This window comes from Miscanthus floridulus, chromosome 7 (genome assembly GCF_019320115.1).
Source record: "Miscanthus floridulus cultivar M001 chromosome 7, ASM1932011v1, whole genome shotgun sequence".
Taxonomy (NCBI): Eukaryota; Viridiplantae; Streptophyta; class Magnoliopsida; order Poales; family Poaceae; genus Miscanthus; species Miscanthus floridulus.
This window is the reverse complement of record NC_089586.1, coordinates 48,606,466-48,750,644: the sequence shown is the minus strand read 5'-3', so window position 1 is coordinate 48,750,644 and position 144,179 is coordinate 48,606,466. Positions and strand designations below refer to the sequence as shown.

General features: G+C 46.7%; 5 protein-coding genes and 1 pseudogene across 7 annotated transcripts; all 6 read left to right on the top strand.

The window, feature by feature from the left end:
• The first annotated feature begins 26,560 nt into the window (after positions 1-26,560).
• LOC136465484 (uncharacterized) lies at positions 26,561-27,397 on the top strand. Its single transcript, XM_066464197.1, has one exon. It carries the CDS (start codon positions 26,561-26,563, stop codon positions 27,395-27,397), a length of 837 nt encoding a protein of 278 aa, XP_066320294.1.
• Positions 27,398-78,587: 51,190 nt separating this feature from the next.
• On the top strand, positions 78,588-105,374 carry LOC136466962 (cyclic nucleotide-gated ion channel 1-like; annotated as a pseudogene).
• A 5,150-nt stretch (positions 105,375-110,524) lies between these two features.
• LOC136463190 (cyclic nucleotide-gated ion channel 1-like) lies at positions 110,525-113,954 on the top strand. Its single transcript, XM_066462208.1, has 6 exons — positions 110,525-110,896; positions 111,022-111,234; positions 111,672-111,952; positions 112,036-112,147; positions 112,734-112,970; positions 113,256-113,954. The coding sequence occupies exons 1-6, from the start codon at positions 110,525-110,527 to the stop codon at positions 113,952-113,954; spliced, it is 1,914 nt and encodes a 637-aa protein (XP_066318305.1).
• A 783-nt stretch (positions 113,955-114,737) lies between these two features.
• Positions 114,738-115,568, top strand: LOC136465482 (uncharacterized). The gene has a single exon (XM_066464196.1). It carries the CDS (start codon positions 114,738-114,740, stop codon positions 115,566-115,568), a length of 831 nt encoding a protein of 276 aa, XP_066320293.1.
• A 14,757-nt stretch (positions 115,569-130,325) lies between these two features.
• LOC136465481 (uncharacterized) lies at positions 130,326-132,335 on the top strand. The gene is made up of 3 exons (XM_066464195.1): positions 130,326-130,351; positions 130,523-130,616; positions 130,749-132,335. The coding sequence occupies exons 1-3, from the start codon at positions 130,326-130,328 to the stop codon at positions 132,333-132,335; spliced, it is 1,707 nt and encodes a 568-aa protein (XP_066320292.1).
• Positions 132,336-133,002: 667 nt separating this feature from the next.
• LOC136466961 (spermine synthase-like) lies at positions 133,003-143,162 on the top strand. Of its 3 annotated transcripts, none has more exons than XM_066465503.1 (12): positions 133,003-133,160; positions 133,518-133,735; positions 133,846-133,890; positions 135,085-135,161; positions 135,243-135,365; positions 135,545-135,649; positions 135,732-135,804; positions 135,944-136,015; positions 136,277-136,472; positions 137,555-137,684; positions 142,474-142,548; positions 142,672-143,162. In XM_066465503.1, exons 2-12 carry the CDS (start codon positions 133,549-133,551, stop codon positions 142,744-142,746), a joined length of 1,158 nt encoding a protein of 385 aa, XP_066321600.1. In that variant the 5' UTR covers positions 133,003-133,160; positions 133,518-133,548; the 3' UTR covers positions 142,747-143,162. The 3 variants fall into 3 exon arrangements, with proteins under 3 accessions (XP_066321600.1, XP_066321599.1, XP_066321597.1); XM_066465502.1 differs by having other exon boundaries at positions 133,005-133,160; positions 133,320-133,735; XM_066465500.1 differs by lacking the exon at positions 133,003-133,160 and having other exon boundaries at positions 133,202-133,735.
• Positions 143,163-144,179: the final 1,017 nt, after the last annotated feature.

Sequence of the window (144,179 nt, the reverse complement as noted above, 5' to 3'; positions counted from 1 at the left end):
CACCAATTAGAGCCACAGGGTCCATCTCCTCCCTGCCCCTATCCCTTTTATGGCCTCGAGCCCTTCTAAGGATTGGCCCAAGAGTGGGTTTCCTAAGCTTGACACGGGGTCGTGTTCGCGGTGGGTCGCTCTACGCATGATCTCAGGGGGGGTGGTAGGCCTCCCCGGTCACATTGTGGCATAATGGTGCCCACTCATGAGTGGTCGTGCGCCATGGAATGTGGGCATGCAAATCAAAACAATATGAAAAGAGTGGGGACATGTGTGGCTTACTTGTCTCGTGCCGTTGGGTGGGCAACCATCATTCTACCTTCCCTCCGATCACTTCACCTGCTCTATGGGGTTCTCCAAGCAGTTAGCAAATGTGAATGAACACGCATTTGCCTTGAGTGCACCTAGCGGCTATAAATGCTCTTGGAGTGGTACGGCGGGGAGGTGTTCTCTTTGGGTCGCCTGCTCCACTACTTTCTTGTCTTTGCTTTTGAGTAGCTGGGGTTCCTTCCTTGCCGACCGGGATGGACCATGGTAAGCCGCTGTTGGAGGAGTCACCGGGTAGAGGCTGGGCACCGCCGCCTCTTTGTCCTTGCTAGCACGGTCTGGGATAAGTGCATTCTGATGATGTTCAAGTTTGGAGGTTTTGACCTGTATTGACCACGCGTGTCTGCAGGGCTGCCTCCCACACCACGTTCAAATGGGCTACCTGTGACACCCATGTCATGATCCTATCCACAAGGGGTCGAGTTTGGATGATCAGCGTGAGTTCCACAAGCTCATCCGTGGGGCAGACGAGGCCTGCCAGCGCTACTGCATTGCCACCTGTGAAGTGACCTAGCTAGAATGTTGTCTTGATGCCGTCAAGGTGGCCCTTGAGGCCTTGGAGAGGGAGGCTATAGCCACATAGGCGATGGCCACCGATGCCTAGGCCTTTATCATGGGTGAGGGTGCCTCTTTGTCCTGTCATCCCATTTGTTGCTTGTCATCTCTAATCCTCCTATCTTCCTATTGCTAGTGTTGGAGGAGCAGCTAGCAGCATCCCACCACGAGACAGAGGAGGCTCACCTCTGGGAGGTTCTCCTGATGGAGGACCACGAATGCATGGTGGTAGCAGGGATCCAATAGGGAGCCAGCCTTGCCCTTGCTGCCCTACAACTCTATATTGGCTAGGACTTCCATCAGGTGGTGCCTGGGTTCCCAGACGATGCCCGACAGGCGAAGCGAGCAGAGCTGGTCAGCGACTTTGCCGTGGTTGCAGCCACTGTCATGGCTGCCATAAACATGGAGGACATCCTCTGTGGCAGTGTCTAAGGACCTTAGTTTGTACCTAGGGTCTTTTAATAAAGGAGTTTTCTTAGTTTGTATCTTGCGCTTCTTTTGCTTTTGTGTGCTTACCAATGACCTGATCGTTCGAATGCCGTAGTCGTGCAACCTTGCCTAGGGATTGACCCACAAAGCTTAGCTCAGTGCGACTCCATTTTCGTGACTAGATTGCTGTAGGGAAGGTCTGGCGGCAGCATGCCTCTCATCATCCTCTCTCTTTTAGGTCATGACGATCTCTGTCCTGGTGAACATCGATGTGTGGTATGCCACAATGTAGCCCCCGTGAGCAAGCCATGTCAACTGGCACATGCTAATTGGCATGGGTCGCTTGGGGTTACTTGCATCATTAGAGTGTCGCTTCAGCATGCATCCACTGAGGAATGATGCAATCTCTAGGCATAGAGATGTTTCATTGATCACTATGTACAAATTCTTGGCTAGCTGAGAGTAGCTTTAATGCAAATGCCAAATGTCCATGCCACTGGTCATGGTTTTTTTGTCCATGGTGCTTGACGTGGCGAGGCCTGGAGTGCGTGGCTCGTCGAATCAAGGAGTGCGCTGCATCGTGAGCCCTAGCAGTCATCAATCTTGTCATCCTCATGCTATGTCGTCACCTGCCTTATCACATGCCTTGGTCGAGGTCATATAGCATGACCACCACATGCTCCCCTACCACATAGGGAAGTCAGGTTTGGGTTCAGCCCCTAGGGGCTGGCACGTGATTATCGTGATGTCGTAATGCTCCCATTCACATAGGTGGGCCTACTATAGGTCACCTCCTATAGTGATGATCCCATGAGGGCCGAGCATCTTGAGCTTCTAGTAGGTGTAGTTGGGGACAACCATGAACTTGCCGTAGCACGGTCAACCCAAGATGGCATGGTGGTCACCGGGAAAATCTGCTTTTCCAAAGGTGAGCAATTATGTGTAGAAATTGGCTCGACCTCCAAACATTATGAGCAAGTTGACCTGTCGAGGGGAATGGCCTGAAGCCTAGGTATATGGGGCTCTAGATGGTCGTATCACTACCCATGAAAGTCCCATGGCATCATAGGTCTCTACATAGAGAAGGTTGAGGCCGCTACCGCCATCCATGAGGACTCAAGACAGGTCGGACTGGCCACTGATCGGGTCAACGACAAGGGGAAGCGTCCTAGTTGTGGAATGTGGTTGGGGTGATCCTTCCTATCGAAAGTGATCATGACTTCCGACCATTTTAGAAAGGTTGGGATGGCTTCGCCCAGGGCGGTCATGTTGACCTCCCTAGTTGTGAGCTTTTGTCAGCGTTTGGACTCATATGCCATCGGTCCGTCGAAGATCATAAGGCATCCTCTCGGGTTAGGATACACATCCCCCTTCTCTTCATTACTAGTGGGTCTGGATGGTGCATCCGTGCTGGTCATCTTGTAGTCACCGCTGAAGTAGCGCTTGTTGAGGTCGCACTCCTCGAGGGTGTGCTTGATTGGATAGCCATGATTGTGGCACAGCATCTCGACTATCATGTTGAAACTGACATGGTTGAACTTGCTAGTCTTCTGTTTGTGGACCCTATCGACTGCCGCAACAAACTCGCTGTCATGGTGCCTCTAGCTATCCTTCTTGCCCTTCACTCATTGGTTGCGGTCCTTGGCCTCATTCATGGGTTTGGCTTGAGCCTTACCCTTGTGCTTCCAAAATATCACGTGGACGGCCTCCTCACCGAAGGCGTGGCTTGTTGTGAGGTCGAGCAACTCCCGCATGGTCCGTGGTTTGCAACGTTCGAGCTCATGGATGAGTGCCTCATTGGTTGTGCCAGAGATGAACGCTCCAATCATGTCTACATCCATGATATTAGGGAGCTCATTGCATTGCTTGGAGAAGCATTGGATGTACTCATGTAGAGGTTCCCCCGCCTTTTGCTTGTAGGCTTTGAGATCCTAGGAATTCTAAGGCCACACATAGGTGCCCTGAAAGTTCCCTACGAAGATGCGCTTGAGGTCTGCCCACGTGTGGATGCTATTTGCGGGGAGATGCTCGAGCCATGCTCGAGCACTTTCCTCTAGGTAAATTGGCAAGTATTGGATGATGAAAAGATCATCGTCTGCCCCAACTGCTCGACAGGCGGGGCAAAAGTCTTCTAGCCATATCGGCTTTCCAAAAGTCTACAGAAACCAAGACAAAAGTGTACTAGCATTTGCACCATCTTACAAAACCACCTATGGTGTATATAGAAATAAAGACAAACTGGCACACAACCACACAAGCATGACCAAAAACCTTGATGACTCATACCTGCACATACAACATTGTGTAGAACTATGTGTCCTTTTACATCTGCTTTCATTAGATCAACACCATGATCAAGTGGATACTTCACAATGGATATAACACCTGACTGTGCAGAGGCCACAAACTATGTTGCACTTGCAAAAGAAAAATATAAAAGTGCAATTTATATAACTCACATTGTCAGGTGCCAAAGAGTTACACATAAGAGGGCATACAATTTCCAAAAGCACAAAAAAGCTACAATAAGAGTTATATGTATGAACCTCCACTTGCAGCCATATTTCGATCACACCCTAGTTCCTCAACCAATTATTTGCAGACATACAAATGGCCTTGGCATGCTGTTGGATCACAATTTTCTATGCCAAGTGCTCAATCAACATTTCCTACATATAATTGATGCTCCAACTTTACACTAATGACATCATTTATTTCTAAATGCTTGTGCTTGCTCCAACCACAGGGCGTGGCCCTGGTTGCTCGCTGTGCACAAGGAGCAGATCCAACACTTGGGGGGATGTGATGTGGTCTAAAAGGCTAGAAACATAGAGAACTAATGGCTACTTCATTTTCTTGCAGGTTTCAATTGCTTCCCTTATGCAACTAATACAAGCACCAGTCGAGTTTGATCAACTTCTTGAGGTAAGAAACACAGTTCAATGATGCAATGAAAAAGAAGAATCTGATAAAAACTATATAAGTACTCAGTTGCTTGCTTTTTTTATGAAGCAGAATAATATATATGTCACAACAAGCAGATGTGATGATTATCCAACATCAATGAACTCATAAGAAGCAATTAAGGAAGTGCAGTTAGCTCCTTATCAAATATTTGTAGGCACAAATTGTTCCAGTGACCTTTCAAATACCTATAGATACAAAAAGGTGAGCAAAATAATTGCTTAGATTCAAAAATGCCAAGATAAGAAGGTTGTTTTTTGACTAAAATATATTTCAATACAGAGAGGCTACACTGAACTTATGATGGAACAGATCAGGAACTCTCAGGAAGATAATCAGACTGACTGGAATACGTAGGTAAAATTTATAATACTAGTATACAAAAATTATAATTCAAACATATGCAAATTACACACATATGTGCAATGTAATTTCAGCATAACAGTACTTTAATTTCAATGCTTCATTATAAACTATGCAGCAACATGAAGAGATGCAAGGATCATTAACAAAGATGATACTTAGAAATGATAGGAATGAGGTAAAACTATATTATATACGCTTGTCAAACTAGTTGTGTTATATTATAAATGGTTACCATTCTTATTATCAAACAAATAAAACATAATATGAGACTTGAAGATTTGGATGGAATCTTTGGACCACAAACTGACTGGTCAATATCAGAGTCAAGGTTGTCATATGAGGTAGATACAGATAGCTGAGCCAATTTGATTACATTTATAAGCAATACAAATGTGTACTGGCATCAAAGTAAAACTTATCTTTACAAAAATAGGATGGAGAAATGGCAATCGTCGCTGATGATGATGGAGCAACGACAAGCATAGCTGATGATGATAGATCTGAAATTCAACAATACCATTGGCAAACTGATGTATTCAATAACATGGACATTGATTAGGTACATAAAAAATGATCTCTTCAACTATTTCAGTTCACGCTGAAAAAAAATATTTGTATTATAAATGACAAGAGATTGAACAATTCATAAAAAATGAGCAGGTTGCAGCATCTGAAGGCAACAATGCACTAATCAACAGCAAGTACACCCAATCACTATCGATGGAATTTAAGACTAGGCATGATGCTCACCATTTCTTCAACTTCTATGAGTTCCTAGCTAGATTTCAAGTTGCCATAACACATACGACAAGAACTCAAAGTAAGAAGAGAAATAATGAGGTAGTCAAAGTGACAATGAGATGCAATTATCAAGGAAAAGAGAAGGAACCAAAGTCTTTAGAGCAAAAAGAAGCTGAAGTAGACAAGGATGTTGGAAAGAAACCGATAAAGAGAAGGAAAACAAATGTTTAGCAGAAGTCAAATTGTCCTTGTGTTATGATGGTGAAAGAAAAAGGTCTATGGAAGATTAAAACTCTTGATTTGGAGCATAATCATGAGCTATGCCCTAGAGATAGGGATCAGCTATTTTCTGGTCACAAGTATATGCTAGAAATGGAAAAGTACTTATCAAGACTCTGAACGATAACAATATCCCGACTAGAAAGATGGTTTATATTCTATCGTATCTGAGAGGGGGGCTTACAGCTCTACCGATGAAAAACAAAGATATCAGTAACTATAGGACAAAGCTGAACAGAGAAGTTAAAGGATCCGATATGACACTAGCACTAGATTATTTTAGAAAGAAAGAAACTGAGGATCCATCTTTCTTTTACAAGTTTGATTTAGATGAGGACAAGAGAGTGAGAAACTTGTTCTAGACAGACTGTTCTTCTATGAAATATTATGCAGATTATGGAGAATGTGTAAGTTTTGACACGACATATATGACCAACCGATACAACTTACATTTTGCACCATTTGTTGGAATCACAGGACATAGGCAAAGTTGCCTTTTCGGATGTGCTTTCCTGCATGATGAGACAGTGGACACTTTTAAGTGGGTATTTCAAACTTTCCTTGAAGCAATGGGAGGAAAACACCCTCAAACGATCATCACAGACCAAGACATGGCAATGAAAATAACAATAGAGCAAGTCTTAATAAACACAAAGCACAGAAATTGCTTGTTCAACATAAAGACCAAATGCTATAATAAGAATGTCAAGGTCTTTGTAGCAAACAAAGGACTATATGAAGACTTTGAAGATATAGTGAATAATAGTCTAACAGTAGTGCAAGAATTTGAGCGACTTTGGAAGAGAATGATTGAAGAAAGAAACCTTCAAGGGAATCACTACTTTTTTAAAATGTGGAAAATGAGGAAAAGGTTTATCCTAGTCTACTACAAAAATGACTTCTTCTCTTTCATACAGACCACATCCAGAAGTGAGGCAACAAATGCGAGGTTCAAAGACAATGTAGGGCCAACCTATAGTATCATTAGCTTTCTGAAAGAGTACAAAGATATACAGTAAACACTAACCTAACAGGAGGCGAAGAAGAATTTACCTGCATATGTGCAAAATTCAGTAAAGATGGGATACTCTGCACTGATATCCTAAAAATAGTGATTGAAAAGGAAATCAACACAATTCCAGACAAATACTTCTTAGATAGGTGGAGAAAAAGGGATATGAAGGTACATGTTGAAAGACAAGAAGAAGAAACAATTGCAACAAGCTCATTGTTGAGATTCAACATATTATCGAGGAAGTCAACAATACTGAATTCAAAAGCAGCAAAAAATGAGGAAGCCATGGAATACCTTATGGCAGAATTCAACAAGATGGAAATTAATTTAGATAAAATGTTATCTACTCAACAAATAGGTGAAGCACACAATGACCAGCAAGGAAAACTATAGTAGCACAAGCTAGAGATCCACAGACTGAAATAGATGATCCACAAAGAATTTAGAGAAAGGGAAGGCCACCTAAACCTGTCCTAATGAAGACACATATAGAAGAAATAAAGATGAAACTGGTGGCAGCAGAAAAGAAGAAAAAGAAGAAAACAAATGACACAGACAGCGTAGGTAAAAAATTTCAGGACATACAAATAGAATTTCAGTACATACAAATAGAATTTGAATCCAAATGCAAAAATTCTTATTTATATGAACTAATAATGTTTTGTAGGCTCCCCGGTGAAGCCAAAAAGAAAGAAGAGGAAGGAAACACCAAATGGTAGCATTGATCACCAAGCAACAGAACACTCAGGACATAGTAATCAAATATGATCAACAGAAGGAAAGCAAAATTTATCAATCAGAAGGAGTGATGCAGTCAAATTCAATGGCCAATTAATTTATGTATTTTGTTTAATGAATAGGATGTTACATTCTTAAATTAAATTATGCCCAGAACTATAATTGCATATGCTAAGAACTAAAATTGCAGTGCCCAATAGCTGCAAAATTATATTGTTGATGATTACAATTGTGTAACCGAATATTTTATTTGTCTCAGAGGGCAAAAAATTGGTGTGCTGGCACAAATCACAAAAAACAAACTTCAATATATATTAGCACAAATCACATTAAACAATTTTTTCTATGTAAGGACAGACAAAAAAATGAGATGTGCGTTGGCACAAATTAGAATTATCAAAGTTCATGAAGTGTTAGCACAAATCACAAGAGAATTTTTTTTTCTATGAAAGGAAAATGACAAAAACTTGGTGTATGTTGGCACAAATCACAAAAAAAATTCAACATGTTTTAGCAGAGATCATAAGAGACAATTTTTTTTATGAAAGAACAAGGACAAAAAAAGAGGTGTGTGTTGACATAAATCAAAATAAACAGATTCAAAAATGTGCTAGCACAAATCACAAATGATATTGACTTGTAATCACTTATCAGAAAGACTAATATTGACCTATATACATAGTTCACTGCAAGTAATATACAGTCACACAGAACAAGTAAATGGAAGAACACTTACCAAACTATATAACTTCAAGAAAAGGCAACTTCCTCAAACAGGTTGCAGCTCCTGATAAGAGTTCCACCTCTAAGGATGAACTTCCTCCATTGGTAACTGAAAGCAACCAAATATTTACAGCAAGTAATGGGAGAAAGCATGTATCAATACAACATACATCACATTCATTAAAGTATATCATGCTCAAACTAAAAAACGTAATGCATGTAAGATCACTAACCGAATCAGACCATCATCTTTACAAGAACAAGAGGGACCTCCACAACCCTCAAGCTTGTCCTTGTCTTTACTATCAAAGGTTACTACACTGACACATAGTGGACAAAAAAGACACACTAACACAGAAGGACGTAAACTTAGAATAATGGTAAAAAACAGTTAACATCAAGCATCCAAACAAACCATCCAACCAAATATTATCATCCACTTCAGTTTAGCCTCTTGACTATAGATTAATATTTACAATCATTTGAGCACCAACTATTCTCATCAACGTAGCTGCTTCTTTACAAAGTACCATGCACTCATAGCATGAACCTACACACTACATGATAGGAACCTAAACATAAGATCTAAACATAACACGCATGTCATGCTCTCTTATAGTACTATTCATAGACTTGAGAAAAAAATATTAGAAACAACTATCAATTGAGTACATGATGGAACAATACACAAAGTGATATTACAACTAGAATTACCTCAGCATCATATTTCATCACTTTAGATCGACCATCATCAGAACTATTGTATTCATTGAAAATCATGTCATTGACGTACTTGATACGAAGATGCCCAATATCAGCTTCAGAAAACTTATCCATCAAATAGACATTTTGCTCTCAAAGCTCTAGATTCTTCATCGCAAAGATACCACTATCATTGCTAAAGCTGAAACAAGATATGAGAAAGATAAGATAGAATATTATAACCACCACACAAAATGATATGATCTAAAAAAATAAAAAACACTATACATTACCTACTTCTTAGTCTGCTGAGGTACATCTACATAGATAACTTCATATCCATAAAACCCAAAGTCAATTTGAACAACTTCACTCCAGATTGTGGTCAAGTTTGGTATCTAAAAGCAGGTAGAGGAAATAATTAGAGTGCAGATATATACTTTTTTCTTATTTGAAAAAAATTACACATTGCATTCAAACAAAATGATGTGAATCCATGTGCTGCTGATACTTACAAATTCATCTCGGACAGCTTTATGGAAATATGAGTCTACTCCAAAATGTAGAGTACAGGAATCCAAGATTACAATCAATCTTTGAGTGATATACACAACAACCACATACCACTAATCATGGAAGAGAATTGGAAAATAAAGCTGATAAAATAACATAAAATAAAAAAGAAGGGATTATTAGCACAACTACAATACACACAACATATGTGCTAAAGCTTAAAAAATTAAAAAGGATGTGTTACTCACATATTGGCTATATGCTAATGACTTCTTGAGGTGTTACTCACATATTAGCACAACTACAATACACACAACTTGAGGAATCATCCTTCACTTTCTTCTTCTTTTCTTGACTTAAACCTTGACCTTCATGTTGTTGAGTTGCTTTAAGGGCTGCACTCTTGTTGAATCTCATTGCATTAGGATTTTGATTGTGAGCATTGATTGCATCTTTATCTAGACACTCATGATGCTTGAGTTTTGAAAGAACTTCTTGAGGTGTCATCTCATCATCACCGGGCCTTTCCATGATCACGGACGCTAGCATGTTGTTCTTGGCTCTATAGGTTCTCAACATCTTTCTAGCAACCTTGTTGTCATCCCATTCGGTGCTTCCAAGGGCTCTTATGCAGTTGACCAATGCCATGAGCCTATCAAACATGGATTGTGTTGTTTTATTTTGCAAGAATACAAATCTTTCCAATTCACCATGAAGTAACTCAATCTTGCCTTTTCTCACACTTTTATCTCCTTCAAATGACACTTTAAAAGTATCCCAAATTTGTTTTGCACTTTCCATTCCATTCACTTTTCTAAACTCATACAGAGCTAGGCTTGACACAAGCAATGCTATGGCTTGTGCATTTTGATGGAGGTTGTGCACTTCTTCCGGAGTTATCTCTCTATCTTCATCGGTAGGAATCATCACACCAACATCCACAACTTCCCAAAGTCTTGCGGCAATGAGATGCATCTTCATCTTGTAAGACCAATCGGTGTATCTTGTTCCATCAAAGTGAGGTGGCTTGCCAATGTTCACGGACGGAGTATGTAGTGTTGAACCTTTTATGAGTTGTCCATAGTCAAAGCTCATGTTTGAATATATTCCCTTTCCATGAGCATGTTCACCGGCTCCAATATCACTAGCGACATCTTTGTTTGCTTCATTCTTGTCACTTGTATCATTCTTGCCACTTATTGCATCATCAACCTTCTTGCTCAATTCTTCCTTCATCTTGCTCATCTCATCTTGCATCTTTTTCATTTCATCTTGAAAGAACTTGACTTGAGCACCCATCAACTCTTCAACTATTTTCTTGGCCATCTCGGTAGCAACAACTTGCATTTTATCAGACTCTGACATTATTTCTTCTCACACGGTGAAGCACAAAGAGAAGACCTTGCTCTGATACCAATTGAAAGGATCTAACAATGCCTAGAGGGGGGTGAATAGGTGTATCTAAAAAATTACTGCAAATGCTAAGTTCGAATTTATCAGTCAACGTCGGAAGTCCTGGCGTTTAGGTCAGAACTCCTGACATTGTCAGAAGTTCTGACGCAAACATCAGCAGTTCTGACGCCTACGTGAACTACAAAAGCAGTGCCAAATTTAACTTTGCAGATAAATAATCTTACAACCCCACTTCCTAGTGGTTTGGTGAAGATGTTGGGTCACTCCCTTGACGCCGTAATGCCTCCAAACCATTGATCAAGTCCAAGCCCTAAAATGATAGTTTGGGAGAGAAAGGGACAAACAAATACAAGTAATCTCTAGCAACCACAACAACAACAATAAGCACGCGGGACACATGGATTTATCCCGAGGTTTGGCAACCCCAAAAAGGAGCTCCTACGTCCTCATTGTTGAGGTGACCACCAAGGTCGGAGTCTCTTCCACCTCCTTGCCTCTCTCAAAGTGACCACTAAGGTCACTTGAGCTTTCCACTAAGAAATCAAGGGTAATACAAACTTCCCAAGGCTCTTCCATAAGATGGAAGCTCTTGGGCAATGCCTAGCCGGCTAGAGGCAAAGCCCCAAGAGTAATAGACGTAAAACCAACCGGCTTGATGAAGAAATCAAGTGCACAAGCTTTCCAAAGTGATGCTCTCACTTAATCCACTCTCCTTTCACTCAAAACCCTAAGGGAATCGAAGATTGGAGCAAAGGTGGGAGGAGAGGGGTGCTTTAGTTGCTTGGGAGCTGTTGAGCACAAAGTGGTCCAACTATGAATGAGTCCGTAACTATTAGAAGTGAAGAGAGGGGTATTTATACTCCAAGTGAAAATCTAACCGTTCAGATCTACGTCGGAAGTTCCGACATAGATCTTGGGACTTCCAACGCTAATAGAAAACACTGTTTACATAGGGTCAGAAGTATGCATGTGTAAGTCAATGTCGGAACTCCTGGCAAATGTTGGGACTTCCGACGGTCAGAACTTCCGACGTACGTCGAAACTTCCGACATGCGCAGTTAAACAACTAGCTAGCACTGCTGATGCCGAAACTCCCGGCTTGTGTCGTGACTTCCGACGAGCGCAGACAGCCGGCCAATAGAACCACCGATGCTAGGACTCCTGACTTGGGTCAGGACTTCCGACATCCACAGTCACTGCGCAGGCTAAGTGACTATGAGTCAGAACTTCCAGCAAGAGTCGTGACTTCCGACTATCGGGAGTTCTGGCTTACGTCGGGACTTCCGACACTGACAGTCACAAAAAAATAATCTGCGTGCCCGTGGAGTGCTAGAGTGTCTCTCTTTTGATTTTATTTTAATGCTTAAGCACTCCATCTTTCTCAGACAAACTAAATCTGCATCCCTCTTTATAGTGCGGCGGATCCTAAACTCAAAAACAAAATTAAAACCTTTGGAGAGTGTTTTGAGTTCGTCCGCCTTTTCAACTTCAAGAATTAAGGGATACCATTTCATCTTTATCAACTCTTTGAATCTTTTGTGGGACTAATATCTATGACATATCTCATTAAGTTTACATTAGTCCCTAATTTGGATGTCATCAATACACCAAAACCCACATAGGGGGCAAATGCACTTTCAATCTCCTCCATTTTGGTAATTGATGACAACCAACTTAGGCTTTTATAAGAATGAAAGAATAAGCTTTTGAACCCCAAAATTTATGAAGAGCTCCCCCTTGATGTATTCATGAATTTGAATATCAATTAGAATCATCTATACATGATTTGCATACCTCAAGACAAAAGCTCCCCATAAATTTTGCAATCTGTGGGATGCAACAAGTGTGTGTGAACAAATATACATCCATGAAAAGAAATGCAATATGACATGTTATTTCACACAACAGGTAAAAGAGAATATGATGGCCAAGATTTCAAAATAGAATTTGAAGCAACACATGGCCATCCAAAATACATTCATCATCATAAGTAGAGACAAGTATAAGCAAATAAGATGAATAGATAACCATAACTTGTCCTACAATCATTCATCACAAACACATATAGATAGTTGTCCATCACAAGCTTGCCACCACACGACATAGTTCATACACGCTAAAGGTTTTAAAGTTCCGAAACAAAAAGACCAACTAACTTATTACAAGAGAAATCAAAGCCTAACACTCCCCCTTTGTCAACAAGTGCCAAAAGGGGTAGGCCGCATGAAAAACCAACTACTCATCCTCATAGGCATCATCCTCATCTTGGTCACCGTCCTCACTACCATCGTCGTCTTCATCATCATCATCCTCTATGCATTCCTCATCTTCTTCCATTGCCTTGCCCTTGCCATGAGGGCGATAAGTCACATCATCTTCGTATGCCGCACAAGCCTCATCATATAAGGCCAACGGATCATGGGGAGGCACAAACGGTGGCGGCGGAGAAGACACAATCCCTGCGTGCTGTTCCAACTGGCAGAGCCTCTCTTGCATATCATGCTCACGTTGAGCACTAGCACAACACTGTCGAAATATGTATGTCATGAGACAGGTTAACAATGTGTAGATCTAGTATAGGGTAGAGCATTGAAAAGAAATCAAAGAAAGAACAAGGGTTTGATCTGTTTCGGATTGAAACCCTAACCCTAATCGGGTAAAAGAAAATAGAAAAGAGACCAGGAGGGTAGCAGGCGTCACTGACTGCCGGTCACCACCGCAACCACGCGAGGGAAGTTGCGCACCACCATCTTCGCCGGCACGTGGCAAGAAAAGATCATAGGGTTCAACCGAACCCAAACCAAAAGAAAAATGAATCGAGTTAATCCTAACCCTAATGAAACCCTAACCCTAACCCTAATCCCCAATCAGCAAAGAACCAAGAAGAAAACAGCAAGATCTCTAGACAGAGAAGGGGAAAGGGGAAAGGGCATGGGAGGCGGCTCGTCGGAGCTAGACCGACGGCCGTTGGTAGCTAACCCTAATCGGGTGAAGCATAGAGAAGAGAAAGGGTGTCAATTTTGGAAAGGATCTCAAAGCCGAACCCTAACCCACGAATCAGTCTTAGAGAAGAACAACAGTGAACCAAACCCTAATCTCCAAATTGGACAAATCTGAGAAGAAAAGAAAGGAAAATCAAAGAAAGAAGAGAAGGAGGGCTCAGCTTCAAGTCTACTCAAAACCGAACCCTAAACCCGCAATCAATTCGAGAAGAAGAAGAACAGAACAAAACCCTAACCCTAGATCCCCAATTGGTTAAATCCAAGAAGAACAAACCAGACCCAAATCAGAAGGGGAAGAAGGGGAAGGGGAGGCCTGCCTCAACCGCTGTTGACACCACCATAGTGCGGCTCGCCGGTGCGCTAGGAGAAGAAGGCTGAGCCAGGGGCGCTGCTCACCGGGCTCTAGCCAAGGGGGCGCCGCAGCCAGACCGCACGACGGCGGTGCGCTCACTCGCTGGGGAATGCGCTCGCTGGCGAGGGGGCCGACAACGAGGCTCTACTCGCCCACCGTCGTCTGCTCACTCGGACTTGCCTCACTTCGGCTGAGAGAGTGAGAGAGAGAATAGGGAGGCGCAAATGAGCGTTTAGGGTTCAGGAGAGACCGACGTCTGTGGTTTTGTTCGGGTGAGACGGTCGGGCGACCGTCGGATGCGATCCGACAGCGGAGCGCGACTGGGCTAGTTTCGGCCCAGGCGGGGCACGCGGCCACGTCGCTTTGCCGACCTAGGCCCACGTTGCGGCCTAGGTGACAGCGCGCGTGCGAAAACAGAAACAGGTCGGGCCAGATTTCACTGTTTCAGTTGGTTTGGGCCAAATCAATAGTGTTCATGAGTTTAAGTTTTATTTTTTCAGAAGCAATTTTTGATGAATTTTGTCTAGTTTAATATCTTTGTTAAAATTTGAACCAACGGGATAATTTTTCAGAGAATATTTGAGAAAAGTTTAATGCTTCTGAAAAATAGATAATAAATTTTTTCATGTTTCCGCTGCTAAAGAAATTATTTATTCTCCAGTTATTTTGAACCAATGTGATATTTAATTGGAGAAAAAGAGATTTAGACATGATTATGATGTTGTTATTTTCTGACCAACTAACAACATCATAATTTTAATGATTTTATGCATTAATTCTATTTCTGCCCAATGGTGATGTAGAATTAGTGTATAAGAACAGTTGTATGTTTTAATTTTGACCAACATTGGAATCAAGGCATGCGATTGCTGTTATTTTTTATGTTAAGAAAAAGATTGACCTGGCCTTTATCTTGGCTAGGGTGGACTGGGTAGTCACCACACTGTGTCCCACTGATCATGTGGCACCGATGAGGGAGACAAACGAGGCTGATACCGCTTGGGCAACTAAAGAGAAGGATTTTGAATCCCAAAAGATATCCTATGACCTTAAGCATAGGAAGTGGGTCACTGCCAACAGAAATGTTTGGCTGTGATAAAGAACATGATTGAGCCTGTAATTGTGGGCTCAATCACAGAGTGTGACATGGTCACTGAGTACCTCGATAGAATAAAGAGTCAGTTCACTGGCTCTTCAAAGACATATGCTACCCAGCTGATAAAGCAGCTGGTGATAGAGAGTTACTCTGGAAATGGTGGCATAAGAGAGCGCACGATGCGTCGTCGAAATTATGGCACTATCGTTTAGGCCATATTTCGGGGGGACAATACAAAGACTAGTTAAGAATGATATTCTTCCTCCATTAGAGTTCTCAGATTTAGAACAATGCAGAGAATGCATAAAAGAAAAGTATGTAAAGAAAATTAAGAAAAATGCCAAACGAAGCGCAGAAATTTTATAGATTATTCACAAAGATATCTATGGTCCGTTTCCTGTAAAGAGTGTGGATGGTTATGATTCGTTCATAACATTCACAGATGACTACTCCTGTTATGGCTACATTTATCCAATCAAAGAAAGAACAGAAGCATTGGATAAATTTAAGATATTTAAGGCAGAAGTTGAAAACCAACACAATTTAAAGATTAAGATAGTCAGGTCCGACCATGAGAGGGAGTACTACGGTCGGTATACCCCATATGGCCAAGTTCCTGGACCTTTTGCAAGGTTCTTATAGGAGAATGGCATAGTAGCCCAGTATTCAACACCGGGCGAACCTCAGCAGAATGGAGTAGCTGAAAGATGCAATCGTACCCTGATGAATATAGTGTGCAGTATGATAAGTTACTCCACCTTATCGTTGAGCCTGTGGATGGAGGCGTTAAAAACCGCCATTCATATTCTCAATAGAGTACCAAGTAAGTCGGTGCCCTAAACACCGTATGAGTTGTGGATAGGAAGAGTACCCTCACTAAACCACTTATATGTGTGGGGGAGTCCTGTTGAGGCTAAAGTATTTAACCCAAACATTGGGAAGCTAGATCCCAAAACAGTAGGTTGCTATTTCATTGGCTACCCAGAAAAGTCAAAATGTTTTCGTTTCTACTGTCCAAATAGATATACAAAGTTTATGGAAACGAGACACACTGTCTTCCTAGAGGATGAAATGATGAGGGGGAGCATGGTAGCTCGAGAAATTGACCTTGAAGAGAAGTGGGTGTATGCGCCCACTCCGATGATTCATGAGCCATTTTTCTTACTACCTGCTATCGCTGCACCGACAGTGCAAGATACTATGGTGCCAGCATCTGTTGTTATTTCGCCTGTGGCGGCAATGAATGACGATGAGGAACCTATTCTTCAGGATCCTATAGAACCTATTTCCACACATTAGGGGGAGCAACAACAGCCTTAAATAGAAAGATGTGCCAAATTTGGAGACCCCTAGAAGGTCTCAAAGAGTTAGAAAATCATCTATTCCTGCAGACTATGAAGTATATAACACTAATGAATTTCAAATGGAGGATGATCCCACCTCATTTGAAGAAGCCATGAGAAGTGATCATTCATCAAAGTGGCTTGAGGCCATGGAAGATGAAATGAAATCTATGAATGCCAATAAAGTTTGGGACTTGAAAATAATTCCTAAAGGAGAAAAAATAGTAGGCTGTAAATGGGTCTACAAAACAAAACTTGACTCTCAAGGAAATATAGAGAGATATAAAGCGCGACTTGTGGCAAAAGGCTTTACGCAAAGAGAAGGCATTGATTACAATGAGACCTTTTCTCCAGTCTCATATAAGGATTCCTTCGGAATCATAATGGCATTAGTGGCACATTACGATTTAGAATTACATTAGATGGATATAAAGACGACATTTCTCAACGGGGACTTGGAGGAAAATGTTTATATGGCACAACCGAAAGGTTTTATCATGGAAGGAAAAGAATGAATGGGATGCCACCTAAATAAATCCATTTATGGATTAAAACAAGCTTCAAGACAGTGGTACTTGAAGTTTGATCAGACAATAAGGAATTTTGGGTTTAAAGAGAATGTAGAGGACAATTGTGTCTATGTAAAGTTTAAGAATGAAAAGTTTATCTTTCTTGTCCTGTATGTGGGTGATATCTTACTTGCTAGTAGTGATGTCAGTCTACTACTAGAGACAAAGAAGTTTTTGTCCTCAAAATTTGATATGAAAGATCTTGGTGAAGCTTCGTTTGTTCTAGGGATCGAGATTCACTGAGATAGAAGTAAAGGGGTATTAGGACTGTCACAAAAGGCATACATAGAAAATATCTTAAAGAAATTCAGTATGCACAAATATAGTCCCTCACCTACTCCTATAGTCAAGGGCGACAGATATGAGGATTTTCAATGCCCCAGAAACCAGTATGAGATCGATCAAATAAAAATGGTTCCATATGCTTCTGCTGTCGGAAGCTTGTAATATGCCGTATGTACGCGCCCTGACTTGGCATTTGTTACCTGGTTACTTGGTAGATTCTAGAGCAATCCTAGAACATAACACTGGAAATTAGTAAAGAAAGTCTTGTGTTATTTGCAAGGAACGAAAAGCCTCATGATGACGTATAGAAGATCAGATTCACTCCATATAGTGGGATATTCTGATTCTGACTATGCGAGAGATGATTGAAAATCCACGTCTGGATATGTATTCACTCTCGCAGGGGGAGCTATTTCATGGAAAAGCTCAAAGCAAACCGTCACTACATCGTCCACAATGTATGTCGAGTTTGTAGCGTGTTATGAGGCAACGGGGCAGGTGAATTGGCTAAAGAAGTTCATACCCGGTTTGAAGGTGGTTGACGACATCTATAGACCACTTAAGTTATACTGTGATAATAATCTGGTAGTACAGTATGCTCACAACAATAAGTCAAGTGGTGCTGCCAAATACATTGACATAAAGTATTATGTTGTGAAAGATAAAGTCCGGGATCATGTCATAAGTCTTGAGCATATAAGTACCAAAAAGATGCTCGTGGATCCGCTTACAAAAGGCTTACCACCCAACGTGTTCAGAGAATATGTAGCTAGCATGGGTTTAAGGGAAAGCCTATAATTCCTGGACAAAAGAAGGCCCAAAGTTAAGTATCTATTTTAGAACAGAGTGGTGTGTTGTAGCTGTTAAATCTATCAGCAATTGACCGTGACGATGAAACATACTCTATGTGCTAATCTGTAATGGAATGAACAAAAGTAAATGATATGAAATTGAAAGATGGTAGTGAGATCAAGGGGGAGAATGTTAGTTAATCTCCACCAATAGGCCTATTGGGCCCTTGGATCTACGCTCTGATCGGGGGCGCCCAACCCTAATATGGTTGGTGGGCCCCTATCGCACAGCACTATAAAGAGAGGTGGGGATCAGGACTCTAACTACGAGGTTGACTGGAGCCGCCGTGACCCACCAACAGCTAAACCTAACCCGATCTAAAGAGAGTGTTGCCAGCTATACTTGGCCATATGGCCCGAGGCCTGTTGGCCCAGCCCACGGCATGATGTTTTGGCCTGGCCCAGGCACGGCACGGCCCGGTGGCTGGTGGGCCCGGGCTGGCCTGGCCCGACCCTTGGGCCATGCCTGGGCCTCACTTTCGGCACGGCGTGCTGGCCTGGCCCGGCCCGACACTTTGCAGGCCCAGAAATGGCTTCACAGTATATATACGTTGAGCATAACTAAAACCCTAACTCTCTTCGTCTCCCTCAGGCACCACGCCCTCCAACCCTCTGTCTCCGTCTCCCTCAGGCGCCGTTCCATCTCTCTCGCTCTCTCTCCCTCCCCCTCAGGCGCAACTCCATCCCTCTAGCTCTCCCTCATCCCGAGCACAACCGAGCGGCCACGTCCACAGCCAGGGCATGCTCCATCCCTCTACCTCTCCATTAGGCGGCCACAGCGGCGCAAGAGGTGCGCATGGAGGCCAGGGCTGGCTCGCGCACATGGAGACCACGACGACGCAAGGCGGGCTCGTGCGGGTCATGGGCACATGGATCCGTGCAGCAGCAGCTCCTGCACCTTCCTCGGCAGCGGATCTAGCGCCACCACCTCCACACTGGCGGCCGCGCGCATCGTCATCAACTCCGACAGCAGATCAGGCAGGAGCAGCTCCTCCCCCGTGTAGATCCGGCGAGCTCCCTCTTCCCACCCTCTCCCTCGGTGGATCTGGCGACCCGGTGGAGCTGGCAACCCCGGCGGCGGCCGGCCTCGGGTGGATTCGGTGGGCTCCCTCCCCCCTCTGCCCGTGCAGATCTGGCACATCTGGATCTTAGCGGCAGGCATCTAGATGGGAAACTTTGTGTAGCTTGTTCTAACTTCTATCGTTTTGCAGGCCGCAGGCTTCTTGCTCAGCTGCGGTAGCCGCCGTTGAGGGACCGGAGTGCCCACGATGGCCGATGGCGACGATCCCCCTGTGTAGCGCTGCCTGTGACGCTGGGCTAGTCAGGCCATCGGGCCGGCACGGCATGGCATGAGGCCTTTTAGGGCCATGCTTGGGCCGTTAGTGTTGCCCGTGGGCCGGCACGGCACCGCCCGATGCACCTGACAGGCCATGCCAGCTCGATGACCTCCGAGCCGGGCCGGGCGGCCCGAATGGCCATCTATACTACCAGGCACGGGAAGACCTACTGACTTCACTGACACCAACCTCACCGTCGCCTCTGCATCACCACTGGACCTCGCCACCACTACGCTGAACTCCACCGCGCCGAGCTCCCACTCACCGGCGTCCAAGCTGCTACGGCGCCATGGACCGAATGATGACCTAGGACGAGTTATGATGGAGACGGGGATCCCGATCTTCCGTCAGGTTCAAGATAAACAACGATTTGTTCGGAGAGCGACACACCGATCCGGCTTTAGATCGCAAAGACCCAAACCCTGCAACCTTAGCACCACGTCTCCTCTGGTTATCAACCGTGTCACAATCTGGTTGACCTCGCCAAGAAGGCTAATCCCTACTGCAAATCAAAGAACACAAGCAAGAACAAGATAAAACGCAACTCAATTGAAGTGACAATTGCAGATGAATGATTAAGCACTCGAAGTTGGGGTCTTGCAAACCGATGACTGCTACTGTTCAATGACAGATTGATCTAAAACAAAACCCAAACCCTAAAGTAGGTGGTGGCTACTGATTATATAGCCTAAGGGACGTCCAAGGATCCCTCTTGATGTCCTAAAGGTGTCCCAACACGTTACCAGGCCCAACAGCCCAAAAGAAGGTGTTGCAGCACCCTGATAGATTCTGGACGCTGACTTGTTTCGATAATTCCCGTTGATTCCGAAGAGCTTTTGATGTGAAACCACTTGTATTGGCTTCCTTATCCAATTATATTTCTATCCATATGTGGGTCATCAAAAATGGAGTTCGGATGCGTCCTGGGCGTCCATTTTATTACAGACTGGTCCTAATGGCCGAGGCAGACTCGAACTCGGATTGGACTGGGCCTCTGGCTTGGCTTGGACGTCCTTGCTGGCCTCCTAAGGTGGTGGCCAAGGAGGAGGACGTCCAAGGCCATCTCTTAATTGTTCTCCATCTTCTTGGGGCGTGCTCCAACTTGGGCCTGGGTCCCAAGGATGTCTAACAAGCCCATGACGACAGTGTAGCTCCCGCCAGAAATAGCGACAGAATATATTGGTGATTTGGAGGCCTTGCCGACATGATATTAAGATGGGACCAGATCTATTTGAAAGCTTATCAAACAAGCTTTCCATCAAGTGCTCATTGACCTCGATCGCACTCCGGATGGATGAGTTATGGCCTTCCCAATGAGGCACTGTCGGGCTGTCAACGAACCGAAAGTTCAACTTTGATGAACTTCCATTATGAAACACATTTGAACCTACAATCAAATAGTGACATGTACATGTGGAACCAAGTGAATTATAACCAAAGCCACTATGCAAATATAGGAACAAACGCACCTTATAATCATTGTTCGTATTCAAAGGTGCCATGTCCTCATCATCCTCCCCTTCTTGACAACAAACCGTCCTCGGTTTGAGCTTAGCTGGTGGACAAGTTGTCGGTAGTAGCCAACATTGCTCCCCTTCTTGAAATTTAACATGTTTCTTTATAACAAAACTAGGGGAACTCGACATGACAAGATTATAGCAATTGCAATCCTTTGGTTGATCATACTTTTGCACAATATAAGGAGATTTCAGATTTGAACAAATATAGACACGATGCACCATATACTCTCCTTTACAATTATATTTTCCAATAAAATGATATGTATGTCTAGAGAACCATGGCAAATCAGCATATGCATAAAGTTTCTCCTCTAAAGAACTAAGATTACACGGAACATCAAATTCAATGTAACCCAAAGTATTTAAAGAAGACAACAATTTCAGCTCATCAACTTCACTAGCATTATGAATAACAAGTCTATTTTCAGCACAAGTGCTCATTTTCAGCACACATATAGCGTGATCATTCTTCAATGATTGCATGGGTATAACATAAATATCATCATGCAAGTCATCTTCATCACAAGAAACATCAAGCAAATCATCTTGTGACAAAGGTAAATCAAGCGAATGCTCCACTAAAATTTGCTCTATCATAGCATGATTGGTGGAAAAATTCAGCACATCAAGAGAACTCTCACCTTCTGTGAGGTTAGCATCATGGGCATTACCTTTGCTCTCATGTTCAGCAGGGGTAATAGTTGATGGTTCTGAATTTTCACATGAGGCTGTGAGCTTCTCATTTTCTATCACATCATCCTTGCTCTTTTCTACATTGTCCTACAAAAGGTTAGGCATAGCAGGAGGAATAACAACCGACTCTTCCTCTAAATGGTGCACCTCATCATATGAAGTCAAAACAGGAGGTGGATTAACAAAGGTTTCTCGCATAAGAAGTTTCATATCATTCCAAGTTTGAGGCTTATCAGAAGGATCTAAAGACTCCCACCAAGATAAAGCAGAATGTTGCAAAACACTAGCTGCATTTTTAACCTTCCTCCTTGGACACATAAAGCGAGTAGCAAATATGTTATCGATGGCAATTTCCCACTCCATGTACTCATCAGCACCTATACCATCATAAGTCGGTGGATACGAACAATCTATCATTGTAAACACAAAAACAAGGAACAAACGGTGAAAGTTATCCCTAATAATCCTACTACGTAGGTGGAGTGGTGCTACCTCTCAAGATCACAGCAAAAGGAAACACCTTATCAAGCTCTTACAAGGTTCTTACCAATGCAAAGCAGTGGACGGTACAACCGGTGGCTGGTACGTGATACCTGTGAGGGTGTGACACCAAGATTGCAAGGGTCTTTTTTGTACCGATCTAAAGTATATGTGGAGCTTGGGAGGCACGAAAAAAAACAAATATATATATATGTGGCACACAAGTCAGTGACAGACAGCAATATTGAATAAATGTCCAGAGCACTTGTCCTAGTTGCTGGCCTATACGTGTTTCTATCACCAGTTGTGATAAACAAGAGAGGAAACTAGGATGAAAGGAAACAAGTATTAAAGGTAGCAACGAATATGAACAAGGCAAAAGATACCACAAACAATAGAGCTATTAAGTGTTCCTTATGTGCTCCTTTTCGATATCTTCTATTCTCTTTTACTATTTTTTTCTTTTATTTTTTTGTCCAATCTTTTTTTTCTTGCTTTTGCTCTTTTGATATTTTTTTCTCAGCAAGGAGCACACAAGAATAAACCACAAAAAATTTGAGCTCAATTGAATAAAAGATATGGCCTATAGAAAATTAGGACTGTGCTCTAAAAAGCATACCAAAACTTGTAGGCCTAGAAACTCAATTTTTCTAATCGAATTTCGCAAATCTAATTTTTGCGAACCCAGCATAGCTGGGATGAAATAGATCTAAAATTTTCTAGCGTTCTCCGTAGATATAAAATTTTTCCTGTTTCGAGTTCAGATGCAAAAGTTATGACTGTTTTAAGGAACCTGCTCGAATCAGGGATTTAGTGGACACAAGATATAAACCGATGGTGATACGGAATAGCGGCGGGTGGAGGGATTAACACAAACTAGAAAAAAACACAATCTAAACCAGCAACAAGACTTTGACCTAGGACACAAACTCAACAAAGCGGACTCTGAAACTGAATCATGCAAAGGCTATGGCGCGGATGGTTATAGGACAGGAAACAAATATGGCATTGGACTATGGGATGAATACGAAACACTCAAACTAGGGAATAAAAGTGAACCTGGCGGTATACCTTAGCTCTGATTATCACTTAATGGAGACGGGGATCCCGATCTTCCGTCAGGTTCAAGATAAACAACGATTTGTTCGGAGAGCGACACACCGATCTGGCTTTAGATCGCAAAGACCCAAACCCTGCAACCTTAACACCACATCTCCTCTGGTTATCAACCATGTCACAATCCGGTTGACCTCGCCAAGAAGGCTAATCCCTACTGCGAATCGAAGAACACAAGCAAGAACAAGATAAAACGCAACTCAATTGAAGTGACAATTGCAGATGAATGATTAAGCACTCGAAGTTGGGGTCTTGCAAACCGATAACGGCGACTGTTCAATGACAGATTGATCTAAAACAAAACCCAAAGCCTAAAGTAGGTGGTGGCTACTGATTATATAGCCTAAGGGACGTCCAATGATCCCTCTTGACGTCCTAAAGGTGTCCCAACACGTTACCAGGCCCAACAGCCCAAAAGAAGGTGTCGCAGCACCCTGTCAGATTCTGGATGCTGACTTGTTTCGACGATTCCCGTTGATTTCGAAGAGATTTTGATGTGAAACCACTTGGATTGGCTTCCTTATCAAATTATCTTTCTATCCATATGTGGATCATCGAAAACGGAGTTCGGATGCGTCCTGGGCGTCCATTTTATTACAGACTGGTCCTAATGGCCGAGGCAGACTCGAACTCGGATTGGACTGGGCCTCTGGCTTGGCTTGGACATCCTTGCTGGTCTCCTAAGGTGGTGGCCAAGGAGGAGGACGTCCAAGGCCATCTCCTAGTTGTTCTCCATCTTCTTGGGGCATGCTCCAACTTGGGCCTGGGTCCCAAGGATGTCTAACAAGCCCATGACGACAGTGTAGCTCCCGCCAGAAATAGCGACAGAATATATTGGTGATTTGGAGGCCTTGCCGATATGATATTAAGATGGGACCAGATCTATTTGAAAGCTTATCAAACAAGCTTTCCATCAAGTGCTCATTGACCTCGATCGCACTCCGGATGGATGAGTTATGGCCTTCCCAATGAGGCACTGTCGAGCTGCCGACGAACCGAAAGTTCAACTTTGATGAACTTCCATTATGAAACACATTTGAACCTACAATCAAATAGTGACATGTACATGTGGAACCAAGTGAATTATAACCAAAGCCACTATGCAAATATAGGAACGAGCGCACCTTATAATCATTGTTCGTATCCAAAGGTGCCATGTCCTCATCAAGTTACATAATAGATTCTTCATCTAAGTAAGATGCTTACCCCTGATCTACGGTTTAGAGGCACTTTATTTTTTCCAACAGACCTCTTATCCGATCTTCATGGAGCCACCATCTCGGTCCACTTAGAAATGCCTCCACCGAACGAAGGCACTGCCTCCAGCTCGTGCCCGGCGAGAAGCAGGCCCTGAGCCTGTTTAGGCGAGTGTCCAGGAAGATGTCGTCCAGATAGCTCCCAGTGGCAATGGACATGCGCTGCTTGTTGCTGAAAAGAAGCAGATCACCGAGGCAGCCTCTGTCATCGTCGCTGGTGGAGGGGTGCTGCTGCTTCCTCAGCTCGAGGAGGTGTGTTATGACCGGCGTGGGCTATTCACGCCGCAAGGCCGCTAGTGGCTAGGACCCTAAAAGCCCATACTGTAGCGCCGCCACCTCTTCTTCCTTCTCTTGCAATCGCTGGCTCCTCGCCGCCGATCACCCTTCAAACCACGCCCACCGATCGTCCACACGTACAACCTCCGATCGGTGAGAGGTAGGGACCAGCAGCATATCAACTTGGTATCAGCCACCTTCGATCCGATGTCGCTGCCGCTGCCCGCTTCAATAGCACCGCCGCCGGACCCCAACGTGTCCGTGCCGATCCTGTCCGCACCGATGCCGCCATCATCTCTGCCCATGGGATCGCTGTCGCTGACCGCAACGTCTCCGCCCGCGGGATCGCTGCCGCTGGCCGCCAGGGCTTCCTCCTCTGCCGTGGGGGTGATGACCAACGAGCAGCTCACCGTGGCTGTCGTCGACCTCGGTAGGATGATGGCCGGCGTCCACGCATTCCTCTTGGGACCGCAGCCAGGCGTGGCGCCGACTCACCCGCAGCCGCAGCTACCGCCGGCGCCCAAACCGCAGCAGCCGCCGAGGCCCCAGTAGCTGTTTTCGCCCACCTCGAGCGCCGTCTACACCTACGGGATGCCACAGGACAGCACAGCGCACAACACCGCGCCAGCATCGGCGGCTCCCCACGACAGCGTTCCCATCCAGGAGATCCAGTTTCCCCACTCACCGTCCTCGCTTCCACCGTGGCTCACCGACATCGCGTCGCCGGTCTACTCCTCCGCGTCAGGGCGACCATCGGTCCATTTGACCCCTCCCACCACAGCGGGCTTCGGCCATGGGGGCGTTCTGGTGTCGGGAATGCTCTATGGCGGCGTTGACGGCCTAATCTTCCATGGCTCCACCTTCTGGTCCGCGTCGGCTGCAGCTCCACCGCTCGGCGGGGCGCCCTCGGCTGCCGCTCCCGTGACGTTCGGCGAGACGCCTTTCCAGCCTCGGACCTACAAGATCGACTTCACGACGTACGACGGCTCGGTCGACCCGCTGAATTGGCTCACACACTGTGAACAATTCTTTTGGGGCCAGCGCACTTTGGTGGAGCAGCGGACGTGGATGGCCTCCTACCACCTCACCGACGCCGCTCAGACATGGTACTATGCCCTCTGTTGGACGAGGGCATGCCGTCCTGGGAGCGCTTCAAGGAACTTTGCCGTGTTCATTTTGGACCGCCTATATACGGCTCGTGGTTGGCCGAGTTGGGACACCTTCCCTTCCACTCCACGGTCCAGGAGTTTGCGGACCGCTTCCAGACGTTGCTGGCGCACTCCAGGGACATCTCAACGCGCCAAAAGGCGGAGCTCTTCGTCGGCGGCCTCCCAGAACACATTTGGGTCGACGTCGCGATGCGCGCCTTGGCCGACCTCCAGACGGCCATGTTCCTCGCCCGCGCCTTCAAAACACGGGCTTTGGTCGCGGCAGCACCCCCTCCGCAGCGCGGCGCCCGCCCTCTCCCGCGGCCAGCCTTTCCCCCATGCCAACAGGGGGCGGCTATGGCCGGGGCCCCAGCTGGCGCACCAGCGCTGCCTACGCCGCCTGCCACAGCCGCTGCAGCACCGGGCACAGCAGCCCCAGCGGCACCCGTGCGGTAGTACCGTCGCCTCTTGCCGGCCGAGATGCAGGAACGCCGTCGTCAGGGCCTTTGCTACAACTGCGACGAGCAGTACGTGCGTGGGCACGTTTGCCCCAGCCTGTTCTTCCTGGAGGCAGATGACTTCCTCAACGACGACGTGGAGGGCGCCGCCGACGACGCGGCCGCGGCCTTGCCCGAAGAAGCCGCCGCCGTAGCGGATGCTCACGCTCACGCTCTTGTGGTTTCTGTACACGCTCTTGCAGGCATCAGGACGTTCCACACTATGCTCCTGCCCGTGACAATCAAGGGCGAGCGCCTCCTCGCCCTCCTGGACATCGGATCCACCCACACTTTCCTCCAGTGCGCAGCCATGCGGCGCCTTGGTCTCGCTCCTCAGGGGGGTGACCAGCTTCGTGTTACGGTGGCCAATGGCGAGCGCGTGCCCTGTGAAGGCATCGCACGCGACGTGCCCGTCAACATCTATGGGGCACCTTTCTCCATCACCTGCGTCGGCCTCGCGCTCGGCTGTTTCGACTTCATCCTCGGTGTCGACTTCCTTGGCACGCTGGGCCCCCTCACCTGGGACTTCGAGGGGCTCACCATGTCCTTCCTACATGAGGGCCGCCACATCACATGGCGATGTGTGGGCACCCCGGGTGCGCCCTCCCAGCAGCGGTCGCTGGCAGCGGTCGCTTCGGACCTGCACCACCCGCTACTGGACGAGCTCCTCATTCAGCACGATGCCGTCTTCGACACACTACGTGGCCTTCCACCAGCCCGCCCCTACGACCACCGCATACACCTGCTGCCCGGGACCGCGCAGGTGGCAGTGCAGCCGTACCGGTACCCTCAGTTGCAGAAGGACGAGCTCGAGCGGTAGTGCGCCGCCATGCTGGAGCAGGGCATCATCCGCCCCAGTACTTCGCCGTTCTCGGCACCCGTGCTCCTCGTCAAGAAGGCGGATGGGTCGTGGCGCTTCTGCATCGACTACCGCGCGCTCAACGACCGTACGTCCAAGGACAAGTTCCCGATCCCGGTGGTTGACGAGCTCCTCGATGAGCTCCACGGGGCCAAGCACTTCACCAAGCTCGACCTCCGCTCGGGGTACCACCAGGTGCGCATGCACCCGGCGGACATCGAGAAGACGGCGTTCCGCACCCACCACGGCCACTTCGAGTTCCTGGTGATGCCGTTTGGGCTCTCCAACGCCCCTGCGACATTTTAGGCATTGATGAACGATGTGCTCCGCCCCTTCCTCCGCAGGTTCATGCTAGTTTTCTTCAATGACATTTTGATCTACAGCACGTCGTGGTCTGAGCACCTGCAGCATGTCGGCCTCGTCTTCACCGCCCTATGAGCCCACGGCCTCTTCCTGAAGAGGTCCAAGTGCTCTTTCGGGTCCCTCTCCATCGCCTACCTCGGCCACGTCATCAGCGTCGACGGTGTCGCCATGGACAGCGACAAGGTGGCCACGGTCGCCTCGTGGCCGCTACCGCACTCTCCGCATGGGGTGCATGGCTTCCTAGGCCTCGCCGGCTACTACAGGAAGTTCATCCACGACTTCGGCTCCATCGCGGCACCACTCACACGTCTCCTGCGGAAGGATGCTTTCGTCTGGATGGCGGAGGCGGATGAGGCCTTCGCTGCCCTGAAGCGGGCGCTCTCGTCGGCGCCGGTTCTACAGATGCCCGACTTTGAGCGCCAGTTCGTGGTCGACTGCGACGCGTCCGGCACCGGCTTTGGCACCGTTCTACACCAGGGGGGGGACCCCTGGCCTTCTTCAGTCGACCCTTCGCCGCCCGCCATGTCAAGCTGGCGGCCTATGAGCGCGAGCTCATTAGGCTGGTGCAAGCCGTCCAGCACTGGCGCCCGTACTTGTGGGGGCGTCGGTTCCTCATCCGCACCGACCACTACAGCCTGAAGTTCCTCTTGGATCAGCGGCTGTCCACTGTGCCTCAGCACCAGTGGCTCAGCAAGCTGTTCGGGTTCGATTTCACCGTCGAGTACCGCCCCGGGCGGCTCAACTCGGCGGCCGACGCGCTGTCCCGCCACGACGAGGAGACTACGGCGCTTTGTGCCCTCTCGGGGCCCTCCTTCGACCTCTACGCCGACATCCGCCGTGCCACCGCGGCTGACCCGGTCGTGCGCGACCTGCTGCAGCAGCTGGAGGCTGCATCTCTGGGCGAGCCGTGGGCAGTCACCGACAGTTTCCTCCTCCACGGCAAACACATCTACGTGCCTGCAACCGACGACTTGCGCCACCAGGTGGTGCACCTGGCCCACTCGGCTAGACACGAGGGGGTCCAGAAAACCCTTGTGCGCCTCCGCGCGGATTTCTACATCCCCGGCGACCGCCAGCTGGTGCACGACTTCGTCCGCTCCTGCGACGTGTGCCAGCGGAACAAGACGCCGACCACACAGCCGGCCGGCCTCCTTCAGCCCTTGGACGTTCCATCGCAGGTCTGGGCGGATATCTCCATGGACTTCATCGAGGGGCTGCCGAAGGTGCACGGCAAGTCTGTGGTCCTGACGGTGGTGGACCGCTTCTTGAAGTACGCCCACTTCATCGCGCTCAGCCACCCCTACACCGCCGCCTCTGTCGCCCGTGCCTTCTTCGACAGGATTGTGCGCCTACACGGTTTCCCCAGCTCCATCGTCAGCGATCGTGACCCGGTCTTCACCAGCAACCTCTGGCGTGATCTCTTTAAATGTGCAGGTGTCAAGCAGCGGCTCAGTACGGCCTTTCACCCCCAGACGGACGGCCAGTCCGAGGTCGTCAACAAGATCATCGTGATGTATTTGCGCTGTGCGACGGGTGATCGGCCTCGCTCGTGGGTCGACTGGCTCTCCTGGGCGGAGTACTGCTACAACACCTCGTACCACACGGCGCTCCGAGCGTCGCCGTTCGAGGTTGTGTACGGCCGACCCCCGCCACCCCTCCTGCCACACCACGCTGGGGCGGCCCAGACAGAGGCGGTGGACGCCATGCTGCGGGACCGCGACACGTTTCTGGTGGAGGTTCGCGAGCGTCTTCTTCAGGCCCAGCAGTACGCCAAGCGCCACTACGATGCGCACCATCGCGAGGTGGAGTTCGACGTGGGCGCATGGGTGCTGCTCCGACTTCTCCACCGAACCACCCATGCGCTCGCCTCGCCGTCCAAGGGCAAGTTGTGCCCACGCTACGCCGGGCCGTTCCAGATCGTCGAGCGCATCGGGCAGGTGGCTTATCGTCTCCGACTCCCCGCGGACGCGCGCCTGCATGACGTTTTCCATGTGGGGCTGTTAAAGCCTTACAACTACGCCGGCTCGCCACCATCAACACTGGCCGTGCTGCCACCGGTTCAGGACGACCGGCTGCTGCTAGCCCCTGTGCAGGTTCTACGCGCCCAGCTCCGTCGCGGCGTGTGGCGCATCCTCGTCAAGTGGCAAGGACTTCCGGAGGACGACGCCACCTGGGAGCACCTGGACAACTTCAAGACTCTCTACCCGGATGTGCAGCTCGAGGACGAGCTGTTTGCCGAGGCGGGGAGAGATGTTATGACCGGCGTAGGCTATTCACGCTGCAAGGCCGCTAGTGGCTAGGACCCTAAAAGCCCATACTTATCTTGATTGCCATATTATTAGAATATTTATTAGAATATTTCCTATTTTAGTTGAGAGACATATAAATACTTGTAAACATTATTGAGATGGCAAGCAGAAACAATTATTGTTTCTAGCTTCCTTAGGGAGCCGGGAGAAACCTTAGCCGCCTTCTCTCTTCCGTGAAACCCTAGCCACCTCTTCTTCCTTCTCTCGCGATCACTGGCTCCTCGCCGCCGATCACCCTTCAAACCACGCCCACCGATCGTCCACACGTACAACCTCCGATCGGTGAGGGGCAGGGAGCAGCAGCATATCAAGGTGGGACGCGACCTGGCGGATGGCGGTGTTGGTCGGCGCGCACGTCAGGACGCGGCAGCCTCTGCTCTGCTGGCTCATAAGCATGTAGCAGCACGCTGATGGTCTTGGTCTTGCCTGTGAAAAAAAAGTAGCATAGGGAGCTGCACCGTATGGACGTACACAGAATTCTGACCAGTGAACCTCTTCCTACCATGCTGCATCATATGTTGCTCCTAAACCTCTTTCCACGTGGCGCAATGTGACTGGACGTCCGCATGCTGCTGGTATACTTGGCCATCGGGCCGGCCCGGTTCGACACAGCCCGGGCACGGGCCAGGCACGGCCCAGAGGATGTCGGGCCGGCACGGCACGCCGTGCCGCTACGGGCCTCGTGCCTTGCCATCAGCCCAAGCACGAGCCTGTGGGCCTAAATCCGTGCCAGGTCGGCCTGCTAGGCATGGCCAAATCACCAGGCCGTGCCAGCCTGAGGCTCGTAGGTTCAAAACACATCAAAAAAATCATCTCAACAAGAAGTATTCAAATTTAAAGTATTTTTTTCCCAGAAGAGCTTCAAACCAAAACCAAAACCATACACACAGAGAACAAGAGGAAATTAAAAGGATAACTGAGCTGTGTGCAATGCTGCCTCGTTAAAAACCTTTTTGGGTAAAACTCACCCTTGTGAGAAACCCCAGAAAGGGAAAAAGAGTGCAGCACAGCTCTTATAAGTCTTAAACATGTTCAAAGGTTTACATGATACATCACAGATACAGATCATAATCAAGTCTCAGGCTCTCAGCTCACCTCTCAAGTCTCACACTCTCACTATCTCAATCTCAACTCTCAACTCTCAACTCAAGAACCACCAGATGCAGATGTGTTAGTAGAAGGAGCCCTAAAAATAGATGCATCTTTATCAAGATAGATAGTAGCAGCACGCTGATGGTCTTGGTCTTGCCAGTGGGAAAAAAAAAGTAGCATAGGGAGCTGCACCGTACGGACGTATACAGAATTCTGACCAGTGAACCTCTTCCTACCGTGCTGCATCGTATGTTGCTCCTAAACCTCTTTCCACGTGGCGCAATGTGACTGAACGTCCGCATGCTGCTGGGGCGGACGGTCCCTACCAAATTTGTTTCCTGCGCCGGGTGGGCCCCATATGAGGCTGAAATTGCTCTCCCCGGCCCCGCCGCCGGGCTGCGTCGCCGAGATGCAGCTCAGTATGGCTTCGGCCTGCGAGTCGTTGAGCCTGAACGCGGATAGTCTGGTCACCAGCACGTCGGCGGCGACGAGGGCAGCTTCTCGGCTTGGAGTGGAGCCCAGGAACGACGTGGTCTGGCCGGAGATCAATACACGGCCGATAAATTAAATTAAATAAAATATGTGGTCAAATGAGAGCAGAATTACGGATTGTTTTTAGAGTTTTGCCGAATTTTTATTAGACGAGGAAAAAAAGAAAGAACAAGTAATTACAACACAGGATTGGAGATTAAACTCCCCGCCAACACTACTACTGCTACCCAACTAGAGGCCCCCATGGGCGACGAACTACAACTCTGAAAACAAGCAGCGAAAAAAAACATGAACAAGCAACCAAGCCCAGGGCAGATGGGCGGGAATGAAAGACTGAAAGAGAAATTTAGACTTGCTGGAGTCCGACATTCGTCCTTGTTGCTAACTGATACTGCTCTAAATCTTCTTTGCACAGCAGTGCTACTTGTCGAGGCAGCAAAGTCATGTTATGAAATGTTCGTCTATTGCACTCCTTCTAAACATTCCACCAAAAATATATTATGATTCCATCAAACTTCCTTCTTTGCTCCTTATCAATCTCTGAACGACACTTGCGCCAGTAGCCGTGAAGCGACCCCGTCATTGTCACCGTATCTATGACTGATAATCCCAGCCATTGTTTTAGGATGGACCAGACCTGCTTTGTGAAAATGCAATCCTTGCAGAGGTGTGCTGGGGTTTCTGGGTCTGTACCGCAGAGCTTGCACAATGGGTCGTTTGGTCAGTTGCGTTTGGTCAATTTGTTCGCTGTTAGAATTCTTTTGTGCAGCAGCGTCCAGGCAAAAAAGCGGCATTTGGGTTCCGCCTTTGCCTTCCAAATTGGTAGTAGCTTCAGCTTGCTAAAGGTTCCTTGGAATTGGATAGCAGAATTACAGATGTATGTAAAAGAAAAATGCAAGATCAGTGCAGAGCACTCACCATGTCTTGCGCATCCGTCGACGTCGCCGGCGACCAACCTGACAAGCGCAGGTTTCCTCTGCACCGCGGCGGCGTAGTCGAGGCACCGCCAGATGCGCTCGTAGGGTATCAGACTGATCAAACTGACACCAAACGCGTAACACGTCGAGGCTTGCTCAAGTCTCTCAGACGCCACCACCTCGAGCTCGAAGGCCAGCGCACTGTCGTTGACATACCTGACGTGCGCGAGACAGCATGAGCGGCCGTTGCCCTTGAGGTCGGCCGGCCGCCGGCACGGCGACGTCGCGTCCGAGAGAAGGACGACGTCGCCGGTGCACGGGAAATTACAAGCCCCACGGCGGCCGCGGGCGACGGTGAGGCTGTACATGGACGGGGAGGCTTGCGCGCCGGATTTGTCCTTGCGGACGGGAAGGGTTCGTACAGCGTCGATGGGGGAGTGACGGCTGGACGAGAGCGTGTCCACTAAGTTGGCGCTCATTTCCTCTCGCATCTCCTCCAGGAGCGGGGGCCTGAGGTCTAGTTTACTTTCCAAAAAATTTCACCCTAAACTATCGCATCGAATCTTATGGCACATGTATAGAGTATTAAATATAGACGAAAAAAACTAATTGCACAGTCTAGTTGGAAATCACGAGACAAATGTTTTAAGACTAATTAGTTCATGATTAGTCATAAATGCTATAGCAACTAACATGCGCTGATGATGGATTAATTAGGCTTAATAAATTCGTCTCGCAGTTTCCAGACGAGCTATGTAATTAGCTTTTTTTTATTAGTATCCGAAAACCCCTTCCAATATCCCCGAAACATCCGATGTGATATCCAAAAAAATTTTCATTTCGCATACTAAACACAGCCTGAATGCCTCCAGATAGCCCATCAGCCCCGAGAACCTGTCAGGGATCGTCTTCACCGCCTGAAGCATTGGATGATTAGTTTCAAGCAATCAGTGCATGGTACAAGTCCATCCAGAAGTAAAATCAAAGCGATCATGAACAAGGAGTAGCTAGCAACAGCAACCAACTACAGATGCAAGAGCTAGCAGGATCTCGCAGGATGGAGAAGGAACCTTGTCTGTGAAGAGGTTGTGGTTCATGATATCGTGGAAGGACCAGGAAAAGATGAGCCTGACGAGCTCGCGTCCCGGATCAGGGGAGCTCTCACCCCTCGATCTGCGTCGAGCCCTTCACTTCACCCATTCTGCGCGAAGTCCTTGGCCATGGCTGTGCATAAAGTTTACAGAGCTTGCTGGAGTAAGCGTGGCGCCGGGTCGACTTCCTAGGATACAACGGGGCGCTTCTGGTTTCGAGGACGAGGCGGCGGCCGTTCGTCCCCTCGGCTTCCACTAGTGTTTTACTACTATCGTACGGCCCCCTGGCCTTTTGGTATGGCTCCCAGGGCAGCTCCTGAAGCTGTTTCGTTGCTCCATCAACTAAACGGGCAAAAGGCAAAGGGCTCTTCGCGAGGATGCACGGAAACCGTTCTCATAGCACCATCTCTGTACACGGAGCCGGAAATACTAGCGTCACCTGGCACCTGCTCTCACAGCACCACTTTAGCTAGAGCCGAAGCTCTACCAAACGGGTCTTTAGGCATGATGGGGACAAAATCCTATGCACACGTGGTGTACAGCACCCCCACGTGCGGCACCACTCAGGAGCCGTCCATGTGTTGATGGGCTATGTTGCGTGCCGTGGAAACATTGAGCTGGAAGATGGGCCAAGACCTGCATGTTACATGCAGGGATCAGGACCATCGATGAGGATGAATCAACGGCAGCAGAGCCGTGCTGCACGGAAGTAATGTGCATCACGGGGGGATAGAATTTTTTTTTCCGCCACGACCCGGTTTGGACATGGAAAAAATTACGCCACCATGGACGACACAAACAAATCGGATACGTCCTTAATTTGGGCGAGCCGTGCTTCCAATCCGTGAAGACGAATGGGAACCAAGACATGGACACACGTCAAGAAACCAAGCCATGTATGCATGGCACCACGGTGAATACATTTTGCACGATATTTTTTCCCTTGGACAAGAGCTCACACGTGAAGGTGTTTTGAAAAAGGGTGTTTGGAAAAAAAAAAGCTCATGGAGCTATTGGTGAAGCTATGCCAAACAGACTCTAAGAAGTTGTGCGAGAATTGTAGCGTTTGGAAGGATGGGGCTAGCTTTTTTTACCAGAAGATGGGCAAAACCTATCCCAAACAGCAAATAGGGTCATTGTTTCTTCCGCCGCCTCTTGCCTTTTCTTCCGGTGCCATGCCACGCCATCAGTAGCTTGCTTCTGCCACACAAAACAATCACCGTTGCTCGAGTACTCGCTTCCTCCACCTTGATGTTTCAGTACTATGATGAAGCTCTAAAAATCTTCCCTGAAATAAAATCTGACCAAAATTTGATGCGTATGTTTAGTAAGCACTACAAGAGCAAGGTTATCATCATGTTCATCGTATATCGAGGCCCTTCTGATCCATATGAGTCAGTCACGAAGTGGGATTTTAATGTTGATAGCCAACCCAAAAGCAACATAGAGCTTGATGAGGATGATTACCTTAGAAACCTGACACCACAGAGTGAACATGTAGGTGTAGATGAAGAGGCATTGTACTTGGAGACTGTACCACTGAATGCACTATTGGTTGTGAATTATCTAATTGAAAAAGAGAAGAGAGGTGATGAGTCCGAGGATGATAGTGGATGATGATGATGATGATGATGATGATGAAGTACAGGAGGACGATGAGGTGTCATGTAATGATGGAAATAATGCTCCAAATGCAGACTATGGCACGGATGATCCACCAATGGTAGTAGGCTCCACTTATTCTAGCGTGGATATTTTCAGATTGGTTATTTCTTAGCATGCAATCAAACATCAGTTTGAGTTCAATATTGCTAAAAGTGGACCTCAAAGGTTCAGGGCATATTGTTCAAAGAAAGACTTGGACAAGTTGTAAGGGACCGTGACGCCTAAGAAGGAGGTGAATTAGGCAACTTAAAATTCTGACTCTAAACTATGGCCTCTTTTTCTACCCTTAGCAAAACCTATGCAAAAGATAAACTATCTAATGTGCAACTACGATTTTGCTAGTGTGTTGCTATCTCTACCGCAAAAGAGTTGTGCAAACAATGTAAATGTAGAAGTTAAAGACCAAGGTAGAGATATACAAACTCCCATCGACGACTCTAGTATTTTTACCAAGGTATCGAGAAGCGTGCAAGCTTCCCCCTAGTCCTCGTTGGAGCCCCTCGCAAGGGCCAAGCTCCCGGTCGGGTAACTCCGTGGCTAGCCCCGTGCCTTCTCCACGCACAAGTAGGTCTCTGGTGTGTCTTCCGGCAAGCCGCTCCTAGACCGCTTCCCGCCGTCTTCACTATCAAGCTTCTGGCCAAACCGCCACGGGCCTTGTTCCCTTTGGTACACGGTGGCGGCCACACCACAAATGTGGTTGGTGTGATCTCGCAAGACTACAAGCCCCTCCGATGTACAATAATGGTGCGCGCAAGCACCGAGTGGTAAGAGGTATGCAAACCTCACTAAACACTAGGCCTAAACCTAGAGCAAGCGCATAAGCGGTGGTCTAATCAACCTAAGCACTTTGCAAAAGCACCTACGCTAATCACCTAATGAATCACTAAGCACTATGCAAGTGGAGATCACTAAAATGGTGTATCAACACCCAAGATATGTTTCCTCAGCTCCACTCATGTCAAATGGCCGGTTGGGGGGTCTATTTATAAGCCCCACTGAGAAAGTAGCCGTTTAGGACGAAACTCGCTTTTCTGCTACTAACCGGACGCTGCTTTTGTCCTAACCGGACGCGTCCGATGAAAGGTCCTTGTGTGGTTTTGGTATTGAGTGACAACCTAGGTGGACTAATTGTGTTTATGTGAGATACATATGTGATTAGTCCATAGGTACATGTGTGTGAGCAACATATGCCATGAAGGTGAAAATGGCTTGGAGATGTTGCAAAGCTCACACATGTGATGATGAAGGAGCTCATTCCAAATAAGACATGACATTGAGTCATGTGATCAAGGTGGAGAAGATCAAGACAAGACTTGGCTTGATGAACCGGTTGCAAGCGTGAAGGGCAAGTTGGAGGCTTTGGAGCGATGGACCGCGTGGCGGTGAAGCTTAAGCAAGACTTGGCGCCGATGGACGAAGGCAACGGTGAAAACCAAGTGAAGTCAAGATCGATGAACCAATATGATCATGTGATGATATGAAGTGGATCATATCACTGTTGATTGTGTTGGTGCATGTGTTGCATCGACATTGGAGGAGATGGAATGGAATGCAAGGCAAAGGTATAACCTAGAGCATTTCATTTCACCGGTCATAGGTGTGTAGACAAGTTGATGACCGGGTTTAGGATAGATGGCCGTACTATCAAGAGGGGCAAACCTATTTGCATATCGGTCATCTAAGTGCCACTCGAGTGATCTAACTTTGCATCGTTGCTAGGATTGAGTGGCGTGGCAAGTTGAGTGGCTAATCCTTTGGAAAATGATTGTGAAAGTGCTAACACACATACACATAGTGGTGTACACTTGGTGGAGTTGGCAAATTTACAAAGGAGATGTAGTTGGAGTTGATGTGGATCAACTCGGCGAAGGAACGAAGGCAAGGGTACGAACTCCACCGGTGGAGTGTCCGCCCATAGAGTGCGGACAGTCCGACGGTGCCACCGGCGCCCTATATAGAAAAGATAGGATCTCATAGAGTGCATCGGACGTTGGTCATGTAGTGACCGGACGTTGGGGTCCTGCATCCGATCAGTGGCAGCAGAGCGCGCGTAGGCATCGGTCTTCGACCAGACGCTGGCAGGGTGCGTCCGGTCAGGCTGACATACGGTGACGTAGGTGACACAGAAAAGTTGGAGAAGGACCGGACGCTGACGTTGCGTCTGATCATGACCGACCGGATGCATCCGGTCGCGACTGGTACCTTACTGGAAATGACCGGACGCTGGGGTTGCTGTGTCCGGTCAGTTTGTGCAGCTGCTTCCGGTCATCACTTGACCGTTGAGATCAAGTGTGAAACATCCTCAATTTTCCGCGAAGGGAAAATCCACAGAATGAATTATAATATGATGAAACCAATAGTTTATTCCATCATATTATCATATATCAGTCGACATCACAGTCATACATCGTAAGATTACAAGAATACAAGATATTACATCACTGGAGATCACACCTATTACAGAGTTAATCTAGCGGAAGACTATCGAGTGAAGGCTCCTCCTTCACGGGTCATCATCAGAGTTGGCGTAGCATAGCATAGATTCCATCTCCGAACCAAACTTGAGCGTAGGCACGAGACCTTCTAATCCTTCTAACGTCAGCATCTCTGAGAAGCAGGAAAATCTGCACACCGCCAGATGTGTGCAGGCCATGGTCAGCACCGATGAGCTTTAGTGGAAAAGATAAAATAAGAGGATCTGGTGATCCTAACATTTGGCTATGGTTTGCATCCTTAGCGCATGAGAAGTAAGTAACAGTAGTAATGTAATAATAATATCCAGTTTTTAACACATTCCCAGCCACACACATCCACATCCATCCATATCCATCCACCATCCCATCCCAACCATAACCACTCCACCATCACCACATCTCATCTCACACACTCAGGTCGACAGGCCGACTCCCTCTCGGCACTTGTCTCAACGGCCCGCAGCCCCTGACTCACGGCTGGAAAATACCCCAAACCCTGGAGGGAGGAAAGAAGGACACATCTCCTATCTAGTTTAAGCGAAACCCAGGAAAGGTCCATAGCCGACAAGTCAGCATATGTATCGATCGATCAACCAAACACTCTGCAGAGGTTTTACATACCCACAAGATAGCCATCCTCGACGGTGCCCCGTCTAGGCAGATTCTGGCCGCTTGCTAGCCTAGAACGATGCCACCCTACCTCTCAGCCCTGGTACATCCCAAGTCTAGTCTGGGATGGCTGATACTGTGAGTCGTAGACAGAGCCGGGGGCCTCCGGATGTCAAGAGCCATGTCCACAAGGCCTCCTAAAGTCTCGGAAGGGTGTGGGGGAAACCGCGCGCCCCGTACCTCCTTGCACACGTTCGCCTAGCAGTAGTGGCATTGTTCTACCAAGTAGTCCAATCGTTCCACACCATATAGGGTGAGTGGGATGTAAAGGATTCCCGGTGAGTCTGAGTACTAGTAAGTCCTTAGGGATTGACCAAGCCAGAATGTCTCCATCAGGGTTTCCATTTTATGTGCCACCATAGCACCTCTACCCCGGGCTCCACCTCTCCGAGGTTCACACCCAAGGACACCTCCAATTACCATTTACCCGCCACAGGTATTCCACATCCAAGTGCCCAGGTAGCACCACATGGCAAGACTCGCCCCAGGCTCGTCGTTATTCTAGCTCGGTCGACACAACCCTCACTCTCCACGCACCCAAGACACACGCAGCACGCTCACACACCACCAAGTCCAGCACCCATAGCTAAACCATTCCCAGGGGGTTCACCACCAGCATCACATCCCCGATATAATGCGAAGTGGAGTTAATAATGAGTATAGTGGTGTAATATGCAAGCAAGCAGGCACGTAAGCATATATAAGCGAGCGAATGCGCAAAGCAGGGTGACGTGGTAGAGTGGGTTGCATCAGGGTAATAATGGCTCAGGTAGTAGCATGCATCAAAGTATTATCAAAGGAATAATTATAAGCGCTAGCAATTCTAGATATTATGCAATGTCTAATAGGATTCTCTAAAAGAGGGTGCTGCCATGACACCTGCGGTGTAGAGGTAGTAATGGTACAATTCTCCATTCGTTGGTGTTCCATTAGCGGGGTCACCTCCTCCTATGTTGACTCCATTCCGTAGTCCTTGTCGTCATCCACGTTCTCTTGGTCCGATCGTCAGCTACTTGACGAAGCGACACGCAAGGCAAGAGAGCATTCAACACTTGAAAAGACGACAAGATGCAGGAAAATCCAATAACACCAGTGAGGCAATAAGAGATACACGGCTTAGCCCTCTCGGCGGTTGTCTGATTTCCTCGGGCCAAGAATCACAAGTGGTGGTTTGCTAAGCACAAGCTTAAGTCATGGCCAAGCCAGTATGGCTTCACGATAAACGGTTTAAGCCAGAGCTTATCCAGAGCAAACACCACGGCTCACGATCTTTCGATCCCGTGTCATTGACTTGATGGGGATTGGGAGTCGAGCCCCAAGAAAGAAGAACGACGGGGTTCGGCTCTTATAGCCTTATCCCGCAAGTCACAATTGGACACGAGTAGCAAACAAGAACGATAACACTATTGTGACTTGGCTCCAATGTACTTCGGCTCGCCCGCTACGGTAGAAAGCGGTAGCGCAAAGAGATTGGACAGCAACGGGTTCTCTCGATCCTCACGACATAATAACGTCGGGAGCCAAGAAGAGAGTTGCTCAGCAAAACAAAAGAAACGGGGGTTAGCTAGGCACATCCATGTCATGTTCTCAAACACATCTTTGGGAAAGATGGTTTTTAGACGGCCGATCGGGTTGACACGCATGGGTCCGAGGTACGACATAGACTTTAGCTTCGCTAGCTAAAAAGAGATAGTCCGGTCTTTGATCCAATCGCCATGGACAAGGCGGGATCGAACAGAGCGGCTAACGGTGCAACAAGAGCAAGAACAACAAGGGACAAGGTCTACTTCTTCCAACACTCGCGCCACGACGAAAGACGGGGCATCGGAAGGAGCGACTTACTAAAGAATACAAGTGCACAAACCACTCATAGGGTACCCGACCTAGGTGCACTGGCACTAAGTCATCTCTTAGATTCATAGCAGTGCGGTTGTCACCGCGAGAATCAGAGAAACGTGATGGTCAAACGGGGTATAAGCATACAAGGGCTTGAGCATGAAGAAGCAACTAAAAGCAAAGGAGAGGCATAGCTCCATGGTCATGGCGAGGTGAACTCGTGGCCACAAGCTATACCAACGGGTTGGCACCCATCGTTCCACGATTGCTATCTCCAGGTCATCTCCCACAGGACTTGGTCATGGAGGGCTCAAGGCGTGCGGGTGATATCCGCATCGATGTTAGTATCGACATCGAATCCATCACGACCATGTTCTAGGGCCGAAGGCAGGAGCTAACACTCGTGGTACTATGAAGCCAACTAAAAAGCGACGGGTCGAGTTACACTCGGCATCATGGTCATGGCGAGACGGATCCCGCGATCGTAACGTCCGAACAAGGTACGATCCCTCAGTCGGCTCGAAGGCTCGGCACATAGGCAACAACACCAACAATCAGCGATAAGAACCAAACACGACCGAAGACGCAACAACTCGACATGACTGCGGAGTAGCACATTCCATAGCGAGGGGGATGGGTAGACCTGCACAAGGGCACGGTGCAGACAGATATAGATAGATCAAGATCACGTATTGTAAGTGTACGAACGAGTATAAGAATAAGCAGGAAGGGGCTTTCGTCGGTGGTCGGGGATGTCACCGAGGTGGTCGGTGAGATCTCTGTCGTGGTCGGAAGGCTGGCCGAGGTGGTCAGAAGGCTGGCCGAGGTGGTCGGAGAGCTTCGCCGATGTGGTCGGTGAGATCGCGGAGGTGGTCGGAGTGATCATCAACGTGGTCGATGAGATTGCCGAAGTGGTCGAGAAGGTTGCCAACGTGGTCGGAAAGATTGCTGAGGTGGTCGGAGAGATCACCAACGTGGTCGGTGAGATTGCCAAAGTCTCCGACGCTAGCGTGGTCTCATTTTCGGCATGACGTCAGCATGGCGTTATTAGAGCTAAACTACGGCTGACAGGTAGGTCCTCGGTACTGGTCACTGACATGTGGGCCTAGTCAACGATCATCGTTGATTGGTCAATAGTCAACCGGTTTGGGTCTCACCTGGGCCTTGGCGGGCCTGGACAGGGCTGGATGGGGCATGGTCGCAGGCTCCATCTGCATAGTCGATCTGGGCCAAGGCCAACCTCTTGGTCCAAAGACAGGAAGGGCAAGGACAGGGCCTCCATGTGCCAGTCCATGATGCGGGGTGGCTGTCGGCAGCGTGCGCTGTTCGGTGCTTGTGCCTGAGTGCGTCGGCGTGCTGATGGTGGCCCGTGTACAAACCAAGGCTTCAGCTTTGGATGCACAAAGTGTGCTTGGGCGGCAGCAGCAAGGCCAAGATGGCTGTCGTGCTGTGCGTGCGTGCATGCCATGAGGATCGAGCTACGGCAAGGCATGGAGACAACGCGTGCTCGGTGTGGTGCAGTGGCATTAAGACGACAGATAGGAGCTGCGAATGCCAAGGCTAGTGGCAAGGCTATGGCTTGGCTTGGGTAACCAGAATAGAGAGGGCAGGTTGTAGCCGCCCAAGGCATTGGTGAGGAGTAAGGCTAGGCAAAGGTCACGGAAGGTGCAGGACGACGTGCTAGGCTGAGAGCTCGATGTGGTTCCTTGGCTGCACAGGGCCATGCGGTGGCGTGTGCAGGTGTCCGTGATCGTGCCAACGCAAGCGATCGTGGCGGCGTGCCTATGTAAGGTGAAGGACGGCAAGTGGCTTCAAAAGCTGGCACCTGTGTTCGTTGAATAGCGGAGACTTGGTCGTGGCGGTCATGGTCATGGTGGTGAGATCAGACGACTGCAAAACAGTAGCAACGTCGTCAAGCCTATGGTGTCCACGATGGCGCCGTCTAGGCTTGGGGCGGCCATGAGCGGGGCTGGGTCAAAGGGACCATGCTCGTGTGTGTCCACGTGCGGGCACAGCCGCGTGCTTAGACTGCGGCGTGGCATGCGTGTTTCCATGGTCAATTGGCAATGGGCGGGCGTGGCCGACGTCGATGGTCGGAACAGGCAAGCAAGGGCTGAGGGCGAGGCCTAGGGGGTCCTGGTGCTTACCGAGGTCGAGGCGGACAGTGGCGACACCAGCTCGACGCGGGAGCGGCGACACAGTTCATGGCGAGGTCATGGCTATAGATGTGGTGGCGCAACGCTGGCTTGATGGTGGCGTCGTCACAGCGCAGGCGTGCTGCTCCGAGGCAAAGCGGGCACGGCGCTGAGGTCGCGACGGTGTTCCCATGTGTGGGCACGATGATGACGGCATGGGCATGGGGGCGCGGCATGGCTGCTCGAAGGCTCCGATGGCGTGGTGCTGTGGGGCTCGAAGGCGAAGCAGTGGGAGAAGAAGGCGGCGAGGATGGGGAATGGAGAAGGAGCGGCGGCGTGCGTGACTTTTATAGCGGCCGATGCTAGGGTTCCATGGAGAGCAGGGAGCTACGGGCGGCTGCGATCATTAGGGTGCGGCAGCCGGACGCGTGGTGTCCATCCATGGTAGGTGCGCGGCTCAGGAAGGTTCGAGAAGAGCAGCAAGTCGCGGCTTCGGGCGTGGGTCCGGGTGACGTGCACGCAGAGGCATCTGAGGGCGAACGGTTGGGCACGGGGTCCGAGCGGCGTCGCCTGGCTGGCTAACGGAGGGAGCAGGTGGAGAGGACGAGGCTAGGTACCATACGAAGAGGACGACGGAAGGGAGACGGTGGGCTGACGGGGGAGCGGCATCTTCGTCTTTTCTTTTCTTCCCTGGCTGACGAGCGGGACCCACGGGTGAAGGGATAGGGCCATGCAGTTCGTACGTGAGGCAGCGGCGTCGCGTGCTGCGTACATGAGCGAGCGGAGGGTTCTGCTAGCTGGGCCCGATTGAGCGGCGTCGACTCTTTTTGCTGCTTTGCTGTCCTACTGCGCTCGTAGAGGAAACAAACGGCGTCAGCGTCCTCAGATCCTCTTTCTGTTGAGCGGCTGACGGGAGGGTCCTATGGAGGATAGCGCACAGGTGCATGCAAATGGCAGCGGCGGCCTCGCGTGTGCGGCACTCGTGAGCAAGGCGAGAAGCTGGCTGCTGCCGCTCTGGTGCTAGGCCGTGGAGCTGCTCAGTTGGGCCATTGGCAAGGGCGGTGGGCTAGGCTAGCTTCTAGTCGACACATTCAGGTCGATGGCTGAGGAAGCCACCAGTGGTGGTGCCTCAAGATGAATACGTGAGGAGGTGTGGGACCGAGGGTACAGGAGCATGCATGGCTGGCTAAGTACGTCTTTCACATACAAGCAAATAAGCACAGGAGCATGCAACTCTGTGCATGGTGCTGCTGCACGTGCATGCTTAGAATAATAGCAAACAGAATTAGGAATGGGTGGGCCTATTGGAGAAGATAAAGAGAATGGGAACTTGAAGGGGAATTACAAGGGATAAAATGAGGGATCTTGCTACGGTTTTTGTGCTTCTCCAAACACGACAAGACTCGAACACCACACTAACATAGGAGCACAAGTGCTCTCCTACAAACAAATCTAAATGCATGCAATGACTTGTTAGTGGTTCAGACTCGTGTTGGACCTGGCAACTACATGTTCCACGTAATCACAGGAAAAATTTTAAATAGTTCGCATTTTTGGTTTTCCAGAGAATTTTGGGTTGTTACAAAGTGACTAAAGTTGAATGGAGGCGATGCATGGTGAGAATCCGTTGACCGAACACTGAGGTCCTACGTCCGGTCAATATGACCGGAGCATCCGGTCGTCCCGAGTTTTGCCTAGTGAAGGGGTAATGGCTAGTTTAGCCCATGGGGCTATAAATAGAAGTTGTCCTTGGCCATGGCTGGTGCTGAGCACCTTGGGGGACTTTGTGTCCATGCTTGAGAGTGCTTGGGAGCCCTCCATCTCATATATGCTTGATAGTGATCATCCGATTATGTGAGAGAGCGATTCTAGTGCGATTGCATCATAAGGTTGCATCAAGTGGCACTAGGTGATCGAGTTGCAAGCCAGTGGTGCTTGTTAGTCTTAGAGGTTGCCACCTCCTAGATGGCTTGGTGGTGGTCTCCGTCGAAGCACACAAGAAGCTTGTGCGGTGCTCCGGAGAAGAGCTTTATGAGGGGCATTGTGCTCGCCCCGCGGGAGCCGCGAAGAGCACCTCTAGTTGAGCGTGTCATTGAGCTACCCTCACTTTCAGGGTAGGTTCTTGTGGTGCCCGATGTGCGGGCTTGGCAGGTGATGCCAATTAGCCGCTGAACCACCAAGTGAGCGGTCGACACAATGGGGACTAGCGTGTTGGCAAACACGTGAACCTTGGGAGAAAAATCACCGTGTCAACCTTATTCTTCCTGTTGGTTTGTATCCTCGTTACACAAGCTTGTAATTACTTTTGCATACATTGTGCTTGTGTAGTTGCTTTTGTAATTAGTTAGCTTGTGTAGCTTACTAGTTACATTCTTGCTTGTGTAGCATAGAAGTAGCTCCCTTGCGTGGCTAATTTGGTTTGTGTGATCTTGTTAGTCACATTACTTAGTTTGTGTAGCTAAGTAATTGTGCTCTCTAATTTGGCATTGGTTGCCTTGTTAGTGAGCATTAGGTGGCTTTGTGCTTTTGCTTACTAGCATGTGTAGGAGCTCCTCTGATGCTTAAAGTACTAGTTGCATAGGTTTATGTGACCTTGCTTCTAGAATTGGTTAGGTGAGCTCTAGCTAGCCTAGCGCCTTTGTTGCTTAATTAGTATCTTTGGAAGGTGCTAGAGAACATAGATAGAGGGGTGTAGTCTTGGCTAGACCGATAGTCTTAATTCCGCACTTGTTTCGGTTAGCCGACGCAATTAATTTTAGAAAGGACTATTCACCCCCCTCTAGTCCGCCATCTCGACCTTACATCCGGTCCTCTCGACCGTTAGAGCGTGCGATCAACTGATCGGATGTTGATGGCGTCCGGTCACATGCCACCGGACGCGTCCGGTCACAACTTCGCCGCTCTAGAACCTCTCTAGACTCGATCGGACATTGCAGTTCTTGCGTCCGGTCGATTTGCCGCCAGCGTTCGGTCAGTACTGAATGTTTTGTCGGGATGATGAACAGTGCCATCGGTGCGTCCGGACACTTTGAGTCCTCAGCGTCCGATCGCTGCTACTGACGCCTGCTGTTGCTGAGCAAATGATCGGTCGTGTCCGGCCCCTATAAGGGTCGCGTTCGGTCGCTGCGTCCGGTCACCTCTGTAAGCTCATTTCTTCGTGATCTTGCATCCAGCTTGGTTCCTATCTTCGTGCTTGGACTTTGCTTGATATCTTGGGTCTTCTCTTGTGCTTTTAGGGTCTTGCTTATAGTGTTGATCGTGGGATCACCATGTCGCCTTCATCCAAGTCACGTCTTGCATCCTATTGAACTATAAAACAATCTCTTTCAATTCATTAGTCCAATTTGGTTGTGTTGGTCATCCAACACCAAAATCCAAAGTAAATGGGCCTAGGGTCCATTTTTCTTACAATCTCCACCTTTTTGGTGATTGATGACAACACGACCAAAGCAAGCAAATAATAAAAATTTTGGAATTTAAAAACTATCTACTTGCTAGGATGCAATGCAAAGGGCAAGGTTATATGATGCTAAAAGATACCAATTTGAAGATACTAATTGTAAAGCTAAAATGTACCACATGTAAACATCTTTGAAAACTTATCTTGCCCTTGCTTTTTGGTCCTACAAATTCTCTCCATTACATAGACTAATCCATAATCCACTATCCTCTCTTTTTCGGACCATTACCACTTGTAAATTATTATGATCGGGCTTGATTTTGGTCCTACAAATTCTCTCCCTTTGGAATCAAACACCAAAAAGAAAGACAATAGTAGCACAAGGGAGGGTCAAACTTTGTGATCCTTTGTATGTGGAGTGGAATAGGTCACAAACTTTGACTCTCACATTACATAGACTAAGCTCCCCCTAAATATATGCATACATATGATGGAGAATGAAGTTTATGCATAATTGGTAAATTAATGCTCAAGGGAGTTTAATCTATATAGTGCATGGAGAAAGCATATAAATACCAAAGTGAAATCAACATGATGATATCAGTTTAGAAATACCACATGTGGAAACCAATTTGATTTATACCACTTGCAATAGGTGGTGGATATTTGAAGTATGATGCTTAACTATGGTGACTCCATTTTTCTTGCAATGAGACTACTACACACATGATAAGCTTGAAAAAGTGTTAGTCTCAAAGCATCCAACTTATAGAGTAACCTCCCCCTAAATTTATGCACACAAGTATGGAATACTTGTAAGAGATATGCACATTGATTTTAGAACTAGAAATACCACTTGAAAGATGACATCACATGACTCGGGAGAAATTATCTACAATTTGGACTTTGGCACATATTAGATGAACAATTGAAAGACAAGCTATGTGACGTGCTCCTAAACAATTTAAACCATGTAGGTTTGCTCCAAGGGTTAAGAGTGAGACCAAGCAATCCTACCATAAGATATACCTAGTGTATGCATGACAAAGGATTTAAGTATGCAAATGCAAACCTAGGCATGAAAGGGAACTAGATGCTAATTGAAATTGCAAGAAATTAAATCTTGATACCAATTGAAAGGAATTAAATCTAGTTACCTAACATGGGAAGGGGAATTTGGGTCCATAGTATTCACTAACCCACTTGACAATTGACATGATCCAATGTGATGCACCCTATGAAATGCACCCATACTTAGCCAAGTCTCCAAATTCCCCGAAGTCCATCGGACTTCTCACTTCCCTTTTGGGATCCAAACCTTCTTGGTGCTTTTCATATTGGAAATGATTTCCTTTGGCACCTAAAAGCGTTTGACCCCATTGTTGGCTTGCTTGTTCACCTTGATGGCCACCACCTTATCATTTTTCTTCTTCTTTAATAAGTATGGTGTGGAGGCCTTCTTGTCCACCTTGTTGGTGTAGGTGTCGGAGAGCTTATTTGTTTCCTTTTTGTTTTTCTCTTCCTTCTTAGCTCCTCCCCCATTCTTCACCTTTCACTATAGGACTTGTGACCTTCCTTATGGCACATGTAGCAAACCATAGTTTGTCCTTCATCAAGTTTCTTCACTCCCTTGATGGTGTTATCTTGATGAAGTTGGGCTTGCTCCTTCTTGCCTTTCACTTTAGTCAAGTCCTTGGTGAGGCGAGCCACTTCTTGCTTGAGTTTCTCATTCTCCATTTCAACCTCTTGTGTGCATGTATCTACAACAATTTTTTCAACACAAACTTGGTTGAACAAGGGTGAGTCTAAACATAAATCATTGCAAGAAGTAGAGGCATCCTTTTTGGACATGTTAAAAATTGAACCTTTCTTTTTAGGTACCTTGGTGGGGGGTGGGGGTGGTACCGACAGCTTCAAGATTAGCAACTTTATTAGTTAGCTCATCACAATGTTTGCATATGGTTTCCATTTTAGCAAGCAAACTTTTATAAGCATCTTGTGAGCTAGCTAACTTTTCTTTTAATTTTTCATTTTTCTTTACAAGTTGCTCATCATTGATTGTGCATGTATTTGTTGTTGCACTAGCCTCAAGTTGCTCAATTTTAGTAGATAGCTCCATATTAAGATTGGCAAAAGTTTCATATTGTTCAAGCAAAGTAGCATAAGCTTGTTGTGAACTATCTAGTTTTTCTTTTAATTTTTCAAGCTTCTTTTGTTGACTAGTGCAAACTTTAGCAAAGTTAAGATTTTCTTGCATAATTTGCTCATAAGAAGGTAGCTCATCATCACTATCACTATCATTATCACTATCACTACGGATAGACTCTTGGTTACCTCATGCCATAAGGCACATGCGTGAAGAGCTTGATGATGAGTGCTTGTGACTTCGCCTCTTGTGATGGTCTTCTTCTTCACTTGAAGAATCATCCTATGACCTTATTGATATTAGGGCTTTGTCCTTGCACACCTTCTTGTTTGTCTTGGGTGTGGGTTTGTTTGGACAAACTTCCACAAAGTGCCCCAACTAGCCACATCCATAGCCTCCTCTCTTTCTTTGCACATTTCTTTGATTGGTGAAGATGAAATCTTGAATTTGATGGACACACCCTTGACATTGAGTATTCAGATCATCTTCTCTACCTTGTTGATAAGCTTGATAGATTCTTCATCAAGGTCAGAGGTGGAGGAGAAAGATTGATCATCATCACTTGATTCATCATCATCATCCTCTTCTTCTTCTTCTTCACTTGAGGAGCTTGAGCTTGAGCTTGTCTTAACGTGCTTGCCCTTCATCTTCTTTTTCTCACTACATATGAGAGCTTTGCCTTTGCTTGATGAAGAGGCTACTTCTTGACCCATCTTGCGTGACATTTCAAATGCCACTATCTTGCTAATGACTATGGCTGGGATGATGGTGCTCAAGTCCTCCATGTTGTGAAGGATGGTGATAATGCTTGCATATTTCTTTTGTGGTAGCACGGAGATGATCTTCCTCATGATGTCCACATCATCTTGCTTTGTTAATCCTATTGAATGGAGCTCATTGATAATTAGATTCAACTGAGAATACATACCACGAATAAGCTCATCATCATTCATTTCAAAGGAATCATAACTTTGTTTAGCTAGACAATGTTTTTGCTCACGGACATTAGTTGTGTTATCATGGAGCTCTTGGAGTTTTAACCAAATTTCATGTGTCGTATTTAAAGTGAACACTTGGTTAAACACATCCATACTAAAAGATTCAAACAAGTAATTTTTAGCTCTAGCATTGAAATGAATTTTTTTCCTCACTCTTTGTGGGTTTATCGGGATTCTCAATGTGTTTCATCCTGTCACGAGTGACTCTCCAAACACCCAAATCAACCGCCTCAAAATGACAAGCCATTCTAGCTTTATAGTATGGGAAGTTAGTGGCGTCAAAGTGTGGAGGCCTACAGGTATCCTCCCAACCACTCTAAATAGCGTCGGCTCAATGGTGGTGAAGCCAAAGGTCCAAATTGAGCCAACCGGCTCCGATACCACTTGTAGGGGACCATGACGCCTAGGAGGGGGGGTGAATTAGGCAACTTAAAATTCTGACTCTAAACTATGGCATCTTTTTCTACCCTTAGCAAAACCTATGCAAAAGGTAAACTATCTAATGTGCAACTACGGTTTTGCTAGTGTGTTGCTATCTGTCGGGTTCATAAACCCGAGGTCCCTCAGGGACCGGCTTCCACGCCAGGGCTCGGCCTAAGAAAACAACATATAGTTCATGGGTTGGCCCAAGAGTCTAAAACACAACAGGCCGGAAGGATAGTCCGGTCGCCGACCATAAGGTCTGCCCGAAAGGATAAGCGCCCGCTTGTCAAACTTCTTTGGCCCACCTCTCCGATCGGAGCACTCGCTTCAGAAACCAGCCGCCTCCAGGCGATCTCTCCGATCGGAAGGCCTAGCCCCAAACGCTGCTTCCTACTTTGACCCCGCGACTCCGACCGGGGACCTATAGGAAGCTTGCCTACCACTCTTCTCCGACCGGTGCGGCCAGGGCCGACTGGGGCCATCCGACCAGAGACGTCCACTCGGAAGGGACCAAGGGCGAACAGAGAAGGCAGTGCACAAAGTCAAAACACCATACCGGGACCATACCCTGTACGCCTATGGGAACAATGCTCCACAACCGCCCTAACACAAACAGTATTGTAGGCGCCGACATTTGTGTCTACAGTATTGTAGGCGTCGTTGGCTCCCATACGGCAAAAAGCCCCCCAACATGCCTCTAGGCATCGATAGTGGGCACCAGGATTCACCATACTTGGTACACCGGGTAGGGCTCCCCACATATCAATAGTATTTTGCAGGTACCAACATCCACCCTTCCTGAAGAAGCCAGCACAACCTTCCATGTGCACCTAACATTCTACAGTGACGTCAACAGTATTGTGGGCGCCTACCATCATCACTGTCCTCATCGGCGTAGGCAAGAAGGCTTAGAAACATCCGTACTCTCTCCCTCTCACCTATAAAGCCATCCCCTTTATCTATAAAAGGGCATGCGCTCCCTCCAACAAAAGAGGTCGACTTCTTCAAGTTCAGACTCACTAGATCGATAGTTCACAACCCCTCAAGCACGCGCTTGGACTTCTAGCTCATAGCAGAATTCTGGTCGTCCTCGGCCCTTTCGATCGGACCTGACCGGGCCTCTTGAACACCCCTCCTTTCTCCTTCTTGTTTGTAACCCCACTATAGACTTCGAGCACCTAGGCTCAGGAATAAAGTCATCGACTGACCTGAACTGGACATAGGGCATATTGCCTAAACCAGTATAAATCCTGTGTCATTGAGTGCTAGGCCACCTCCGATCACAACGTATAGCAAAACTACAAATATTTACTAGTTGGTCACTTTCTGTACCGACAGTTGGTGCCGTCCGTGGGGAGGACGTTGTACGTTCAACACTTTTTTGGTAATCGTATGGCCCATTTTTCCGCCACCCCCACCGTGGCGGGCTCAGGCGATACGATTCGCTTCGGCTCGATGGAATTCCCCACACCCTTGCCTATCGGGATGCGGTTCCACCCGTCTTCGAGCCATCCCAGGCCTTCTGCTTTGGGAGTCTAGACTTTGTCGCTAACTGGCTCGGCGTACTCCACCTCCGCAAGGAGACTCGTGACCCGGCACCCATCAGAGGGACGCCCTCCACCGACTCTAGGATGCGCGACTTCAACGGCGCGGCATCTGCGCTTCATTCCGAGCAAACTCTCTGCTCAAACCCCGCTGTGAGTAATATACATGTTGTTATTTACTTACTACGCTCTATCTTCCGCCAAATACCCGGTGGGTTACCGTTGTCCCCGTCGCAGCCGCCATATGGCCGGTTCCCCTATGGCCTCATGTCTCCCGCGGATGCGTACGCCCGAGGGCTCCAAAAGATTATGGCATCGCCCCCTCTCATGTCTGAGTTTGTGGGAATGGCATGCTCCCACCTATTTCCTCGACATCATGGATGACGATGTCGGGAGTGATGGCTCTAGCATCAGCGATGTGGCACCAAGCCACTGTCCGTCCCGCAAGTGTGCTATGGCAGACGCTCCAGAACAGCCGCCAAGGGTAGCGAAGTCCTCACAGACTCATGCCCCTCCGAGCCCTCATGTGGAAACCCTTGAGCTCACATGCGAGCACGAGGAGGATCTACGATGATAGTAGCCGCATCATCCACCAACTACGCTAGCGTGCTCGGCGCACCACACTATGCCCTGTGTGCATAGACTGGTGAACGGCGCCCAGGGTCACGCCCATTAGGCCCAGCACAACACCCCGTATAGGGGAACCGATCCCCCATAGTTCGCTCGGGCCAGCCAGAACATTGCCGCCGCGGCAATGCTCCTGCGCAACCTATCCGAGCCGAATGACCCTCATGAATAGGCAATCCACCGGAACCTCCAGACACTGGTGGAGACCGCCACCATTCAACAAGCGGAGTGCTCCATATCGCGACGCCGACTCGTGACCTCGCTCCCCGTCTGGGGAACAGGGACACAGCAGATGGGGCACTACACCCTATCATCGCCACAACCATCGAGTGCAGCACAGGAAGCCACAACCACACCTCGTCTTGACTTGACGACCACTCCATGCTAACTGCCTGTCTACCCGCGCCTTGGGCCAAACCGAGACACGTGCAGCAGCGACCGGAGTCCCAGCACTGATGGCCCGGGACCACCAACCTTTGCCCAACTCCCCCAGCAAGCGCCATTCTCACCGTGCTTCAACGGGGGCCACGGCAAAGGAAAGGCCAAACACCAGGATCAAGATGAGGGCCCCTCCACATAGAGGGGAAAAAAGAATAGAAAGGATCGCCGCCGACCGGCCAACTCCACGTTGGTCACCGCGACAGATTACGCGGGCACTCAGCCCTAGCAAGACCCTCCGAGCCACTTTCACGAGCTCATGGAGAGCTCGTGCACCAACCACAACTATCCCGTCAACCATTTCTACAAGGACTGCTAGCTCCTCAAGCGCCTGCTGAGGTAGGCTGGCATGCCACGGAAAGAAAAAGGCAAAGAGGCTGCAACCGAAGAAGGGGGCACAGCGAGCAAGGATCCAGATGACTAAAGGATGAAGTGATCTGACTGAACGCCTACCGACTGAAGGACAACAACAACGATGATGCTCTCACTGAGCACCTTGGAATAGCTATGTTGTTTTTTTCTTTTCCTAAGTTTCAGTCTTACCTTTGTTTACTTAGCGAACGCTCCTGTAAGAGCACCCCGACCCGAACACTTTTCAGCTCGGGGCGCTCGGGGGCTCCACTAGGGGGCTCTACTACCCCTCTATTTTGTTTTGAGTACTCTTTTACTTTCATATGGAGAAACTCCTTCCTACCTGAACAAAAGGGCAGTTCGTTCCTTTGATTTACCTTACGTAGCTTTGCCTTAAAACATTCTAACTGATCACACCACGCCTTTTCCTACGGTTACGACCGGCCGAGCCTCGCGGGCCATGCCCTGGGCTCACAAGGTTGTAGACTATGGGACAAACGGGCAGGTACGAGAGAGAAAGAAATGAAAAACAAAATTATGCTAAGGGAAAACTAAGGAACGAAGGGGAACAAGCTTCCCCAAACGGAGCAACTCCATCACAAAAACAAAAACCGATTGCAGCCATTAAAACACACACGAACGTTTTACACAGGGGCTTCCCCATGAACATAAACTTTTTACGTTTACTAAACTACTTATATTCTGCAAGCTATTAAACCGACCCGGTGGCATCTGCTGGCGGCGCAACTGACGAAGGCGCAGGCTGCTCACTCCCCGGCGGCACGACGTTCGACTTGGTCCTGGCCGAGGCGACCCCCCAAACCAGGCTTCGGGCTATCCGTAGGCTCGAAAGCATCCTCTCCACGCATGCTTTGGGCCATGTCTTGACGGCGAACATCCATCACCCACTCAGTGGAGACTTGCTCTAACACCGACCGCGCATGCGGCAGCAAGCTCTCCCCGATTGATTGGATGTCCTCCATGCTCAGGCCTTCAGCATACCCGCTGCAGATAGTGGCGAAGTCAAGATTTAGGTGGTACATCACCACCGAGGTCAGCACCACCGACGCTCCATAAAATTGCCTGCTCCTGACAAGGTCCTTGACCGTGTCCGGGACCTCCGCCAGCTGGACCGTGGGCGCGCTGGTACTTGGCGCTGACCCGAAGACTTCCGAGATGATGAGCTAGGCAGCATTGCAGATCTAGCCGAGCTCCCCTTCGAGAGCACGTCGCTCTTCACAGGACTTGGCTAGCTCCTCGGCATTTCGGCTAAAGTTCGCCTTGGTCATCTCCAGGTCTCGCTCCAGTGCCTTCACCTTTTCACCCAGCTCTGCGAGAAGGGCGACAAGCTCAGAAACAGGCTGAGGGAAAAATCAACACCACGAGAAAACAAAAAAAGGTATGCACCGATGTGAGAGGCCTCAAGGGTGGAGAGATCCTCTGCCTACCGAGCCACATGCTCGCGTAGCCGGGCACTCGCGTCCTCCATCCCCATCACCTAGCCCCGGAGTGCGAGCACCTCCTGATCCGCCTCCTACTGGGCCCTCTGCTCCACCTCTAGGGCCTTCTGTGCCCTCTCCAGGGCGGCCCGCTCCGGCTCAAGGGCTGCCAAGGCTTCTTGAAGCGCCGCCTCAGTGTTCGCTAGGGACATTCATAGTCCCACCTCAGCCTCCTCCTAGCGGACCCTTGCCGCCTTGAGCCCTTGCTCGACGGCAGTCGCCCGCTCCACCGCACGCTACCCCTCCGCCTGTGCCTCGGCCACCTCGGCCGCCCGGACCTGGGACTCGCGGCAAGCGGACTCCACCCGACGCTCAAGCTTGGCCATCCGGGCGTGTTTCGCCCGGAGGAAGTAAGACTTGCGGGACGACACCTTTCTTATTTCCTGTGAAAAACAGGCATGCTAAAAACAACCGACGAAAGATTCAAAGGGCAAGGATAAGTATCAGAAACTCACCTTCATGGCAAGCTGCAGGTCGACCTCAACCAGCTACCGGGCAAACTAAGCCTGCTTTCGGGCACTCTCAAGCTTCGCAGACAGCTTGGTGAGTTCGAAAACTGCGGCATGCCCTTGCCCCTCGAAAATGTCCTAGAGCTGGCGCTCTCAGGAATCCCAAAGGACGAACCTCGCCTTCGACGGGTCCTCAGGGAAGGGCTGCTCCAGGTCACCCTCCGATGAACCGCCGGAGGGCCCAGCCTCCGATCAGACCACCGCCAGCTCCCACGGTGACACCAGCAGTTCCGCCATGGTATCCGCCTCGTCGTTAGACGAGATCTCCACCACCACATTCGCATGGGACGCCATCGGGTGTCCCAACTCTGTCCCGGCCATGCTTCCCTCTGACGCCTTTGGCTTCGACGGCAAGGATAGGTCATGCAGCCCTCCACTCGGCGAGGTAGGGAGCTCGCTCCCCTCGTCTCCTCCACCGCGACTGGTGGAGGAGGGCCGCGAGAGTTACCACCGACACAACCACCGCCATCGGCACCAGGATCGCCGCCAACAACGTCACCACTATTGTCACGTTATCAGCAGCCGCCCCGGGGAGCACCACCCCTCGGAGGGAAGGCTTTGCCGCCGCAACCCCGCTGCCCCCTTTGCTCGCCACAACACGCTGCAGAGTGGGCCTCCAAGCCTCCTACATGGGGGTCAGGGTGATGCTCAACCCTAGCATCCCCTGGCCGCTGACAAAAATCACGGGTAAGCCACACTCCAAAAAAAAGACTCAACCATCAAAAGTCGAAGAAGCAACAAAAGAAAACATATCGGGTGGCAAGTGGCACGACTCTGAAGGCAGGCTCCGACGATGATGGGCCCATAGGACAAGGACCGCTTCCAGGCTGCGACCCATGCCCCCTCACTTCAGACGGGGTCAGAGTTGTCCCGACCGACCCCTGCCCGGCCTGCGGGTTGCTACGACCTCCAGCTCGGGGCTCCCCGACCGGAGCAGTGGGCGGGGCGTCCCACGACTGCGAGTCATGTAACACCTCAGGTGTTAGCCTTGCATAACTTGACTTGCATGACATGAGCATGATCATCACGCATTCATAAACAAGCATTTACAATTGGAACATTGAATTGAAACATATGCAACGTTGCTTGTTATTGCATGTTTCTGTGCACATATGCAAATGTTCATGAATGTAAACATGTACTTGGTAGATTTGAGTCACCAAAATATTTTGGCAATGCTTAGGTTCACAATTGGAACATGGATCATGAATGTCATTTTTTTTCATGGTCAAGTCTTTAGGGCATATTTCATGTGATTAATTTAAATAGCTCTATGAGTAACTACTACATGAAATGATTGAATGGCCTTGCAAATTGCTCAAACATGCTTAGGATATCATTAGGAACAACTTTGGTATTTAGTGCTAGGGCTAGTTTGGTCATTTAGCCATGCCTTGATGTGTTTCCTCTTTTAAATGTGACATGTTTGACCAATTTGGAACTAGGTGTTAGGGACCATGCATGGAGGTGATCACTAAAGCAAAGTTGTACTGTTTGACATTAGGAACAACTTTTATTTTAATATCATGGACTGATTTAGCTTCTAACATGCTTGAATTGGGATCACAAAAGTCAACAAATAACTATTTTCAACACTTAACGAATTTTGCTAAGTCTGGGATCACTGACAGCCTGACAAGCCGACTTTGATCATGATTTTACTCAGTTTACGTTGAGAATTGGAACACGATCATTGAACAACATTTGTAACTGGTACTTAGGTCTACAAAGTTGGTTTAGTAACCTAGCACTAATTCGTCACGGATTGGAAGATCAATCATCACCAAAACTCGTCGTCAGGATCGGTACCGAGGCTAACTGACGAACTGAATCACGGCGTCATGGCCGACCGGCTTCAGGTGCTGATCACCGCGTGGCGCGGGAAATGGCCGCGCGTCACCGCCGGTCTGTCCGCGTAGGCCACGATGCGCCTAGGCACGCCTTCATCACGCCAGCTACCGCCCGCTCCCTCCCAGTGCTCCCATTTCGCTTCTGGCTTCCTTCTTCACCGCAAGCGCAGCGAGCTCCTCCCCGCCTCCGCCATCGCCATTAGAGACGCCAGCTCGCGCCTGGCCACTCCAGCACCACCGCCATAGCTCCACCGTCTCCCCAGCACCCCATTGCTTCTCCCCGTGCCCACTGACAGCACTTGGTAAGCCGCCGTAGCGCATGCGAGCTCGTCGGAGTTCCGCCATGAGCCCCGTCGTCGTGGCCATGCCGCCATAGTCCTTCTCCCGCTCTGTTGGCTAGCGCGCTAGGTCCCCCAGCATTCATAGATGCTTGTCCGCACCTTAGGTTGAGCCGCCGAGGTCGTCACCGGCGTACCGCCGATGTCCCGCCCTGCCGTTCCGCCATGGTCGCCACCGTCAGCTCTAGAGTCGACGATAAGTCCGGCCAAGTGGCTCAATCGCTTTGCTAGGTCACGTAGGTCGTGTAGTGAGGATGTTACCGCTGGTGAAGCTCTCCGTCGGCGAGCCGCAGCCGCGCAGTGCCCAGCAGCGCCGCTGCTCTGCTTCGAGTCAATGACAGGTGGGGTTCCCTGACCACCGGGTCCCACCGGTGAGCGACTCCGTGTTTGAAGGCTAACTCATTTTATTCCAGTTTTTGATTTCTTTTGTGATTTTCATATCTTCAGTTTGGTAGCTCCTAAATTTGTGAAATAAATATGGTTGTGTTCCTTAGGAAGTGTAGTATTTAAGAAAATTATGTTCTTGGTTTCAACAGTAGAAATTTCTGGAGATTTAAATAAGGATTTGAAATGTGCTTTTGAATGCATTCAAATTTATTTATTTTATATCTAGAGTTCCTGTGCTCCAAAAATTATGAAATTTTTGTGGTAAGCTAGTCTTAGCATATATGAACTCTGGTAAAAATTTGAAGACCAGTGCATGTGTAGAATTATAGTTATAGATTTTTCTTTTATGGCTAGTCAATCCTTGCATGAATTTTTATAAATTATTTATGAGTCCAAAATTCATGAATTTCTTGGAGGTAATCCTAGTACCATATGTATGTTAAGAAAAATAGGAAATCTGTTGCTTGACACTTTTCAATAGGATTTTCCATTTATGCTATTTCAAGCCTTGCTGCTTTATCATTTTTGTATAGAATGTTCTACTTAGTAAAATGACATGAAATTTTTATAGTAGTCCTTTTATAGCATTAGTAAGGCACTGTAAATTTTTAAGAATTTAATAAGTATGTCTGATATATGTTTAGTATTTAACCTAGATATCTAAATAAAATAATAAAAGGTAATTAAATAAATAGTTTGGACTTCACCCTTATATTATCTTAACTATATTTGGTATGCTTAAACTGTTGGTAGATTCTATGTTGTCAAATTTTGAATGATTACATGAAGTAGAAGTATTATTACTTTATATTGCATGTTAAATGGTTTCCGTACAGATTCTGTGGGTTGATGAGTTGCATGTTGAAACTGATGTGTACTGTAAAAATGGTTAATAACAAAGTTGTAGAGAATTTGATAAGCTTTCCAGAAAGTCTAGGATCACTATTTTTGGATTAGTATAACTCCAGTTATGAGTGAAACAAGTAGCTACTGTTTGTGGCATAGTCGATGTATTGTCGAAGTAGATTCAATAATAATCGAGAAGAGATATGCACCTACTCAATAAACATGATGCACTTGTTAACATTATGCATTCGTAATACTTATGCCATACTCATGCATCTAGGATCGGAGGAAGAGATCACGTTGCTGGAATTCAAAGAAGCAGAGGAAGGGAACCAGCAGGAGGATCCGCAAGCCGCAGCTCCCGAAGGCGTGGAGCAGAACCCTGAAGAGCTTCCGGAGTGTCCTGACCACCACCCTACTTCCTTTCTGCAAGGCAAGCCCTAGAGCATTATAAGTCTCCTAGTAATTTACAAATGTTTACTACGTATTTATGATTGATGCATTAGGTTATAAGAGTTGAATGAAACCACTTGATGCATGTACATTCCTTGTCCAGATATTACACCTTTAACCAGTATAGGTCCAGGATCAAATATATATGCTTAGCCATACTTAGACCGGTAGAAGTCGGGTGATATCCTATCACTTGCGAGATATAGGTGGATACCGGAGCATGGTTGGCTATATTTGCTATCGTGGAACAAGAACCATGGGGTAAAAGTAAATCAAGACCGGACGGGAAGTCGATAGAGAAGCAACAAGACATGGAGGTCTTGGGTGTGGATTTATCCCCGTCTGTGTCGATTAAGGACCGTACCATTGTTGGCGCTTCTAACAAGATTGAACGCATGCCTCTCACTTAGCTGGCCAGATAACTTGTTCCGACCGCGAAGCCGAGTAATTCAACTTAGGCCAGGAATCGTTCTGTTGTGCGCTCCTTCCGGGGAACGATCAGACTGAGCCCAAGGGCAGGCTTGGCCTGAGCATCCTGGCATCTAGTGTTCCAGATTGTGCGGCGCAGTACGGACCCACGAAATGTGTACCGGAGTTGTACCAAAGGTGACCTAAGGCTATCGTGGCTGGTAGACCTGGGTTTGTGTTAGGAATAAATTCCCAGCTGGTTGAAATCGATTTGAATCGCCGTCTCTCCCGGATAGTGAGAAACTTAGCTAGTCCCAACATCGTAGCAACTATATTATGAAACATGATGGTTCAGATGAATATGGAATTACAATACCTGCTATGGTTACTATTGTATGCTTCTAAATGATATACCACATGTTTGGCACAGGATAGTTGCTAATCTAGAAATGGATAGTTATAATTAACTTGATAAAGGAATCATAATTGTACAACGGGTAATTGCCTTTTTCGCAAAATGTTGTCAAGTTACGTCCACTTATACAACCTTGCATAATCCTTGGAGTCATTTTATTTCTGGTTCATGACGGGTAAGTCTAGCTGAGTACCTTCTCGTACTCAGGGTTTATTTTCCCATTGTTGCAGATGGCACTGTGTATCATGGTTAATGCAAGAGTTGCTTCTATCCCGCCATGGATGAGGAGTAAGCCTTGGGCAGGCTTCTTTAGTAATTCCTATCTTTGCTTTTGTGGACCGTGATCTGGCTTGGCACTGTATCAAACTATGTTGGAAACTTTATCTTCAAACTTAATTGCTTCCGCTTTATTTATCAAACTCAGTTTGTAATAACTTTTTATTTGTACTCTGATGATGAAAGGTATCTGTGAACTTTATGTAATTTGTGGCATGTATGTTGAATCCTGTACGATCTTGGTTGTTGTAAATCATTTATCGAGACCCATCGTGGTACTCGACGGACTACCAGGTTTATATGGGTTCAAGTATGACAGTGCGACCGCTTGCGGATTGCCATTGTACTTGTATTCTTATAAATTGGTCGGTTCTGCGATAGCTGGTATCAGAGCAGATTCAACGTTAATTGTCACAAGTGTATTTAAAACAAAAAGGTTTTGTCTTCCAAAAACCCTTCTCTAGCAACTAATAGTGCTATAATAGGTATTTGAAATCTAAAGTGTGCCAATGATCACTTTCCTTATGCCCAAATTAAGGACTATTAGGTGGCTATTTAAGTACTAACATGGGGGTCTTTACTTCGTCGTCCATACGGCGTGCTATAGTATGGATGCCATTCACTTGAATGGTAATGTATGGATCAAATGCCTCTACGCCAAGGTAAGATGAGTGTATGACCGCAAGATGTGAGCATGCGGTCGGGAAGAGTTAGCTTTGGTACGGCTATGTATACATGCTTGCATGTGTATATGGTACGTATTTAATTGTGGTTTAAATTATTGTCGGGTAGATTGATACGGAAGTATATGTATGGGTATACATATATGAAAGTATTTACAATTACATTCTGCATATTTCATTATGGGTTTAGGGCTAAAATGAAATTTTATGCAGGTACACTAACAATGAAACGTGTAGCTCGACTAGTTACGCTATTTATGAGAGAACGTAGGTATGCCACCGTGTCTACCGCTAGAAACAAATTTTTCCTAAGTTTGTGAGGACGTACGGAACGCGCATGCATCATGTTAAATTACCATTCACATAACTACATTGTTCCTCCCCTTATAAAATTCTTACTCGGTTATGTAACTCTTATCCATAATGGCATTGTCTCACCAAAGGGTACATGTTAATGGTGCAAATGGCACGCACCAAGCAGACTGCTCGCAAGTCAACCGGAGGCAGAGCTCCTAGCCGTCAGCTTGCTCCACGTACCCGTCAACGTCACACGTTCCTTGGAGAGTTTGGGATGCCTACACTCTTGTGGAGAGTGCTCAGCTATGTAGGTTATCCTGATGGAATGGAACCCCGCTACTTCTGGGTGAATGAGCGGTTGGGAGAAGGTCTCTTAGTTACTGTGGAGGCCGTTGTTCGTCCCCAAGGTGATGATTCTGAGTGGACAGGTTGGTGTTATGAGTCAACTGGCAGGACTGCGGAAGAAGCAGCTGGCAGGGCAGCCTTTGGGATCCTCAGGGATATCATGGATCATTTTCCTCAGGAGCTGGCAGCCGCTTTGGTTGGAGTTTTTCCGAGGGGCAATCCCTCCACTGACTCATGGCAGCAGGCAAGAGGAAGATCTTTGGAGATTGGTGCAGCAGAAGGGCAGAACAGTGATAACCCTTCCATGAGCGCCATATTCGCAATGATGAGAGTGTTAGATGGAGTTGAAGGTAGCTTCAGACGTGTGTCTGGTGCTCTTGGTCATGCCCACGAGGATCGACGTCAGCTTCAGAGGGAGCACGACGTCGAGATTGAGAGGCTCACTGAAGAGATGACTCGATTAACTCACCAGCGAAATGCAGCTTGGTCTAGGGAAGATGTCCTGAGGGCTCGACAGTTTGAGCTGGGACAACAGCTGGCCAATGCGGAAGAATACAACGATAATCTGCATGAAGAGGTTCATCTACTGAACAATTAGCTCCACCCTTATGTCCCACCTAGAGCCGTAGAAATGGATCTAGAAGGGTACGAGGAAGAAGAAGAAGTGGAGCCTGAAGAAGAAGTAGAACCTGAGGAAGGAGATGATTCTGCGTCTGACCTCGATAGTGATCATGATGAGGATTAGATCGCTTAGCATGTAGTGGGAAGACTAATGTATCACCTTTATTCATGTAATGGACCTGTAGTTCGAAGTTGGCATTAGTAACCAGACTATCATGTAATGTTAATCGCACGTTTGGATGAACGTCAATGCAATTCCAGTTCTTTGTCGGTAATCACGCTTTAAATTTGCATGCGTTATGAGCATGATAAGTGGTCAAATTGGTGATGCCTTGTTGCGAGAATGAATTGTTATGCCTCTGTTTTTATTGTGCTTTTAAGAATTTTCTCCAGTAATTTCAGTTTGGCATGAGTACCTAATTCATCTGCAATCTCTTGGCATCAACCAATAATTGCTTATTGTTGCAACTTCGCAGATGATGCGCACCCGTGCTGGAGCTGGTGGCAGCCAGGATGGCAACCAGGATGACTTGCCACCCCCACCGCTGCCGTCTGCTCAGGAATTCTTTACCCAGTTCTTGGGTAGCCAGAGGACAATGGAAGAAGCTTTGCGCCTAATCGTGCAAAACACTGCTCGTGGCCACCCACAGCAACCGGGGGTCGAGCCAAATCAGCACAGTTCATTCAAGGAGTTTCTGGACACGAAGCCTCCGATCTTCAAGGTGGCTGAGGAACCACTGTAGGCCGATGAGTGGCTGAATACCATCGAGCAGAAATTTCGTCTGCTAAGGGTCATAGAGCACCTGAAAGCTGAATTTGCTTCTCATCAGCTGCAAGGACCAGCAGGAATCTGGTGGACGCACTTCCTGTCGTCTCTGCCTGCTAACGTGCGAGTTACCTGGGAATAGTTCAAGATGGCTTTTAGGGGACACCATATTCCCCCGGGCCTGATGCGCATGAAAGCAGCCGAATTTATGAGGCTCACTCAAGGAACCAAGTCACTCACAAAATATATGCACGCATTCAACAACTTGTCAAGATATGCTCCAAGTTTTGTGGATACCGAGGAGAAAAAGATAGAAAGTTTCAAGCGAGGGTTGGGTACCAAATTAATGAAGACTATGGCAAATTCTCGATGTGCCACGTACAATGAGTTTATTAGCGATGCCTTGACCCAAGAAAACCACAACAACATGCATGCAGTTGCTAAAGGTCGCAAGAGGGCATATGAGGCCGGTGCATCCGGATCTTTCCAGTCAAAAGCGCCTATCACAGCTAGGCCACAATTCCGTCCACCTGCACCTAAGTTTAGGCCTCCACCACCGAAAGCTCAGAATAATAGGCCACAGAAACCATTCCATAAGGCGTTCACTATTGCCTTACCAAAAGGGAATGGCAATCAGGACAGCTCCACCGAATTCAGAAGTAATCAACCATGTTTCAACTGCAACCAACTAGGTCATTGGTCCAAGGAGTGCCCCCACCCCAAGAGGAATGGCAACCCAAATTAGAACAATCAGAGGCAGGTGAATGCCAGGGCACGTCAGGGACAAGTACATTATACCACTATGGAGGAAGTGCCCACCGGAGAAGTTATCACGGCTGGTATGTTTCTCGTCAACAAGCCTCCCGCTATTGTTTTATTTGATTCGGGAGCTTCTCATTCATTTATGAGTCAAGCATTTGCATCTAGACATGATCAAGAAATAATTGAAGTAAGCAAAGGGGGTTTTAACATAAGTTCAGTAGGGGAACTATTGCTACCAAAAAGATAGTCAAAAATGTACTCATCTCGATACAAGGGAGGGAGTACACAACAGATTTGATAATATTGCCGGGGTTGTCGATAAGTGTAATCTTAGGCATGAATTGGATGAAGTATCATGGTGCTCTTATTGACACTAGCACCCACACTATTATGTTGAGAGAACCCACAGGAGGGAATGCTTTTCTAGTCCCACTCTCCCGCGATTTCGAACCCCAACATTTAGCCTGTGCTATCCCAGCCACCACCATATGTGATATTCCAGTGGTTTGTGAGTTTCCGGATGTATTTCCAGAGGAATTACCAGGTCTACCCCTGAATAGGGACATGGAATTTAAGATTGAATTAGTGCCAGGTACCGCACCCATATCCAGAAGGCCCTATAGAATGCCACCCAATGAGTTAGCAGAACTTAAGGTTCAATTGCAAGATCTATTGGACAAAGGTCTTATCCAACCTAGCTCATCTCCGTGGGGATGTCTAGCCTTGTTTGTGAAAAAGAAGGACAAGTCACTAAGGATGTGTGTAGATTATAGACCACTCAATGCTGTGACCATCAAGAACAAATATCCGTTACCCCGCATCGACATCTTGTTCGATCAGCTAGCGAAGGCAAAGGTATTCTCCAAAATTGACTTGACATCAGGTTACCATCAGATAAAGATCAGACCGGAGGATATACCTAAAACTGCCTTCTCTACTAGGTACGGCTTATACGAGTATTTGGTTATGTCCTTTGGATTAACAAATGCTCCAGCCTATTTCATGTACCTAATGAACTCGGTATTCATGCTCGAACTTGATAAGTTCGTGGTCGTGTTTATCGATGACATATTGATTTATTCAGAAAATGAGTCAGATCATGAAGAGCATCTGAGGATTGTCCTATCCAGACTGAGGGAGCATAAGCTATATGCCAAGTTTAGCAAATGTGAATTTTGGATGAGCAAAGTACCTTTCTTAGGTCACATTTTATCAAGAGATGGAATCTTAGTAGACCCATCAAAAGTACAAGAGGTCATGGATTGGAAAGCCCCAACTTCGGTTTATGAAGTTCAGAGTTTTCTAGGGTTAGCAGGATACTATCGTCGGTTTATTCCAGATTTCTCAAAGATAGCTAAGCCTATGACCAGACTACTTCAGAAAGATGAGAAATACAAATGGACACCAGAATGTGAAACAACTTTTCACACCCTCAGAACTTTGTTGACTACAGCGCCTGTGCTAGCACAACTAGACATTGAAAAGCCTTTTGATGTATTTTGTGATGCATCAGGAATAGGTTTGGGATGTGTGCTTATGCAAGAAGGGAGAGTAATTGCATATGCCTCTCGGCAATTGAGAAAACATGAAGTCAACTACCCTACACATGATTTGGAACTGGCAGCCGTTGTTCATGCATTAAAGATATGGAGACATTACTTGTTGGGCAATGTATGTCATATCTATACTGACCACAAAAGCCTCAAGTATATCTTTACCCAGCCAGAGCTGAACATGAGACAACGAAGATGGTTAGAATTGATTAAGGACTATAATTTGGAAGTGCATTACCATCCGGGTAAAGCTAATGTAGTAGCCGATGCACTTAGTCGGAAGTCCCATTGCAACACTGTGGAAGCACTATTGGAAGATGGATTCAACTTGCTACATCCTGCTGTACTACACAATATCACAATCAGTTGTTCGCTTGAGGGCAAAATCATAGAGCTACAGCAGACAGATGTAGGAATAAGTCACATTAAGAGAAAAATGCAAGAGCAAGAAACCAAACATTTTAGATTGGATGAAAGAGGTGTATTGTGGTTTGAGGACTGGCTAGTGGTACCAAAAGATCGTGAGCTAAGGAATCAAATCTTAGAGGAAGCTCACTCGTCCAAATTGTCTATCCATCTGGGTAGTAGTAAAATGTATCAAGATCTAAGAACCCGTTTTTGGTGGACCAAGATGAAGAAAGAGATCGCAGCCTATGTTGCTAGGTGTGATAACTGTAGTAGAGTGAAAGCCGTCCATATGAAAACCGCTGGATTACTTCAGCCATTGCCTATTCCAGGATAGAAATGGGAGGAAATTAGTATGAACTTTATTACAAGCCTTCCAACAATGCCACAAGGTCATGATTCAATCTGGGTCATTGTTGATCGTCTCACCAAGTCAGCACACTTTATACCCGTGAACACGTGGTATATAGTTGGGAAATACGCTGAGATATATGTGTCCTAGATCATGAGATTGCATGGAGTACCCAGGACCATCATCTCAGATAGAGGACCACAGTTCATAGCTCGTTTCTAGGAGCACTTACACCAGGCTTTGGGAACCAAGCTAATCAGAAGTTCAGCTTATCATCCGCAAACTTCAGGACAGACAAAGCGAGTGAACCAAATCCTAGAAGATTTACTTAGAGCTTGTGTTATATCTTCAAAAGGTTCATGGGAGAAATGGTTACCTTTAGCTGAATTCTCCTATAACAACAGTTATCAAGCGAGCATCAAAATGGCTCCATTTGAAGCCTTGTATGGCAGAAAGTGCAGAACTCCATTGAATTGGATTGAGCCCGGTGAAAGGAGATACTTTGGTATTGATTTTGTCAATGAAGCCGAAGAACAAGTACGTATCATCCAACAACACATGAAGGCAGCTCAATCAAGACAGAAGAGTTATGCCGACAGGAGAAGAAGACCACTAACTTTTGAAGTGGGTGACTATGTATACTTGAAAGTATCACCCATGAAAGGTGTGAAAAGATTTGGGATGAAAAAGAAGCTTTCACCAAGATATGTAGGGCCATACAAAGTTTTGGAGCGAAAAGGAAATGTTGCGTATAAGCTACAACTACCACCAGAGATGAGTGCAATCTTTGATGTGTTTCATGTTTCTCAGCTAAAGAAATGTCTTCGAGTACCGGAAGAAGCTATTGCACCCACCAACGTGCAGCTTCAATCGGATTTGACCTATGAAGAAAAGCCAATTAGAGTATTAGAAGAGATGGAGAGAGTGACAAGGAGTAAGATTATTAAGTTCTATAAGGTGGTGTGGAACAATCATAGTGAACAAGATGCTACGTGGGAAAGAGAAGATTATCTGCGAGAAGTTTATCCCGCCTTTTTCCAAGAATGGTAGGTCTTGCAAATCTCGGGACGAGATTTTTATAAGGGGGAGGGGCTGTAACACCTCGGGTGTTAGCCTTGCATAACTTGACTTGCATGACATGAGCATGATCACCACGCATTCATAAACAAGCATTTACAATTGGAACATTGAATTGAAACATATGCAATGTTGCTTGTTATTGCATGTTTCTGTGCACATATGCAAATGTTCATGAATGTAAACATGTACTTGGTAGATTTGAGTCACCAAAATATTTTGGCAATGCTTAGGTTCACAATTGGAACATGGATCATGAATGTCATTTTTTTTCATGGTCAAGTCTTTAGGGCATATTTCATGTGATTAATTTAAATAGCTCTATGAGTAACTACTACATGAAATGATTGAATGGCCTTGCAAATTGCTCAAACATGCTTAGGATATCATTAGGAACAACTTTGGTATTTAGTGCTAGGGCTAGTTTGGTCATTTAGCCATGCCTTGATGTGTTTCCTCTTTTAAATGTGACATGTTTGACCAATTTGGAACTAGGTGTTCGGGACCTTGCATGGAGGTGATCACTAAAGCAAAGTTGTAGTGTTTGACATTAGGAACAACTTTTATTTTTATATCATGGACTGATTTAGCTTCTAACATGCTTGAATTGGGATCACAAAAGTCAACAAATAACTGTTTTCAACACTTAACGAATTTTGCTAAGTCTGGGATCACTGACAGCCTGACAAGCCGACTTTGATCATGATTTTACTCAGTTTACGTTGAGAATTGGAACACGATCATTGAACAACATTTGTAACTGGTACTTAGGTCTACAAAGTTGGTTTAGTAACCTAGCGCTAATTCGTCACGGATTGGAAGATCAATCATCACCAAAACTCATCGTCAGGATCGGTACCAAGGCTAACTGACGAACTGAATCACGGCGTCGTGGCCGACCGGCTTCAGGTGCTGATCGCCGCGTGGCGTGGGAAACGGCCGCGCATTGCCGCCGGTCTATCCGCGCAGGCCACAATGCGCCTGGGCGCGCCTTCATCACGCCAGCTACCGCCCGCTCCCTCCTAGTGCTCCCATTTCGCTTCTGGCTTCCTTCTTCACCGCAAGCGCAGCGAGCTCCTCCCCGCCTCCGCCGTTGCCATTAGAGATGCCAGCTCGCACCTGGCCACTCCAGCACCACCGCCATAGCTCCACCGTCTCCCCAGCACCCCATTGCTTCTCCCCATGCCCACTGACAGCACTTGGTAAGCCGCCGCAGCGCATGCGAGCTCGCCGGAGTTCCGCCGTGAGCCCCGTCATCGTGGCCACGCCGCCACAGTCCTTCTCCCGCTCTGTTGGCTAGCGTGCTAGGTCCCCCAGCGTTCATAGATGCTTGTCCGCACCTTAGGTTGAGCCACCGAGGTCATCACCGGCGTACCGCCGATGTCCCGCCCCGCCGTTCCGCCATGGTCGCCGCCGTCAGCTCTAGAGTCGACGATAAGTCCGGCCAAGTGGCTCAATCGCTTCGCTAGGTCACGTAGGTCGTGTAGTGAAGATGTTACCGCCAGCGAAGCTCGCCGTCGACGAGCCGCAGCCGCGCAGTGCCCAGCAGCGCCGCTGCTCTGCTTCGAGTCAATGACAGGTGGGGTTCCCTGACCACCGGGTCCCACCGGTCAGCGACTCCGTGTTTGAAGGCTAACTCATTTGATTCCAGTTTTTGATTTATTTTGTGATTTTCATATCTTCAGTTTGGTAGCTCCTAAATTTGTGAAATAAATATGGTTGTGTTCCTTAGGAAGTGTAGTATTTAAGAAAAATATGTTCTTGGTTTCAACAGTAGAAATTTCTGGAGATTTAAATAAGGATTTGAAATGTGCTTTTGAATGCATTCAAATTTGTTTATTTTATATCTAGAGTTCCTGTGCTCCAAAAATTATGAAATTTTTGTGGTAAGCTAGTCTTAGCATATATGAACTCTGGTAAAAATTTGAAGACCAGTGCATGTGTAGAATTATAGTTATAGATTTTTCTTTTATGGCTAGTCAATCCTTGCATGAATTTTTATAAATTATTTATGAGTCCAAAATTCATGAATTTCTTGGAGGTAATCCTAGTACCATATGTATGTTAAGAAAAATAGGAAATCTGTTGCTTGACACTTTTCAATAGGATTTTCCATTTATGCTATTTCAAGCCTTGTTGCCTTATCATTTTTGTATAGAATGTTCTACTTAGTAAAATGACATGAAATTTTTATAGTAGTCCTTTTATAGCATTAGTAAGGTACTGTAAATTTTTAAGAATTTAATAAGTATGTCTGATATATATTTAGTATTTAACCTAGATATCTAAATAAAATAATAAAAGGTAATTAAATAAATAGTTTGGACTTCACCCTTATATTATCTTAACTGTATTTGGTATGCTTAAACTGTTGGTAGATTCTATGTTGTCAAATTTTGAATGATTACATGAAGTAGAAGTATTATTACTTTATATTGCATGTTAAATGGTTTCCGTACAGATTCTGTGGGTTGATGAGTTGCATGTTGAAAATGATGTGTACTGTAAAAATGGTTAATAACAAAGTTGTAGAGAATTTGATAAGCTTTCCAGAAAGTCTAGGATCACTATTTTTGGATTAGTAGAACTCCAGTTATGAGTGAAACAAATAGCTACTGTTTGTGGCATAGTCGATGTATTGTCGAAGTAGATTCAGTAATAATCGAGAAGAGATATGCACCTACTCAATAAACATGATGCACTTGTTAACATTATGCATTCGTAATACTTATGCCATACTCATGCATCTAGGATCGGAGGAAGAGATCACGTTGCTGGAATTCGAAGAAGCAGAGTAAGGGAACCAGCAGGAGGATCCGCAAGCCGCAGCTCCCGAAGGCGTGGAGCAGAACCCTGAAGAGCTTCCGGAGTGTCCTGACCACCGCCCTACTTCCTTTCTGCGAGGCAAGCCCCAAAGCATTATAAGTCTCCCAGTAATTTACAAATGTTTACTACGTATTTATGATTGATGCATTAGGTTATAAGAGTTGAATGAAACCACTTGATGCATGTACATTCCTTATCCAGATATTACACCTTTAACCGGTATAGGTCTAGGATCGAATATATATGCTTAGCCATACTTAGACCGGTAGAAGTCGGGTGATATCCTGTCACCTGCGAGATATAGGTGGATACCGGAGCACGGTTGGCTATATTTGCTATCGTGGAACAAGAACCATGGGGTAAAAGTAAATCAAGACCGGACGGGAAGTCGATAGAGAAGCAACAAGACATGGAGGTCTTGGGTGTGGATTTATCCCCGTCTGTGTCGACTAAGGACCATACCGTTGTTGGCGCTTCTGACAAGATTGAACGCATGCCTCTCACTTAGCTGGCCGAATAACTCGTTCCGACCGCGAAGCCGAGTAATTCAACTCAGGCTGGGAATCGTTCTATTGTGCGCTCCTTCCGGGGAACGATCAGACTGAGCCCAAGGGCAGGCTTGGCCTGAGCATCCTGGCATCTGGTGTTCCAGATTGTGCGGCGCAGTACGGACCCGCGAAATGTGTACCGGAGTTGTACCAAAGGTGACCTAAGGCTATCGTGGCTGGTAGACCTGGGTTTGTGTTAGGAATAAATTTCCAGCTGGTTGAAATCGATTCGAATCGCCGTCTCTCCCGGATAGTGAGGAACTTAGCTAGTCCCAACATCGTAGCAACTATATTATGAAACATGATGGTTCAGATGAATATGGAATTACAATACCTGCTATGGTTACTATTGTATGCTTCTAAATGATATACCACATGTTTGGCACAGGATAGTTGCTAATCTAGAAATGGATAGTTATAATTAACTTGATAAAGGAATCATAATTGTACAACGGGTAATTGCCTTTTTCGCAAAATGTTGTCAAGTTACGTCCACTTATACAGCCTTGCATAATCCTTGGAGTCATTTTATTTTTGGTTCATGATGGGTAAGTCTAGCTGAGTACCTTCTCGTACTCAGGGTTTATTTTCCCATTGTTGCAGATGGCACTGTGTATCATGGTTATTGCAAGAGTTGCTTCTATCCCACCATGGATGAGGAGTAAGCCTTGGGCAGGCTTCTTTAGTAATTCCTATCTTTGCTTTTGTGGACCGTGATCTGGCTTGGCACTGTATCAAACTATGTTGGAAACTTTATCTTCAAACTTAATTGCTTCCGCTTTATTTATCAAACTCGGTTTGTAATAACTTTTTATTCGTACTCTGATGATGAAAGGTATCTGTGAACTTTATGTAATTTGTGGCATGTATGTTGAATCCTGTACGATCTTGGTTGTTGTAAATCGTTTATTGAGACCCATCGTGGTACTTGACGGACTACCGGGTTTATATGGGTTCAAGTATGACAGTGCGACCGCTTGCGGATTGCCATTGTACTTGTATTCTTATAAATTGGTCGGTTCTGCGACAAGTCACGCGTCGACCGGGCACCAGTCTACCCCTCAGACCGCCCGAACTGCTCGACCACACCCACGGTAGGCGGGGCCTCCTCTGGCTGTAAGTCCGGCGTTGGCACCAGCCCCATCGCCACACAAGTGTCGGTCCGCTCCTCGGACCGCCTGGCTCCCCCAGCCGCGTTCGCCACATGCGACAACGGGACCGGCGACACCGCCGAGAGGCGCGGTGACCACGTTCACTTCGCCACTCGCTCACCAACATCGTCCGCACTCGCTGCACGCTTCCTCGACGCAGGAACCTCCACACACCACGCGGTCTCCTGCTCCTCACCAGTAGACGTCGCCACGGGGTCACGATGCACCGCCGAGGTCACTACGACCTCCTGACTCTCCTCATCGGAGAAGACCATGTCGTCCAAATCTGTAGGATCATCCGACGCGAGTTCTGACTCGACGTCGCTCCTACGTTCCCTGGCCCTCACGCATCGAGCGACCTTCTTCTTCTTCTCTTCTTTCCGCTGAACCTCCTTGGTTTTCTTCTTCTTTCGAGTGTCTGCCACATCCTTCTGGGTGGCCTACCAGGCCCGCCCCGTTGGTCGCTTGGGAAGGTACGGCCGGGACTTGTACCTCCCAAGCCCCTATGGAACGAATGAACCAAAATCAAAAAAGAAAGAGGGCAGAGAAAAAGCACGAAGAAAATAAGGGAGCATACTAGCGTGGGCACGATCGAGGCATTGAACGGTATGGGTTTTCCCACCACCATCTCTCTGGGCCTCAGCTGCAGCACTCGACCGACGTAACTCTAGATCTCATCGTCCGGTAGCTCCTCCAGCAACGCATGGTCCGGGTCCGACCGACCGCCGTACGTCCACATCGGGTGCTTCCTCTCTGCCAACAACACAAATCAGTGGCGGTAAAGGGTGTGGAACACCCGGACCTTGTCGAGGCCGGCCTTATGAGCTTTCAGAGCTCCTCCTCGATGGCCTCCACCTTATGCCTCTCTGTGTGGGTGCAGCCCCACGACCAGCTCTTCTGCTTCACTGGCCTCCTGCCGGTAAACGCTGGAAACGACGCCCCCACCGAATTCCTAATGTAGAACCACTCCCCATGCCATCCCCGGTTGGAGTCACATGGGGAGTACGCGGGATACGAGCCTCCCGCACATGGCTTCTTCTGCAGGGTGAAGCCTCTGACCGGTGCGATCTCGGCCAGACTCCAGTCCGCCATAGCTCTCCTAGAGAAGAAAAGCCGGAAGAGATCCATGTGTGGCTCCATCCCGAGGAAAGCCTCACAGACGGTGTCGAAGCTAGCAATGTGCAGCACCCCGGTTGGATTGAGATGCTACAGCTCTAGACCCCATTCGTTGAGGAGCCCATGCAGGAACTAGTGCGTGGGGTATCCTAATCCACGCTCATGGAAGGTAAGGAAAGAGACCACCTCATCGGAACAAGGCACGCGGGCGTAGGACCAAAAATGAAATCTTCACCAGGAGAGACCACCGGACCTCCCTGAGTCGATTGAATCACCCAAGAGGGACATTAGGTGATAGGTAAAGAGCAAAGGAATGCCTCATGCAGGCCATGCCGACTCCATCTCGAACGACGAGCATGAGTCCCGGTCGGACATTTCCGACTGAAGCTCTACGAGCCCCGTCACTCCAGTCATCAAGGTAAACACTATCAAAACCCCCTCTGTTTCCTTATAAATCATTCATACATCCATATGCGCATTCATCTCATACGCCCGCGCCTCCCGGATGATTCGGGCCCTGAACCGCCCGAGGGCTCAGGAACTAAGCATCGCACGTGCAGCGAAATGCACCAGAACGCTCCGTGTTGCGTCACGAAGCGGCAGTTGCCTCATTCGACATGAGCAACCAATAGAGCCAGGGAAGAAAACTATAGATGAGCACCGTGTGGCCCTCGCTCAGTCTGGCAGACTGGGTCATCTCAACCTTCTCGTTCGATCCTAAACCTCTCGCCAGGCCCACAGAATCTCCATCGAAGGGGAGGCCGTTAGGCCACCCGGGCCGATCTCCGGAACGACCTAGACATCTGTCGGGTTGCAGGTAAAGGAGTAGTGGAATGTCACAAGAGGGCTATGCCGACCCCGTCACGAACGATGGACCCAAATTCCACTCGATCATACCCGTTAGCGAACTCACCGAGCTAGTCTTCGAGCCCGAGCGATCGGGACAGGCGACGAAACTCAGCCCCTCCGGTTGTGAGGAACCGAGGATGGGGTAACACACAATACTCACATCGACCCCCATGAAGGTCCGATAGGGCTAGGGGGCTCAAGAAAAAACGCCAAGGACAGCGACCTCGAACTCACCAGATCCACGACTACGACTTGCCTGGTCCCATGGAGCGCACCGACGCTAGGATCCATGAGCACCGCCTCATCTGATCTTTAACTAAACTAACAACGTCTTCGTAATGACTTCACATCTAGCTATGGCTCTTGGGACCGCGACTCCTAAACTCGTGTCGACAGGATCTATGACATCCGGCTATGGCTCCTAGGACCGCGACTCCTAAACTCGCGTAACGGCTTCACTTAGGATCCATGAGCTCCGGCTCGTCCGATTCCTAAAAACTAACTAAACTAACTCTCTCGATTCACGGTGCGCACCGACGCCTAGGACCATTCACAACTCCGCCTCGCCCGATCCCACAGCGCGCATCGACGCCAAAGATCAGTGAGCTCTGACACAACCGGACCGAGCTATCTCCACCCACGGCGCACACCGACACCAGGGTCCGTTCACGACTCTGACTCACCTGATCCTACGGCGTGCATCGACACCTAAGATCAGTGAGTTCTGCTTTTTTACCCAATCCCCGCACCTCATCGCCTCGACTGTGCAACGACACCGTGGTTAAACAAAGGTCTGTCTCAAACTAAAAAACATGCACGCCTGCTGAAACAACACCCCTAGACGGTTCTACCCAAACCACCTAGGGGCTCGGGGGCTACACCCGTGGGTGCGCTCACGCGCACCCACCGGCAAGACAAAAATCCCCCGGACGATTCTGCTCAAATCGCCCGGGGGCTCGGGGGCTCCTATCGGGTTCATAAACCCGGGGTCTCTCGAGGACCAGCTTCCACGCCAGGGCTCGGCCCAAGAAAACAGCATATAGTTCATGGGCCGGCCCAAGAGTCTAAAACACAACGGGCTAGAAGGATAGTCCGGTCGCCGACCATAAGGTCTGCCCGAAAGGACAAGCGCACGCTCGTCAAACTTCTTTGGCCCACCTCTCCGACCGGAGCACTCGCTTCAGGCACCAGCCGCCTCTAGGCGGTCTCTCCGATCAAAAGGCCTGGCCCCAAACGTTGCTTCCTACTTTGACCTCGCGACTCTAACTGGGGACCTGTAGGAAGCTTGCCTACCACTCTTCTCCGACCGGCGCGGCCAGGGCCGACTGGGGCCATCCGACCAGAGATGTCCGCTCGGAAGGGACCAGGGGCGAACAGAGAAGGCAGTGCATAAAGTCAAAACACCATACCGGGACCATACCCTATACGCCTGTGGGAATAGTGCTCCACAACTGCCCTGACACAAATAGTATTGTAGGCGCCAACATTTGTGTCTACAGTATTGTAGGCGCCGTTGGCTCCCACACGGCAAAAAGCCCCCCACATGCCTCTAGGCATCGATAGTGGGCACCAGGATTCACCATACCTGGTACACAGGGTAGGGCTCCCCACATATCAATAGTATTTTGCAGGTACCAACATCCACCCTTCCTGAAGAAGCCAACGCAACCTCCCATGTGCACCTGACATTCTACAGTGACATCAACAGTATTGTGGGGGCCTACCATCATCACTGTCCTCATCGGCGTAGGCAACAAGGCTTAGAAATATCCGTACTCTCTCCCTCTCACCTGTAAAGCCATCCCCTTTATCTATAAAAGGGGATGCGCTCCGTCCAACAAAAGAGGTTGACTTCTTCAAGTTCAGACTCACTAGATCGATAGTTCACAACCCCTCAAGCACGTGCTTAGACTTCTAGCTCATAGCAGAATTCCGGTCGTCCTCGGCCCTTCCGGTCGGACCCGACTGGGCCTCTTTAACACCCCTCCTTTCTCCTTCTCATTTATAACCCCACTACAGACTTCGAGCACCTAGGCTCAGGAATAAAGTCACCGACCGACCCAAACTAGACGTAGGGCACATTGCCTGAACCAGTATAAATCCTATGTCATTGAGTGCTAGGCCACCTCCGATCACAACGTACAGCAAAACTACAAATATTTACTAGTTGGTCACTTTCTATACCGACACTATCTCTACCGTAAAAGGAGTTGTGCAAACAATGTAAATACGGAAGCTAAAGAGCAAGGTAGAGATAATGCAAACTTTCATCGATGACTCTAGTATTTTTACCGAGGTATCGAGAAGCGCGCAAGCTTCCCCCTAGTCCTCGTTGGAGCCTCTCACAAGGAATCCCTCGCAAGGGCCAAGCTCCCGGTCAGGTAACTCCATGGATAGCCCCGTGCCTTCCTCACGCGCAAGTAGGTCTCTGGTGTGCCTTCCGGTAAGCGTCTCCTGGACCGCTCCCCTCCGTCTTCACTATCAAGCTTTCGGCCGAACCGTCGCGGGTCTTGTTCCATTTGGTATACGGTGGCGGCCACACCACAAACGCGGTTGGTGTGATCTCGCAAGACTACAAGCCCCTCCGATGTATAACAATGGTGCGCGCAAGCACCGAGTGGTAAGAGGTATGCAAACCTCACTAAACACTAGGCCTAAACCTAGAGCAAGCGCATAAGCGGTGGTCTAATCAACCTAAGCACTTCGCAAAGCACCTACGCTAATCACCTAATGAATCACAAAGTACTATGCAAGTGAAGATCACTAAAATAGTGTATCAACACTCTAGATATGTTTCCTCAGCTACGCTCATGTCAAATGGCTGGTTGGGGGGGTCTATTTATAAGTCTCACTGAGAAAGTAGCCGTTGGGGACGAAACCCACTTTTCTGCTACTGATCGGACGCTGCTTTCGTCCTGTCCGAACGTGTCCGGTCGTCCCGACAGTTAGAGCGCACGGTCAACTGATCGGATGCTGATGGCGTGCGATCACATGCCACCGGACGCGTCTGGTCGCAACTTCGCCGCTCTGGAACCTCTCTGGACTTGATCGGACGCTACAGTTCCTACGTCCGATCGATTTGCCTCCAGCGTCCAGTCAGTGCTGAATGTGTTGCCAGGATGATGAACAATGCCATCGGTGCATCCGGTCACTTTCAGTCCTCAGCGTCTGGTGGTTGCTGCTGAAGCCTGCTGTTGCCGAGCAACCGATCGGACACGTCCGGTCCCCATAAGGGCTACGACCGGTCACTGCGTCTGGTCACCTCTATAAGCTCGTTTCTTCATGATCTTGCGTCCGGCTTGGTTCCTATCTTCGTGCCTGGACTTTGCTTGATATCTTGGGTCTTCTCTTGTTCTTCTAGGGTCTTGCTTATGGTGTTGATAGTGGGATCACCATGTCGCCTTCGTCCAAGTCACGTCTTACATCCTATTGAAGTATAAAATAATCTCTTGTAAATTCATTAGTTTAATTTGGTTGTGTTAGTCATCAAACACCAAAATCCAAAGTAAATGGGCGTAGGGTCCATTTTCCTTACACAAGTGTCCATGATGGTTGTATGCATCTACCACTAAGGGCTAGGTAGTAAGGATGTTAAAACTACAAATATGCCACTTGACAGCCCCTCCATGGGTACAAGAAGCAAAAAAAAACCACCTAGCCATCTAATGAGCACAAGAAGTAAAAGAAGGTTTAGTCTTTGATTTTAGATATGCGTGTTCTCATATTTGATGCCATGTGTGCCAAAGTTTGTAAACTTAAACGTCTTCTGTATGTGTGCACCTTGTTCATGTATGACCTGAACCTATCTCCTTAATGTTTCATACAACGATTTGTCATTATTGTGTATGTGTGCACTTGAATTATAATTGTAGATTTTATATGCGTTTTAAATAGTCAGTATGATGCTGTCACATGCAAATATATATTCTACCTCAATTTTATGTACATTATTTCTACCTCAATTTTATTGTGTATGTGTGCACTTGGATTATAACTGTCAATTTTATATGTAATTTAAATAGTCAGTGTGATGCTGTCATGTGCAAATAATGCATTATAAAAAAAATTCTAGCTCAAATTTGGGAAATTGTTGATATAAGCAACCTGAAAGACACGTACAGTGCATTAGTAGGTTTGAACCGTTTAATTCGGCGCTAGGGGCAAAATAGTAATTTCTCGTACAACTCAACGCTGTTATCCTATCAAACTAATGGAAGGGCGAAGAAGCCAAATAAAATTTGATTATAGGCCAAATAGCTAAGTTTGACAAAAAAAAAAGGCCAAAAAGCTAAGAGACACTTTTTTTTAGGGTCAAGGAAATAATTTTCTCTTATTTTATTAGCAAGAGTCCGCTATAAATCTTTTATGTCATAAATGTTGCAAACTTAAGATAATTTGACTTGCACAGATTCTAACATAAAATATATTTTATGATATATCTAATGATACTAATTTAATATTATAAATCTTGATGGTATTTTTTAGAAATTCGGTCAAAATTTTAAAAATTTGACTTAAGATAACTCTAAAAATCTATTTATCTTGTGCAACTGCAGACCACGTGGCGAGGCACGATGGCTGTGACAGGGCAAGCACTGGCGCAACGCGACGCTGCCTGGCTCGGGTCGCACGGCAAGCACAGGTGTAGCGCGGCACGGCTCAAACGGAGGCAGACGCTCTACAGTGGGTTCAAGCAGAAGAGACGCCACGTTGTTGGAGCAGCATACCGAGGCAAGTTCGTCCTCCAACGCGAGCAGTAAAACTTCAACTGTATATGTTACATCGAGACCACATACTCATTTTGCATGCTTGGAGTTTGGGGCGCCCTCAGGGTGCTCAGCGAGGCACCCTGGCCGCGACGGTAGAGGTAGAGGGAGCGCAAGCACAACACTATGACTAGACGACAAACAAATTTTTTTTTTTGAACTTGGCTGATTCATTACTCTTCTGACAAACTGTCAGAAACGATTACAAGAACATCATCAGGGATAGCGCTAGTGATTAGCGCCTCACCTTCGACACACCCATAACCTAGACTCGCCAATACATGGGCAGCCCTGTTCCCGGCTCTACCCAAGAAATTACAAACGAAATCACTGAAATTTAACCTAGAAAAGGACTTCAGCTCCTCGAACATCGAATCTTTAGGACTGCATAGCCTTCTGAATATCGAGCGCATCTGTCTCAAGGATCAGCTTCCCAATACCCAAACTGCTCGCCACCTGGACACCTTGCAAACAGGCTATCAACTCAACATGGAAAGCACTCAACACGTTATTAATTCTTCCTCGTCTCGACATCACCACACCTCCGTCGTGGTCACGAATCAGGAAGCCCCAGGTACCGATCATTGATTCCTGAACGAAGGACGCATCACAGTTTAGTTTTAGAAAGCCCTCCGGTGGTTTTTGCCGTCTTGTTCTCTGTATTGGTCTCATCGGTCGTGAAGGTCGTTGAGATTGTAAGATTTCATTAGCATATATTGATTGAACGTGCTAACTCCTCGGCTCTCCTCCCTCTTCCTTAGAAACAAGAGGATAAAGACAAAGGCAAAAACAATATTTCCTGGCCTTTTCTCTTCTCAGGTATAAGAAAATCATTAAAACAAACGTTACGATATGCTATGACAAATGATCATGATTTTATAATAGTATCTAGCAAATTTTAATGTTAATGTTGAGTCAATTTCACTCTTGTTCAGCCATGAGCAAAATTTGCCTTAATATAATTCTGTAATTCCTCTTCCTTTGGGGGAAAAAATATTTTTTCGATGATACATAGTACAAGCAATTCTCCTTAAAATAACGCGGGCTCGCTTTGGAGTGCCTTTTCACAAAACAACCGGGTACTCGTCTGCTTCCTACGACTTTTTTGCTTCTCCCATTCACCGCTCTGTCTCTCGTGCGGCAGTTGGGCGGCCGCTGATCGCCGCCGCCGTGTCCCGTGTCCGTCACAGTTAATCCTCCTCTGTCTCCGGGCTCCTCCTCCCGCGCGTCGCTGCCTCCAAGATCCACCGCCGCCGCCGAGCTCCTTCCCCGCGCGCGGCCGCTGGACTCCTCCCCACGCGTCGCCGACTCCGCGCTTCAAACTCCGTTGCTGGGCTCCTCCCCGCGCGAGCTCCGAGATCCTCCACTCCCGAGCTCTGAGATCCGCCGCCGCCACCGAGCTCCTTCCCCGTGTGCGGCTGCTGGGCTCCTCTCCAGGCGCCGCCAACTACGTGGAATCGGGCTCCTTCCCTTCCCGGCGATGCAGGCAAGGTCCCAGCGGCTTTTCTCCTTCCTCACGCAGCGGACGCCTCCCAAACGCTACGCTTCAACTTCCTTCGTTTCTTGGGAAAAGAAAGCTAGCTTTTGCTGAAATCGAGCTTCGAATCCAAGCGTGGGCAATTTAAGTTGTTCCAAACAGGGCCTTCTCCATTTTGCTTACTAGGCAGTTACTGAGAATCTACGATTTGTCCATTTTGCTTACTACTAGGCAGTTACTGAGAATCAACGATTTGCCCAATCTGCTTTTCGAAGGCTCTTACACCTTCGTGGTTGGTGATTTTCAGGGAGGCTGATACTTCCATGCTGCAGTTGAAGATTTGATCAGCTATTGCCTTCACTGCTGGCCTGTTCTCCTCTGGTGTTACAAGGAAGCCATGGTGTTCGGCTGGCTGGCCAGCCCACTCACCAAAAGCACCGGTCACATGAACAGTGTTTTCAGATAGAACAGTGTTTTTCTTCCCAACCATGAGCCAGAACAGTATTTTGGCTTATTTTTCAGTCCTGCCGAACAGGCCCAAGCTTATCCCCTTGTGCACGGCATTGAATTTGTTGTGAGAATTGCACTACAGTGACACAAGTTCAGCATGCGTCCAGACTCAAGAATATATTAGTGACTTGGTATCTTAGTTTTGAAAGAAAAACATCAATTCAGTGGAAATGTACGGTACCAGATTCATTCTATGGTGTACAGAAAGTTAACATATCCTAAGAGCCCCTTTGGTGGGGCTCTCCGAAGAGCATCTGCTCTGGCTCCGGTTCTGCCAAGAATGGTAAACAAAACAGCTCCGGCCAGGGAGCCAGCAGAAGCCGCTGGAAAAAATGAACTACACGCATGGTGCTGGAAATTATGGCTTCCAACAGCTCTGTTCGTTTCCCTGCTTCACATGGCACAAATTTTGAAAGTTTGAAAGCAATTTTTTTCCAAAATATGTACTGATTTTAAATCCGTTTTGACCATGATGTTATTTACACTTAATGCAATAAAACAAGATCAGACATGAATATATTTTGAAATTTTGAAAAAAAAAACAACATTCGCTACTTCAAAATTAGAACATTGGATTTTTTCTTCTTTTGTTCGGGACATTTTTCTTTGTTCCCATAACACCTTTTGTGCTAACACTTTCTCGCAAACGTGGTGCAAAATAGCAGGATATCATAGACATTATACACCTTACATTCATTCTAGAAAATACAAGAGAAGCCGTTCTAGCAAACGTTATCCAAAAGAGCTTCAGCTCCACCAGAGAAGGGACTTCTCTGAATGAGCTAGAGCTGGAGCTTTGGGAGGAATTTGAGCCCTGCCAAACAAGCCCTAAGTACAAATTTTTCTGTTGTTTCTGTCATGCACAGGTTTCAGGACTGGAAATCAGAGCAATCTGTTTCTGTTATTTCAGATAGGGTAAATTCAGAAAGAGGGCATAACATCTTTGGCTTGTTAAAGGACAGAACTGCAGGAGCCTTTTCATTCCTGGGGAACTCTTCACATTCTGAAGCTCTAAACAAATCAGGCCCAGAGGAAAAGAAGTCCAAAACAAGAGTTCTTGATCCTCAAGGGCCATTTTTGCAGAGATGGAACAAGATATTTGTGATATCATTTCTTTTTGCAGTTTTTGTGGACCCATTGTTCTTGTATATCCCAGTAATTGATGGTGGCAACAACTGCCTGTACTTGGACAAGAAGTTAGAGACCGTAGCAAGTATCCTGCGCTTTTTCACAGATATCTTCTATTTACTCCATATGCTATTTCAGTTCAGAACAGGCTTTATTGCTCCCTCTTCTAGAGTGTTCGGTCGGGGTGTCTTGGTTAAGGACACATTTGCAATAGCAAAGCGATATATGTCAACACTGTTCCTGGTGGATTTCTTAGCAGTTCTGCCCCTCCCTCAGGTACTTGATATGCCATCTACTTAGTGAACATTTCATAATGGAGCTACTTCAATCCGATCACAACTGCTTGTCTTTTTGGAAAAGATACAGTCAAACTTTTGAAACTTAGACTGCCAATAACTTTTATAATATTTAGTTTGAAATCATGGAAATAATTTGTAGATATTATGCCCTAAAAATGCTTAATAATGTCATAAAATTTCTTGCATTTTATGGATACACTCTAATAGAAAATAGTTGTCAACAGTACATATTGGAGACTGTCATCCAAAACGTCAAGTGCTTTTCTTGACTGAAGGAGTATCTAATGGCATACAGTTGTTATGCTAGTGTTTTGTATAAACATAATATATTAATATGCATGCACTTTGGTTCTAGGTAACACTTATACAAGAATGAGGGGCTATGATAAAATGTTGCTAGCAATTTTAGGTTACTTTAATGAACTTCAATGCACCAAAGGCACAGAAGACATGCATGCATAAGCCATCGGTGCAACTGTGCAACAAAATGAAAAACTGGAAACCGGTACCTTACTGATTAGGTGATCTGCACCAAGCGTTAGAATAGTGATGCATAAATGTCAGTTGGTTTTGGTTCTCCTAAATCCCATGCCCGGTTTTCTTTGTTTGCTGTATATAAAACTCTTCTCTTATGATGGTTTTATCTTCAACACTGAACAAAATTCGTTACTAAGTTCCTCTTGGTTCAAAAAATCTGTCTATTTCCCATTCAAGGTAGATGCAAAATCTTGGCCAACAGCAGCAGATCTTGTGTGCCTGATCTGCTCCATGCCAAACTGTTTCCTGTTTTCCCTTTTTTTATGGTTTGTATGTTTTCTTCTAGTGCAATGGTAGAAATGTAGAATAGGTAATCAACATTATTGTGTTTGAATTAATGCATCTCATAATTACAAGGTTACACACATTTAAAAGTGCTGACCATGGGAATTAACACGAGGATCAATTTTTTGGTCTGGGAAATTGAGAGGGAAGAGAAGAAACATTAGGTTGTGATGCACCTAATGGGAGCTGTGCTGAACAATTTTTTGGTCTGAGGAATTGAGAGGGAAGAGAAGAAACATTAGGTTGTGATGCAACTAATGGGAGCTGTGTTGTCTGTCCATGAGGTCTTTATTGTTTGACCTGGACTTGCCTGAATTAATTATCTTGGCATGTTTTCCAGTTGCCGCAGCCATGGCATGCACCGCCTTATGGTGGAAATCTGCTCCGTAGAAAATGGCATCAGTGAAGGGACTTTCACCTTTTGAATTATAAACTATGATATGTATAGCGCACTCCATAATTGTCTTGCTGTGTATTGAGCTAATGCCTATAATATCCAGTTACATGGTATGAACAATGCTTTGAGCTACTTTCAAAACGTGCCTGAAAGGTAGATAAAATCATGAACATTCTGATTGTTCTTTATCATGAACATGGTATGATCAATGCTTCGTTCTGCTAATGCCTATTATCATGCTTTGCAGCTCACTTATTATTAGATTGAATTGCTCTTTGTTTTTCAGTTTAGCTCTTTGTTTTTCAGTTTAGATCTGATTTTTCATTATCAGGTGTTTGTGTTGGTGGTGCTGCCTACTCTCCAAGGTCCTGAAGTTATGAAGGCAAAAATTGTACTACTGGTTATTATTATTTGTCAGTACACTGCTCCGCATAATACCACTTTACCTTCAAATCACGAGATCTGCTGGCATACTTACAGAGACAGCATGGGCTGGTGCTGCTTTCAACCTTATAATTTATATGCTTGCCAGTCATGTAAGCCCTCTCAATGAATTATTAGTGAGAATTTATTTTAAAATGTTTCCCTTATCCTCACTATAATCAGTTAAGCAATCACTTACGATTCTGAATTTGTACTGATTGATTTCTTTGGTGTATGCTCCTTATCTCTTTTCTTCGTTGCAAGTCGTAAACCAATAAGCTGTATGTTTTGATTAGTGAGCGTGTAATGAAGCTCATCAAGGTATAAACACTGCCAGAGGATATCTAGGTGGTAAACAGCTGCTTGAAATGAGGGACCAGCAATGTTTTCAAGTCATCCGATTAATCGCGATTAATCATCCTAATCGGTCCCTGCTGACCGATTAGGGGTACCGTCGACTTGTACAGATTAATCGTGATTAATCGTCCTAGTCGGTCCCATGGCGACTAGGTTCGACTGGACGACTTGAAAACATTGGGGACCAGACTAGATTAAATAATTCGAGTAGAACAAGATTTTAACCTAGTGGCAGAAGCATAGTTTTGCATATTCTGGTGGCATTCTGAATTTTCCTGTCAGGAAATGAATCCGAGAATAATTGTTTTCTAAACATACCCTGCAACTAGAGATGGCTACACTAAAAGATAGTGAAAATATTGGATATCTATTAAAAAAGTGGCATGCATCAACCACATTTACATTTCTGATTGCAAATTCTGGGATTGCTAATTATGGGCATGTTTGCCAAAGGGCCTCTAGTCCAACTGGTTAGAGCGTCCCATCGGCACTCCTCAGGTCATGAGTTCGACTTCCCGTAGGAGCGAATTTCAGGCTGGGGTTAAAAAAATCCCCTCGTCTGTCCCACACCAAAGCACAGGTCTAAGGACCGGTTCGTTCTCACAGGGCGACGGTGCCGCTGTGTAAGGGTGGGGCAGGGGTTCGGGGGTTTTCTGGGCCTGCGTGAGAAGGTCTTCTTTTTAATGCAATGCCTGGGGGTGGTCATACCCTCGCAGGTCCAGTTTTAATTATGGGCATGTTTGGGACTGCTCCACTCCACCAAATTCAGCTCCATGGAGTGGAAGGAGTCCCAAACACCCCAATTCCACCACACTCTGGAGGAGCCACAGCCAACTCCATGAATCTGGGGACCAAATCCACGGATTTGGTGGTTATCCTCAAAGGGTGCTCCAGAAATCTATTTTTCAATATCCTCATGGAGTTGGAGGAAAATTACCCACCAATACATTACACCCCATCTTTTTTGGTAATGTTTCGTTCCCAATCGTCGGTCCTTGTCCTTCACACACCCAGCTTGCTGCCTCTTCCTCCAATGTAACCCTAGACACCACCACCTCGGAAGCCACAAAATGGATCTGTGTTCAGGCTCGCAGCATTCCCAGACTTGCTCCGTGACGACGGGCGTTTGCAATGTTTTCAAGTCGTCTAGTCGAACCTAGTCGCCATGGGACCGACTAGGACGATTAATCACGATTAATCGGACGACTTGTACAAGTCGACGGTACCCCTAATCGGTCAGCAGGGACCGATTAGGACGATTAGTCGCGATTAATCGGACGACTTGAAAACATTGGGCGTTTGCCTATGGCAGTTGCCGTCGCGGAACTTGAGGTGCTCTGCCACAAGGCCAGGGCACCAACATGATGCTTAAAAACTCTGGCACACCGCCAAGCATAGTTGTCTGGAGACGCACATGAACTGGACAGTCAAGCTCACCGTTGTCCTGTACTCCTGTTCCTCTATTCCACTGCTGCTCCTCATGGGCATCTGGCTTGGTGACCACACTGTTACACAAGAGGGACTTCTTGCCCAAGGACAACCCAGACGACACATACAATTGATACAGGATGGCTGTGGAGGTGGTGTTCACGTTCATGAAGGCAGTTGGCAGTGATCCAGTTACAGGTGATGATTGTTAAGAATAATAGTCAAAGGGCATTAGTGTAATCTCTCTTCTCTAGTCTAGGGTTTCCCTCATGTAATGATCCCCATTGCGCTGCACATCTCCATGGTGATCTTGCCCGTTAGAAGTCTGTAGAAATTGTGCTGTTAGCCCATGTGGTACATGAGGTGTTGTTGTTGGGTTTAGTACCACCTTGAAGTTTAGGAGGGTGAGGGCCAGCTTATAATCCTTGTCGTTCCAAACGTAGCACCTCCGGGTTAACCCTTTTACATGAAGCGAGGACGGAAGTGTAAGAGAGGTGCTACATGTATATACGGGTCTGTTCCGAGTGAGGAGCTGGGCCGTAAGCAGATTTTGGACGCGGGGGGCAGGCCTTCTTCATTGTGTAGTACAGGCACATGTTTGATGGCTAGTGTCAACCGGCAAGCCAAGTTTTAGTGCCACACGCTCAACATAAACAGGACCTAGAGCACATCAAGTATGTGTTCTTCTGACAAGACTGGCATACTCACCGAAAATAGAATGGAGTTCTAGTGCACCAACGTGCCCACAGCTGACTTCAGCAACACTGCTGACAGGCATTCTCATGATCGGTAAGCATGTTTGTGTTCGGAGAGTTCAGCTCAGAATCATGCGCTGTGTTTTAGCATCGATCATGTAGGTATCTTGTTGAAATGTTTTTTTTTCTCAAACAAGCAGGAGAGCTGCTCATCATTTCATTAAGAAAAAAAGAAACAAAGGGGAAGAAATCCCCACACACAAACACACTCACACCAGGACACACAACAAATCCAGCAAGACCCTAAAAACACCGGTGACAAGAAACAGAAAAATGACCCATCCAAGGCGGCAAGAGCCTTAGCAACAACAACAACAACAACATAGCCTTTCAGTCCCAAGCAAGTTGGGTAGGCTAGAGTTGAAACTCACCAAGAGCCCCAAGTCACGGTTCAGGCATTTCAATAGCTGCTTTCCAAGTACTCTTATTCAAACATAGATCTCTAGGTATATCCCAAGCTTTCAAATCTCTTTTTATTGCCTCCCCCCCATGTCAATTTCGGTCTTCCTCTACCTCTCCTCAACAACAAAAAACATCAATGGCCTCCAGCAAGTGCCTTAGCAAGCAACTCCTGAAGCCCTTTTGCTGCGCAGCACAAAATGCATTCATCGGTGATAGTCTGCAGTAAGACACGGATGCTTGGGCTAGTGCCATTGAAGACACACTCATTTCGGTGCTTCCAGATTCCCCAAGAGTGTTATTCATGCATGGTTTGGTGAACTAGAATGTGAAATAGTTTAATTATGTTGGTTTATCAAGCGAGCACAGATGAACCGTTGGGATGCTTTGGAATGGTTCTAACTTCTAAGACCTAAGACGTGTTTACAGAGAAGAGGCAGGGAGAGGATGGAAGTAGCTATGTAATGGAAAATATATTTTTCTCTAATTTCTCTGATAGTACAAATGTCCATTAAGATTAATGATAGTTTTATGTGTAAACTACAACTCTAGTGCGATCCATTTGAGTTTATTTGAGCTCAAAAGCCCTTATAGATTTGGCATTAAAATTCAGTAAAGTTTGGTACTTTTAGGAATTTTTATTCCTTAAAGATAGTTTCCAAAAGTCTGCAAGAAACTCTGTGTTCGAGAAAAATCTGCAAGAAACTCACGATTATTTGTATCACTCAATCTACATCCAAACAAGAATACAAGATACATACAATGCACAGGGTCACAATAGACCATTCCCACAAAACCTCCAATTCCTGGAACTGTAAGCCAAACACCTTTCCCTGCTCCATGGTGGAGCTACTCCACTGTACAGTTTTTGTTGTGGTGCTAAATCTGGTGGAGTGGAGTAGTCTTAAATAGACACTATATTGATGCACATCTTATATAAAGTACTGGTTCACTAACCAGTAAGCAATACAAATACTACTAATCCTTGTAATATGTGAACCAGCTAGTTTTCCATTCTTGAAATACAAGTGATTTGCCTACATTTTCCCATTAGCTTAAGCTTTTTGGTTAACTGGTTGGCACATGCCACTCAATATGGTATCAGGGCTAGAGGTATCGAGTTTTAATCCTAGCTAGCTCAATTTAATAAAAATAATTGTTGCTGTTCCTATTAAACATCTGAGGGAGGCGTGAAAGTGTAGCATTGAAATATAAGTGAATTGCCCACCTTTTTTCATCAGCTTAAACTTTGGTGTAGTCAACTCAATAGTCATCAGATAATTGAGTTTTCCATTAGACGGTTCGCCTCCAGATAATTACATGAGATGTATTACAAGTTACAACCCTTGAGAAGTACCTCATGTACCTTCACATTAACATTTACAGGCCGTTGATCTTCCCAGGAAAAAGGTTAGGAATAGAAATTATTATAAACGTGGTCATTTCGGTAATTGTTCTTATAGCTCGTCTCCCTGTGTCAGATTTTTGTTGTTGGTTGTCTGTCTCAACCCACCAAAACCAACTGCTCCTACTGTTCATAACCAAACACTGCAATAGTGCTTTAGCGTCCGGTTGGCCATGATGAGAAGCATCAGGGAGGGAATGAAGATGAGAAATCGATAGATGGATTGGTCGTTTGCTGTTTGTCAGTGTTCTCTTGTTAGGGTTTCATCAGGGCTGCGCTACATGGCTCATTCATTGCGTTGTCCTTCCCTAAACGCGAGAGTGCGTAGTGAACAGCTCCACATCCACCTTCTCCAGCAGTGACATGAGAGCTCTCGGCCGGGGGGCTGGGTCAGGCGCGTGTGCGAGCGCACTGATTCAGCAAATGCCTGCCACCATGCTCTGGTGCGCCCTACATCTACCAGCCATGCTGTTTGCTGCTAGGTTCCTTGGCTCACCTAGTCATTTGCTCTGCTTCTTCATCTCAGTTCTCTTTGAAGTGCAGACAAGATCACCCTGGCCTTGCTGTACTTTAAAGCTTAGACAGCATCGTCCTCGGTCTCCGTTATATCGTAAACTCAAGAAGGGATGAACAATGATGGAAGATCTAGCACTAAATTACCCTCCTGCTATAATCGGATGGGAGGACGAAAATACCAATATGCCCTTGCTCTTAATAACTCCGCCTATGGTGGGGCGCCTTTGGTGTCCCAGCATAGCAGGTCCCAAGCCCCGGTAAAGGAGGAGGATTATGTTAGGCGCGGCGAGCCAATGTAAAAACTTAGCCACTTTTATGGAGATGAAACCCAAAGGAATCCTGTTGGGGCGTAACCCTCTTAACGACGCGCCATGTCGGAACCCGGGTATGGTGTTAAATGAGCAAGGGCCGGGTCGTCACCCCTGTGATGCGCCGTGTCGCGATCTGGACACGGTGTCAAGTGAGCAAGGATCGGGTCGTCACATCCTTAGTGGCGCGCCACATCGGTGCCCGGGTGTGGTGCAAAATGAGCAAGGGGCTTCACACCTACCTCGGCAGGTGCGAAGAGTAAGGAAGCTAGTCGAGCCAACTAGGATCCGTTTAGGTAGCTAAAATGTATAGTCCCTTACGGGTAAGTTAAGAGAGTTAGTGAACACAGCGGTTAGGAGGCGTATAAATATCTTATGCGTCCAAGAGACTAAATAGATGGGGCAGAAGGCGAAGGAGGTGGACAACACCGGCTTCAAGCTCTGGTACACAGGGACAACTTCAAATAAAAATGGAGTAGGAGTTTTGATTGATAAGAGCCTCAAGGATGGTGTGGTGGAGGTGAGAAGGTAAGGGGATAGGATCATCTTAGTTAAACTTGTCATTAGTGATATGGTCTTAAACGTAATTAGTGCGTATGCCCCCAAGTAGGCCAAGATGAGAGTGCTAAGCGGCTTTTCTGGGAAGACTTATATCGCTTGGTTAGAGCTGTCCCTAGTAGCGAGAAGCTCTTTATAGGAGGTGATCTTAATGGCCATGTAGGTACATCAAATGCAGGTTTTGAGGCGGTTCATGGGGGTTTCGGATATGGTAGTAGGAACCAGGAGGGCGAGGAAGTCTTAGACTTCGCCATAGCTTTTGATCTGATGATAGCTAACACTTTCTTTTGTAAGAGACAGTCTCATTTAGTGACCTTTAGTAGTGGCCAGTACTCTAGTCAAATCGATTTTGTCCTTACAAGTAGTAAGGATAAACGAACATGCGTGGACTATAAGGTGATACCTGGAGAATGTGTGGTCGTTCAACACAAGCTGGTGGTGGCTGACTTCCGTTTTTTGGTGCAAGCTCGTGGGAACAAACAAGCTAGGGTTGTTAGAACGAAGTGGTGGAAATTAGAAGGGTCATTGAAGAGGGTCCTTGGAAGGATGAAGGCGATGCAAACAGCATGTGGGAGAAGATGGCAACATGTGTTCAGAAGGTTGCTTCAGAGGTGCTTGGAGTGACCAAAGGAAGCGGATGCGACTCGAAAGACACTTGGTGGTGGAATGAAGATATGCAAAAGGCTATTAAGGAAAAGGAGTGCTATAAGCGCTTGTATCATAACAGGTGTGCTGATAACATAAAGAAGTACAAGGTGGCAAAGAAGACTGCAAAACGAGCGGTGAGTGAGGTAAAGGGGCGGGTCTATGAGGACCTTTGCCAACGTTTGAGTATAAAGGAAGGAGAGAAGGACATTTATAGGATGGCTAGAGCTCGCGATAGGAAGACAAGGGACTTCAACCAAGTCAAGTGCATAAAGGATGAGAGGGAGCAACTGTTGGTGAAGGAGGATAAGATCAGACATAGATGGCAAGACTATTTTGATAAATTGTTCAATGGTGAGAACGAGAACACCACCGTTCAGCTGGACGACTCGTTTGATAACACTAACAGGCGCTTTGTGCGGAGGATTCAAGAATCGAAGGTCAGAGAAGCCTTGAAAAGGATGAAAGGGGGCAAAACGATGGGCCCTGATGGTATCCAAATCAAGTTGTGGAGATGTCTCGAGGATATAGCTATAGTATGGTTAACCAAGATGTTCAACAATATCTTTTGATCAAACAAGATGCTTGAGGAGTGGAGAAGAAACATATTGGTACCAATCTACAAGAACAAGGGAGATATCCAAAGTTGTACTAATTATCGGGGAATTAAGTTGATGAGCCACACTATGAAGTTATGGGAGAGAGTCATCGAGCAGCGTCTGCGAGGAACGACGCAGATATCAACAAACCAATTTGGTTTCATGCCCGGAAGGTCAACCACAGAAGCAATCTTCTTAATAAGACAAGTTATGGAGCGGTTTAGAGAGCAGAAGAAGGACCTCCACATGGTTTTCATTGACTTGGAGAAGGCTCATGACAAGATAATAAGAAATGGTATGTGGTGGGCTTTTGACAAACATAAAGTCTCATCAAAGTACGTGACCCTCATCAAGGACATGTACAACAATGTTATGACTAGTGTTCGAACAAACGATGGTAACATAGACTACTTTTCGATTAAAATTGGACTTCATTAAGGGTCAGGCTTAAGCCGGTATCTCTTTGCCTTGGTAATGGATGAGGTTACCAGAAACATATAAGGAGATATCCCTTGGTGTATGTTGTTCACTGATGATGTAGTGTTAGTGGACGAAAGCCAGGCGAGAGTAAATAGGAAACTAGAGTTACGATGACAGACCCTTGAGTCTAAAGGTTTTAGATTGAGCAGAACTAAAACCAAATACATGAGATGCGACTTTGGCAGAGTTGCACGGGAGGAGGGAGATGTGAGTTTGGAAGGTCAAGTAGTGCCTAAGAATGATACCTTTCGGTATCTGAGATCGATGTTATAGAGGGATGGAGATATTGATGCGGACGTTAGCCATAGAATCAAAGCAGGGTGGATCAAGTGGCGACAAGCTTTTGGCATTCTCTGCGACAAGAGGGTACCACAAAAGCTAAAAGGCAAGTTTTATAGAACGACGATTAGACTGGCTGTGTTGTATGGAGCAGAATGTTGGCCTACAAAGATTCGACATGTTCAACAACTGAGTGTTGCAGAAATGCATATGTTTCGATGAATTTGTGATCACACAAGAATGGACCGAGTTCGGAACGATGATATACGTGATCGCTTAGAGGTAGCACCAATTGAAGAAAAGCTTGTCCAACATCGGTTGAGGTGGTTTGGCTATGTCCAACGGAGACTTCAAGAGGCACCAGTGCATTGTGGAGTCCTAAGCCAAGCTAATAATATGAGGAGAGGTAGAGGAAGACCGAAATTGACATGGGGAGGCAATAAAAAGAGATTTGTAAGCCTGTGATATACCTAGAGATCTATGTTTGAATAGGAGTGCTTGGAAAGCAGCTATTGAAGTGCCTGAACCGTGACTTGGGGCTCTTGGTGGGTTTCAACTCTAGCCTACCCTAACTTGCTTGGGACTGAAAGGCTATGTTGTTGTTGTTGTTGTCGTTGTTGTTGCCCTTGCTCTTAATCTTTAAATTGGTTCCTGTTATGCCCCATGGCCGCCGGTGATGGCCGGCGACGTGAGAGAACAGCTAGGCTCAGATGCCGACGAACGAGACGAGGACACTCCCTCGATGTCTCGGTTTTCTTTTTCAGAAATGCAATAGTTCCCAGTTCAGCTTACAACGCACGCTTATACCCAGTTCTGGCCTATGGCCCACATGTCACAGATACATAAATAAGCAAGCAAATAAGATACGTTTGATAACTTGTAAAATGTAAAATGCCAGTGCGCCATCTTCAGTCTTCCGTGGGTGTAGGCCTGACAACTCCCCCCGCTGAAGTTCCTGCTTGACCCCAAGCAGGTGTGTCGGGGAAGCGCTTCCTGAGAACGTCATAGTCCTCCCATGTAGCTGATGTCGAAGGTAGAAGGGACCACTTCACGAGCACTTGTGGTATGGCAGTGTTGCCCTTCTTCACCAGACGGCGATCAAGTACTTTCTCAGGCACAGCTGCAGCAGCTTCCAGATCGGTTGTGACCGGTAGTGTGGAGTAGACAGGTGTATGATCTACAACAAATGGCTTAAGTTGGGAATTGTGAAAGACTGGGTGAATCTTACTGTCAGGAGGGAGTTCCAAGCGATAAGTTCCCATACGTTCCAGAATCTTGAATGGACCGAAATACTTGTAAGCCAGCTTGGGGTATGGTCTGTTGACTACAAATGACTGAGTATATGGTTGCGGTTTGAGCAAGGCCTGATCCCCCACCTGAAGCTGCAAGTCTGAACGCTTTCTGTCAGACATGAGTTTCATGCGGTTTTGCGCATTGGCCAAGTGTTGTTTCAGCAACTGAAGATGTAATTCCCTGTTTTCCACCAGCTCTGACACTGTGGTTGAGGTAGATGGTTGAATGGATGAAGGTACTCCAATGTTAGCTTCCACGCCATAGAGCAAAGTTCAAAAAGGCGACGCCTTAGGCACGCCTAGGCGCGACTAGTCGCTAGTCGATGGGTTCCCGCCTAGCCTATGGGGGTAGGCGGACATCCAGGCGCAAGGCGGCGATAGACAGGAGGTCGCCGGTGGGGGAGGTCGCAGCGGGAGGTCGCCGGTGGGGGAGGAGGAGCTGCGAGCGACGGCGTGCGCGGGCGGGTGTGGGCGTGGGTGTGCGCGGGCGGCGGCGGGCGCGCACTAGAGCAGAGAGAGAGATGCCGCAGAGGAGAGGAAGAGGAATCGGTGGTGGCGGCGGCTGATACGGGAGGAAGCGGATGCGGCGTCGAGAGGATGCGGGAGACCGAGATGCGGCGTTGTACGGGAGACGAGTAGATGGATAAGGTTGGAGACATGGAGTGGGATAAGGATGGAATAGTGGGCTGGACTGTTGCCTCTTGGGCCTTTCTATCTCTCTAAGCCAGCCTTTCTATCTATCTAAGCCCACTATTCAGCTGTTTATTTTTTCTTTTAGAATATAAATATATGTATATTAGTATATATACAAAACGCCTAGAAAAAAGCCTTGGAACGCCTAGGCTAGCCTAGGCTGGCCTAGGCGCTAGGCTAAGGGTCAGCGCCTAGCGCCTTCTTGAGCCTATTGAGACCACTGAAACTGTGTGTGCTTGGGGATGTTTGTTAAGGGCTTTGCTATAATCCCATATCCCTTGACAAATTTTCTGTAGTAGCCTGTCAGGCCTAAGAATGCTGTCAACTCAGTGGTGTAGGCCAGTGCTACATTGCTTGTACCTTGCTTGGATCAGTAGAGACCCCTTCTGAAGAAATGATATGCCCTAGATATTCCAATTTTGGTTGAGCAAAAGAGCACTTGGACTGCTTTCGATCTAATTGATTGTCCAGCAGAGTTTGCAGCACTAACTGAAGGTGTTGACAGTGTTCATCCAAAGACTTGCTGTATATTAGTATGTCATCCAGGAAGACTACAACAAATTTTCTCATGAAGGGCTGCAACACTTGATTCATTACACACTGAAAGGTTGCAGGTGCATTAGTGAGACCAAAAGGCATCACTTTAAATTGATAATGTCCATGATGTGTTTTAAAGGCAGTCTTATACTCATCCTCTGGAAGCATTCTCACTTGGTGATAGCCTGACTTCATATCCAACTTGGTGAAGATCTTGGCTCCAAACAACTCATCCAAAATCTCTTCTATGATTGGTAGAGGAAATCTGTTTTTTATAGTGATGTCATTCAACTTCCTGTAATCAACACAAAACCGCCAGGTTCCATCTTTTTTCTTCACTAAGAGGACAGGAGATGCAAGAGGGCTGTGACTGTGTATTATAAATCCTGCCTCCAACAACTGTTTGACCTGATCCTCAATCTCTGTTTTCAATTGTGGAGAGTAATGATAAGGTTTGGCATTGATGGGTACTGCTCCTGGGGTAAGTGGGATAGAGTGATCATAACTTCTTGCAGGGGGAAGTGTTTAGGGATCATTAAACACTGTTGCATATTGTTGGAGCACCTGCTGGATTGCTGGTGGTACTGGACTGCTGCTATCTTCAGCTGTAGTAGACAGAGATGGTTGAGCTGTGTTTGATAGATATGTACATTAGGAAAGTGTATATTAGGCAAGTCTATATTTAGTATGATTAACACCTGCCATGTATTGCATGTAACCTGCCATGTATTGGCTATATATATCAAGGTCACCCCCCCACGTTGGGTGTGTGGTGTTTTCCCTTCAATCTCTGTTATTCTACATGGTATCAAAGACCGAGATCAATTAGATCCCGGACCTTCTGCTTCCGCCTCCTTCCTCCCCACCTCTCTCCTGGGCGCTCCTCCTCCCTGTGGCGAGATGTCTCCCAACGCAGATGCCTCGGCCGCAGCCGCTGCTGCACCACCAACGCCGCAGGCCGTCGTCGTCCACCCCTACACCGCCGTGAACGTGAAGACTCACATTCCGGTGACCCTGGAGATGAAGAATCCCAACTTCACCAAGTGGGCTTTGTTCTTCCAGGCCTTGTGTGGGAAATTCAGCCTTCGCCCCCACATCGACGGGCCAGCTCCTCCGGCTGCTGATCCATCGTGGGACATTGCCGAGTGCACTGTCCGCGGCTGGATCCTCAACACCGTCGACGACTCGGTTCTTGATCTTGCCATCACCGACGAGAACCAGTCCGCCCGTGAGTTGTGGGTGGCGATTGAGGGCCTCTTCCGCTCCAACCGCGCACCCCGGGCCGTCTTCCTGCTTGAGGAGTTTCACTCCTTGAAACAGGGTGACTCGACGATTGACGAGTACTGCCAGCGCCTCAAGATCAAGGCCGCCGCTCTTCGGGACGTTGGCCACACCATCGAGGACTCCCAACTCGTCCTCAGCCTCCTACGCGGCCTCAACCCGCGCTACACTGCCACTGCCGATGACATTGCCAACTCCCCCGAGCTGCCTTCCTTCTCCAGGGCGCGAGAAATGCTCTCCCTCAAAGAGCTACGCCTCGCCAACGACGAGAAGACCACGGCTGCATCTGCCATGGTGGCCGCCTCTGGCTCCACCTGCACTTCTCCAGGGTGCCGCCCCTCCTCCTCTGTGGCCACTGGCGCTGCTCCCAAGGGCTCTGGGGGCAGCAAGAAAGGCAAGGGCGGCAAGAAACAGGGCGGCTGGCGCGGCCAAGGCAACGGCGCTGGCTGGCCGCAGGGCAGCGGCAGTGGACAGCAAGGGGGCAACTGCCCCATGGGGCCCTGGTTCTGCTACAACCCATGGGCCTTCCAGGGCGGCGTTCCTCCTCCAGGCAGCAGGGCAACAGCCCCGGTGGCTGGCCCCCTCACGGTGACTAGGGCGGGCGCGGCCAGGGCATCATGGGTGCCAGTCCGCAGGCCCACACCGTCTTCGCTCCCCCTCCGCCAGCTCCATCCGCTCCACTGTGGGATCAGGCCGGCCCCATCGCCGCCTTGAACCAGATGGCGCTCCAGAACTCCAGCTGGGTCATGGACTCCGGCGCCACCTCCCACATGCACAACTCGGATGGTATACTCCTCTCCCGTCAACCCTCTTCTATCCCATCCATCACTGTTGGCAGCGGTCATCATCTTCCTGTCTCTTGCTCCGGCAGCTCCACATTACCAGGCCACGCGTCTCCCTTCTCGCTTCGCAATGTTCTAGTTGTCCCCTCTCTAGTGCGCAACTTACTTTCAGTTCGCCAATTCACTCGTGACAACAATTGCACTATCGAACTTGACGCATTTGGTTTTTCTGTTAAGGACCTGCAGACCAGACGCGTGATTCTTCGCTCCAATAGCTCCGACGGCCTCTACACCGTCCCTGCCACGCCACAAGCCAACCTCGCCACCTCCACCGACCTATGGCATCATCGTCTTGGTCATCCAGGAGCTGCTGCCCTACATTTGCTTAGACAAAATAATTCCATTTCCTGTAATAAATCAGCTCATACTCTGTCACTCATGTCAACTTGGCAAGCATGTGCGGCTGCCTTTTGGCAATTCCAGTTCAGATTCCTCTTTACCTTTTGAGCTTATACACTGTGATGTTTGGACATCCCCGGTCGCTAGTATTTCTGGTGCACAGTACTACCTTGTCATCCTCGATGACTTCACCCACTTTTGCTGGACCTTCCCCCTAGTCCACAAGTCCGAGGTAGCTACTCACATCACTCAGTTCTGCGCTTTCGTCCACACACAGTTCAGCCTTCCTGTCAAGGCTGTTCAGGCCGACAATGGCACTGAATTCGTCAACAATGCCCTCGCCACCTTTTTCGCCTCTAGCAGCATTCACTTACGCCTCTCCTGCCCTTACACCTCCCCTCAAAATGGCAAGGCTGAACGTATCATCCGTTCTCTGAACAACATATGTCGCACGCTGCTCATCCACGCCCACATGCCACCCAAATATTGGGCAGAGGTGCTAGCTACAGCCACATATCTCCTCAACAGGCGCCCCTGCTCAGCCATTCACCATAGAGTTCCCTATGAGCAACTTTTCAAGCAGTCCCCAGACTACACTATTCTTCATGTCTTCGGTTGCCTCTGCTATCCCAACCTCACCGCCACTTCCAAACACAAGCTGGCCCCTCGCTCCACAGCCTGTGTCTTTCTCGGATACCCCTCCTCTCACAAGGGTTATCGATGTCTCGACCTCACAACTAGACGGATTATCATCTCCCGTCATGTTGTCTTCGACGAGACTCACTTTCCGTTCAGCACTGACCCCACTAGTGAGCCCCCAAGCTCTCTGGATTTTCTTCTTCCAGGTCCTGCCGCGCCGGTGCACCACACTGCCACCATGGTGCCCCCTGCGGTCGCTCCGTTGCCAGTCGCCGCTGAGCAGCCGCGACGCCGAGCTCAACTGGAGGAGCTCGCTGAGGACCCCGCCATCCTACAGATTGGCCCGGTCCTTACTCCTGGCACGGCTGCTCCTGCTCCGACCGGTCCACCTCTATGGGTCTACGTTCGGCGGCGTGCTGGTGCTCCCGCACCGGCTGCTGAGCCGGCTCCTGCACCACTGTCTGCACCAGTCGTGGAGGTGCCCCCGTCGGCGCCCGCTGTTCCAGAACAGCCGGCTCCTGCTCTAGTTGTGGCGGCCTCTCCGCCACCTCCTACCTCGAGCCGACCTATGACGCGCCTCCAGACAGGCTCGCTGAAGCCTGTTGATCGTTACGGCTTCCCATCGTCTGCTCACGTCGCCGCCGCCTCCACTGCCTCACCCATTCCCCGCGACTACAGAGGGGCCCTTGCCGACCCCCAGTGGTACGCGGCCATGGCTGAGGAGTACAAGGCTCTCGTCGACAACGACACGTGGCGACTCGTTTCCCGGCCCCCAGGTGCCAACGTGGTGACAGGCAAGTGGATCTTCCGGCACAAGTTCCACTCCGATGGCACCCTGGCTCGTCACAAGGCTCGCTGGGTCGTTCGTGGCTTCACCCAGCGCCACGGCATCGACTACGACGAGACGTTCAGCCCCGTCGTCAAGCCTGCCACCATTCGGGTCGTCCTCGGCATCGCCGCTTCTCGTCAGTGGCCCATCCACCAGCTGGATGTGAAGAATGCCTTTCTTCACGGTCACCTGCACGAGACGGTCTACTGTCAGCAGCCCCCCGGCTTCGTCGACCCGGTGCGTCCCGACGCCGTCTGTCTTCTTCAGCGCTCCCTCTACGGCCTCAAGCAGGCCCCGCGGGCGTGGCACCAGCGCTTCGCCACGTATGTTCGACAGCTCGGCTTCGTCGCTTCTGCCACCGACACCTCCCTCTTCGTCTACACTGAGGGCGGCGCCAGTGCCTACTTGCTGCTGTACGTCGACGACATCGTCCTCACGGCTTCCTCGGATGCTCTGCTCCGCCGCATCATCGGTCGCCTTCACTCTGAGTTTGCCATGACGGACCTTGGGGAGCTCCATCACTTCCTGGGGATCTCCGTCACTCGCTCCTCCGACGGGCTCTTCCTCAGCCAAAGGCAGTATGCGGTGGATCTTCTTCAGAAGGCGGGCATGGCCGAATGTCACTCGACATCGACGCCTGTCGACTCTTGTGCCAAGCTCTCTGCCACGGAGGGCGCTCCCGTCGCCCACCCCGCCACGTACCGGAGTCTCGCCGGCTCACTTCAGTACTTGACGCTCACTCGCCCCGACCTGGCGTACGCTGTGCAGCAAGTGTGCCTCTTCATGCATGATCCGCGCGAAGCTCACCTTGCGCTGATCAAGCGCATACTTCGGTATGTGAAGGGCACACTGTCGGCTGGCCTCCACATCAGTACTGGGCCTATCGACAAGTTGATTGCCTACTCCGACGCTAACTGGGCAGGGTGCCCCGACTCCCGCCGCTCCACTTCAGGCTTCTGCGTCTTCCTCGGCGACAGCTTGGTGTCCTGGTCGTCCAAACGGCAAACCACGGTGTCCCGGTCCAGTGCGGAGGCCGAGTACCGGGCTGTTGCTCATGTGGTCGCAGAGTGTTGTTGGCTTCGACAACTTCTTCAGGAACTTCACGTTCCATTGAAGGTCGCCACAGTTGTCTACTGTGACAACGTCAGCGCTGTCTATATGACAGCCAACCCGGTCCACCACCGCCGTACCAAGCACATTGAGATCGACATCCATTTCGTCCGTGAGAAGGTGGCTCTCGGCGAGGTTCGCGTTCTCCATGTGCCGTCCAAGTATCAGTTCGCTGATATCATGACAAAGGGGCTGCCGATTCAGCTCTTTGAGGATTTTCGGTCCAGTCTGTGCATCCGGAATCCTGACACTTCGACTGAGGGCGGCTGATAGATATGTACATTAGGAAAGTGTATATTAGGCAAGTCTATATTTAGTATGATTAGCACATGCCATGTATTGCATGTAACCTGCCATGTATTGGCTATATATATCAAGGTCACCCCCCCACGTTGGGTGTGTGGTGTTTTCCCTTCAATCTCTGTTATTCTACAGTGTTGACAATGGCAAAGGCCCATGCATCATTGCCCTTGGTGGCATTGTACAATTTGGTAGCTGAAATTGATGTTGCACCCAGTGGTGGTGGCAGGAGGCCCTGTAACTTTATCTGCTGACCTTGATGTTCAAATTCCAATGTTTTTGTGTCCCAATCACACTTCATTGGACTGTGTTGCTTGAGCCAATCATACCCCAGAATGGCATCATATGGTGCCATATCCAGCACTGTCATATCACTAGACAAGGTGTGTCCTTGGATGTACCATTGGAGATTAGGAACCTGGGTTGCTGTTGTAAGATAGTGACCATTTGCCAGCTTCACTTTCCTTGGTGGTGAAGGTACTGTTGTCAATTTTGCTAATTGGACAAAATTTTTGCTGACAAAGCTGTGAGAGCTTCCTGAGTCCAACAGGATAAGCATCACTTTGTCTTTGACCATGGCCCTGAGCTTAATGGAATTTTCTGTTTCTGAGCTACAGAGGGCATTTAGTGAAAGCTGACCAAGGTCTTCAGTTAAGGCATCCTCCACTGCCAACTGGTTCAGCATATCTTCTGTGATTTCAGTTTTGTCCAGGTCATTGACCACCAGTGCATTGATCTGAGGTTTTTGTTTCTTTGGACAAATATCAGCGTGCCCTGGTTCATACTTCTCTCCACAAGAGTAGCATAGATTGTTAGCTCTCCTGTAGTCCCTCAATTGTCTGATCCTCTGTAAATTGACTGTGGATGTGTTCAGTAGGGCCTCTGGTTTTTGGTTCTGAAATCTTGGTATTGGATTTTTGTTGGACTTGGACTTGTTTCTTTCCAAAGTCCTCTGCTGTATTTTAGCTATCACTGCCGCTCTATCCACAGTCACAGGAACATGAGGTTCCACAGTAGCTTTAATGTCATCTCTGAGTCCCTCCACATACTTGGTTGCAAAAAATAGCTCATCATAGTGACTATTGTGCATGGTCAGCTCAAATTGTAGGGCTTGAAATGCTTTGGTATAGTCTTCCACAGTTCCTGTTTGCTTGAGATTCAGCAAATCAGATATTGCAGTCCTGAAATCATCAGCACCAAATTTATCTTGTACTATTTCACAGAACTTTTTCCAGCTTGGAATTTGATGATTCTGTTTGTATGCTTGCCACCACTTGGCTGCATTGTCATGCCAATGCATGGTTGCAGCAGTAACCTGAAGATTTGTTGGAATGCTATAGATTGTGAAATAGTTGGTGCAGTTATCAATCCAAATCTTTGGGCTGCATCCATCAAACTTTGGGAAGTGCATCTTAGGCAGAGTATGGTGTGGCAAAGAGTCTGTCTTGGGTTGCTCTCTCTTGTTCTTGGATTTTCAGGAGGGTTCTGCAATATCTTTCTCTTTGCCAAACACATTGGTGAAGGAAGGTTCTTCTTCAGACAAGATAGATTCTGCTTCTGAGTTATCATACTGAGCTTCAGCTTCCATAGTACGCAGCGTCAAGGCCGCCACTGCCTGTCCATTAGCTTGGACCTGCTGAGACATAACTCTCTGAGCCTCGCACTGGTCCTGGAAATCTTTCTTCATCTCTTGCTGAATGAGGCCAATGTCGTTCACCCGAGCAAACAGAAGATCAAAACCCTCCATAACCTGATCCCACCGTCCCTTTTCTTCGTCTGTTTTGCTGGACATGGCTTCCAAGATGATGTTGGTTTGTGCTGAAGGTTTTGGTGGCGCCGTGATTGACAGATTGAAGAAACCCCGTGCAAATCAGAAATTGGATGTGGCAACTGGTTTGGTGAACACCTCCCCGTTTGCCTGCCACACCCGATCGCCGACTACGCCTGAAAGTGCGGCACGACCAAGGAATTTTACACAGGAACACTGTCCTGCAACCCGAGTGCGTGGGCACTTTCCCGCCGTCACCTCCCACACCCCAATCGGCTTGAGGAAGCTCTGGAATTTTACACAGGAACCTGAAACCCTTACTCCCACCGATTGAGTGTACCGAAAGAAATTGGAGCACGGATGATGTGGTGCTCACCAAGGTTCACGCCGCCGAACCAGAATTGTCGATGTAGTCCCCTAGTCGAGTGTTGTGCCGAAGAGGTTGATTAGGGTTTGATGGAGGTGGAGATGGTGGGGCTCAAGCTCGGTAGTATTGCTGCCGGTGCTGACCCAGTTCAACAAAAGGAGGGACCTTTGGGATCTCGCGTCGAACACCCCAAGGGCGTGAACGGAGATCACCTGCCCACCGGAATTACGAACTGAAGATCGAAGCACGCGGTGTTGGAACGTACCGTGGAACAGCTGAGCGCCTTGGTGGTGGTGGTGGTGACGCCAGATCGTCGGATCCGTCGCCTGGGTTGTCGAAGATGAAGGATAGGGCGGAGACGATAGGTTGTTGTGGAAGCCGGGTAACTGGCGGTGGAGAGAGCCCACTGGAGCCTGCGCCCACGCTGAGGAAGGACGGTCTCTGATACGAACTGTTATGCCCCGTGGCTGCCGGTGATGGCCGGCGACGTGAGAGAACTAGGCTCAGATGCCGACGAACGAGATGAGGACACTCCCTCGATGTCTCGGTTTTCTTTTTCAGAAATGCAACAGTTCCCAGTTCAGCTTACAACGCACGCTTATACCCAGTTCTGGCCTATGGCCCACATGTCACAGATACATAAATAAGCAAGCAAATAAGATACGTTTGATAACTTGTAAAACGTAAAACGCCAGTGCGCCATCTTCAGTCTTCCATGGGTGTAGGCCTGACAGTTCCTGGTCCATATATTTGTGGTATCAGCTCACAACTCAAGTACCTTTTACTAGGTACCTTTCATTTTTAAGTTTTAACCATTGGATCTGGGTAATGAATGGTTATTATAATTCCCAAGCACTGTAAATCTCTTAAATGAGATGGCCAACCTCCGGATAAAATGCATTTTAATACCCATGATTCATCGTACGTGGTGAAGGTATCACAAACTGATGTTATTACTACTTACAGGGCTTTGGAGCTCTTTGGTACGTTCTTTCCATCCAGCGAGAAGAGACCTGTTGGAGACAAGCATGTATCAATCAGACTGGCTGTGAGCTTACATCTTTATACTGTGGGTATCATCCACAACAACAACAACAACAAAGCCTTTAAGTCCCAAACAAGTTAGGGTAGGCTACTGTGGGTATCATCCACTTACAAATAATTCTTTCTTACAAAGTGCATGCCCAACAAATAGCACTTCCAATCCCAATCCAGACCCGATATTTGGAATCTTTCTACCTGCTCTCCAAAATGTTTCACAATCAACGAGTTTCTTTGAAAAACTATTCTATTGCTTTTGGTGGGGCCTACAGAATCTAAGGTTTGCTAAGAAAAATTAGCTTCCAGTTTTTTCCCTGTCAATGCACATTTATATATTGGTCTATTTATTGCAGTTCCCTTGGCCAGAACATGAAAACAAGCACTAATACTTTGGAGAATCTGTTTGCTGTTTTTGTCTCGACATCGGGTTTGGTTCTATTTGCACTACTTATTGGTAATGTGCAGGTACAGACACTATTTTGGCATTGTTGATATTTTCTTGTAATGTATGTTATTAGATTAAGTGGTAACTAATTAGTATTAATAAGGCCGACATATCGAAAGGAATCTTTTGATGTGCACATGCAGATCTAATCTGTTATGCTAAAATCTCACTGCATAATTTTGATGCATAGTCACGTGATTATAGTCAAATTCATTGGATAAATGTGAAAATGGAACTGCCTATAGATTGAGCTCATCCATCTTAATATTCACACCATGCTAGTACCAAATATACAGGAACATTTTGTTTACATAATTCTCTGAAGTTAAGTGCTCAAGTGATTCTGCACTAAATGCTTTTCCTTAATACACTGATGGAAAAAAACTGAAATTGGAAAGTATCAGAAATCGTATTTTATTTATTTTTAAAGATAAACTGTCTTTTATTACCGTCAATGATAATATTTGCCTCAAACAGCTAGATCCATATATTTTAGACCTGTATATTCATAAATGTGGGGGCCATGCCCTGTACCAAGTCTGCAATAGTTGCTAACTGTGCAGTTGACACCACAATCATCCCTCTAATTAGAGCTGGTGCTGGTAACAACTTGGTTGTTTTGAAAAATAAAATAGGCTAACATACATGTTTAGATCTTTTTTTTCTAAATTTTTTTATTGATCTTCTCATTATAACCCACAATTAATTAGCTATACCAGTCCATTTCCTTTATTTATCATCTCTGGTTTACCAAAATTTATCCTGCAGTGTACCATGCCATATCTGAAGACTTGCGTGTTTGAGAAAAATAAAAAGACAACAGCCTCATCATTTTAGTTTGAGGCAGGAACTATTAGTTTAACCATTAATTACTTGGCTACTAACTAGTCAGCTAAGCTTTGTGCATGCCATATTATATAGTTTTCTTTTTTTGTTTGGTGAATTGCAGACCTATTTACAGTCAGCTTCTGTGCGTATAGAAGAAATGCGAGTGAAAAGGCGTGATACAGAGCAGTGGATGTCACATAGGTTACTCCCTGAGAATCTCAAGGATCGGATTATGCGCCATGAACAATATAGGTGGCAAGAAACAAGAGGGGTTGACGAAGAGGGCCTTCTTAAAAATCTTCCCAAGGATCTTAGAAGAGAGATAAAGAGACATCTTTGTTTGTCGCTTCTCATGAAGGTGCTTCCCTGAACCTCTATCTGATTTGTTTTCTCCTTGCTCATCTTGTGGTGTATGGTTGAATGGTTATGGATATACTAACAACACTCTCAAGTACTTTCTCCTTGAGATAACATTTATCTGCAGCATCCATGCTGACTGGATATTTTGACTTATTGCCATGCGCCTATGTGCTGATGATATATATATGCCTAGCCTTATTCGCCAAGGACCACAAGTTCTTGAAGTAGTAGGTGTTTTAAATCGTAAATGGAAGCTCCTGGTTTCTTATGTTGTATGGTTCTGCTAAGCATAGGATTAGCAAGTGCCAGGTGTGGTTTTGTTCTGGACCAGGCAGGCTCTTATCTGGGCTTTAGTGCAACTCATGGCTGAAGTTTGATGACGTCTGGTGGAAATTTATTTGTGTCAGCAAGGCAGAATGTTTAATTGGCCCCATGTATTGTTTGACAGGCCTAATGGTACTTTGAAGTTTGAACTGTGTATATGAGGAGCTTGTTCATACAATTCATGCCTTGAAGAAACAATAATGTTATCACTTGACCGCCTTCATCCACTCCAAGTCTCCAACAGCACTCTGTCATGCTAGATGGAGCTTGATTCAATTTATGTGCTGATCTTAGACGCAGAAGAGGAGGGGAAAGCCCAATTAGATAATGTTCTTGGGTAATAGATATTGACAGAAAAAGGAAATTGTGAGATTAGCTTCCTTTGCTAGCCTATGCGGCATGGACGTTCACTTTCTCTTGAATCTCTGCAAAGCTAGTTAAACTTTGCCAACTTATTTTTAAAAAGGAAATTAAGGTATTCTAGAAGGTTTCATTCTATCATCTCAATGCCAGTTCCCTTCAAGATGTGTCTGAATTGCAATATGACGTGTTTCAGGAAATTCCTTATGAGCTTTGATTGCATGACCATAGAAAGTTGAATAGCAGTTAATAACATTTGAAGACTTTATTGAGCCTATAAATTTCCGATGGGATCTATGCCTTTTATACTTGATTCAATATTACTTTCTTTTAATGTCATGTTTTAATGAACAGCTGCCATACCTTACTATGTTATTAGCATGGTTAACCTTTTGCTGTTGTTTGCAGGTTCCAATGTTTGAAAACATGGATGAACAAATGTTGGATGCCATGTGTGATCGTCTGAAGCCTATGCTGTACACGGAAGGAAGCTGCATCATTTGCGAAGGTGACCCAGTGAATGAAATGCTCTTCATCATGAGAGGAACACTAGAGAGTACCACAACAAATGGTGGACAAACTGGCTTCTTCAACTCTAATGTTCTAAAAGGTGGAGACTTCTGTGGTGAAGAGCTCCTCACATGGGCCCTTGACCCCACTTCAGCTTCAAATCTTCCTGGCTCAACTAGGACAGTGAAGACGTTGTCTGAAGTTGAAGCTTTTGCTCTGAGGGCTGATGACTTGAAGTTTGTTGCCACGCAATTCAGGAGGCTCCACAGCAAACAACTCCAACATACCTTCCGATTTCACAGCAATGGAGGACCTGGGCTGCTTGCTTCATAAAGGCAGCTTGGCACAGATACTGCAGAAAGAAGCTGGAAGAGGCTTTATTTGAGAAGGAGAAGAGGTTACAAGCAGCAATTGTAAGTGACGGCACTACTTCGCTCAGTCTTGGTGCAGCGCTCTATGCTTCACGTTTTGCTGGCAACATGATACGGATCTTACGGAGAAACGCCACCAGAAAGGCCCGTTTGCAGGAAAGAGTACCTGCAAGACTGTTGCAAAAGCCAGCAGAACCCTTCTTCTTTGCTGAAGATAGCTGAACTTGGACCCTGTAGCAAGCAGGCATTCATGATCCAACCGGTAAAATTTGTTCACAATTTAAAATTGGATGCTGTAGATAGACAAAAGGGCCGGCCTTGTATAAACGGTAGAGTTTTACCGCTGTGACCGGGTAGGGTTGGACAAAATACTCGCGGCTTGTCAACTCGCTCGACTCGTGGCCGGCTTAGCTCGGCTCGGCTCATTTTAACTTTTTTACAAGTTGAGCTGGAAGTCTAACTCGCTAATTTAACGAGCCAGCGCAAGCCAGCTCGTGAGCTCAAACGAGCTGAGGCCTATCAACCCACGACCATGAATCCAGAAGAGGATGATGCTGACCTAGAAGTTTACACCTATTCTATTGGTACGTAATTCTTATTTTCAGCTGTTTCATATGAATTTTAATTTTATAATTATTGTGGTACTTGAATGTTGATTTATGGATTTGTTTTTCAGGGAGAAGATGATCATGCTGACATTGAATCTGTGGACTTTTCTAAGTTTATGGTGGCAGACAACTAGTTAGGGGAACTGTATGATCATGGATGGATCAACTATATTGCATGATTGATACTTTTGATGAACCTAATATGTATTAATCATGTATAGTTGCATAATGGTGAACGTCACCTTCTGAAATTAATGTAGCATAAATATTATAAACATGTGTCTTATTTTTTTTAGTAGCTCGTGAGCTAAACGAGCCAAGCTCGAGCTCGGTAACGAGCCGAGCCGAGCTGCCCCAGCAAGCCGAGCTGGCTTGATATTCAACCCTAGTTTCGGGTAGTCACGGTGTCTTCGTATTGTACAGACGAAGGTAAGGCTTGCTACTAATATCTTTCTTCAGATTCCACATCGAGCGGGAGCTCTCTGCACTGGATACACTCTTTTTATGCCGTAGATAGACAGATCAGGCGCTCTAATTCCTTCTGGTTTAAATCATGTAATTTAGTGTGTATTTCGATTGTATACATGTTGCATGTATTCTAAACATCCGAATTCCTCTTGTGCATTTGAAAAAAAGAAGATGCTGTGAATGTAATCGATCAATTGTTTGTTAACTTATTTCTGATAAGGATGTTTGTTAACTTTGGATATTCTCACGTGTGATTCTGTGGCGAAGTTTGATAGGATCAAAAGTGTTAAAAATTCCAAACCACGTGTACATGTGGTAAATTTATGTCTTCGTAGCATATATTTTTTCAGACCAGAGGTCCGGTGGAATTTCAAGAAAAAAAGCATAATTTTAGGAAAGAATCTACCCCTGCCAAAAATAAGACCTATTTAAAGCTCATCAACTCATTAGTTTTTCAATTGTTTTCTCATTCAACTACCAAAACCCACAAGAGTACCTAGATGCCTTAGTATAGTTTTTTTTTTGTCTTGGGCTAGTTTTTCGGTGCTTTTTCCCCCTCTCTTCTAAGGCTTCTTTGTACTGTCTTTGTTTCTGTTTAATATAATAATGTCTACGGTGGGGCCTCCCATGCTGTATTTTATACAATAACAACAAAGCCTTTAAGTCCTAAACAATTTGAGGTAGCCTAGAGTTGAAACCCAGCAAAAGCAATCAAGGTTCAGGCATGTGAATAGCTGTTTTTCAAGCACTTCTATCTAAGGCTAAGTCTTTGGGTATATTTCATCCTTTCAAGTCTCCTTTTATTGTCTCTACCCAAGTCAACTTCGGTCTTCCTTTGCCTCTCTTTACGTTACTATCCTGGCTTAGAAATTCTACTACGCACCGGTGCCTCTGGAGGTCTCTGTTGAACATGTCCAAACCATCTCAACCGGTGTTGGATAAGCTTTTCTTCAATTAGTGCTACCCTTAATCTATCACATATATCATCGTTCCAAACTCGATCCATTCTTATATGACCGCAAATCCAACGCAACATACGTATTTCTGCGACACTTATCTGTTGAACTTGTCGTCTTTTCGTAGGTAACATTCTGCACCATACAACATAGCAAGTCTAATCGCCGTCCTATAAAACTTGCTTTTTAGCTTATGTGGTACCCTTTTGTCACATAGGACACCAAATGCTTGGTGCCACTTCATCCACCCTACTTTGATTCTATGGCTAACATCTTCATCAATATCCCCATCTCTCTATAACATTGATCCTAAATATCGAAAGGTATCCTTCCTAGGCACTTCTTGACCTTTCAAACTAATATCTTCCTCCTCTCAAGTAGTAGTTCCGAAGTCACATCTCATATACTCAGTTTTAGTTCTACTGAGTCTAAAACATTTGGACTCCAAAGTCTCCCGTCATAACTCCAGTTTTTTATTCACTCCTGTCCGGCTTTCATCAACTAGCACTTCATCGTCCGCGAAAAGCATACACCAAGGGATGTCCCCTTGTATGTCTCTTGTGACCTCATCCATCACTAAGGCAAACAGATAAGGACTCAAAGCTGACCCTTGATGTAGTCCTATTCTAATCGGGAAGTCATCCGTGTCTCCATCACTTGTTCGAACACTAGTCACAACATTGTTGTACATGTCCTTAATGAGCCCGACGTACTTCGTTGGGACTTTATGTTGTCCAAAGCTCACCACATAACATTCCTTGATATTTTATCATAAGCCTTCTCCAAGTCTATAAAAACCATGTGTAGGTCCTTCTTCTTCCTATACCGCTTCATAACTTGTCTTATTAAGAAAATGACTTCCATGGTTGACCTTCCGGGCATAAAACCAAATTGGTTCATAGAGACCCATGTTATTGCTCTCAAGCGATACTCGATAACTCTCTCTTATAGCTTCATAGTATGGTTCATCAACTTAATTCCCCCGTAATTAGTACAACTTTGAATATCCCCTTTATTCTTGTAGATCGGTACTAATATACTTCTCCTTCACTCGTCAGACATCTTGTTCGATCAAAAAATATGGTTGGACAGCTTGGTTAGCCAAACTATAGCTATGTCCCCGAGGCATCTCTACACCTCGATTGGGATACCATCCGGTCCCATTGCCTTACCTCCTTTCATCCTTTTCAACGCCTCTCTGACCTCAGATTCTTAGATTCTCCGCACAAAGCATCTATTGGTGTCATTAAAAGAGTCATCTAACTGAAAGGTTATGTCCGTATTCTCATCATTGAACAATTTGTCAAAATACTCTTGCCATCGATGTCGGATCTCATCCTCCTTCACCAAGAGATGCTCCCTTTCATCCTTAATGCACTTAACTTGGTTGAAGTCCCTTGTCTTTCTCTCACAAACCCTAGCCATCCTATAAATGTCATTCTCTCATCCCTTCGTACTCAAATGTTGGTAAATATCCTCGTACGCTCTACCCTTTGCCACACTTACAGCTCGCTTTGCAGTCTTTCTTTGCCACCTTGTACTTCTCTATGTTGTCCACACTCCTGTCATGGTACAAGCGTCTATAGCATTCTTTCTTCTCCTTAATAGCCATTTAGACTTCCTCGTTCCACCACCAAGTATCTTTAGCCTCGCCTCCACTTTCTTTGGTTACTCCACACACCTCTAAGGCCACCTTTTGAATGTTGGTTGCCATCTTCTTCCACATGTTGTTTATGCCATCTTCTTCCTTCCAAGAGCTCTCTTTGATAATCCTTTCCCTAGATACCTCTGACGTCTGCTCTTTCAGTTTCTACCACTTTGTTCTTTCAATCTTAGCTTGTTTATCCCTACGGGCACGCACCTAAAAATGAAAGTCTACCACCAAAAGCTTATGTTGAGAAACAACACACTCCCTTGGTATCACCTTGTAACCCAAGCATGCTTGTTTGTCCTTTCTTCCTGCGAGGACAAAGTCAATCTAGCTAGAGTGTTGTCCGCTACTGAAGGTCACTAGATGAGATTATCTCTTTTCTAAAGAAAGTGTTGGCTATCATCAGGTCAAAAGCTACCGCGAAGTCCAGAACTTCCTCTCCCTTCTGATTTCTACTACCATACCCAAAACCTCCATGAACTGCCTCAAAACCTGCGCTCGTAATACCTACATGCCCATTAAGATCTCCTCCTATAAAAAGCTTCTCACGACTAGGTACAGCTTTAATCAGACCATCTAAGTCTTTCCAGAACTGTTTCTTAGCACTCTCGTCGAGGCCTACTTGGGGGGGCATACGCATTAATTACATTCAAGACCATATCACCAACGACAAGCTTGACTAAGATAATCCTATCTCCTTGCCTTCTCACTTCCACCACACCATTCGTGAGGCTCTTATCAATCAAAACTCCTACTCTATTTCTATTCGCGACTATCCCTGTGTACCAAAGCTTGAAACATGTATTGTCCACCTCCTTCGCCTTCTGACCCTTCCATTTAGTCTCTTGGACGCATAATATATTTACACGCCTCCTAGTCGCGGTATCAACTAATTCTCTTAACTTACCCGTAAGCGACTCTACATTTCAACTACCTAAACGGATCCTAGTTGGTTCGACTAGCTTTCTTACCCTTCGCACCCGTCGACTCATATGTGAAGACCTTTGCTCATTTTTCACTATACCGGGCGCCGATGTAGCGCACCACTAAGGAAGCGACGACCCGATCCTTGCTCACTTGACACCATGCCCAAATCGCAACACGGCACGTCACCAAGGGGGTGCCGACCCTACCCTTGCCCATTTAACACCACACTTGGGTTCCGATATGGCGCGTCGCTAAGAGGGTTACGCCCCAACGGTTTTCTTTCGGGTTTCATCTCCATTAGAATGGCTAGATTTAACGTTGGTTCGTCACGTCTATCACAACCCTCCTCCTTTACCACGGCTCGAGACCTGCTATGTTGAGACAATATAGGCGGAGTTCCCTGCTGTATTTTCTGTTAAGAAAAAACAGAGTACTTAGATTCATTTTCAATGTCATGTCTTATATCTTGTACCTACTATCTCATGTCATGTGAACAATCAATTGAATTTTGGCTAGAACAATGACTGTTCTGGCCTATAAATTACATGTCTTTCAAAATATCTCTTATGTCATGTGAACAATCATATGTTTTATCAAATCTTACCGTGTTATCAGCTTATTTGACGACAGAAATAAAGAAAAAGAGTTCAGGCTCCGTTCTTGGTCCGCTACTGTCAACATCAGACGCTATTTATTAGCCATTCTGTTCCGTGTCCAGTGGACAGCAGAGCCAAGTGAGCAGGAGAAGCTGGAAGCCCTCGGATTGCTGGCGCATGCTGACCCAATCAAATCGAGTCCAGGAGTCCAGCATGCACGGCGAAGCAGACTATCCAAGGCTGTCCGTTGAGCTTGGTCTTCTCCGCCACCTCGTCGACCCTTGTCCTTTGTAAATGTCCACATCCACGTCCCTGCTCCGTCGTTCCCAACTCCGCCACCTCGGCCGCCACGCCTCCTCGAAAGAAAAGCTGATTCTTTCGAGGTTTTGTTCTCCGTACGTCGGCGATTGGCACTTTGGCAGGTGATTGTCATTCAGAGAGGCGTAAGCTTCACGAATGGAGTAACTGTTTCTGCCTTGCCGCCGGAAGTGAGGAACCAATGGCACTGTCATTGCGACTGCGAGGAGTAAGCTTCTCTGATCCTATCCTGCATTCATGCATTGCAATGCAATCTTTTGTGTCTGTCAGCTCTATCAAGTTCACACTGGAGTGGACTGAATCCCCAAGTTTCGATTGGTGATCGATCTTTGTCGAAATGTCTTACTCTGACAACTAAATTTCGTGTGCAGCACGTGCAGGGTTTCAGAACTGGAGATCAGAGCAGTTCATTGGATCGGATGACATTGTAACCTGCTAGTGCTAGCATCCTGCGCTGTAAAAAGGAAAGAAAGAAATGAAGCCCAGCGCAAGAGTTCTTGATCCTCTGGGGCCATTTCTACAGAAATGGAACAAGATATTTGTGATATCATGCCTTGTTTCAGTCTCCGTGGACTCGCTCTTCTTCTATGCCCCGGCGATCGATGGCGACAACAGCTGCCTGTATCTGGATGACAATCTTCAAAAGATAGCTAGCATCCTGCGCTCTCTCACCGATATCTTCTATTTACTTCGCGTAATATTCCAGTTCAGGACAGGCTTCGCAGCTCCCTCATCTTCTAGAGCGCTTGGTCGCGGTGTCTTGGTTGATGACATGTTGGCAATAGCAAAGCGGTATCTATCGACATATTTTCTGATTGATATCTTAGCTATTCTGCCCCTTCCTCAGGTACCCTATCTTTCAGTTCTGATGGTCTTATACTTACTATTACTAAAACACAGAAGATTGATTCCACAATTTTAAGGATATCAGGATGTCTTAACTCTGCACTTGACCTTGATGTTTTCTATCAGGTTTTTGTGTGGTTAGTGCGGCCACGTCTCCAAGGTTCAAAGATTATGACCGCAAAAAACATATTGATGTTCATAATCTTGTTCCAATATGTGCCCCGACTGACCAGAATAATACCACTCTACCTTGAAATCACGAGATCAGCTGGTACAGTAATGGATACGGCATGGCCGGGTGCTGCCTTTAACCTTCTAGTTTACATACTTGCTAGTCATGTAAGTCCTCTAATCATTTATCAATACTGTTGAAATATAAGTGATCTATACACCTTTTTTTTCTTATCATCTTAGTCTTTGGGCTGAACCACGGCATGCTAGAGGTCTCGATGTCAAATCTTGGCAGGCACAATTAAATTAAATAATTGCAACCTACTCGTAATTTCATATTTTGTTCGCTTGTCTTATAAGCTGTACTTTTTCAGCGAAGAAACAGTGTTTTTCTCTCACAACAAATCAACCAACAATAATTGTCTTTTTAGCAAAGTGAACAGTGTTTTCTCTCTTCATTAAAAAAGGGTTTTCATCTGAAACTATTCATTCTTTTCTCGATTCACACAGGCTAAGCCTCAAGATAGATTAACACAATTAATCTTGCTACATATCACATTGTGCATGACCAAGATAGTACTAACCGATGCATTGACTTCTTACAGGTCCTTGGGGCTCTTTGGTACATTCTTGCCATACAACGAGAAGACACCTGTTGGAGAGAAGCTTGTAATAACCAGGATGGTTGTGATCTGGCAACTCTATATTGTGGAAGTACTGCATTTGGAAACAATACTTTCTTACAAGATGCTTGCTCAACAAATGGCGGTGCTGATGTAGATCCAATCTTTGGAATTTATCTACCAGTTCTCCAGAATGTTTCACAATCAACAGATTTCTTCGAAAAATTATTCTACTGCTTCTGGTGGGGGCTACAAAATCTATGGTACACCACCAACCCACACACACACCACCACCAAAGACTAATGCCCTGGGACTTGTACTTATGTGTTGCCATTTGTATTGCAGTTCCTATGGTCAAAACCTTAAAACAAGCACTTACATATGGGAGAATCTGTTTGCTGTTTTTGTCTCAATGTCAGGTTTAGTTTTGTTTGCTCTCCTTATAGGAAATGTGCAGGTACAGTTTTAACTTTTAAACATTTATGAAATTTTAGTGTTATCTGTGCTTTTAGATTAAGTGTCAATTTATTTAAAGTAGATGTTATGTAGCTCTGTATTTGCTGTCTAGAGATGATGTCGCTCCTAGTAGGCTCATCCTTCGGGATTCTAGCCTTCCAAGACCTTTATAAAGAATCTCATGGCCTTATGCTGGACAACATAATCATGTTTGTTGCCTCTAATCTAATTGATACCGGTACCAGCTTGGCTATTATCTAACTCTTATCAAAATAGCATGGACTAAATCAACTTTAAGATCTTTGTTTCATTGTTTGCAAGAAATTCAAGTGACATTTTTGATACAATCCTGAATGAGCTAGCTATGAAAACCCATTTCTCTATAAGAATTGGCCATAGAGATTTATCCTTAAAATGATTCCGTATGTTTTGACTTCGTTGTACTTATGCTAGCTATATGCAAGAGGTCATTGTTTAAGGAGTAAGTCTGGACAACATGTTGAATTATATAACTAGTGATGATGTTTGACCTGATCATATTTCTCCAAATTTATTTTCTTTTTCTTGGTTGGATTGAATTGTTGCAGACCTATTTACAATCAGCCTATGGGTATATAGAGGAAATGAGAGTGATAAGACGTGACACAGAGCAATGGATGGCATACAGATTACTTCCAGAGCATATCAAGCAACGAATATTGCGTCATGATCAATATAGATGGCAAGAAACACAAGGTGTGGATGAAGAGGGTCTTCTTATAAATCTTCCTAAGGATCTCAGGAGGGATATAAAGCGTCATCTTTGTCTATCACTTCTCATGAGGGTACTACTTCCCTATACCTTTAAGCTTTATTTATTGATAGTCATAAGGAATTGCTTTGATCTTTGTCCCATTCAATACGTGAGACTCAAACCCATCATGATTCCGATGACAATGGCTACATGATTTACACACCATTTAAACGTTACACAGTGGTATATCAATTTCCATTTAATCGGCCGCATTTCCCATTTAACATTTAGCGTTTAGAATATAACTAGATAATATGTATCATCGACCAAAGAAATTAATTTAGTTAATTGACATTAATTCCATCTGGTGTTGCAGGTTCCAATGTTCGAAAACATGGACGATCAGCTCTTAGACACCATGTGTGATCGCGTAAAACCCATGCTGTACACAGAAGGAAGCTGCATCATTCGCGAAGGCGACCCAGTCAACGAGATGTTCTTCATCATGGGAGGGAGACTTGAAAGCATGACAACAGACGGTGGGCGAACGGGCTTCTTCAACTCCAATGTTCTCCAAGGCGGCGATTTCTGCGGCGAAGAGCTCCTCACATGGGCTCTGGATCCTGCTTCGGGCTCAAACCTTCCCAGCTCAACCAGGACGGTGAAGACGCTGTCGGAGCTCGAAGGTTTCGCCTTGAGGGCTCATCACCTGAAGTTTGTGGCCAACCAGTACAGGAGGCTCCACAGCAAGCAGCTCCGGCACACCTTCAGATTTTACTCCCAGCAATGGCGTACGTGGGCTGCTTGCTTCATACAGGCAGCTTGGCACAGGTATTGCAGAAGGAAGCTGGAGGATAGCCTGCATGAGAAGGAGAGGATGTTCCAAGCAGCAATCGTGACTGACGCCTCTAGTTCTCCCAGTCTTGGCGCGGCGCTCTACGCTGCCCATTTTGCTTCCAACATGGTACGGATCTTACGGAGAAACGCTGCCCGAAAGGGCCGTTTGCTGGAAAGAGTGTCTTCAAGGCTGTTGTTACAGAAGCCAGCAGAACCCAACTTCTTCGCTGAAGAATAGTGTGACCTTTTTTTTCTCGAACCACATAGGAGACCTACGCATCATTTAATTAAGGTAGAAAAAAAAATATACACAAGTCCAGAAAGACCCAAACCCGAGTAAAAAAACACCACTCACACCAACACCACTCATACAAAAACGGTTAGATACTCCTATGTGCTAAATATAGTTAGTTTGCATGTTTCCCTTATCCAGCAGCATGCGCGCAGGATCCGGCTTGTAGACTCCGCGCGCTTAGGACGTCGTGGCCTGGGACTCGCTCAGCCACGAACTGGAGCATGCAGCAATGGCCGGCGATGCAGTGCGTGGGGATGGACGCGCACACTCCTTGCGTCGTGCGCGCTTTGCTCGGCATGATTTTTTTTTGCTTCCAATAAATAGAATACAATGCATAAGAAAACGCTGCGCTTTGCAGCACCAAAACCTGTGTCCAGACTTCGCGTTGAGTTGTTCGCTCTTGTGTTCTCGTTCGCCCTCGGCGCTCGCCAGAGCTCGGCGACGGCCTTCCTCGCTTCTCGCGACTGGCAAGTGGTATCAGAGCTAGGTGCGAGGAATCTCGCCGTCGCCATGGTGTCTCCGACGAGACCTCGTGGCCGTTCACTGGCCGGCAAGAAGGATGACTCCAAGAAGACGGTCGGCGGTTCCAGCGGCTCCGGCAACAAGACGCCGAAACGCACGCCTTCACCGACTCACTCTCCCCCTCGCCGTTCGCGCACGCGCGGCGCACGCCGTTCGCGCACCCGCGACACACGCCGTCCGTGGGAAGTCGTCATTGAGCGGATCATGCGAGAGGGCAGCAGCTCCGGCAATTGGCCGCAGCTGACGTGGACGAACTACCACGAGTGGTCGCTCCGCATGAGGTTGAAGATGCAGGCCCGCCATCTGTGGGACGTTGTCGAGTTCGACGACGCGGACTACGACGACGACCGCAGCGCGCTCGACGCGATTTGCAGCGGTGTCCCGACAGAGATGGTCCCCATCATGGTGGCCAAGGAGTCCACGAAGGAGGCCTGGGAGGCCATCAAGACCCTCCGCATCGGCGATGACCGGGTGCGGAAGGCAACAGCGCAAACCCTCCACGCCGAGTATGAATCCATCGCACTCCGAGAAGGCGAGCCCATCGAAGACTTCGCCCTGCGCCTGACGGGGATCGTGCAGCGTCTGGCAACTCTCGACGACCTAGAGCCCGATGAGAAAGTGGTGGCCAAGTATCTGCGCGTCGTCCGCCCGTGGTACAAGCAGCTCGTAATTTCAATCGAAACCTTGCTTGACATCTCTCAGCTGTCGATTGAAGAGGTGACCGGAAGGCTCAAGGCGGCCGACGATGTCGAGCCCGCCCCGGCGCACACCGCGAGCGGCAAGCTGCTTCTCACTGAGGAACAGTGGGCCGAAAAGTACAAGGACACGGAGTCCCGCCGGCGTGGCTCTGGCTCCAGCGGCCGGGGAAAAGGCCGTGGCCGAGGCCGCGGTCGCGGCACCGTCGGCAGCGGCGACTCTCGAAATGGTGCGAACTCAGGCCGCGCCCCTCCGGAGGACCCATGTCAACGCTGCGGCAAGAAGGGTCACTGGGCCCATGATTGCCGTAGCAATAAGAAGGAGGAGCCGGCCCAATAGCAGGCCCACCTGGCCCAAGAGGAGGAGGCCACGCTCATGATGGCCATCGCCTCGTTCCCCTCCGACGTGCCGTCATAAGTTCCGCCACTGGCGCCACACCAAGCTCCCGCACCGGCGCTGACCCACGTCTTGCACCTCATCGAGCGCAAGGTGTTCGCCGCACTCGACTCCGACGTAGATCCGGATTCGAAGCGATGGATCATGGACACTAGCGCCTCCAATCACATGTCCAGGTCCAAGGCTGCCTTTGCCAACCTCGACACTGGCGTCATCGGCTCCGTCAGGTTCGGCGACGGCTCCATCGCACGGATCGAAGGGAGCGGCACCGTGCTCTTCACCTGCAAGAACGGGGAGCACCAGTCGCTCCCCAACGTCTACTATCTATCGCGCCTCACCGCCAACATCATCTCCGTCGGCTAGCTCGACGAAGGTGGCTTCCAAGTGCTCGTGGAGGAAGGCGTGATGCGTGTATGGGATGAGGAGTGCCGCCTGCTCGTGAGGATCCCACGGAGTCTAGGCCGACTGTACGTGCTCGACGTCACCATAGCACGGGCAGTCTACCTGGCCGTGCACCACGATGATGCAGCCTGGACGTGGCATGCGCGGTTTGGCCACATCAACTTCGCCGCGCTCCGGAAGATGGCACGCGAAGGGCTGGTCCGTGGCCTGCCCCTACTCAGACAGGTAGAGCAGGTCTGCGAGGCGTGTCTCACCGGCAAGCAGCGTCGGGCGCCGTTCCCACAGAAGGCGCTCGGGCTTTCGACCGAGGCATTGCAGCTTCTTCACGGTGACATCTGCGGCCCCATCACGCCTCCAACACCGAGCGGCAACAGGTACTTTCTTTTGCTTGTCGATGATTACTCACGCTACATGTGGATCGCCCCTGTTGCCGAGCAAGGATGCTGCCGCCGCCGCCATCAAGAACATCCAAGCTGTAGCTGAACGCAAGTCCGGGAAGAAACTGATCGCCCTGCGTACCGATCGTGGGGGCGAGTTCGCCGCGGCAGACTTCACCAACTACTGCGCTCATCTAGGGGTCCGGCGCGAGCTCACGGTGCCGTACTCGCCCCAATAGAACGGCATCGTGGAGCGTCGTAACCAGACTGTCGTAGGCACGGCGCGTAGCATGTTGAAGGCCAAGGCTCTCCCTGGCGTGTTCTGGGGGGAGGCCATGGCGACAGCCGTGTATCTCCTGAACCGGTCCTCCTACAAGGCCATCGGGGGAAAGACGTCGTACGAGCTGTGGACAGGGAGCGCGCCGGTGGTGCACCACCTCCGCATGCTCGGGTGTGTCGCCCATGTCAAGGTGACCACACCAAACCAAAAGAAATTGGATGATCGCAGCCGTCGCATGATCTTCGTTGGCTACGAACCCGGCTCCAAGGCGTACCAGGTCTACGATCCATTGACCCGGCGTATCCACATCAGCCGCGACATCATCTTTGACAAAGTAGGGTAGTGGCATGGACCGCTGACCATGACGTCGATCCCGATGGCTTTGTCATCGAGGAATCCGAGCCCCTGGAGCCTGCGGTGATCACCACTACTACAACAGCAGCTGTTGCGCCCTCGATGTCAGGAACTGCTTCGCCTACACCCTCAGCATCGACGCCGTCATCAGCCGTGGACATGTCCACGGTGACTCCCACGACCAGTGCCCCTGCGTTCGCGACGTCGAGCCCGGTGCCACATCAGGACATCGAGTTCGCATCGTCGCCTGGAACTGGAGCCAGCGAACTGCTGGACGCTGACCACGACGACGACATGCCCCTCCGGTTTCGCCACATCGACAACGTCATCGGGCATGCAACTCCGCCTGGGTTCGCAACACGGGACCTGGAGGAGCACTTGATGCTGGCAAGCGACGCCGAGCCGTCATCGTTCTAGGAGGCGCTGCGTCACGAACATTGGCGCCACGCAATGTTGGATGAGATGACATCCATCGAGGCAAGCGGTACATGGGAGTTGGTCCAAGCTCCCCCAGGTGTGAAGCCGATCGGGTTGAAATGGGTCTACAAGACCAAGAAGGACGCGACGGGCATGATCACCAAGCACAAGGCTCATCTCGTCGCCAAAGGGTACGTGCAGCAGCAAGGAATTGATTTCGAAGAGGTTTTTGCTCTGGTGGCGCGGCTTGAGTCCGTACGGTTGCTGCTTGCTCACGCCGCCTCACGAGGCTGGGCAGTGCACCATATGGACGTCAAGTCCGCGTTCTTGAATGGCGTACTCTAGGAGCAGGTCTACGTCCAGCAGCCACCAGGGTTCGTACTGCGTGGCCATGAGCACAAGGTCCTATGCCTGGTGAAGGCACTCTACGACCTGCGCCAAGCCCGTCGTGCCTGGTATGCTAAGCTTGATTCATCACTGATCAAGCTGAGGTTCCAGAGGAGCACCTCCGAGCACGCTGTGTACCTGCGCGGAACGGGCGACCGCCGGCTGGTCGTCGACGTCTATGTTGATGATCTGGTGATCACTGGCGCAAACACCACCGACATCAACAAGTTCAAGGAGGAGATGAAGGCAACATTCATGATGAGTGATCTCGGCCTGCTTCATTACTACCTGGGTCTGGAGGTGTCCCAGACCAAGGCTGGTATCACCATCAGCCAGAGCGCGTATGTGGCGAAGATACTAGAGAATGCTGGTTTGGCTGGATGCAATCCAAGCCACACCCCCATGGAGCCACGACTGAAGCTCAGTAAGTCAAGTTCTGCTCCATCTGTTGATCCAACCATGTACCGTAGCATCATCGGCTCCCTCCGCTACCTGGTGAACTCAAGGCCAGACCTCGCGTACTCGGTGGGATACATCAGCCGGTTCATGGAGAAACCCACCACCGAGCACATGGTTGCAGTCAAAAGGGTACTCAGGTACATTGCCGGCACTCTGCATTTTGGCTGTCATTACAAGAGGAAGAAGGAGGCACAGCTCGTCGGCTACAGCGACAGTGACTTGGCCGGCGACATTGATACTCGCAAGAGCACAACCGGAGTCGTCTACTTCCTCGGCGACAACGTGATAACCTGGCAATCACACAAGCAGCGCGTTGTGGCTTTGTCCTCATGTGAGGCAGAATACATAGCTGCAGCTACTGCCTCTTGCCAGGGAGTATGGCTCGCACGCCTTCTTGCAGAGCTCAAAGGCGAGGAGGCGGGCACCGTCTCACTGAAGATCGACAATCAGTCTGCCATCACACTCAGCAGGAATCCAATGTTCCACGACCGAAGTAAGCACATCGACGTCATATTTCATTATATTCGTGAATGTGTCGAGGAGAACAGGGTTCAGCTTCAGTCCATTGGGACGGTGGAGCAGCTGGCGGACATCCTCACCAAAGCTCTGGGGCGTGAACGTTTCTGAGAACTACGTTCCAAGCTTGGTGTTTACAATGTACAGCAGACACATTAGGAGTAGGAGGAGAATTGTTAGATACTCCTATATGCTAAATATAGTTAGTTTGCATGTTTCCCTTATCCAGCAGCATGCGCACAGGATCCGGCTTGTGGACTCCGCGCGCTTAGGACGTCGTGGCCTGGGACTTGCTCAGCCACGAACTGGAGCATGCAGCAATGGCCGGCGATGCAGTGCGTGGGGATGGACGCGCACACTCCTTGTGTCGTGCGCGCTTTGCTCGGCATGATTTTTTTGCTTCCAATAAATAGAATACAATGCATCAGAAAACGCTGCGCTTTGCAGCACCAAAACCTGTGTCCAGACTTCGCGTTGAGTTGTTTGCTCTTGTGTTCTCGTTCGTCCTCGGCGCTCGCCAGAGCTCGGCGATGGCCTTCCTCGCTTCTCGCGACTGGCAAGTGGCATCAGAGCTAGGTGCGAGGAATCCCGCCGTCGCCACAGACTACTAGAAACAAACGACCAGCAACCACAGGCATAAAAACCAATGCAAACAACGTTCATCAGCTGGCAACCTGTAATCCTTTTAGAAGCATCAAGTGATAGATCTTGTTAATATATCGTCAGCATCTATGATTGGATGCTGTAATAGCAAGACACCAAATGGTCTGAAGCTGTCAGGTTTGATCGAATAACGTAAATCAGTTTTACCCATTTATTGGTTGGTTATCTGTACATGACGAAATGGGCTTTAGATATATGGAATGCGTGGATTAGTATACGCTTTCCACGCTGATTTTTTTTCTCGAACAGGCATTTTGCCAGTATTATTTCATTAAGCACAGTTGAAGGGTCGAGATGGCGGACTAGAGGGGGGTGAATAGTCTTTTCTAAAATTAATCGCGTCGGCTAACCGATATAAATGCGGAATAAAAACAATCGGTCTAGCCAAGACTACACCCCTCTATATATGTTTCCTAGCACCTTGCAAAGATACTAATTATGCAACTAAGGTGCCGGACTAGCTAGAGCTCTCCTAAACAATTCTAGGAGCAAGGTCACACAATCCTATGCCACTAGTACTTTAAGCAATGAGGGAGCTCCTACACATGCTAGTAAGCAAAAGCACAAAGCTAACTAAGCTCACTAGCAATGCTCAATAACAAGGCAACTAATGCCTAATTAGAGAGCGCAAATACTTAGCTACACAAACTAAGCAATGTGACTAATAAGGTTACTAAAACCAAATTAGCCACGCAAGGGAGCTACTTCTATGCTACACAAGCTAGAAGGTAATTAGCAAGCTACACAAGCTATCTAATTACAAGAGCAACTACACAAGCTTAATATATATAAAAGTAATTGCAAGCTTGTGTAATGGGGATGCAAACCAACGGGAAGAACAAGGTTGACACGATGATTTTTCTCCCGAGGTTCACGTGTTTGTCAACACGCTAGTCCCCGTTGTGTCGACCGCTCACTTGGTGGTTCGGCGGCTAATTAGCATCACCCGCTAAGCCCGCACGTCGGGCGCCGCAAGAACCCACCCCTTAGTGAGGGTAGCTCAATGACACGCTTTACTAGAGTTGCTCTTCGCGGCTCCCGCGGGGCGAGCACAAGTACCCCTCACAAGCTCTTCTCCGGAGCTCCGCACAATCTTCTTGCGGGCTTCGACGGAGACCACCACCAAGCCGTCTAGGAGGTGGCAACCTCCAAGAGTAACAAGCACCATCGGCTTGCAACACGATCACCTAGTGCCACTCGATGCAACCTCACGATGCAATCGCACTAGAATCGCTCTCTCACACTATCGGATGAACACTATCATGTATGTGTGAGATGGAGGGTTCCCAAGCACTACTACACAAGCCACCAAGGCTCTAGTGTGCTCAGCTACCGGCCCAAGGCCGGCCATGGCCTCTATTTATAACCCCATGGGCAAATAGAGCCGTTACCCCTTCACTGGGCAAAACTCGGGCCGACCGGACGCTCCGGTCCGATCGACCGGACGCTGGACCTCAGCGTCCGGTCACGCGATACTCGCCACGTGTCCCCTGCGTTCAACGGTCATCTTCCGATCCCAACGGTCATCTGCCGACCGGACGCAGCACTTCAACTGACCGGACGCTGGACCCTCAGCGTCCGGTCGTTTCCAGTAAGCTCCCGAGCATGACCGGACGCGTCCGGTCGAACGCGATCGGACGCAGCCAGCGTCCGGTCACTCTCCAGCTACTGCTACACTCCACGTCAGCGCGACCGGACGCAGCCTGCCAGCGTCCGGTGCATTTAGATCCAGCGTCCGGTCAGTTGACCGACGCCAGCATCTTCTCCATTCTCTTCACCCTTGCTCAAGTGTGCTAACCACAAGAATTTGCATCCGGCGCAATAGAAAATAGGCATTCCATTTTCCCGAAAGCGCCGAATCCCGCCTCACAAGCTCGGTGGGAGGGAGAGAGGGACCCAAACCCATCTCAGCCCTGCAAACACCACCGCCTTTGTAAATGTGCCAACACCATCAAATGTACACCACCATGTGTATGTGTGTTAGCATTTTCACAATCATTTCCCAAAGGATGTTAGCCACTCAACTTGCCACGCCACTCGATCCTAGCGACAATGCAAAGTTAGATCACTCGAGTGGCACTAGATGACCGATATGCAAACAAGTTTGCCCCTCTTGATAGTACGGCCATCTATCCTAAACCCAGTCATAAACTTCTCTACACACCTATGACCGGTGAAATGAAATGCCCTAGGTTATACCTTTGCCTTGCGCATTCTATTCCATCTCCTTCAATGTCGATGCAACACATGCACCAACACGATCAACAGTGATATGATCCACTTCATATCATCACATGATCATATTGGTTCATCGATCTTGACTCTACTTGCTCTTCACCGTTGCCATCGTCCATCGGCGCCAAGTCTTGCTCAAGCTTCACCGCCACGCGGTCCATCACTCCAAAGCCTTCGACTTGCCCTTCACGCTTGCAACCGGTCCATCAAACCAAGTCTTGTCTTGATCTTCTCCACCTTGATCACATGACTCAATGTCATGTCTCATGTGCATTTAAGCTCCTTCATCATCACATGTGTGAGCTTTGCAACATCTCCAAGCCATTTTCACCTTCATGGCATATGTTGCTCACACACATGTACCTGTGGACTAATCACCTGTGTATCTCACATAAACACAATTAGTCCACCTAAGTTGTCACTCAATTACCAAAACCAAACAAGGACCTTTCAACAGTGGAAATAGGAGTCTTACAGACAGTGCACGGAAGCCCTGCGATTAAGAACCACAGCTGCCTGCTGACAGAGTGACAGGGCATCCCAGTAGCAAGTGGCTGACCGTCTCTGCATGCTGGTCATAGAATGTGCAGGCGTCCTCATCTTGCAATCCATGCCGACATCGCCGCTCCGCAGTCCATATTCGTTTATGAGACAAAGCCAGAAGAAGAATTTGATTTTCGCCAGCGCCTTCACCTTTCCACGCTGAATCCATAACTAATAAATCAATATAAAGCCCATGGAGCAAGGTGCTTCCGCGGAGCAAGCACTTAGGTGCCCGACCTGCTCAAGCTCATCAAGCGCGAAGCTGACTTGTGGGTGCAAGCCGGCGCGAAGAGCCTAGGTTGTCTTCTTCAACGAGTAATACGGTAGTCGAGTGTAACTTTCGGGAGGGCATTTGCTTAATGGAAATTTCTAAAGCCCCCCAACCCCTGTAATCAAATTCTCCCCACTTAATACAAAAACACGCAAATCTTTTACGTGATCGAGAAAATATAAAGCCCACAGTCAAATTTGTACACAAAACTCACCTTTTGCGGGGAGTAATCTGTACACAAAGCCCATAGTGCTTTGAGAGAACTTTCTTTTATCTTTTCCTTGCAATAGCCTTTTCATGGAGCCTCTCCTTTTGCGGGGAATAATCTCTTTTTCATTTTTTTCTTCGAATGAGTCCTTTTTCATATGCTATCCTGTTGATCGCCCTTTCATTACCTACTTTTCGAAGTTATTGGAGCCAACTGAAAGCACAATCAACAGGCTATTTTCTTCCAAACTCCTTTGGTTTCGTATCCAAACTAGGACTTGACGTGTCTGAGAGAAAGGTTCAGCAATCAAGGAAGGATGGGCGGATTTTACAGAAATTTCAAGGATACACTACAACACTTCAGTTCCACGAGAACCGAGTAAACTGCCAAGTTTGAATGGAGAAGTTTCACAGAGTTTCTTCTTTAAAATAAAGGGAAGAATCAATGGATCGGAGATCTTTCACAGAATTTCCTTATTTAAAATTAAATAAAGTGAGGAATCAATCTTTACGTGTAGTCCATCGTTAGTAGATAACAAAAGTAAACAGGAGATGATCTGTTCTGGGCAGAAAGACATATATTCCCAAGACTAGAATAAAGAGGCTCTTGCAAACAAAGGAGCACCGTGTGGCTATATAAGTTTTGTCTGCATATATTACCTCTTGCGTTGCGTCTTGGAGATTTCTTAATTTTCTCATGAGAGTAATGCCTTGATTTGTTATTGCTTTCGGACTTGGATCAATGGAAGATGTGCTCTTGGAATTTGAGAAAACCAGGTTTGATTACTATTTGAGGAAAACCGTTCCAAATCCCCGCCACCCCCCTGCCCTTTTTTTAGGGACAATTGGCCACATGACATGCCAAATGAGCACCGACGGCTGGTGGACACCGCAAATGCGCCAATTTGCTGCTGGCCACTGTGTTTCCACTTTGAGTTGCCAGAAGACAGCGCGCCCCGATTTGAGCCAAGAGAGGAGAGAGAAATATTCATTTTGGACATGTGGTGCCCTCGAGCCAAAACGGCAACCTGGTCTGGTTCGACCACATTTAACCGGCCCGACCCGGCAGTTAGGGTATCGACGCCCTCCCGCCTTCCCTCTCTTCCCCATCCCCTTCTCCAAGTCGGCGGCGGTGGCGATTTGGTTGACAGCGGCGGTGGCGCAGGCTTGGCGGGCGCGGGATTGTCAAGCAGGCCGGTGGGGGCAAGCAGAGGCCTGAAGATGGCGACGGGCTCCGGCGCTTCCTCCTCGACAGGTTCGCGCGGACCGAGTCGACAGCCGCCAACGGGTGGGCAGCCGCTGTGCCCTTTCTGCCGGACGGCCACCATTGTGGAGCGGACCTCCAGAACCACAAACAACCCAGATAAGCAGTTCTACACTTGCAAGAATCGGGACTGGGTGAGTTTTTTGTACTTCATGTTGTTCATTTTCATCAACGCCAACTCCAGATCTAGGGTTCATCCGAAATCTCTGCTTGAACAGGGCAACAGCAAGTGCGCTTTCTTCATGTGGAAGCCGATGAGTGATGGCGTCGATGCTGCATCATTGACGGCCGGAGTCCAGGCATTGGAGAAGTCTCTGTTGGCCCTGGGCAATTCTGTTGAAGCTCAGAGTCTCCATGTCAGTAGAATAGCTGGGCAGTAGAGAGTGGATAGGTGGTTGAATGTGGCCAGTGTGTTTGTAGGAGTTGTGTGCTTTGTTGTCTTGTGCAGTTGTCTTGTGCATCTTAATGCAGAAGCAAGATTAACTTTGTAATGGCTTGAGAAATGAATGGAAGACAGTTATCTTGCAATCCCAAGTTTAATACAAGGAAACTGAGCCTCAGATGGAGCCTCATGGATAGTTTCATTGCAGGTTTTCTGTAGGTGACCAAATCCACCACACCTTTTACACCTTCTCTTGCCTCTATTGCTTGTCCCACCTTCTTCAGAGCCAACTATCCTTCTCTTTCTTGGCCTACCTGCTGCTCTATAGCATAAAGAAGGAAGTAGCTTGAAGCCAAGGTCCACCTTCTCCCATTCTTCCTTGTCTGGCATTGGGGGCACAGCAGATGCATATGCTGCTATGAACTTCTGCACAGAGTAGTAAGGGTGCACAAAATCCTCCAATAGGACCCTTCTTGTGCCAATGAAAGCTATGGCATGCACACAGGGGAGTCCAGTGAGCTGCCATCCTCTGCATGTGCACTCATGGTTGTCCAAATCAACAATGAATCTCCAAGGAACTAGGTCTTTATTCACTCCTACTTCTCCAACCATTGGGCCACTCCTATGTATGCTATAGTTAAGGGATCTACTTTTCTCATGCAGAACCTTCATGACATGAGGCAAAATCTTGAAGCCTGACAACTTTGAGGCCAGGTTTCTCCTAGTGCAGAACCTCTCCATGATCAACTGCCTTATCTTATCCATGAGGTCTAGAACAGGTAAGGACTTGTGTTCCTTGATCCAACTATTGAATGTCTCAGCAATGTTGTTGGTGACATAGTCACATTTGCTTGTTGTGTTGAATTTGGCCCTTGCCCATAGCTGCTTGTGGTTCTCTAGCAGCCAGTTAGTTGCCTTTGGGCATGCTTTGTGCATCTCATTCCAATGCCTCTCATGTGTTGTCATTCTGTAGCACCTTGATGCAGGCCACAAGTTCTTCTCAAACACTTCTCCTCTAAACCATTGCTGAAGATTTTGGGCAAATGTGACTATTAAGGAAGCCATCAATGCATGGCTTCAGTGCTACAAACATCCTACAAAACCTTCTCTTCTCATTCACAAGCTCCTATTCAATCTCTACAACACTACCAGGACACCTCTTCTCAACCTCCCTCTTCCAAGAAAACACATGGACAAAGCTGTCCTCCCATCCACCTAAAATCTCATCTAATGCCATTTGCCTACCGTCCCAAACAACGTACTTGCTCACCTTGATGTTGTACTTCTCCTCCAACTGTTTCCTTAGAGCTTTAGGCTGAATAGTTGGGTCCTCCCTTAGCCAATTGATAACTCTGTCCTTCACCCAATGATTGGTAGCCATGCAATTCTTTTCCAAATTCCCTATGCCGGCACATCTGTGCTTGTGTGGCATCTTCTTAATCTGCAACCATCAAAGAATGAAGGTAATGAAATAATATAGAGTTAGTGAAACAGCTACATCAATGAAACATGGCATAAACAAGTAATGAAAAAGTGCATACCTGCCATGTCTTCCCATCTGATAACTAAGATGCATGAATCCTCCACCTACACCTCTCTACCTTACAGTAAGCTCGGTACCGCCTTGACTCACTATAAGGAACTGCAAGTTCAACTTCATTAAGCACAGCATATTGCCTAATACACCTCTTAAAACATAAACCATCTTCAAAAGTAACACCAACTGCTATTTTAGGGTTATCTACGTCAGTGACATGCAGCACACTCTCACAGCCCCTCTCATCATCCACCTCTAGTGGGTCATCATCCTCTGGGTCAGTGTCAGGATAGTAAGAACAATCCTCTTGACCATCATCATTGAGCTCATCATGGTACTTCTCTTTCTCATCATCCACTCCTACATACTCAACCTCATCCTTCTCTCCCCAGTCATCATTCTCATCATCCTGGGCATCATCACTCTCATCACTCTCATCACTCTCATCATGGTCAGCAATGTCATCAGCCTCAAACTCTACAGTGTCATGAGCATTAACATCTGCAGTGTCATCAGGCTCAGTATTTCTAGAAGGACACTCAGCAGTAGGAGCTTGTAAATTATCAGGGTAAATCACATCTAAAGGCATAGCAACTTCAACATTTTCATCATCAGCAAGATTATCATGCTCAACAGGATTAGCATGCTGAACAGGATTAGCATCAACACGAGCCGTGTTCCAAGGAGTTGTGTCAATAACATCTACAGTAGTGGCAGCTTCCTACTATCCCAATAAACATCAAATGCATGCAGCAGAGCACTATCAGAATTTATGTGGGCTGTCTCATTCTTGGTTGTGTCAAAGAAGGAGACATGGAGATCTTGATCTTGACCATGAACTATCTCCTCACCGAGCAGCTGACGAAAACCCATCCAGTTGAAAATATCCTTATCCACCACACGCATGTAACTCTGAGTAACATGATAGTCACCGAGCCCATCCGGTCTTTGCTCTACATAAGCAGGAACTCTAATCGCCAATCTACATGCTGAGCTCGGATCCATGCTAAATCAAAACAAAGTGAAACCAAAATCAACTCTAATCTAAATCTGCCACGTTTCTAACGCATCCGCAGGCAAACAAATCGATCGACAAGCAGAGAAGATAGATATCATACCCTTTTTGAAGCCATTTCAATTGAGAAACCCTAGGCGGAGACCCAGGGCACTGCGCGGTCTTTCGGGTTGGGGATGGCATCTTCGGGTTCCTGATGGGGGACGACATCCTCCTCAACTCCACATGGCGGATGACGCCTTCGGCTCGAGGTATAAGCGGCGGGGCTCAATGGATTGGACGGCGGCGCGGCGACGAACAATGGAGTGAACGGCGGCGGCGGGCGAGAAGGGGATGGGGAAGAGAGGGAAGGCGGGAGGGCGTCGATACCCTAACTGCCGGGTCGGGCCGGTTAAATGTGGTCAAACCAGACCAGGTTGCCGTTTTGGCTCGAGGGCACCACATGTCTAAAATGAATATTTCTCTCTCCTCTCTTGGCTCAAACCGGGGTGCGGTGTCTTTTGGCAACTCAAAGTGGAAACACAGTGGCCAGCAGCAAATTGGCGCATTTGCGGTGTCCACCAGCCGTCGGTGCTCATTTGGCATGTCCTGTGGCCAATTGTCCCTTTTTTTTACTTTGAAGTTCTGCGCATATTTTGTACTTGGAGAGCGCCTTGAGTGGAGTTCCTTGACATCCACGGCTATTATGAACTTTTTTGACTTTTGAATGCAAGTCCCAAAAAATGCAGAATGAACAGAATTGAAATAAAATATACATATGAATCTAGATAATATATGTTTGATTGACCCTTTGAAATTACAGGACACATACGTAGACTAAGGCCCTGTTTGGTTCCAATCTCCTAAAATTTTAGTTCCTAAAAGTTTTAGACAGCCTTCTAAAACCTTCTAATAGAGTGTTTGGTTACACCTCCTAAAACTGACTAAAAACAATAAATGTTGTTGAACAAAGACAATTTTACTCTTCTTTAGGAGAGAGAGAGGGAGGGGGCAATAAATGAGGGGTAGTGGGGGTCCAGAAAGGACTTTAGGAGGTTTTAGGAGGGAGTGGAGCTCCTAAAGAAAAAACAGCCACCTAAAACTTTTAGGAGGTTTTAGGAGGGGGTGTTTGGTTCTTTAGACAGATTCTATCCAGATTTTAGCTCCTAAAGCTTTTAGGAGGGGTAACCAAACAGGGCCTAAATCCAAAACGAAATTATCTACTCCCTCCATACTAAAAAATAAAGTCGTTTTGGATAGCGACACGGTCTCTAAAGCATAAGTTTGACTACTTATTTTTATAAAGATATTTATCAAAAAGTGATATATGTAAATTTTTGTGAAAGTATTTTTTAAGACAAATCTATACATATGGTTTTCACATTTCCAAACTCAACGACTTAAAAATTATTCATGATTTATATTCCCAATGTTTGACCTAAGCCTTGTCTAAAACAACTTTATTTTTTAGTACGGAGGGAGTATTTAACTAAATTGGCTTATTCAAAAAGACTAAGAGAAAAGTGTTCTTTAGCCGTTCCCGATGCACAACATCATGGATGTTAAATGACTGTCACGGGGGGCAGTGGGGGACAACATATATACCATCTTAAATATAAACATCCATCGACTGAATACCCAAAACTATAAAATCAATTGACCAGAGATATAGTAATATGCAATAGTAGACTTTTAGGTTCCTATGAAATAATATCATGGTATTGGTACTATATAAATATACAAGAGGTGAGCTATATCATATTTATGATTATGTATAAGACTCCACCCCTGTAGTGTTGGCTTGAAGTGTGATCTAAGTGGGTAGACAGTATTTGAGCATCATTGTGCACACTGCAACCTAACCAACTATAGCTAGAAAAATTGGGCGCTGATGCCTAATAACTAAAAAAAAATAGAATTAGTCCCATCTCATTATGGACCGGGGTAATAACTAAAAAAAATAGAATTAGTGCCATCTCATTATGGACCGGGGGCTGCTATTTTTTTCCAAGATCTCCTACTGTTTTTAAAGCCATAATTAGTTGCTTAAATGTTTACTTGTTTCACTTAACCGTGGGACCTAGTAGGTGACGTCTACCAATGCAACCCAAGACTCCAAGAGTAGCGACGGCACCGCTAGCACTATAGTCTATAAAAGGCCTAACATGGCTCTTTTTGATAGATAGAGTGACATGATTCAATACATGAAGCTTTCATTCATGTACAAATACAAATACTTGCATCATTTTGCACACTATGTCATCACTAAGGGCGGATCTATGTATTCCCTCTGTCTGGAAAAAAAATGCAATTATGGAAAGTGTGCCGATCATACTAGTCCAAGTTCATCCAAGTTTATTTTAAATAATATTAACATTTATATCTTCAGATAAATTTATTATAAAAATATATTCTATAACTAATCTAATGGTACTTATTTTGAATCATGAATGTTAATACATTTTTTTATACAAATTCAGTTGACTTCTCGAAAATTGAGAATTGTATTCTTTTATGGATAGAGGGAGTATTATGTACCGTAGAAGCACCACAGAAAAACAAAAATCAGAGATTGTAATTATTTTTCACCATGTACTCACACGCATCAGAGAACTTTTTTTTACAACATACTCCCTCCGTCCCATAATTTAAGTCGTTATAGGATACATGCAGGTCAAACTTTTTTTAACTTTGACTAGAAAATATGTACAACAATTATATCTCCAAATAAGTTTATTATGAAAGTATATTCAACGATCTATCTAATGATACTAATTATGTATTATAAATATTAATATTATTTTATATATAATTAGTTAAAGTAAAAAAAAACTAACGTCTGGAAAAGCAAGAATGATTCCTATTATGTGACGGAGGAAGTACGGTGATTATGATGCACGCCCCTATCTCTCCAGGCCTCTACACAGCTCCACCCGCAGGCCGCAGCACAAAGCACAGATTCCAAAGAGGGAAAATTAGCTTAGTACCATTAAAAGATCCGATCTTTAGAAAACTACCACCGAAAGATTCAACTGCAGAAAAGTACCATGGAAAGCTTTCTCCGTTATATCTTTTACCATCCCCGTTTACTGCACGTTAGCTTTTAGGGAAAAATAAAAAAAGAACAGAGCCAACAGCAGAAACGCACGTAGCCTGAGAAGGTCTCGGACCTGAGCGTGACCTCGAGCGGCGCTCTTTCTCTCGCAGCGGCGGTCTTCCCCTCGGCGACAGCGCTCCTCCCCTCGACGACGACAGCAGTGGTAGTGACTTCACAGGCCTATCCTCCATGGTGAGCCTCTCTTCTTCCCTACTTTTCTTGTTCTCCATTTTTTTTGTCCTCTTCTCAAGGTCTGAACCCTAGGTATTGGGGATTTTGTAGTGCTGTGACAAGAGATTAGGGATTTGATTGAAGATGGATGCTACTGAAATTCCAGAAGGGTAATCTCCTTGGACACATTCTACATTCTTCCCATTTGTATCTATTTTGCTGGGTTTTTTTAGGGTGGACATAGCTATCTAAACGTACTGAATGAGGACCTGATTTATTTTTGTGAAATTGGGCCTTACTGTTTTCCCTTTGTTCTATGTGTTTCGAGCTGCATATCACAGGATTGATCCAAAGAATGCTTGTAGAGTAGAGGTCACAGTGAACTCATACTTTAGTATTGTACATGGTAAAAAGGTCTACATTAGGGGCAGAAATGTAAGCTGGGTTGTACAATGATATTCGTTGTACAATGATACATTTTTTGCAAGCTGTAGCTTATAATCAAATATTCGTTGTACAATGATATTTTTTTTGCAAGCTGTAGCTTATAATCAAATTTATTTGCAGGTGGTCAAACTCTCAAAATTGGATGATCACACTTGTCCTAGTTCAGAAACGGTGAAAGGCCATCAAGCTTCTACAGCCTGGATATCTCAAAGAGCAAAACAAATTATTAAAGAAGATCCCACTCTTAGCGCAAAGAAGTTACAGAGAAGATTGAAAAAGAATTACAATATTGAGTTGTCATATTTTAAAGTGTGGTCTGGGAAAAAATCAGCAATGGATGATATTCATGGCACTTGGGAGGAGAGTTTCATAATGTTATGGAGATTCAAAGCAGCTCTAGAAGAAACATGCCCGGGTAGCATTGTTGAGATTGATTGCAAGAAGATCAAAGGCAAAATACATTTCTCAAGGATGTTTGTGTGCATTAGAGCATGTGTTGATGGTTTTTTGTCAGGGTGTCGGCCATATCTTGTTGTCGATTCTACTCACTTGACTGGAAAATATAATGGACAATTGGCTGCAGCAACTGTAATTGATGGACACAACTGGATGTATCCAGTTGCGTATGGGATTTTTGATAAGGAAACAAATGCCAACTGGGCATGGTTCATGGCAAACTTGAAGAAAGCAATTGGTACTCCACCTGGGTTGATAATCCATACTGATGCGTGCAAAGGATTAGCATATGGTGTCAACAAAGTCTTCAAAGGTGATGCAGAGCACCGTGAGTGCTTTAGGCACCTAATGGCTAATTTTAGGAAGAAATTCAGAGGTGAGGTGTTGAAATACATGTGGCCTCTTGCATGGGCATGTACAGCTCGAAGGCATGATGCATTGTTGGAGAAAATTGGAACTGAATGTCCTAAAGCAATTACCTTTTTAGACAACCATCACAAGCTGATATGGAGTAGATCTAAATTCTCCAAAGAATGCAAAGTTGATTATGTTAACAATAACATATCTGAATGTTTCAATAATTGGATTAAGGATTATAAAGACCTTCCAGTTGTTGATCTAATGGATAAGATCAGAGAGAAGATCATGGAGAAAATCTACACAAGGCAAGAGATAGCCGGCAGACTTCAAGGGCACATCCTCCCTAGTGTGATACATGAGCTAAACATGAAGAGTCGAGGGCTACAATATGATATCAACAAAAGTGGTCCAATGTCAGCTGAAATTTTAGGAACAACGAAGGAAGGAAAAACTTGGAAGTATGCAGTTGACCTTTCGAAAAGAGAATGTGGCTGTGGACAATGGGAGGTGTCTGGAAAACCATGCACTCATGCTATATACTTATTTGAGAAAGTGAGGCAACTAAACATTGAGGATTTTGTACATGATTACTATTCTATGGAGAGATTCAAGATGGCTTACCAATTTCAAATCGCTCCTATGAATGACAAGTCTCAATGGCCAAAGGTTAATCTTGGTTTTGAAATGATTCCTCCACCACTACAAAGGGCTGCCAGTAGACCAAGGAAACAAAGAGTAAAGGCCAGAGGAGAGCCAGGAAAAAGAGGACCATACCAATGCAAAAGGTGTTTTCAATTTGGACATATAGAGAAGGGTTGTAATACTACTCAAGCTGAATTAGAACAAGAACTTCCACCACCTCATCCAAAAAAAGGGAAAAAACAAAGGTAATATAATATTTTGTTTCTTTTACGTGCTCAAAAAGTAGTTTTACCAATTCAAATTTTCAAATGTAGGATAAACAACTATGAATCTGTTGGAGCCTCCACAACTGATGCTAGGACATCTAAAGCAACTGTTGAACCCTCTCCAATGCCTCATTCAAGCCTGGGTGTAACAACTAGAAGGATGTCATCCATTTATCCGACTAGCCCAGGTGTAACAACTAGAAGGATGGCTGCAATCTCACCCGGTGGAATCAATCGGAGGCTCATCATTGAGTAGATGAATTAGCTATATTAGTACTGTAGTGTGTGAACTGTGGTCTTATATATATGTGTGTAATTTCTGAACAAACCTTGCTAGAACTTCTAAAGAAATCATGCTGAAAATTCTACCTTGACGAGTGTTATATCCTGTGGGTTTAGGCAATGCAACAACATAATGCTGCAGTCAGGTTTGGAGGGCTACTCAGTGTTTGCTTTTTTTTACGTGTTTGCTGAAATGAATCGGGTGTGAAAGGTTGCTCAAATGAACCTTTCAGTAGAAGTTAATGTTGAGTTAATAGGCCTACGACGTAGAAAGCTTTCAATGGTATTTTTCTATAGTTGAATCTTTTAATGGTATTTTTCTAAAGATCGAATCTTTTAATTTTCTCTTCCAAAGAGGGAAAGCAGGGAAAAAAAAAGGAAAGACGGGAAGGAGTCGCAAGTTGCAGAGAATCCACCGCCACCACCGAGCAACGCGCGCAGGCGCCCTTCTATTTCTTCAGCCCTCGCGCCGCCGCTCCCCTCCTCCCCAACCCGCCCTGCTTCGCCATCGCGCATCTGCCACCTGGTAAGGAGCACCCCCCCGCACGCCTCTACACCACACGCCACAGTATTTTCTAGAAGTTTCTAGACAGTTGAGCATTTTCTAGATGCTATATCAGGACTAGTTGAAGTTGATTGGGTTAAACATGACTTATGATGCTCTAATCTAGCCACGTCTTTGTAGCCAGCACCAGCAAAGATAAAGTTGGCGTGGTGTGGCTGGTAGTTGCCCACACCGTCTGTTTCCATCTTCGAGGCCCACGTTTTCCTGTACCCTGCAACCTGTTCGGCGTCCCATTCCCATGCTGGCACCGATGCTCGTTGATTTGTGCTTGCAATCGCTTGCCGCTTAGCCTTGGTGCTGTTTGTTGCTTTGATCCAGAGGCTGGGAAGTCCAAAGAGGAACAGGGTCCATGGAGGCTGGAGGCGCAGGAAATGGTTTGAATGGGGCGGTGCAGACAAAGGGGAGTGGGGGTGACGGCTCTGCCAAGCCGCTGCCCCCTTGCTGTGTCAAGGCGAGAGCCGCCGCTCCCGAGTCTGAGGCCAAGTGCCATGCTACCGTGGTTTCAGGATGGTTCACTGAACCGCGATCACGATGTGGTAGGCCTTGATTGTCTTGCTTGATAACATAGATGCTACAACAGTGCAACTTATTACTGTTATATCTGTTCACCAGTTATTTTGTTTGATCCTGATTGTTGCCTGTGCAGGTAAAGCCAGCAAAGTTCAATATTACAATAACCCGATGTGGCCAGGTACTTGTCCAGCCACTGCCAATATTGTTTACCTCATGTGGAGGGACTTTACTCCAAAATTCAAAAGTTAAATTGTTTGTTTGTCTTCGGAATATCATTTTTCTGATAGATATGTAGTTATTGGCTTGACAACTTCATGCTTCAATGGATGCAGTGCTCAATTATTAAAATTGCAAATGAATTTTCATTCAGTGATTTAACTAGAATTTATTTATGTGAGAAGTGGTTTAGAGTTTAGACTGGCTTTTTGTTGAAAGAAAATTCAAGCATTTGCTGAAAGTTGATGTGCGAAGGGCAGGCCTGGTGCAGTGGTGAGAGCTGTCTCACTGAGTCACCAGGTCGCGGGTTCGAAGCAGCCTCTCCGCAGATTTGCAGGGGGAAGGCTTGCCTCGGTTTTTTCCTTCCCAAACCCCACTCATGTGGGAGCCTCCGGCACTGGGTCTGCCTTTTTTTTGCTGAAAGTTGATGTGCAACTTGTCCAGCTTTTGTACAAAGAAGGGTTTTTGACATCTCTAAGGCCTCCTTTGGATCAATCATGGGGATTGGAGGAATTCCCCCTCCATCCCCTCCAATCCCCATGGGGAATGATTGATCCAAAGGAGCCTTAAGTTGGTATCTATCTGTATTATGACAAGCACACCCTTATAGTACATCGCAAAATTTTGTATAGGAAGTTCATCTAGCATAGTGCATGTTATTCAGAGTTAGGATTTGTTTTTCTTCTTATTTACTTGTTTGTAAATCGTAAGGCACACTCTATAGTCTGTTGACTGTGCTAGTGGTGCATGTCTCATGCCTGCGTAAATTTTCCTCATGGCAGAATGACCGAGTGCATTTGCAGATGAGTGCTACTTTGGTTTTTTTTATATATATAATTGTCAATGGTAGTGTGCATAGTTTTGTCGTTTCCACAGGAAAGCCTAGGCTCTTTTTGTTTCATTTCCTGACCCCTGTAATGTGTTAAAATTTATGTTCCAATGTTGTATCATCAGTGTTTGGGGCTTTTGGCTATACTCCCCAGTGTGGTCTTTGTCCTTAACTTCTTTAATACATTGTTTGGCATCCTATAATATGCTATTTTGGCATTGAAGGGAATTTCCAATTGTTCTCCATTGCAGTAATTTTCTGACATTTGCCCTATAGTGAAACAGCTGTACTTTCTCATATCTCTTTTCATCTTATTCTCGTATATAGGAGAGGCCAATTCTTTGAAAGTGGAGAAGATCTTGTACCAGGGGAAATCACCATACCAAGAAGTCTTAGTTTTCGAGGTTCACATCAGTTGTTTATACCAGAAATAAAAAACTGCAGTTGGCTTCTATTGTTTATAACCTGGTAATTTTTGTATGCAGTCGTCGACCTATGGGAAAGTCCTTGTGCTTGATGGTATTGTTCAGTTGACTGACAAGGATGAATGTGCATACCAGGAAATGATTACTCACCTACCACTTTGTTCAATTCCATCCCCTAAAAAAGTATGTCTCCTGATCTTTGTTTTTCATCAATATTGTGAAATTATAGATAATGCTGTGTTGCTTAGCAGAAATTCATTTGGAAGATATTCTGCAGCTATATCTCAGCACATGGAATATTTCTTTTTTCCTGAATTTGAATGGAAACTTGGTGACTTATGTCCTTAGGAACTACTTTGCAGGTTTTGGTTATTGGTGGTGGTGATGGAGGTGTACTTCGAGAGATATCAAGACATAGTTCAGTGGAGTCTATTGACATATGTGAAATTGATCAGCTAGTTATTGATGTAAAGTTGTCCTTTGATGCCTTAAACTTTTGAAGTTTAACTGCTTAATTATACTTTGCTGATATAGATCTGAACTCTGTAGGTTTGCAGAGATTTCTTCCCACACTTGTCTGTTGGATTTGAAGATCCTCGTGTTCAACTTCATGTTGGCGATGGTATGCCAATAATTCCATGAGGCCATGATGAGTACATTATTTTTTGATATCTGCTGAAGTTTCCTATTTGTTTTAGATATTGGTAAATACTTTTTCTTGAACTGTAATTTCACAAGAATTGTTTTTCTTCTACTTTCAGCTGTGGAATTCTTGAGAAATGCTCCTGAAGGGACATATGATGCTATCATTGTTGATTCATCAGATCCAATAGGTGAGTTTATGCTGCCATGCATTGTCTTCCTTGAGCACAGTACCATGGAAAGTCTTTGCTATGTCTTTGGTGTTGTATATCTGTTCTGTGCATTTTGGTTTTCTGCTTCCTATTGTATTACTCCTGAACGGCTGAACTCCATGCTGTTCTGTGTAAATGATGAATAATTTGCTCATATTTTCTTTCAAAAAGAACTTTGACCTATAAACTTTCAGTCAAAGACTCAAATCTTATTTTCTTAGTTACTTTTGGTATTTGCAGGGCCTGCTCAGGAACTTGTGGAGAAGCCTTTTTTTGAGACAATTTCTAGAGCTTTGAGGCCTGGTGGCGTCCTTTGTAATCAAGCTGAGAGTATGTGGTTACATACACATTTGATTCAGGATATGCTTTCAATTTGTTGTGAAACTTTCAAGGGTTCTGTACGCTATGCATGGACTAGTGTCCCAACATACCCAAGGTTCTTCACTTCTCTATTCTCTAGTCTCCTTATCTTTATCCTTTCTTGCTTCCATTGGTCCTAAGATCATTTTTATTATTGATGGAATGGTGTGTACTTAGAAGTTAAAATACAGTTCTAATTTCATTTTTTTAGTTTTCGCAGTTGCGGTCTCTCTGAATAGTATCATTCATTATTTTCTTTTTCTTCTAAATATATGTATCAGTCGTTTCTATTTCATTGCATGTACTAACCCTAACAGCCACCTATTTGTGTGAAGATTTAGTTTTGGTTTGTTATCCATGCATCAGCTATGCACTATGCATATGGAATTATGGATAGCTGTTTATCTAAAATTCTTATTCTTAAATGACATGGAACAAATATAGGTGCCCATTGTTAAAATCATTTAGTTAAAATAGCATTTTTGGCATGAGTTTTCTTTCCTTGCTCCATCTTTTTCTATAAATTCGGTCAAAGTTAGAGAAGTTTGACATAGGACAAAATCAGAGTGAGAGGGCGGGAGATGTTTTTTTTTAATCTAAAATTCTTATTCTTACATGACATGGAACAATATGGGTGCCCATTGTTAAAATCATTTACTTAGAATAGCATTTGTTACGATGATTTGTCTTTCCTTGCTCCATTTTTTTTGTATAAATTTGGTCAAAGTTAGAGAAGTTTGACTTACGGGAGAGGGAGGGAGGGTCATTGGGTCATCAAAATGAACTAATCCCGGATTCAAAGCAAGAAAAATGGAATTAAAATGAACTAAGGGGATGACTCAGAATTACACATTGGATACCCACTTGAATTCCTATTCTAAATTAATGTTAAATTTTCTGCAAGTTTGTGTGGATTGAATCATTTTGTAAGAGTTTTTGGAATTTCTTCCTTTGTACTTCCATATTACTTGGTTTCCCTTTGTTTACAATGTGGGGCTAAGTGTGGAAGGTTGGTTGGGATATGGTGTTCTTATTAGTTGTGAGTTGTTCCAAATGCTCGCTGTAGTCTTTGCAGTTCTAGATAAAGAAGTCTTTATTGTGTTTAAGTGTTTCTGTTTGGAACGAACTTCTAACAGAATGTTTACTTGAATTTTGCAGTGGGGTGATTGGGTTTTTACTATGTGCCAAAAAAGGTCCATCGGTCAACTTTCTGACTCCTATAAATCCAATTGAAAAGGTGGAAGGAGCTACAAAAGCTGGAAGGGAGATCAGATTTTATAATTCAGAGGTCTGTTTTCTTTAATCAATCATATAGGATTTGTCGCGCCAATATTTTGTATGTTGAAAAACGTAATTACGTGTATGTCTAATTGCGATTAGGCACGAGGTAGACCCCTGCCGCATCGCCTAGGCCATAGGCAGTCAATAAAATGCGAGAGCAGGGAAAATCTGGAGCAAGGCGGATCGTGTGCGGGTGCATGGCAGCACGGGAAAAAGAACCGCAAGCTGTAAACTAAGAGCGTCTAGTGGGGAAAAAAAACTGTCATGGAGAAAAAATAATTGTGACCGGAAGGTCCTGGGTTCGAGTCGCGGTCTCCTCGCATTGCACATGCGAGGGTAAGGCTTGCCACTGACACCCTTCCCCAGACCCCGTACAGAGCGGGAGCTCTCTGCACTGGGTACACCCATGGAGAAAAAATAATTGTGCCGTGGCTCTTTGCAGCCACCGCTATCGGGTCTTCTGCTTCCCTGCCCGCTGCGAGGGGAATCTGAGCTCGAGCACCTTGCATCACTGTGGCCGCAGCACCACCCGGCTCCCGACGTGCACCTTCCCTGACTCTTTCACCTCTACAGCTCCTCACGTGCTCATCCTCCCTGCTTTCCCGTGCTGCTCTGAAAGTTCTCACCGATTCACTTCTGCAGAAAATTGAATTCCTATTTGGTCTTCTCTGATAGTTCTCACCTAGTCATCTCTGCATAAAATTGAATTCCTATTTGGTCCTCTCTCTCTCTTTCGAGACCTGATTTAGCCATTAGGTAGCAAAAATCAGGACTTCTATATCGAGAAATTTCGATATTTAACCCTGAGTTCGCATGCCTCTCAATATTTGACATCCAATTCGCAAGCCTTTCGATATTTGACCCTGTCTGTGTTGTGATTTTCTTCTCGGTTCTCTCTTTACTGGTTGTCTGATTGAGTGCCTTGTCCCCTTGTGAATATGTGATGCTTTAAGCTTTATATTACTCTGCTGTGCGAACCTCTATGTAGTGAATTCATATTACATATAAACCTCCTGATTATGCTACCAGCAGCAAAAAGAATATTAAAAAAGTAAAAATTTCACAAACATTTAATCGTGTTTAATCTAGCCTTAATCTTCCTAGGCGCTAAATCACTGCCTTGGGATTTTGTAACCTGTGTTGCCATTTGTTCTAGTATGCAAAATTTATCTTAATGACATGATCTAAGAAATTCTATTTTTTGTTGATTGTCCCTTATATGTTATAATGATAATGAAGTCAGAGTGGAGTGGAACATACGACAGGGCCATACCAACTAGTTCAGGGCAGGAGTTAGGTTCACGGCTTGTACGATTCAGTAGTACAATCCAGTCGTGTCTATTTCCATTTGTAATATTAGGGTGTTAACTCCGCCTATGTTGTCTCAACATAGCAGGTCCTAAGCCCTGGTAAAGGAGGAGGGTTGTGTTAGACGTGGCGAGCCAACGTTAAATCTAGCCATTCTAATGGAGATGAAACCCGAAAGAAAATCGTTGAGGCGTAACCCTCTTAGCGACGCGCCATATTGAAACCCAGGTATGGTGTTAAATGAGCAAGGGCCGGGTCGTCACCCATGTGACGCGCTGTGTCGCGATCTGGGCACGGTGTCAAGTGACCAAGGATCGGGTCGTCGCATCCTTAGTGGCGCGCTACATCGGCGCCCGGGTGTAGTGAAAAATGAGTAAGGGTCTTCACATCTGATTCGACGGGTGCGAAGGGTAAGGAAGCTAGTCGAACCAACTAGGATCCGTTTAGGCAGTTGGAATGTAGGGTCGCTTACAGGTAAGTTAAGAGAATTAGTTGATACCGCGACTAGGAGGCGTGTAAATATATTATGCGTTCAAGAGACTAAATGGAAGGGTCAGAAGGCGAAGGAGGTGGACAATATAGGTTTCAAACTTTGGTACACAAGGGCAGTTGCGAATAGAAATGGAGTAGGAGTTTTGATTGATAAGAGCCTCAAGAATAGTGTGGTGGGAGTGAGAAGGCAAGGAGATATGATTATCTTAGTCAAGCTTGTCATTGGTGATATGGTCTTGAACGTAATTAGTGTGTATGCCCCCCAAGTAGGCCTCGACGAGAGTGCTAAGAGACAGTTCTGGGAAGACTTAGATGGCCTGATTAGAGCTGCACCCAGTAGTGAGAAGCTTTTATAGGAGATCTTAATGGACATGTAGGTACTACAAGCGCAGGTTTCGAGGCAGTTCATGGAGGTTTTGGGTATGGTAGTAGGAATCAGGAGGGGGAGGAAGTTCTAGACTTCGCGGTAGCTTTTGACCTGATGATAGCCAACACTTTCTTTAGAAAGAGAGAATCTCATCTAGTGACCTTCAGTAGCGGACAACACTCTAGCCAGATTGACTTTATCCTCACAAGAAGAAAGGACAAACGAGCATGCTTGGGTTGCAAGGTGATACTAGGGGAGTACGTTGTTTCTCAACATAAGCTTTTGGTGGCAGACTTTCGTTTTCAGGTGCGTGCCCGTAGGGATAAACAAGCTTAAGATTGAAAGAACAAAGTGGTGGAAACTGAAAGGGGAGACGTCAGAGGTATTCAGGGAAAGGGTTATCAAAGAGGGCTCTTGGAAGGAAGAAGAGGACATAAACAACATGTGGGAGAAGATGGCAACCAACATTCGGAAGGTGGCCTCAGAGGTGTGTGGAGTAACCAAAGGAAGTGGAGGCGAGGCTAAAGATACTTGGTGGTGGAACGAGGAAGTCCAAAGGGCTATTAAAGAGAAGAAAGAGTGCTATAGACGCTTGTACCATGATAGAAGTGTGGACAACATAGAGAAGTACAAGGTGGCAAAGAAGACTACAAAGCGAGCTGTAAGTGTGGCAAAGGGTAGAGCGTACGAGGATCTTTACCAACGTTTGAGTACGAAGGAAGGAGAGAAGGACATTTATAGGATAGCTAGGGTTCATGAGAGAAAGACAAGTGACTTCAACCAAGTTAAGTGCATTAAGGATGAAAGGGAGCATCTTTTGAAGGAGGATGAGATCCGACATCGATGGCAAGAGTATTTTGACAAATTGTTCAATGGTGAGAATACGGACACAACCTTTCAGTTGGATGACTCTTTTGATGACATCAGTAGGCGCTTTGTGCGGAGAATCCAAGAATCTGAGGTCAGAAAGACGTTGAAAAGGATGAAAGGAGATAAGGCGATGGGACCGGATGGTATCCCAAACAAGGTGTGGAGATACCTCGGGGACATAGCTATAGTATGGCTAGCCAAGCTGTTCAACCATATTTTTCGATCGAACAAGATGCCTGATGAGTGGAGGAGAAGTATATTGGTACCAATCTATAAGAATAAAGGAGATATTCAAAGTTGTACTCATTACCGGGAAATTAAGTTGATGAGTCATACTAAGAAGCTATGGGAGAGAGTTATCGAACATCGCTTGAGAGCAATAATGCGGGTCTCTATGAATCAATTTGGTTTCATACCCGAAAGGTCAACCATGGAAGCCATTTTCTTAATAAGACAAGTTATAGAGCGGTATAGGGAGAAGAAGGACCTACACATGGTTTTTATTCACTTGGAGAAGGCTTATGATAAAATACCAAGGAATGTTATGTGGTGGGTTTTGGACAAACATAAAGTCCCAACGAAGTACGTCGGACTCATTAAGGATATGTACAACAATGTTGTGACTAGAGTTCGAACAAGTGATGGAGACACGGATGACTTCCCGATTAGGATAGGACTACATCAAGGGTCAGCTTTGAGCCCTTATTTGTTTGCCTTAGTGATGGATGAGGTTACAAGGGACATACAAGGGGACATCCCTTGGTGTATGCTTTTCGCGGACGATGTAGTGCTAGTTGATGAAAACCTAACAGGAGTGAATCAGAAATTAGAGTTATGGCGGGAGAATTTGGAGTCCAAAGGTTTTAGACTCAGTAGAACTAAAACTGAGTATATGAGATGTGACTTCGGCACTACTATTCGGGAGGAGGAAGATATTAGTTTGGAAGGTCAAGTAGTGCCTAGGAAGGATATCTTTCGATATTTAGGATCAATGCTACAGAGAGATGGGGATATTGATGAAGATGTTAGCCATAGAATCAAAGCAGGGTGGATGAAGTGGCGGCAAGCATCTGTTGTCCTATGTGACAAAAGGGTACCACAGAAATTAAAAGGCAAGTTTTATAGGACGGCGATTAGACCTGCTATGTTATATGGTGCAGAATGTTGGCCTACGAAAAGACGACATGTTCAACATATAAGTGTCGCGGAAATGCGTATGTTGCGTTGGATTTGCGGTCATACAAGAAGGGATCGAGTTCGGAACAATGATATACGTGATAGATTAGGGGTAGCACCAATTGAAGAAAAGCTTATCCAACACCGGTTGAAATGGTTTGGACATGTCCAACGGAGACCTCCAGAGGCACCGGTGCGTAGTGGAATCCTAAGCCAGGATAGTAACGTGAAGAGAGGCAGAAGAAGACCGAAGTTGACTTGGGTAGAGGCAATAAAAGGAGACTTGAAAGGATGGAATATACCCAAAGACTTAGCCTTAGATAGGAGTGCTTGGAAGACAGCTATTTACGTGCCTGAACTTTGATTGCTTCTGCTGGGTTTCAACTCTAGCCTACCCCAACTTGTTTGGGACTTAAAGGCTTTGTTGTTGTTGTTGTTAATATCGGGGTGTTGGTATACCTACTCTTTCTTTTTCTTCGGTTCTTACTCTTCTTATTTTTGCTCACCCATTAAACTGCAACTCTTATGTGAGATTGCTCCCATGAAGCTTCCTTCACCCTGATTAATTTTGATCATTGAACAGATGCATAGGGCAGCATTTGTTCTTCCGGCCTTTGCAAAGAGAGAGCTAGAAGCATATTGGGCTTCCACTGAAACAGTAAGTTCTTTTCAAATTGGGACAAGTGATTTATTTACTCTTCTTGCACTTTGCATGTTTCCACAGTTTAAGAATATTTTGAAAATAAATTAATATGCACAGAATTTGTGCACCATGTCACAGGAGCATGCTGAGGAAACAGCGGCGACACCACTGAAGTTAACTCTTGCATCCAAGAGTGAAATTCTCACTGCATGACTGGGACTCAGTGACCTACTACAAGATATCAAGAAACCATTCCTTCCTGGCACCCTACCTCCAGTATCGCCATTGGATAGAGTCTCGTACTATCACATGTTATAAGCGTCAGCATTGAGGGCGTGGCATTGCGATTTGACGCATAACGAGGCATCATGTGTCAATAATTTATTCTCCAAACAATGCCATGAGGTTGGCATGCTAAGGAAAAGACGAACTGACAGCAATGTATGATATATGAGTGTGTGACGTGATGAGAATTCCACATGCATTTAACTTTTAAAATTTTGGCGGTGTATTGCGCCAGTATGTGGTAGTCATTTCTCACCACCAAAGTCGTCCGGGGGGGTTCCACTATACACTTGTACCGGTACTTGTTTGAGTGACGTAATACATGCAGAGAATCTTGCTCACCAGATGTGATGCCAACCTCATGGTATATCATGGGATGCAAATGTGTTTTCGTCTTGATCACGAACAATGTGTCGGTGAGATAAAAATCAAGGCTAGTAGCATATGGGGTTTACACCGAGTCTAGGTATTGGTTTTCAGTGCAAATTGCATAATGTTATAATCTTCTGATATTGCACAATGATTGGTAGTGCAAAATCATCTATCTTTGTAGTTGATAGATCATAAATGTAGAGATTGCATGTATATTTATATGGTTTACTCGATTTGATGTATTTCTGGAGACTTTGGATATTTGTGGAGACTTTGGTAAGGACTCCAAATATCAAATTCTCGTCTAGATGATCATATAACCAAATGTGCTTTTGTTGTAACGCACGGACATATTTTGTAGTGATGCCCAGCACACATCATACACAAATAGTACTTTTGTGTATATATTTATTCGAACTTAAGAGTGTCCGACTCTCCTATAAATAAGATGTGTATTTATTTTAGGAGGGATGAAGTAGACCAAACTTGGTGAAAGTAGTTTTAGAACCCCCCCTCCCCCCCCCTAACACCCCCCCCCCCCCCCCCCCCTCTAAAATTAGACTACAACCATAATCAACGGAGGTGAAATAGACTTCTACCATTTCCTAAACCAAACAAGCCCAGACCGGTCCATTAGACACGACTCACAAGTGAAGGAAGACGAGGTGGTTGTTTGTTTGTTTATTTATACTAGATATGTACCCGTGCGTTGCACAAGGGCTATATTTTTACTCACGCCATCTACGATGACAAATTTGATTATTTTCCGAAAATTTTAAAAAACTAATACACAAATTTATATTGACGACCCTAAACTATTTATAAATTTCTTTTTTTATACATATGGAACCATGTTATCTTTCCATCTACTATGTACATCCTTGTCCTTTTTTTCATGTTGGAGTATCCGTCCGTCAGGATTTGTTTTTTTTTTCTCGTCGTTTGCGTACGCCCCTCGCGACCATGAAGCTCCACAAGGGCACTCCGTT

What these genes read in the sequence shown, in the direction of transcription:
- LOC136465484 (XM_066464197.1), top strand. Translation starts at nt 26,561, where the DNA reads ATGCAGGAACGCCGTCGTCAGGGCCTTTGCTACAACTGCGACGAGCAG.
- LOC136463190 (XM_066462208.1), top strand. Translation starts at nt 110,525, where the DNA reads ATGAAGCCCAGCGCAAGAGTTCTTGATCCTCTGGGGCCATTTCTACAG. An exon ending in CTATTCTGCCCCTTCCTCAG is followed by an intron (nt 110,897 to 111,021) that starts GTACCCTATCTT and finishes GTTTTCTATCAG; the next exon opens with GTTTTTGTGTGGTTAGTGCG. An exon ending in TCCTTATAGGAAATGTGCAG is followed by an intron (nt 112,148 to 112,733) that starts GTACAGTTTTAA and finishes GAATTGTTGCAG; the next exon opens with ACCTATTTACAATCAGCCTA.
- LOC136465482 (XM_066464196.1), top strand. Translation starts at nt 114,738, where the DNA reads ATGCGAGAGGGCAGCAGCTCCGGCAATTGGCCGCAGCTGACGTGGACG.
- LOC136465481 (XM_066464195.1), top strand. Translation starts at nt 130,326, where the DNA reads ATGGATGCTACTGAAATTCCAGAAGG. An exon ending in GCTACTGAAATTCCAGAAGG is followed by an intron (nt 130,352 to 130,522) that starts GTAATCTCCTTG and finishes TGCATATCACAG; the next exon opens with GATTGATCCAAAGAATGCTT. An exon ending in TCTACATTAGGGGCAGAAAT is followed by an intron (nt 130,617 to 130,748) that starts GTAAGCTGGGTT and finishes ATTTATTTGCAG; the next exon opens with GTGGTCAAACTCTCAAAATT.
- LOC136466961 (XM_066465503.1), top strand. Translation starts at nt 133,549, where the DNA reads ATGGAGGCTGGAGGCGCAGGAAATGGTTTGAATGGGGCGGTGCAGACA. An exon ending in TCAACTTCATGTTGGCGATG is followed by an intron (nt 135,805 to 135,943) that starts GTATGCCAATAA and finishes TTCTACTTTCAG; the next exon opens with CTGTGGAATTCTTGAGAAAT. An exon ending in TCAGATTTTATAATTCAGAG is followed by an intron (nt 137,685 to 142,473) that starts GTCTGTTTTCTT and finishes ATCATTGAACAG; the next exon opens with ATGCATAGGGCAGCATTTGT.